The sequence below is a fragment of the Callithrix jacchus genome, chromosome 10 (genome assembly GCF_049354715.1).
Source record: "Callithrix jacchus isolate 240 chromosome 10, calJac240_pri, whole genome shotgun sequence".
NCBI classification, from domain to species: Eukaryota; Metazoa; Chordata; class Mammalia; order Primates; family Cebidae; genus Callithrix; species Callithrix jacchus.
In genome coordinates this window covers 27,615,971-27,760,149 of record NC_133511.1, presented here as the reverse complement: position 1 = coordinate 27,760,149, position 144,179 = coordinate 27,615,971, and positions in this window count along the sequence as shown.

Below are 144,179 nucleotides of genomic sequence, written 5' to 3'. Positions count from 1 at the left end.
TGTGTGTAAGTCAAAACAGTGAATAAAGGATCTCTTATTCCTTTCTACCAGTTCTGTGTTTCTTTGATCCACTCTCTCTACTTGGCATATGTATCTCCTTAAAGCCTACTTGATCTCCAGATAAAGACAGCAATAACATCATAATTACACATAACATGATACAACTATCACCATACAACCAAATGTGTAGTAATCCCTTCCTCCTAAAAGTTTGTAATTTTTATAAAATACTCTCCTCAATTCCCTTTCACAACAAAAATTCTTCAGAGGACAATTTCTGTTGACTAAGAGAGAAAAAAAATAATGAACTCAAGAATGGAGAGGTTTGGGATGCTGAGGTGGGTGAATCACTAGGTCAGAACTTTGTGACCAGCCTGGCCAACATGGTGAAACCCCGTCGCTACTAAAAATAGAAAAATTAGGCAGGTGGCAAGAGTCATGGTGGCTCTTGCCTGTAATTCCAGCTACTCAGGAGACTGAGGAAGGAGAATCACTTGAACACAGCAGGGGAGGTTGCAGTGAGCCGAGATTGCACCATTGCACTCCAGCCTGGGCTACAGAGCAAGACTCCATCTCAAAATAAAATGAAATTAAGTTAAAATAAAAAAGAAAGGAGTGGTTATGCTATGGTTATGCTATTACAGTACTCATAGTAAATAATGAGTAGACAAATAACAAATAATTTTTGTTAATATGATCACAAATGGAATTTAAAGAGTTTAAAATATTTTTGAAATAAAAGTTATACTATGAAAAAATAATAAGCAAGATGTAAAATAAGAGATTAAAGTAACTAAAATTGAAAAAGATATGCAGGAATAATTGAATGTATACTGATTTCTTCACATAGTCAATGCAATAAAATATTTCTTTTAATTTTTTACAAATTGAAACCAATGAGAGCTTTAAAATATTTTCTAAAATCTTAAAACTAATCATTAATAGAATTCTAAAAAACAACAGCCTATCTTTCAAAATATCATAAGAAAGTAGAAAACAAAATTAATTTTAAATAATCCATTTTTTTTCCAAAAAAAAGAAGACATAAAAAAAACATAAAATGCAAGGTACCCACAGGATAAAAAACAAAAAAAAGGAGAAGTGTAATTTAATTAAAACAACTCTCAATTGAAAGGGATAGGCCCATTTAGAGAGGAGAATATTTATTATGAGGGATTGACTCATGCAATTATGAAGGTAATAAGTCCCATAATTTTTCCTCTGCAATCTTGAGACCCAAGAAAGCTGGTGGTATAATTCAATTCCCAGTTCAAAGGACTGAAAACCAGGAAGCCACTGGTATAACCCTGGTGTCAGTTCAAAGACCCAAGAACAATTAATACCAAAGTCCAAGGGTAGGAGAAAATGGATGTCTCAGCTCAAGCGGAGAAAGAAATTCCCCCCTTTTGTTCCATTCAGTCCCTCCAAATACGGGTGCTCACCCATATTGATGAAAGCTAATGATCTTGACACAGTCTACTCATTCAAGTGCTAATCTCTTCCAGAAACACCCTCACATACATATTCAGAATAAAATTTTACTGGTTATCTGGGGAGCCTTTAGCCCAGTGAAGTTGGCATATAAAATAAATAATAATAGATATACCTCTTATCGATTTGGCTTATATATCTCCTTAAATTATACCTAATCTCCAGATAAAGATAACAACAACATCGTAATTTCATCTAACATGATACAACAATTTTCATACAACCAAATACACACTAATCTCTTCCTCAGAAAAGGAGATGAAGTCTGAGTGGCATTCTCCTCTTGATGTTCCATAACTTAAATACTTGTAAAATGAACAATACTTAAATCCTTATACAAGAGTCAATATAGCTTATGTTACCTGATATGGAAAAAAAGAAGATAAAGAACAAAGATATGTGCTTAACATATGTATATACACATATATACATGCATATTCATAACAAAATTAGGAGATAATACTCATGACAATTATAGTTCTTATTTCTGAAACTGGCCACATGGTTGTAGCTGCTCTTTATAACCACCTTCTACCACTATCGTGTACAGTCTTTGCCTTCAGCAATTCCCTTGGCTGGTCCTGGTTCCTTACTTGATAGGAGAGCTCAAAACTTCATTCCTTTCAAGTTCTGCCCCAAGAGTTGTTCCACCTGAACTGTGTTATTGTTTTCCATGGGCCTTAATCGCAATGTGTGGGAACACTAATTGTGCCCTAAAGGAACTTCTGTATTCCAAACATAGTCTTCCTCACCCCCTTGGTAGTCAGATCAATCACTGTAGCCCACACCGTAATTTCCTTATTTGCCTGTTGAGTCAGCAGCATGGAGAGCACAAGGTGGCTGGGTGGCAGTCATAACTTCTAGGTCATTGGAATTATTGTCATGTCTCCTGGTGAGACATCCCATCCTCTGGAACTAAGACTCTAGGCCAGCAGAGCATAATGTCATGGAAACAGGAAGCAAACATTTTGCTTGTGAGTCACTATAGGTAGTAGTGAATGATACCTACCATTCTCACTTCCAATCCTTCATTCTGGACCCATGAATTCTGGCTACCACATAAATAGCATCATATATTTGACTCTGATTCAGAGCATATACAGCCTTTTGGAGAACCTCATCCCATTCCTGAAGGGTATTGCAACCTAGCTGGTACTGTAACTGAGTCTTCAAAAGACAGTTCCATCATTTTACCAGGCCAGAAGCTTCAAGGTGGTGGAAAACATAGTAAAACCAATGATTTTCATGTTCTTTGTCCTATTGCTGCACTTCCTTTGCTGTGAAATGAGTTCCTTCATCAAAAGCAATATGATCCGGAATACTATGAAAATGGACAAGCCAGTGATTTAAGTTCACAGATGGTAGTTTTAGTGAAGTGCTCTGTGCAGGAAAGGCAAATCCATGTTCAGAGTATCTATTCCAGGAAGGACAAAATACTGCCCCTTTCATGATGGAAGCTTTCTAATGTAATCAACCTGCTACCACTCAGTGGTGACTATAGTCAGGTTAGCCTTGCTGAGTGGAAGTCCGTGTTTCTGAACCCATGTGTAACTTCCATCCCTGCTACCATGGCCTCTTCGTTCATGACCCCATTGGGAAATGAAAAAGTTGGCTGGAGAATGAAACTGACTTGTATTCGTTCACACAGTGGGTCATTCCATCCACTTTACTGTTAAAATCCTTCTCTTCTGGTTTTAAAAAGCCAATTCCTCTGGGGGTGGGGAAGCCTCTTCTATTGGTAAGGAAGATTCATCAGAATTTAGGGTCTCAATGTTACCAGCCTCATCAAGGTGTTCTTACATATTTCCACCCAAACTTATAGGGCACCATCATTTCTAGTCAGTGACCTCATTTTACCAGTAGATACACTGCAAACTTGGGAGTTCAATTTGCATTGTATTTAGCTAATCACAAGATAAGATTCTGCATTTGACTTCTTATAATTTTTGCCTTGCAGCTATCGGACATAAGAGATTCCTTCAGGGAAAATACAGAGGCCTTTAGACCATTTATGTAGAGCTGAAAATGTGAATCTCTGAACTCATTTTTCAAAATCAATTTTTCTAGCAATATTAGAAGTAACTGATTAACCATCATTGTATTTATTTATTTTTATATTTAATTTTTATGGGGACATAATAGTTGTACATATTTATGGGTTATATGTGATATTGTGACACAAGCATACAATGTGTAATTGTATACTGGGAAATCCAGGATAACTGGGATACTGGGAAATCCATCACCTCAAACATTTATCATTTCTTTGCATTGGGAAGATTCCAAATCCACTTTTCTAGGTATTTTCAAATATACAGTAAATCATTGTTAACTATAGTCATGCTATTGTGCTACCAAGCATTAGATTTATACTTAATATTTAGCTATATTTTTAAAACTTTAATCAGTCTCTCTTTATCTCCCATCCACATTACCCTTCTGAGCCCTAGTAACAGTTAATCGTCTCTCTAACTTCATGAAATAAACTTTCAGATCAGTTTTTTACATGTCTTCCTTTGAAACACATCAATTCAGATTTTTTGCATATTTTTAATAAGATCATTTATTATAATCATTGCTGTGTTGTCTGAGTTTCTTATATATTCTGATTATTAATCCCTTATTAATTGAATAGTTTGCAAATAATTTCTCACATTATGTGGGTTGTCTCATTCCTTTGTTGATTTTTTTTTTTTTTTTTTTGCTGTGCAAAAGCTTTTTAGCTTGATGAGATCCCATTTGTGCATTTTTGCTTTAGTTGCCTGAGCTTTTGAGGTCTTACTCAAGAAATCTTTCAAAGTATCATCTATAGAACCACTTAGCTGTTTGTTTCTTATAAATGGTTGAATAAGAGTATTCAGCACAACCATATTGTTTCTCTATAAATAGGTTAAGCAGTGAACTATTAGTCCTCCTTTTACTACTGGAAATAGAGTAATTAGCATATTTAAGTATAATCAGATTAGAGAACAAATTCAGAGAAACCCCAGAACCAACTCAGAAAACATATCCTTAAAATGTTATTTCTCTAGAATCATTTTCTATAATTCATTTTGTATTAAATACTGTAATATATGTTTAAGATATAGTAGAATGCAGGGTCATAAACCTATATGTTCTCCATGACAGCTAACATATATAATGAAAAAATATAGATAAAAAATGGTTAAATTTTTATTGTAACAGAGCACACACATTAATTCTTTGTCACATCAGGTATAAGAAGTACTGATAGAAATGATTTGAGATACACTCTTAGATTTAGTCATTTGAATTATGAGATTTTTGTGTATGAGAAGATTTATTTTTTTTAATATCGTCTATAGAGGCACTCACAATTCAGAAAGAAAAAACATAATTATGCAATTTTTCTGGTAGTTTTATACTGCAACATGTTACATTAACTTTTTTCTCTCAGAGTGCTCATGATTTGTTAGTTGATAGCACTGATAATCAAATATGTCTTTAAAATACAATATTTTACTTGGTTTTACTTCTTTCTTTTAAATTTTTTTCTCTCTTTTTGTATTAAAGGGTTAAGAATTACAAATTATGGATACCATGAATTATATTTTGTTTGTAAGCATAATCTCAGTCTTTTGGTAATAGCTATCAATAAACAAAGAAAAAATAACAATATTATAGAATAATTAATTAGGTGAAAACGTTTTAAAATAGTGTTTTACTTCTTAATTGATGTTATTATGTCTGTTTACTTAGTAATATTAGATAATAATTTAACAAAAATTGGAGTCAACATAGAAATTGAGGAGCATAGTTTTTTTTTTAAATTTAAATTCGTACTATTGACCTAAGATACTTAACCCACTATAGGGTTCTCATAAATTCAATACACGTAAAAGGCAGTGATAAGCATAATTGTACCTAAAGTAAATATTCCCATTTCCTACCAAAACAGAGACATAGATCAATGGAACAGAACAGAGGCCTCGGAAGCAATGCCACACATCTACAACCATCTGATCTTTGACAAACCTGACAAAAACAAGCAATGGGGAGAAGATTCCCTGTTTAATAAATGTTGGGAAAACTGGCTAGCCATGTGCAGAAAGCAGAAACTGGACCCCTTCCTGACACCTTACACTAAAATTAACTCCAGATGGATTAAAGACTTAAACATAAGACCTAACACCATAAAAACCCTAGAAGAAAATCTAGGCAAAACCATTCAGGACATAGGCATAGGCAAGGACTTCATGACCAAAACACTAAAAGCATTGGCAACAAAAGCCAAAATAGACAAATGGGACCTAATGAAACTTAAGAGTTTCTGCACAGCAAAAGAAACAATAATTAGAGTGAATTGGCAACCAACAGAATGGGAAAAAAATGTTTGCAATCTACTCATCTGACAAAGAATATCCAGAATATGCAAAGAACGAAAGCAGATTTACAAGAAACAAGCAAACCTATTCAAAAGTGGGTCCTGGACTTGGCTGGCAGCCACAGCCTCCTGTTGTCTTGGCAAACATCCTGACAGTAGTGCAGACAACCTCATAACTTCCACTACAGGTAGCTAGGTAGGCAATTCCTTCTGGAGCTACCAGTCCAGCAGTCCTACTACTTTGTGAACTCAGACAGAGGGCACAGCCTCCTGTTGTCCCAGGAAACATCATCCAGACAGCAGGGTGAACAACCCCACCCACCCCTGCAACTAGTAGCCAGGCAGGCAACTTCTACTAGAGCTTCCAGCTCAGTGATCCCTCTTTTGCCTTAATGCAGCCAATGGGAAGCCTCCCATTGTCCCAGGAAACACCCAGAAAGCAGGGTGAGTTATCTCACCCATTTTCACTGCTAGCAGCCAGATAGGGAATACTGGCTTGAGTTTCTAGCCCTGCAGTTCCATTTCCATACATTAACAACTTCCAAGCTGAAAGCAAAAGCAAGAATGCAACCACATAAACAGTAGCCACAGAAAGAATCAAATATCTAGGAATAGAAATCAATATCTTAAAATGGCCATACTCCCCAAAGCAATTTATAGATTTAATAGATATCTATAAATAGAAATTTATAGATTCCTAACAAACTACCAATGATATTCTTCACCAAATTAGAAAGAACTGCTTGAAAATTCATATAGAACCAAACAATTTTTAAAAGATCTCAGATAGCCTGGATCATCCTCAGCAAAAAGTATAAAGCTGGAGGCATCACGCTATCCAACTCTGTATCTATTCTACAGAGCTACAGTAATGAAAACAGTTTGATGCTTGTGTGAAAACAGACACAGAGACCAATGGAACAGAATAGAAAGCCAAGAAATAATGCTATACACCTACAAGGATCTGAACTTTGACAAAGTTGACAAAAACAAGCAATGGGGAAATGCTCCCTATTCTATAAATGGTGCTGAGATAACTGGATAGCAATATTCAGAAGATTGAAGCAGGACGCCTTTCTTATCCCATATACAAAAGTCTACTCAAGGGTGATTAAAGACTTAAATGCAAAATCTAAAATTATAAAAACCCTGGAAGATAACCTAGGAAATCCTATGCTGAACATAGGCCCTGGCAAAGATTTCATGACAAAGATGCTGAAAGGAATGGCAACAGAAACAAAAACTGACAAATTGGACTTGTTTAAAGCAAAGAGCTCTACAATGCAAAAGAAGCCATCAATAGAGTAAACAGACAACCTACAGAGTAGGAGAAAATATTTGCAAACTGCATTCAACAAACGTCTAATATCCAGAATCTAAAAGAAATTTAAACAAACTAAACAGAATAAAACAAACAACCCCATTAAAACGTGGGCCAAGGACATGAACAGGTATTTTTCACAATAAGCATATAAAAATCATATGATCAGTGAAGAGAGATAGTTTGACTTCTTATATTCATATGTGGTTGCCTTTTATTTCTTTTGCTTGCCCGATTGCTTTGACTGTCACTTTTAGTACTATTTTGAGTAGGAGTGATGAGAAGCAGCGTGTTTGTCTTGTTCCAGTTCTTGAAGGTAATGCTTTCAGTTTTTACCCATCAAGTACGAATTTGGCTGTGAGTTTCCCATAGTTGGTGCTTATTATTATTTTGAGGTATCCTTCTTTGACTACTAGTTTGTTGAGAGTTTTATCATGAAAAGGGATGTTGGGTTTTACTGCAAGCTTTTTCTGTGTTTTTTGAGATGATCATATGGTTTTAGTTTTTTATTCTGTTTTTGAGGTGAATTGCATTTATTGGTTTGCACATGTTGAACCAACTTTGTATCCCAGGGATAAAGCCTACTTGATTGTGGTGGATTAGTTTTTGATATGTTGCTAGATTCGGTTTGCTAATATTTTGAGGTGGTATTTATTTTTGAGAAAGCGTCTCGCTCTGTTGCCCAGGCAGGAGTGCAGTGGTATGATTTTGGCTCACTGCAACCTCTGTCTCCCAGGTTCAAATGATCCTCCTACCTCAGCCTCCTAAGTAGCTGGGACTACCAGTGTGTGCCACCAAACCTGGCTGGTTTGCTAACATTTTGTTCAGAATTTTTGCATCTATGTTCAATGAGGATACTGACCTGAAGTTTTCTTTTTTATGTTGTGTCTCTGCCAGGTTTTGGCATGAGAATGATGCTGGCTTCAAAGAATGAGTTCAGGAGAAGTCCCTCTTCCTCAGTTTTTGGAAAAACGTTTAATAGAAATGATATCATCTCTTTTTTATACATCTGGTTGAATTTGGCTGTGAATCTTTCTCGTTCTGGTTTTTGTTTTTGGTAGGCTTTTCATTGCTGAAATCAATTTTGGAACTTGTTATTGGATTGTTCAGGGATTCAGTTTCTTCCTGGTTCAATTTTGAGAGGTTTTACTTTTCCTGCAATGTATCCATTTTACCTAGACTTTCTAGTTTGTGGGCATGAAGGTATTCATTATAGTCTCTGAGGATCTTTTTTATTTCTATGGGGTCAGTTGTTACATAACATTTATAATTTCTGGTTGTGTTTACTTGGATCTTCTTTTTTCTTTGTCAATATAGATTGTGATCTGTCAATTTTGCTTCTCCTTTCAAAGAGCTGAGTTTTGGTTTTATTAATTTTTTGTATGGATTACTGAGTTTCAGTTTTATTCAGTTCTGCTCTGATTTAGATATTTCATGTCTTTTGCCAGCTTTGAAGTTTGTCTGTGCTCACCTTTCTGACTCTTCTAGGCATAATGTTAAATAGTTTAGGATCTTTCTAACTTTCTGAGCCTAGCACTATCAACTTCCCTCTTAATACTGCATTTTCTGCATCCTAGAGACTTTAGTATGTTGTTGTTTTATTTTCACTAATTTAAAAAATTTTTGATTTAGGCCTTGATTTCACTTTTTATCCCATAATCATTCAGGAGCAGGTTGTTTTAATAGCCATGTAACTTTATTGTTTGAGAGTTCTTCTTGGCATTAACTTCTATTTTTATTCCACTGTGGTCAGATATTACGGTTGGTATAATTTTAATTTTTTGAATATAATGAGACTTGCTTCATGGCTAAGCATGTAGCTAATCCCAAGGTATGTTCTGTATGTCAATGAGAAAAGTGTATATTTGGTGGTTGATGTGTGGAGTATTCTGTAGATGTCTCTTAGGTCTTACTGATCAAGTGTTGAGTTCAAGCCCAGATTTTTTCAGTTTTCTGCCTTAGTGATCCTTGCAATTCTGTCAGTGGGGTGTTGAAATACCACATCATTATTGTTTGGCTTTCTAAGTCTTTTTATACGTTTCGAGGTATTTATTTTAGGAATCTTACTTGATTTAATATTGGGTGTGTGTATATTTAGAATATATGAATTGAACGGTTTATCATTATGTAATCCTTCTTTTTTCTGTGTTGCTGGTTTAAAGTCTATTTTATTGGCGGATTCAAGATGGTGCGGTAAGAACAACTCAGGATCGCAGCTCTCAGTGAACGCACAGAGGGTGAGTCAAAGCCGCATTTCAAGATGGATCTTTGTTGCCCACAGAATGGGGAAATTCCCAGGTGTAGGAGAGACACAGGATGCAAGCGCAGCCGTTTTGGCTGTTGCGGCCACTTTGGCCAGAGCTGAAGCACAGCGGCACTCCTAAACACTCCGCACAAAACACACTGGTTCGGGTGCCCTGCTAAACTGGCAATCTGAGATTTGGAAGGGCAGATTAGCATATCCGTCTGATTAAATGGGACTTGGACTGTGAGGCAGACCAGGAGATTCCTGGGAAGTGGCGTTTGAGCCAGCACAGTGGCTCACTGCATGGGAAATCACACAGATCCTGGTGCCCTAACAGCAGGTGACCGAAACACCTGGGAGAGAGCCATCTGTTCAACTTTAAAAAAAAAAAAAGTAAGGTGCTCTGAGGCAGGGAGCCAGGTGAGCAGGCTCGGTGGGTTTCACCCTCACAGGGACAAACAAAACGGCAATTCAAAATGCTCCAGGTGCAGAGTTTCACTGTGGGCACAGCTGAACCCAGAATGGTGCAGCTCGGTGGGGGAGGGGCGTCCGCCATTACTCCCATTGCTGATGCAGCCTACGGTTGCCGAGGCAACCCACCATAACAGAGAGACTCCGCCACAGGGCAGAGCCCACTGCAGCAGGGCAGAGCCCGTGCGTGTAGGGCAGAGCCCACAGCAACAGGGCAGACCCCACATCAGTAGGGCGGAGCCTCGGCAGGCAAATAGTGACTAGACTGCCTCCTAGCATAGCAGGATAGTGCAATGGACACTCATAAAGAAAGCCCCAACTCCCCGAGACAGAGCATCTGAGGAAAAAAAAGGCTTTTAAGAGTTCTGCTGTGGAAGACATAAACATAGAACCCTAACAGCCCTGAATGAACAATAGAGCTCACAGCTCAGCACTTGAGCTCCTATAAAGTACAGACCCTCTCCTCAAGCAGCTCCCTGACACCTGTATATCCAGAGTCACCTCAAAAAGGACTGATCAAACTGACATTAGGCGGGCATTATCCTAGGACAAAGATAGCAGAAGAAGAAACTGGTAGCATCCCTCACTGTTCTGCAGCTGCTACAGGTGTACCCCAGACAAGCAGGGCCTGGAGTGGACCTAAGCAGTTGTACAGTGGAGGGGCTAGACTGGTAGAAGGAAAACCAAGTAACAGAAATACCTCATCATCAACAATCTGGACATCCACTCAAAGACCCAATCAAAAAGTCAGCAACTACTCAGACGACAGGTGGATAAATCCACAAAGATGGGAAGAGATCAGCGCAAAACGGAGGAAAACACCCAAAACCAGAACACCTCGCCTTCTACAAAGGACCAAAACTCCTCACCAGCAAGGGAGCAAAGCTGGATGGAGAATGACGGTGACTAAATGACGGAATTAGACTTCAGAAGGTGGATAATGAGAAACTTTTGTGAGCTAAAAGAACATGTTTTAAATCAATGCAAAGAAACTAAAAACCTTGAAAAAAAATTTGAAAAAAGATTTGAGGAAATGATAACAAGAATGGATAACTTAGAGAGGAATATGAATGAATTGAAGGAGCTGAAAAACACAGTACAAGAACTTCACGAAGCATGCACAAGTTTCAACCGCCGAATTGACCAAGCAGAAGAAAGAATATCAGAAGTTGAAGATTAACTCAATGAAATAAAACGAGAAACCAAGATTAGAGAAAAAAGTGCAAAAAGGAATGAACAAAGTCTCCAAGAAATATGGGACTATATAAAGAGACCTAACCTATGCTTGATAGGTGTACCAGAAGGGGATGAAGAGAATGAATTCAAGCTGGAAAATACTCTTCAGGATATTATCCAGGAAAATTTCCCCAACTTGGCAAGGCAGGCCAACACTCAACTCCAGGAAATACAGAGAACACCACAAAGATACTCTGCAAGAAGAGCAACCCCAAGGCACATAATCGTCAGTTTCACCAGGGTTGAAATGAAGGAGAAAATACTAAGGGCAGCCAGAGAGAAAGGTCGGGTCACCCACAAAGGGAAGCCCATCAGACTCACAGCAGATCTCTCGGCAGACGCTCCACAAGCAAGAAGAGAGTGAGGGCCAATATTCAACATCCTTAAAGAAAAGAACTTTCAACCCAGAATTACATATACAGCCAAACTGAGCTTCATAAGTGAAGGAAAAATAAAATCCTTTGTGAACAAGCAAGTACTCAGAGATTTTTGTCACCACCAGGCCTGCTTTACAAGAGCTCCTGAAAGAGGCACTACACATAGAAAGGGACAATCAGTACCAGCCATTTCAAAACCACACTAAATGCTAAAGAGCTTCAACAAAATGAAGAATCTTCATCAACTAACGGGCAAAACAGCCAGGTAGCATCAAAATGGCAGTATCAAATTCACACATAACAATATTAACCCTAAATGTAAATGGGCTAAATGCACCAATCAAAAGACACAGACTGGCAAATTGGATAAAAATCCAAAACCCATCAGTGTGCTGTATACAGGAAACCCATCTCACATGCAAGGATACACAAAGGCTCAAAATAAAGGGACAGAGGAAGATTTACCAAGCAAATGGAGAGCAAAAAAAAGCAGGAGTTGCAATTCTCATCTCTGATAAAATAGACTTTAAAGCAACAAAGATCAAAAGAGACAAAGAAGGCCATTACATAATGGTAAAAGGATCAATACAAGAAGAAGAGCTAATGATCCCAAATATATATGGATCCAATACAGGGGCACCCAGATATATAAGGCAAGTTCTCAATGACTTACAAAGAGACTTAGACTCCCACACAATAATAGTGGGAGACTTTAACACTCCACTGTCAATATTAGACAGATCAACCAGACAAAAAATTAACAAGGATATCCAGGGCTTGAACTCAGACCTGGAACAAGCAAACCTGATAGACATTTACAGAACTCTCCACCCCAAATCCACCGAATATACATTCTTCTCAGCGCCACATCACACCTACTCTAAAATTGACCACATAATTGGAAGTAAAGCACTCCTCAGCAAATGCAAAAGAACAGAAATCATAACAAACAGTCTCTCAGACCATAGTGCAATCAAATTAGAACTCAGAATTCAGAAACTAACCCAGAACCGCACAGCTTCATGGAAACTGAATAAATGGCTCTCGAATGTTGACTGGATAAACAATGAAATGAAAGAAGAAATAAAGAAGTCCTTCGAAACCAAGGAGAACGAAGACACAACATGCCAGAATCTCTGGGACACATTTAAAGCAGTCTCTAGAGGAAAATATATAGCAATAAGTGCCCATATGAGAAGAGTGGAGAGATCCAAAATTGACACCCTATCGTTAAAATTGAAAGAGCTAGAGGAGCAAGATCCAAAAAAAACTCAAAACCTAGCAGAAGACAAGAAATAACTAAGATCAGAGCAGAAATGAATGAGGCAGAGACACGAAAACCCCTTCAAAAAAATCAATAAATCCAAGAGCTGTTTTTTTGAAAAGATCAGCAAAATAGACAGACCACTAGCCAGATTGATAAAAAAGAAAGGAGAGAACAACCAAATAGATGCAATAAAAAACGATAAAGGTGAAATCATCACAGATTCCACAGAAATTCAAACCATCATCAGAGAATATTACAAACAACTCTATGCACATAAACTAGTAAACCTGGAAGAAATGGATAAATTCCTGGACACCTGTGTCCTCCCAAGCTTAAACCAGGAGGAAGCCGAAACTATGAATAGACCAATAACAAGTTCTGAAGTCGAGGCAGCGATTAAGAGCCTACCACACAAAAAAAGCCCAGGTCCAGATGGGTTCACAGCCGAATTCTACCAGACATACAAAGAGGAGCTGGTACCATTCCTTCTGAAACTATTCCAAATAATCCAAAAAGAAGGGAATCCTTCCCAAATCATTTTACGAGAGCAACATCATCCTGATACCACAACCCGGCAGAGACCCAACAAGAAAAGAACACTTCAGGCCAATGTCCATGATGAACATAGATGCAAAAATCTTCAATAAAATACTCTCAAGCCAATTGCAACAGCACATCAAAAAACTTACCCATCATGATCAAGTAGGATTCATCCCGGGGATGCAAGGCTGGTTCAACATATGCAAGTCTATAAACGTAATTCACCACATAAACAGAACCAAAAACAAAAACCACATGATTATCTCAATTGACACAGAGAAGGCATTCGACAAAATTCAACATCCCTTTATGCTAAAAACCCTCCATAAATTCAGTATCAGTGGAACGTATCTCAAAGTAATAAAAGCTATTTATGACAAATCAACAGCCAATATCATACTGAATGGGCAAAAGCTGGAAGCATTCCCTTTGAAATCTGGCACTAGACAAGGATGCCCTCTTTCACCACTCCTATTCAATATAGTACTGGAATTTCTAGCCAGAGCAATCAGGCAAGAAAAAGAAATAAAGGGTATTCAAATAGGAAAGGTGAAAGCCAAATTGTCACTATTTGCAGACGACATAATAGTATACCTAGAAGACCCCATCGCCTCAGCCCAAAAATTCCTGAAACTGATAAGCAACTTCAGCAAAGTCTCAGGATATAAAATCAATGTGCAAACATCACAAGCATTCCTATACACCAATAACAGACTTACAGAAAGCCAAATCAAGAACGAACTGCCATTCACAATTGCTACAAAAAGAATAAAATACCTAGGAATACAACTCACAAAGAATGTAAGGGACCTCTTCAAGGAAAACTACAAACTACTGCTCAACGAAATAAGAGAGGAAACAAACAGATGGAGAAATGTTCCATGTTCATGGTTACGAAGAATTAATATTGTGAAAATGGCTATACTGCCCAAAGTAATTTACAGAGTCATCGCTATCCCCATCCAGCTACAACTGACTTTCTTCACAGAACTGGAAAAAACTAAATTACCTCCAGATGGATTAAAGACTTAAACATAAGATGTGGCACCATAAAAACCCTAGAAGAAAATCTAGGCAAAACCATCCAGGACATAGGAGTAGGCAAGGACTTCATGAACAAAACACCAAAAGCATTGGCAACAAAAGCCAAAATAGACAAATGGGACTTAATCAAACTCCACAGCTTCTGCACGGCAAAAGAAACAGTCATTAGGGTGAACTGGCAACCAACAGAATGGGAAAAAATTTTTGCAGTTTACCCATCTGACAAAGGGCTGATATCCAGAATTTACAAAGAACTCAAACAGATTTACAGGAAAAAACAAACAAGCCCATTCAAAAATGGACAAAGGATATGAACGGACACTTTACAAAAGAAGACACACAAGAGGCCAACAAACATTTGAAAAAATACTCATCATTACTGGTCACTAGAGAGATGCAAATCAAAACCACATTGAGATGCCAGCTCACGCCAGTTAGAATGGTGATCATTAAAAAATATGGAGACAACAGATGCTGGAGAGGATGTGGAGAAATAGAAACACTTTTACACTGTTGGTGGGAGTGTAAATTAGTTCAACCATTGTGGAAGACAGTGTGGCGATTCCTCAATGCCTTAGAAATAGAAATTCCAATGGACTCAGCAATCCCATTACTGGGTATATATCCAAAGGACTATAAATCGTTCTAGTATAAGGACACACGCACATGAATGTTCATTGCAGCACTGTTTACAATAGCAAAGACGGAACCAACCGAAATGCCCATCAATGATAGACTGGTTTGGGAAAATGTGGCACATATACACCATGGAATATTATGGAGCAATCAAAAATGATGAATTCATGTCGTTTGTAGGGACATGGATGAACCTGGAGAACATCATTCTCAGCAAACTGACACAAGAACAGAAAATGAAATACCGCATATTCTCACTCATAGGTGGGTGATGAAAAATGAGAACACATGGACACAGGGAAGGGAGTACCAAACACTGGGGTCTATTGGGGGGAAAGGGGGATGGACGGGGGGGGAGCTGGGGAGGGATAGCCTGGGGAGAAATGCCAAATGTAGGTGAAGGGGAGGAAGGCAGCAAAACACACTGCCATGTGTGTACCTATGCAAATGTCTTGCATGTTCTGCACATGTACCCCAAAACCTAAAATGCAATGAAAAAATAAAATTAAATTTAAAAGTCTATTTTATCTGATATAAGTGTAGCAACCTCTGTTTTTATACTTTCTGTGTGTATGGTACATCTTTTCCAACACTTCACTCTGAGTCCATGGGTGTTATTACATGTGAAATCAATTTCTTGAAGATAGAAGATGGATAGATCTTGTTGTTGTTTATCCAAGTTTCCATTCTATACCTTTTATGTGGGGTATTTAGACTATTTTATATTCAAGGTTAATATGTGTTAACCTTGATGTGTGAGGTAAACTGTAAATTTGTTATCTAGTTGATTTTTAGTTTCTATCATATGCTTGTTGTATAGAGTATGTGGTCTATGTGCTTAAGTGTGTTTTTGTGTTAACAGGTATCATTCTTTGGTTTCCATGCTTAGAATTCCCTTAAGGATCACTTGTAAGTGTGGTCTAATGGCTACAAATTCCTTTAGTGCTTGCTTTACTAGAAAATATTTTATTTCTCCTTTGCTTATAAATCTTAATTTGGTGTATATAAAATTCTTGGTTAGAATTTTGTTTCTTTAAAAATAATGAAAATAGGCCCTTAATATTCTTACTTATATTATCATATTGGTCAATAAGTTACTAAGAGAGATGTTAAAATATTTACCCCATTTGCAAGCTTGTAAATTTCTTCTAAGAATTGTGCCCAAATAACTTTTTATGTTACATATTTTGAAGCTCTTTTATTATATGCACACAAAATTTAGGTCCTAGTAAATACACTGGTAAGTCAAAACTTTTATAGAAAAATTGGATAGTCATTGTCTTTAGATAGCTAAATTATTAGCTTAAAGTGTAAGACTAACATTAAATTCTATTATTAAATAGTAGTGTATTATATTTTTAAAGTAAAATATATCTGCTATTTATTTTTCTATTCTCTTCATTGCAAACTTTATATGTTCTTATATTTTAGAATAATTTCTTTTAGGCAGCATATAGGTAGATTGGTTTAAACAAGCTTGATATTCTCTCTTTTAACTAGAAAGTTTAATCTGTTTATAATTGCTATAATTGTTATATGTGTGTATGCTTGTGTATGTGTGAAATATTTCTAAATATTTTTTCTATATTCCTCATTTCATATTTATTCTGTTTTTGTATGCATTTATTGAATTTTTATATTCTGTTTTGCCCCTCTGCTGTTTCATAAGTCACATCTTAGTTCCATTCTTTAAGTAGTTTCTACATAGATGCATATACAATGTAACAATTTATTATTTTTTCTTTTATCTCAAAACTTTCTTAAGATCATTTCCTTCTACCTGAAGTGTATCTTCCAAAATTTACTTAGATGTGAGCCATTTGTGTCAACTATGTCAGTTTTTGTTTGTATATAAATGTCTTTATTCTACTCTTTCTTCAGTGACAGTTTAGCTGGGATTCTCTCAGAACACTGAAAGCATAATTTTCCTGCCTTTTCCAAAAATGCTATTAAGAAGTCAGGGCTGAGTCTGTTCTTTCTTTAGAGTCATTCTATCTTTTTATCATCATTTCATTTTTCTGTGTGTCTTGCAATTTTACCATATTTATTGTCTTTTTATCCTTCTTAGGATTCATTGAGCATCCCAAAGCTGAGGGCTTGTGTTTGTTTTTATCTTCCATATTTTCTAGATATTTTCAATCCTTTTCTCATCAAATATTATTTTCTTTTTGTAATAGAAAAACTTTACCTTTGATCAACTATTTAATAATGCTTCTCATTATTTTCTCCATCATTTTATTTAATCTTTCCCATCTCATATCTCCTGATCTCTATACAAAACTGTGATAATTTCTCTAGATCTATTTTTTATTTCACCAACTATTTCAGAATTACCATTGAATCTATTATATAAATAATCTATTGATTTATAAAATTTTAATAATAAAATGACTCTTTACTATAATCTTTTATATGGTTATTTTCAAAGCTGTCATTCCTTATTCATGTTTTCAGTGACCAGTTTAATTATTTAAATGACTTATCATTTTGTATTTTCTATATGCATATTCTAATAAAAAGGGTCTTGGGGGTAAAATTATGCTTTTTATTATTTTTGCTGTCATGTGTGGTGGCTTGTTTCCTTGGATTGGTTGGCCTTTTTTGACTTAATGTTCTCTGTGAGTTATTCTAGTTTAGCCTCACTACCAATGAGAACTCAGCCTGGCTGGTTTTCTTTATTAATCACTTGTGAATTAAGGGCACAAAGAAGATTAAGGTTTATTTATTTCATTTCAGAGACAATGGTACAGTTTGTTTCTCTATTATTTCATAAGCCATCCACTAGTTCCATTCTTCGAGTAGTTTCTAAATACATGCATATTTTACTATAAGTGTAAGGTCAATTAATGTGTCTGAACTGTAAGTTAACATATTAACTACTCTTATTTTTCTAACTTAGCAATTCTTTCTTTCCTAATCTTCTAGAGCTATTATGTTTTATATCCCAAATTAGATATCAATGCTACTATTTTGTAATGTAGTTGATTATTTATAACTCAAACTTTAAGATGGTTTTCTTTTACCTGAAGCATATCTTTCAGTAATTAGTTTAAAATTCTAGTCCTATAATACTGAAAGTATTTTTACCCCTTAAGAATGTTTTTAAGATTATAAATTTATATTGCTACTGGGACTGGAAGACTGCCTCATTATTCATATATGGTGCATTTGTCTTTTTTCTAACCTTCCAGAGGCAGCTGCATTGAAAAGTGTCAGTATCATTGCTTTTTGCTACCAAGTAGAAATGACACTAACTGTAATTAAATCACTCTCATTTTAGAAACTGACAATCCTAAATTGCCATTATGTTTTCCTAAGCAAGAGTCTCCTCCCATGAGTACCTTGCCTCACTGTCATGTCTAAATGTCTCTGTGTTTCCCAGTGCCCATTTGCTCAAGCCGTCATCTGCTCTTACCTGGATTATGACGGGAGCCTCCTAGCTGATCTCTTCATTCCCCTCAGACCCTTTCAGAGCTGTTATTATCACAACTTCAAAAACTAAGGTACCAAACCAGTTTTTAAAGAATTCTGCTTTCATTTAAAAGAAAACTAAAACCAAGGAAAGTTTGTGGATTGACAAGCTATTTTTTGGCCATACAGTATTCTCAGTCTAAAAGGAAGGTACTAGGACAGGAGGAAAAGAAAAAACAAGACTGACATGAATGAGATGGAAGGAGAAGAAGAGCGTGGGTTGCAAGAGGGAGGAGTGAGAAGATAAAAGGGCAACTGAGGGTACTGTGGAGAAAGCACTACCCGTTTTACCAATTTTTCTTTTCAGCAGGCCTCATGAACTGACCGCAGTAATGGAGTCGAAATAGCAGGGTGAAAGAGAGGAAAAGAGAAATGCCTTTCTTGCTCTTAAAAAGCTCAGGAATAATATATCATATGCAACGTGACAGTGGATCCCATTAGACCTTCTTGGGCACAGGCTAACGGGGTTTGGACAGGGTCCAGTGGCAATCCACAAACCCGCAAACCTCCCAGGCTGTGCCGTTTGCTTCAGTGTGAGCTGTTAGCAGGAGGGCAGGGGGATGTCTGGAATAGTTGAACTGCTGTTTGGGGGCAGAACTGGCTTCTACTCAGGAAATGTTGGGAGAAAAACAGGTGAGAAAAAGTAAGAAGAGGAAATATACATGTACTGCCTAAAAGAAGAAATGGGACTCAGGGCCTGGCTCAGTCTTACTCCCTCTATGTCAAATTCCATTTCCAAGAAATACATTACTATCAGAACCTATATGGCTAAACACGTGTAAAATAAAATATTCTGTCACACCTAGCTCTCATTCCCGACAGTCTAGTCTAGGAATGTCTAGATGAGGGATAAGAACATAGATGTGGGAGAAAAAAAGAATAAAGCAGAAATATAAATTCATTCTTCTGTATCTCCAAGTCACTCTCTTCTAACTGGGAGTGATGCAATAAAGACTTTCAACGCACCTCAGCCCAATACATATTTATCAAACTCAGCATCATTCCTAATATTACCTGAAGGTAAATCATCAGAAGCATAACGAGTCACCTGAACAAAAGAGGTGTTTGTGTGTTTATTTAGCAGGATATCTCATCTAACATCATCCTTCCTTTTTCTTAAGCTTGCAGTTAATGTAAATCATGCCTTCTTTAAATGAGACACATTTTGCAGTTGCACTGCTCGGGTTCCAAATCCTGACTCAGCGACACCGAGAGGTTAAGTAGCACAACTAGCAAGTACATTTTCCTCTACGTGAAATGTGAGAATTTACCTTGTAGGTAGTGGTGCTTAGAACAATTACTAGCACATCATGAAATGTTTGCTCTAATGACCATACCCCAACAAATCAAGTAAAATCTGCTTCCAAGTTCTCATTCACCAAAGTGCTTAAGATGTCCAATACAGATTTTCATGGTAGCTCCTTCTTCCACCCACAGTAGAACAAAGACTCTGAGATTATGCAGTCCAGGTGAGAATGAACATGGAGGCCCATGATTTTAATTATTTGGCACACAGAGATGTTGGCTCTAATACAAATTCACTACATGGATCTTTTCTACAGCTCTCAAGAATGTGATACTTAGTGCCCATTCTCCACACGCTCCAGAGAACATGATCTGAGGTCTGGGTACCACCTGGCACAGTGTGCAAGAGAACTACATGTTTTTTCCACATTACTTCCCAAAGACTGTCCCTTTCCAACAAGCAAGATACCACCTTTGACAAGTTCTCCCTTCATCTCACAGTACAAGTTTCTATCCCTTTGCCCTCTAGGAGCATCCATTTTAATCCTCTCCACAGGCCTAGGATTAAATCCATAAGGTACTGTTAACGCTTCCATGAGTTTGTGAAAAGCACAGTCCTCAACAGCCCAAAGTTTTTCTGTTGAGATATTTATGTGTATAATCTAAAGTCTCTAGCAACAAAATAGCATGACTTATTAATCTTAATGTCACTAAAAGTGGGAAAACCAAATCATATTTTACTCCAGAGGACATCATAAAGAGTAAATGGAAATATTGTTGCCAAAATATCATTTGGTGTTTGAGGACAGATGGGACACAAAAGTAACAGGAACCCAAATGCTGTCCTTAACGAGAGAGGAGTCCAACTGGGAACTGACAAACTTTAAACACAGGAGCTCTGCCTTAGTACAATGGCATGCAAATATAGAGCAGGTAAGAAAGACCATGGTGACCCATGTTACTTGTATCAATAGTAAATCTATTCAATCCCTGTTTGGCTTTACTTTCTAAATTGCCTTTTGATTCGATTTGTGGGCAAAGCTCAATACTTGAGTGGTATTTTCCTACTTAGCATTTGTCTCCAAAGTCTCTAGTAATAGAAAATGAAGCAACAGACAACAATGCCTGGGCATGCAGGTGTCTCTATTTTAATAAGAGAATCATTTAGCTGCAGCCAAGAAAGTTGTTCAAAAACCAAGTGAGAATTCAGCTGTCAGAGCTGGGAACACAAATCTATCCCTAGAAGACTTTTATTTGCATCAGAGCAAAATCTTTATCTGACTTGCGTCCAGGTCATTGTGAATATTTTGGTGGGAAAGCCTGCTTTGAATTAGGGATGGAAACATTCATATTCTCATATACCTTCTCTTGACACCTGCCTAGGATTCACAGAGAGACAATTACTGAAAAAAGGGTGATGGTCAAAGACCATAGAGGTTTTGTTGCTATGGTAAAGTGGTCTTTTCTCTCTGCTTCAGATGTGGGCAAGAAAATACAATTAAATTTAAGAAGGTTTAGTTTAAATAGAACTGGATTGATTCCAAATGGCTTAATGTTTGCACAAGAGAATCCCAAATCAGATCTAAAACATAATCACTGCTTGAGTTCTTAGCCTTCCTATTAGCTATTAGATTCTGCTAATTATACTCTAAAGTGTGAGGAGTGTATACTTCATTTATTGAATCAAAGCACGAGTCTTGCCTAAAATTCATTGCAAACTTATAGCCATTTTCAAACTGTTCAAGTGAGTCAATGGACTCTGTCTCCAGAGACAGTATTGCAAAGTGGTTATGAACATAACCTTTGTGTCAGAAAGAGCTGAATTTGACTAAAACATCTCTACTGACTTTGTGTAAATTATTTAATTCCCCATTGCCTCAAAAGTGAGAATGAGAAGTGTATTCTAAAAAATAAATGTTATGATGTATAAAAAATGCCTAGTAGCCAAGCACAGTGGCTCACACCTGTGATCACAGCACTTTGGGAGTCTGAGGCAGGTGGATCACGAGATCAGGAGTTCAAGACTAACCTGGCCAATATAGTGAAACCCAGTCTCTACTAAAAAATATAAAAATTAGCTGGGTGTGGTGGTACACACCTGTAGTCCCAGCTACTTGGGAGATTGAGGTAAGAGAATCACTTGTACCGGGAGGTGGAGGTTGCAGTGAGCCGAGATTGCACCACTGCGCTCCAGCCTGGGTGACAGAGCAAGACTCCATCTCAAAAAAATAAATAAATAAATAAATAAATAAATAAATAAATAAATAAATAAATAAAACAGTGCCTAGTATAGAGGCTGGTACATGTTGAAGAACTGTGGGATGATCATTATCTATATGTTGATAAGTATTTGATATAGCATATATATGATCCATTCACAATTGCTAGACTGATGCCCCAGCCAGGAAATGAAGGCATGAAGCCTTTATTTATTTATGTCTACTATAGTCAGTCTCATGGCCTAGGATTTGTGTCACAAACCCCTTTAAATATAATTAAAGCCATTGATTCCCTTCCTCCTGAAGAAAAAATACAAATCTTAAAAATAGTACCAAGGTACAATGCTCTTAGCAGTATTATTCACAATAACCAAAGAATATAAACAACCCAAATGTTCATTGCCAGATGCATAGATAAACAAAATACAAATATATACAGTGGAATAAAAAATCATTCCATAAAAGGAAGGAAATTCTGACACAAACCACAACATTGATGAACCCAGAAGGCATTATTCTGTGTGAAACAACCAGACACCAGAAGACGAATGGTGTATGGTTCCATTTACATGTAGTACCTAGAGTAGTCTAATTCTTGGAGCTAGAAGTAGAATGGCTGCCAAGAGCTGGGGCACAGGGAAATTTGGGATTATTGTCTAATATGTACATAATTTCAGTTTGGGATGCTAAAAATATTCTGTAGATGGATAATCATGATGATTCCATAACAATATGAATGTACTAAATGCCACTAAACTGCATACTTAACATAATTAAAATGGAAAATTTTAAGTTAGGTATGTTTTTCCACATTGAAAAAAATAGTGCCAAATATTTTTTACTTAATAAGTTTAGAAGAAGGCTTACATTTTTTAAAAAATCATCTTTATTGAGGCAGTTTTACACACCATAAAATTTACCCATTTTGAGAGAATAATTAGTTCAGTTCTAGTGAATTTGTATAGTTATAAAATTATCTCATGATATGGCTTGACTGTGTCCCCACCTAAATCTCACCTTGAATTCCCAAGTGTTGTGGGAGGGACCTGGTGGGAACTGATTGAAATATGGGGGCAGTTCTTTCCTGTGCTCTTCTCATGATAGTGAATAAGTCTCATAAGATCTGATGATTATATAAGGGTGAGTTTTCTTGCACAAGTTCTCTTCTTTTGTCTGTTGCCATGTGAGAAGTGCCTGTCTCCTTCCACCATGATTGAGAGGCTTCCCCAGCTGCCTGGAACTGTAAGTCCAATTAAACCACTTTCTTTTGTAAATTGCCCAGTCTCAGGTATGTCTTTATCAGCAGCATGAAAATGAACGAATACAGCAAGTTGGTACAGCAGAGTGAGGTACTGCTAAGATACCCAAAAATGTGGAAGCAACTTCGGAACTAGGTAACAGGCAGAGGTTGGAACAGGAAAATGTGGGAAAGTTTGGAATTACCTAGAGACTTGTTGAATGGCTTTGACTGAAATGCAGATAATGATGTGGACAATGAAATCTAGGCTGAGGTGGTCTCAGATGGAGATGAGGAACTGGTTGGGAACTGGAGCAAAGGTGACTTATGTTTTAGCAAAGAGACTGTTGGCATTTTGCTCCTGCCCTAGATATCTGTTGGAAGTTTGAACTTGAGAGAGATGATTTAGGGTATCTGGTGGAAGAAATTTCTAAATAGCAAAGCATGCAAGAGGTGACTTGGGTGCTGTTAAAGGCATTCAGTTTTATGAAGGAAGCAGAGCATAAAAGTTCAAACAATTTGCAACCTGACAATATGATAGAAGAGAAAACCCCATTTTATGAGGAGAAATTCAAGCCAGCTATAGAAATTTCCATAAGTAACAAGAAGCCAAATGTTAATCACCAAAACAATGGGAAAAATATCTCCAGGGCATGTCAGAGGCCTTCACAGCAGCCCCTACCATCACAGGCTGGGAGGCCTAAGATAAAATGGTTTTGTGTGCCAGACCCAGGGTCCCCATGCTGTGTACAGCCTAAGGTCTTGGTGCCCTGCATCCCAGTTGCTCCAGCTGTGGCTGAAAGGGCCCAATGTGGAGCTCAGGTTGTGGCTTCAGAGGGTTCAAGTCCCAAGCATTGGCAGCTTCCAGATGGTGCTGAGCCTGTGAGTGTGCAGAAGTCAATAATAGGGGTTTGGTAACCACAGCCTACATTTCAGAACATGTATGGAAATGCCTGGAAGCCAGGCAAGTTTGCTGCAAGGGTGGCATTCCTAAGGAGAACCTCTGCTAGGGCAGTGTGGAAGGGAAATGTGGGGTTGGAGCCCCTCACAGATTTCCTACTGGGGCACTGCCTAGTGGAGCTGTGAAAAGAGGGCCACTGTACTCCAGATTCCAGAATGGTAGATCCACTGACAGCTTGCACCATGTGCCTGTAAAAGCCACAGACATGCCAGCTTGTAAAAGCAGCCAGGAGGGGGGCTATACACTTCAAAGCCCCAGGGGTGGAGCTGCCCAAGGCCATGGGAACCCACTTCTTGTATCAGCATCACCTGGATGTGAGACATGGAGTCAAAGGAGATCATTTTGGAGCTTTAAGATATGACTGCCCTCTGTGTTTCAACCTTGCATGGGGCCTGTAACTCCTTTGTTTTGGCCAATTTCTCCCATTTGGAATGGGTGTATTTACCCAATCCCTGTACCCCCCTTGTTTCTAGAAAGTAACTAACTTGCTTTTGATTTTACAGGCTCATAGGCAGAAGGGACTTGCTTGTTGTGGGACTTTGGACTGTGAATATGTGAGTTCATGCTGAAATGAGTTAAGATCTTGCGGTACTGTTGGGAAGTCATGATTGGTTTTGAAACGTGAAGACATGAGATTTTAGAGGGCCAGGGGCAGAATGATATGATTTGGCTGTGTCCCCACCCAAATCTCATCTTGAACTTCCACATGTTGTGGGAGGTACCTGGTGGGAGGTAATTGAATCATGGGGTCAGATCTTTCTTTTGCTGTTCTCATGATAGTCAATAAGTCTCATGAGATCTGCTGATTATATAAGGGTGAGTTTTCTTGCACAAGCTTTTTTTGTCTGTTGCCATGTGAGAAGTGCCTGTCTCCTCCCACCATGATTGTGAGGCTTCCCCAGCTGTGTGGAACTTAAGTCCAATTAAACCACTTCCTTTTGTAAATTGCCCAGTCTCAGGTATGTCTTTATCAGCAGCATGAAAATGAATGAATACATCCCATAATCTAATTTTATAGTATTTTCATCACCTCAAAAGAGTTACCTGTGTTCACTTGCAGTTAATTAATGTCCTTACTCCTGGCTCAAATACTTGTATACTTCCCGCCCTTCTAGTTTTGTCTTTTCTACAAGTTTTGTAAAAATGACATCATACAACATACAGTACATTGTGTCTAGTTTCTTTAATTTAGGATGATTTTTTTTGAGATTTATCCATGTTGTTGCATGTATCAGAATTGTATTTATGTTCTCAATAGCATTCCATTGTATGCATATACTACAAATTGTTTACACATTCACCAGTTTGACACTGGGGCTATTTCCAGGGTTTGGCTATTATGAATAAAGTTTCTGTGAACATTCATAGATAAGAATCTGTGTAGACATAAGATTTAATTTCTCTTGCATGATGCAGGAGTGTAATGACTGGGTTATAGGAGAAGTGTGTAACTGTGTAAGAAACTGCCAAACAGTTTTACAAATTTTCTGTACCATTTTACATCTCCATCCACAGTGTAAGCAAGATCTTGCTTTTGAGGTTATTCCATTTTGTTTGTTTTCATTGGAAGCTCCACAGGCATCTGATGAACAGCTGTGTATGTCAGTTTGAAGCCAGTTGATTAGGGTATTTAGCTGTTAACTAAAATTTTGTGAGATAAGTGTAACCACTGATATAGAAATTCTTGTTCCTCTTTCTGTCTTTTTTACAAAACACAACTGAAAAATGTTATAATCAATTCTGCCAGTCTTTCTTTTTAAAAAACTTTTAAGTTCAAGGGTACACGTGCAGGTTTGTTGTATAAGTAAACCCACATCATGGAGGTTTGCTGTATGGATTTTTTTATCACCTGGGTATTAAGCCTAGTAGTACCCATTAGTTATTTTTGTTAATCTTCCCCCTCCTCCCACCCTCCACTCTCAGGTAGGCTCCAGTGTCTGTTTTTCCTCTCTATGTGTCCATGTGTTCTTATCAGATAGAGCTCCCACTTATAAGTGAGGACATATGGTATTTGGTTTTCTGTTCTTGCATTAGTTTGTTAAGATAATGGCCTCCATCTCCATCCATGTTCCCACAAAGAATATGATTTTGTTCTTTATTATGGCTGCATAGTATTCCACAGTGTAAATATACTACTTTTTCTTTATCCTATCTATCATTGATAGGCATTTAGGCTAATTCCATGTCTTTGCTATTTTGAACAGTGTTGCAATAAACATATACAGGCATGTGTCTTTATGGTAGAATAATTTATATTCCTTTGGGCATATACCCAGTTATGCCATTGCTGGGTTGAATGGTGCTTCTGTGTTTTAGCTCTTTGAGGAATCACTACACTGTTTTCCTCAATGGCTGAACTAATTTACACTCCTACCTACAGTATATAAGCATTTTTTTTAACCTCCCTAGCATCTGTTAGTTTTAGACTTTTTAACAACAGCCATTCTGACTGGTGTGAGATATTATCTCATTTTGGTTTTGGTTTGCATTTCTCTGATGATCAGTGATGTTAAGCTCCTTTCATATGTTTCTTGGCCACATGTATTTCTTCTTTTGAAAAGTTTCTGTTCATGTCCTTTGCCAACTTTTTAATGGGGTTATTTGTTTTCTTGTAAATTTGTTTAAGTTCATTATAGATGCTGGATGTTAGATATTTGTTGGATGCATAGTTTGCAAAATATTTCTCCCATTCTGTAGGTTGTCTGTTTACTCTTCTCTTGCTGTGTGGAAGCTCTTTAGCTTAATTAGATCTCATTTGCCAATTTTTGCCTTTGTTGTAATTGCTTTTGGCACCTTTGTCATGAAATCTTGGCCAGTTCCTGTGTCTAGAATGGTATTGTCTAGGTTGTCTTCCAAGGTTTTTGTAGCTTTGGGTTTTATATTTAAGTCTTTAATCCGTCCTGTTGATATTAGCATATGGTGTAAGGAAGAGGTCAAGTTTCATTCTTCGGAATATGGCTAGCCAGTTATCCCAGCACCATTTATTAAATTGGAAGCCTTTCCCCATTGCTTGCTTTTGTCAGTTTTGTCAAAGATCGGATGGTTGTAGGTATGCAGCCTTATTTCTGGGCTCTCTATTCTGTTCCATTAGTCTATGTGTCTGTTTTTGTTAGTCTGTTTTTGTACCAATACCATGCTGTTTTGGTTACTATAGCCCTGTAGAATAGTTTGAAGTCAGGTAGTGTGATGCCTCCAGCTTTGTTCTTTTTCCTTAGAATTGCCTTGGCTATGTAGGCTTTCTTTTGGTTCCATATGAAATTTAAAATACTGTTTCTCTAATTCAGTGAAGAATGCTGTTGGTAGTTTGATAAGGATAGCATTACATTTATATCATTTTGGGCAGTATAGCCATTTTAAAGATGTTAATTCTTCCTATCCATGAGCATGAAATATTTTTCCACTTGTTTATGTAATCTCTTTTAGGACTTTTGTAGTTCCCGTTATTGAGATCTTTCACTTCCTTGTCTAGTTGTGTTCCCAGATATTTTATTCTTTTTGTGGCTACTGTTTATGTGATTGTATTTTTGATTTGGCTTTCAGCTTGGACATTGTTGGTATATAGAAATGATACTGATTTTTGTATGTTGACTCTGTATCCTGAGACTTTGCTTATTAAGTTTTTTTTTTTTTTTAGATGGAGTTTCGCTCTTGTTACCCAGGTTGGAGTGCAATGGTGCGATCTCGGCTCACCGCAATCTCCACCTCCTGGGTTTAGGCAATTCTCCTGCCTTAGCCTCCTGAGAAACTGGAATTACAGGCATGCGCCACCATGCCCAGCTAATTTTTTGTATTTTTAGTAGAGACGGAGTTTCACCATGTTGACCAGGTCTCGATCACTTGACCTAGTGTTCCACCCGCCTCAGCCTCCCAAAGTGCTGGGATTACAGGCTTGAGCCACTGCACCCAGCCTGCTTATTAAGTTGTTTATCAGGTTAAGGAGCTTTTGGATCAAGACTATGGGGTTTTGTAGATATAGAATCATGTCATCTTCAAACAGGTAATTTGACTTTTTCTCTTCCTATTTGGATGCCCTTTATTTCTTTCCCTTGCCTAATTGCTCTGGCCAGGACTTCCAATACTATGTTGAATATGCGTGGTGAGAGTGGGCAGCCTTTTCTTGTTCTGGTTTTCTAGGGGAATATTTCTTTTTTTTTTTTAAATGGGAAAAATAATTGCCTTTTATTTTATTTTATTTTATTTTATTTTATTTTATTTTAATTTTTATTGGATTTTAGGTTTTGGGGTACATGAGCAGAGCATGCAAGACAGTTGCATAGGTACACACATGGCAGTGTGCTTTGCTTTTCTTCTCCCTTTCACCCACATTTGGCATTTCTCCCCAGGCTATCCCTCCCCACCTCCCCCTCCCACTGACCCTCCCCTTTTCCCCCCAATAGACCCCAGTGTTTAGTACTCCCCTTTCTGTGTCCATGTGTTCTCATTTTTCATCACCCACCTATGAGTGAGAATATGCGGTGTTTCATTTTCTGTTCTTGTGTCAGTTTGCTGAGGATGATGTTCTCCAGATTCATCCATGTCCCTACAAACGACACAAACTCATCATTTCTGATTGCTGCATAATATTCCATGGTGTATATGTGCCACATTTTTCCAGTCCAATCTATTATCAATGGGCATTTGGGTTGATTCCAGGTCTTTGCTATTGTAAACAGTGCTGCAATGAACATTCGTGTACATGTGTCCTTATAGTAGAACGATTTACAGACTTTTGGATATACACCCAGTAATGGGATTGCTGGGTCAAATGGAATTTCTATTTCTAAGGCCTTGAGGAATTGCCACACTGTCTTCCACAATGGTTGAACTAATTTACACTCCCACCAACAGTGTAAAATCTAGGGGAATATTTCAAGCTTTTTCCTATTCAGATTGGTGTTGGCTATGGGTTTGTCATAGATGGCTCTTACTATGTTGATGTATGTTCCTTCAATACCCAGTTTATTGAGAGTTAACATGTAGAAATACTGAATTTTATCAAAAGCCTTTTCTGCATCTATTGAGGTAATCATGTAGTGTTTGCCTTTAGTTCTGTTAATATAATGAATCACATTTATATCTCATTTATTGATTTGCGTCTATTGAATGAACCTTCCATTCCAGGGGTAAAACCAACTCAATCATGGTGGATTAGCTTTTTGGTGTGATGCTGGATTCAATTCGCTAGTATATTGTAGAGGATTTTTGCATCAACGTTCATGAAGGATATTGGCCTGACATTTTCTTTTTTATGTTGTGTCTCTGCCCCATTTGGGTATCTGGCCTTACAGAACAAGTTAGGGAGGAGTCCCTCCTTCTCAATTTGAAATAGTTTCATTAGCACACTACCAGATCTTCTTTGTATTTGTAGTTGAATTTGACTGTGAATTCATCTGGTCCTTGGCTTTTGTTGATTGGTAGAATGTTTGTTACTGATAAACATTACTATCTGTTCAGAGCTCATTATTTCACTGTTCAGGGATTCAATTCTTTCCTGGTTCAGTCTGGGGAGGATATATAAGTTCAGGAATATATCTGTTTCTTCTAGATTTTCTAGTTTGTGTGTGTAGAGGTATTTATAATATTCTCTGATGGTTATTTATATTTATGTGGGCTCAGTGGCAATATCCCCTTTTTCATTTCTAATTGTGTTTTATTGGATCTTCTCTCTTTTCTATTAGTCTAACTAGTGGCTTATCTATTTCAGTCTTTCCTTATTCTACATTTTAACCCCTCTGTTATCCCAGATCTTAGGGATACAAGTGTGTAGCACACCAATTCATAATGAGATGTTTAATAGTGAATGTACTATGTTTTCAGGGCCATCTCTATATACACAGGTAGAATTGTACATCAGGTAGGAACATTAGGTCTCGAGTCTGTCTAGTTTTTGAATCCTTGCTCTACTACTAACCATGTGTACATCTTAGGAGATATTATTTAACCTCTCTGTGTAATATATTTTTTGAATCTTAAAATAGAGATAATAATAGTATTTATCACATAAAATTGTCATGAAATTAATAGGGAAAACACATATAAAGTACTTAGAAAAGTCCCTCACATATCATGTATACTATATTAAAAATAAGAGTGGATGACTACTAATAATACTCCTTTTTTAAAATAGACAATCTCTCTCTGTTGCCTAGACATGGGTGCAGTGGCACGATCATGGCTCACTGCAGCCTCAAACTCCTGGACTCAAGCAATCATCCTGCCTCAGCCTTCCAAAGTGCTGAGATTACAGGCATGAGCCACCACATCTAGCCTAATGATAACGCTTAAGCCAAAGGAATGAGTGCTAAAATTCTAGGATGTAGTTGGAGATCCAACTCAGTTCATCTCCTACATGTGAGTCCCCTTAGGGAATACAAAAATTATTAAAATATAGTTCTAAAGCCAAAGAAACAAACTAGTATGTGTGTGGATAATGTGAAGGGTAGAGGGAAAGTTAAATACACAAACATTAGGATAAAGATGAGAATTCAAGCTTCTTTGGTTCTCTAATTCATTTCTTCTCTCTTCTTATAGGTACCCATAACACCAGTCCTTCATCCTTCTGTGCTCCTGCTTCTCTGTCCCCGAACACACACACACACACACACACACACACCACACAATATGGAATCTTACAACCTAGCACCTATACATTGAGAAGATTGCAATGGAATGAATTCAGCATAAGTAAAGATTTGAGTGATGCACATTTGAGCTTCATTTCACAGAATAAGACTTGCAGCATGTGAATGTTAATGTAGGATGATGTAGAAAGCTGGGGATGGCCATTGCTCTTCCCTTACCCCATCTGCTGCTCGCTACTATGCATGTAAGGAAGGACTCCAGAGAGCAGAGCAGATCACTGTGTTATGAAAACCTTTTTTCGTTGTCTTACTCCAAGCAGAAGTCACAAAATTTAGGGCTTTTAGAAATTGGAAAGTGGAACCCCCTTTCTTTACGAATAAAAAAAATTAAGTCTAGAGAAGTAAAATGACAATATTAAGGGGTTATATTCAGGGAACTAGAACTGGAAACCTGAAAAGTTCTTTTCCCACAAACCTGTGCTGGGTCCACTGATCTTAGCCTCTTTAAACCAGGAGGAATGACCATGTGAAAGGAAACAAGCAGCTGCTATTTTCTTAAATGCCACAGGGACCTTCATACATCAACCTGACACTTGTATTACATCAGCTCTCAAGCTCGCTCTCTAAGAGCAAAAGCCACACTTTCATTTAGGGACAAGCTTTCTTCCCCACTGAAACCTGATGCTGAGATTGCATCCTGATAGGACTGTGGAGCCCTCTTCAGCACACACTGCAACAGTTAAGCCGCTGTTGACTTCTGACCTGCCTTCAATCCACCCTCCTTTGAGGGGGACCTGGCAAAACACCCCTTCCCCCTCACTGTTCCATCCTCTTTTCTCCCCGCCACCAGTGCCTGAGGCTCCTGGCATGGAGAAGTTTATGACTAGGTCAACAGCAGTAAATATGTCAGTTTCTCTCAGGCCCAGCTTCATTCAAGTTCTTCTGGGATTTGTACCTGAGTGTTTCTTGGTTAATGGCTTCTGTGAGAAGCCAAGTGTGACCCAGTGACAGGGAGAGAAAAAAGATTCAAGGCTTAACTTGAAACTTTTCTCCAAATTAGGCATCACATGGACGTAATAAAAATGCAAGGACACACAGACTGAAAAGATAAACATATTTGCCCAAACACTGAAGCAGGATACTTGACAGTAGGAATGTTAAGGAATGTCTCAACTTCCAGTGGCTCTACAGTTATATCTCAGATCTTTCTCCTGTGTGATGATTAATTTGGGGGTACATTCTTTCTAGAGCAGAGCTGGGCCGATAACACTATACGGTTCTTTGTCAACAACATTTAATACAGATGAAGGGGCTCTATTTAGTTACCACTTATGAAGTGCATAAAATGTGCCAGACAATCTTCCAAATCCTGTACATAGAGTACCTGTGCTGTTGACCACAGCAACATCTCACTGCTGTCTGGGATAAGCCTTGGATGCCACTGTGGTCCTTTATTTTCTGTAACCAATGCATCTCATTTTGTTGGCTTTCTCTCATTTTCCTTCTTTTTGCTAAACTATCTCTAACATATTTTTTCCATTCAATTTTATGTTTTTCTTGCTTCTACTTTATCACTACCAGTGATACCAATGAGCATAGTTTAATCTTGAACTTACAGGCAACTGATCTCTGACTAGGTGCAATTTTTTGCTCTTTCAAAAATAATCATATTGTTATAAATTTTTCTACCCTACTTTTCATATATTTCTTCATTTGTTTATTTCCTTCCTTTCCTCCTTCCCTCTCCGCTTTCCTTCCCCCTTTCATTCATCAAATGATCAAGTTAGATAATATGCCAAACTGTAAATTTGATTAGTGGTTCTTACCTGGAGTCAATTTTATCATTCCCCACCCCTGCAGGGAACATGTGAAAATACCTGAAGACATTTGTGGTTGTCACTACTGGGGAAGTCAATAGGAATATCCTGTTAACATCTAGTGGGTGGAGGCCAGAGGGGATGCTAAACATCATGCAATGAGCAGACTACCCCTCCAGAAACAACGAATTACTGGCCCAAAATGCCACGATAATCATTGCTGAGAAACCCTTAACTAGATGTAGAATAATCAAAGAGTTCCTTGTCTAGTGGAGGGGGGAACTAAACAAAAACGGAAAATAATATGTAAAGTTGGATGCCCAGATTACAACATGTGTAAATTACAGGAATGTACAAGGGACACATGTAGTAAATTTATATGAAAGTATAAAGGAGATTTGCAAAGAAGCCTTCACAGGGGACATAAGTGTAAAATAGGGTCCTAAAAGCTTAATAGAATTTTTCTGTGGTGACAGAAGGAAGAGCTCTGGCAATGAAAAGAATGAGGAGAAAAGTAGAGTTTGTTTTGTGAAGCCCTCAATCATTTGCATTGCTGGAGAAGAGAGTATGAGACATTAGGTATCACACCAGGAATTTGCCCTTTATTTTACAGACAGTGGTGTCTTTAAAAGGATAAAGATAGCAAAACTGCAGCATCATATGGGCTTTGTGGAACCATTACAGTCCATAATATGACTTCAGCTTATGAGAAGAGACAGTGCAATAATGGAGAGAAAGCTATGGCTAGGCTCCAGAAAATCAATACTGGTGACATGAACCATGGCAGGAGGATCTGGGATGGGGAAAGGGGAGTGAAAATCAGATACATTTGATGGGTAGACTCAACAAGACTGAATCACTAACTTGTAGGTGGTCAGAGAGAATAGCTGTGAAAATTTCCTAGGTTCTGGCTTGGGCAATTGTGCAGAAACTATGAATTGCAGGACAAGAGAGAATCAGGGGCTAATTGGGCTGGTGAGCGAAGACACTATTGAGGTTTTTTTAAACAAGCATATTGAGTTTGTGGAAACTATAAGTCTAAGAAATGGAGACATCCATGAAGCTGTTGGATGAATCTGGAGCTCAAGGGAAAGTCTAGGTTGTATAGGCAGCTGGAGAATAGGTAGAAAAGGGCTTTGTAGGGAAAGTTGGCAATTCATTATACAACATTGAAGGAAGGAAGACAAAATGAGATCAGGCCTAGGTGGTGTTCATAGCAAAGGCTCTCCATTCTGATGGACAAGCCCTAATTGCTGGGGTTTTCAGAAAGAAAAGGATACTTCATGCAGGCTAGGAGATAGAATGAATGGTCTGATTATGGATGACAATCAATTGACAAGTACTAGACTCATGACTCAAGCCTAGGCAAGCTGGTTAGTTTGAGTTAGAACTCTCAAACTGAGAGTTCTCAAACTGGGCTGAACAGGAAACAGACTAGATCGACAATAACCCAAAAATAGAAGTGCAAGCTAGACCAAAGCACTAGGGGTTAATTGTACACATAGAGAGTGGGCCTCCTACAATGCTGCCACACCTAAAGCCACCTGCTAGTAGGAGAGTATTTCCTGCTTTGCTGATGAGTGGCTCAGATCTGCTTAGAGCTACATTTCTAGGTACAGGGTTCAGGGAGAGCAAGTAAGTGGGTCCAGAAAGACAGAGCTGGCAAGTGCTACTCAGCCAAGCCATGTGGAACCCGAGGTGAAACCTGTACTGGGATTGTCCGTTTTAGAAAGTGCCTCATCCGATTACTGCTCATGACTCTTAGATTTTGTAATTCAGTTACATTGGTACCTCAGTGTCTTTTGATCTATCTTGCAGACTCAGCTCAAGTTTCATCTTGAATGAACCTATTTCTGACAACTCTGGGAGGATTCAAGCACTCTTTTCTTGTTTCCAGTACAAATAACATGCTTCTATTATTTTATTATAAGCTATGTCATCCTGCATTACAACTATTAATTTACCCAGCATGGTATTTTCCTTGATATCTCTGATGCCTTAGGTTTAGTAAGAAGTCAATAAATTTTAGTTGGCTAAAAAATAAAAACAATAATGACCCCTTAATCTATGTTTTGATTTGTACATCATTGCCACTGTTCTCCTCTTAATTACTATCTGTTGATTTTTCATTTCACCTCTTAAATTTCAAGGTCTATTAGTCATGGGCATAGCATGCACTCATTTTTGTTTGTTTGACAATGGAACACATTCCCTGTCTGTGTGAAGTTGGCATGTTCTTGTTTTAATACACTGTCTTATAACTGTTATCCTAATCTTGGCTGATTGGGTGCATTTTGGTGATGGAGAAAAACACGTATGTTGCAATTCTCAAATTACATTTGGCAGAAATTGACATGTTTTCTCCCTCTCAGTACCAAATGTGATGAAAATATCTGATCAAATTTCCAAAATAATTAAGGGTTTAGAAAGTAATACAGACATGGTCCCAGCTTGAGCCTAAGCTGCACTCACCCCTGGGACTCAGACATGTCTGGGTTTGACTGGTTAGCAAGCAGAGCAAGCTGCTCTCTGGCATCTAGTGAATGAATTCAATTGCATGTGACAAAGAAGCCTCGGTAAAGGAGGATGGGTGAGAAGCACCCAAAGGACATCTGAGATCTTTTAAGTTCTCTGGGCCAGTATTAGCTGCTTCTATTTGAGTTCTGTAGAAAGCAAAGTGCAGGTATAAGATAAACTCTTTGAACAATATCATTATTTCCTGGGAGACTCTGAAGCACCATGAGTTCTGCATTGGTTCTCAGGTGACAAAGTTGGGGAGGGATATAACCTTTCGTCTAGATCTGCTCTAAAGCCGGCATAGCCTTGGTGTATTGAGAAATGCACTCTGTATGGAGCAGGCATGCAGACTTTGTGACGTAAACATGGATACTCTATGGTGGGCACTGCCAGAGGGCATGAGGGTGGTACTGTAAACTGGCTTCTCAAGAAGCAGGTACTGATGAGGACACTGCAGCAGGAGAGGAAGAACCTCGCTGATGCCATGTGGCTACTGGGGCCCTAGGAATTGTTTGCAAGCTCAGGTGATGCATCTCCAACTCACTCCAAGGAACAAGTGGATTAGACTTTGAAATGTTAAAGAGGTTTTGTGGAAGCAGGGGAAATGGCACTTGTGGAGTTATTACTATTAATTTTGTACTCATTGTAGCCACTTGTCAAAATGATCTAATGTAGAAATGTACATTAAATTATTTGATGTAAATGTGTATAGATTTTAAACCATCAATGAAATGATAAGTTGCAGGTTAGTTTTCTCTGTCATCTATAAGTCCTTTTGTTCAGTTACATTCTTCCAAAAACATTATTTTCCCTTTCTTAGATGTTTCAAAATTGGTATTTGCAAATATTCATCCATTTATTCAGTATATACTTTTTTGCAGAGTCTGTGAGAGGTAGTGGATTTACTATAGGATTCCAGATAAGGCAGGTAGGGGAATCCTGTCTTTGCTATTTACTAACTTCGGGCTATTGTCAAGTTTTGTAATCTCTCTGTGCCTCAGTTTTCTCGTGAGGAAAAAATAGGAATCACATATACACATTCACATACGCATATGCCCTTATTGAGTTTCTGCAAAAGTATAGGTAACATACTTATTCCAATGTCTGCACATAGTCAGTGCTTGTTCATGTTAGCCCAAATAACCACCAACAACATTATTAACTATTATGAACATGCAGGGCCTTGTGAGAAGGCAGGAAAAAATTTCTCAAAGTCATTGTCAAGGAGCCCTTTTTATGCTTGGGTAAGAAAGGTAAGTCTTATATTTTTGGAACAGTCATGTTGTCATGGAAAGATGAATTTTCTGTCTATTATTCTTGTCCTCATGTCAGTTGCCATTTTTGCTTTTGGATGTGAAGAGTAGTTTGTCTTCTTTGCTACTATCTTTTGTTCAGTGAAATGGTGTATACATACTGTTGTTCTGTTTACTTCACATGGTTTTATTATCACATTCTCTACAGCTGAGCTATTCCCACTAGAGACATATTTGGGACTGGACATTATTTTGGTTTTAGAGAAGGGATAATCACGAATTAATTGTTAATTTCAATCATGAAGAAATGATAACCAAAGAAGAAATAATGACCAAAGAAGAAATAATCAAAAAAGAACAGTAAATAGAGGGCTTCACACCCAGATTGTAGGGTAGCTACAATCACAAGAACAGAAAATAACGTGCTCATGAAGATGCGAAGAAATGAGAACCTTCCGTTTCTCCATATACTGAAGATGCTGCATGGGGGAAGCCCCTTTGAAAGGCAGCCAGAAAGTTCTTCCAAAGGTTAAACGCAGAGTGACCACATGACTCAGAAGTCACATTTCTAGCTATATACCCAGGTGAAATGAAAATATGTCTCCATCCCAATAATTATGACATTATATATTATAGACAAAAAGTAGAAACAGCTCAAATCTCCCTTAGCTGATGAATGGATAAATAAAATGTGGGATAGTCATATAATAGAATCTGATTCAGCAATAAACATAAATTATGCACTGAGGCATGTTACAGTGTAGACGTTCAGCGTGGATGAACACGGAAAACACCTCGCTCAGTGCAAGAAGGACTACATATGGTATGATTCCATTTAAAGAAAATGTACAGAATAGGCAAATCAACTGGGACAGAAAGTAAATTAGTGGCTGCCAGGGCTGGAGTGGGAGGGGTTGGAGGAAACGGGGAGGGACTGACATTGGGTGTGGGGGTTTCTTTTTGGTGTCATGAAATGATCCAAAATTCACTGTGGTGACAGTTGCACAACTCTGTGAATATACTTAAATCATTGACTTGTACACTTTAAATGGGTGAATTGTATGGCATGTGAATTATATTTTAGTAACACTGAACTTAAAAAAGCAAATGGATACAATGTAGATAACTACTCCACCCCCAACCATGGTGAACTTTTATAAATAACCATAAGGTATCAAAACTTTGCCCATGAAAGAAAGGGTACATCTGTGTTACAAATGCAAACATGAATGATTTTTTCAAGAAATAAAAGGAAACTATAATTTTTTTTAAAACTGCAATTCCAAGGCACATTTTAAAGAATTGCCATGCCCTTTGACAAGTCCAGGACAGTTCCTCATCAAGTATGCTGTGATTGTACAGTTTGCTGAAATATTTTCATTTCTAGCACTTTTTGAAATTGTTAAGACCAAGAAAAGCAGCCCTAGAGTGGCCTGGAGGGAAAACATTGGGTCTCTTTATCATATTACTCAAAGGCCGTTTAGATCCTGGAGAGGTGACAGACTCACCCAGGGGAGTGAAGGATAACATAGTAAAAAGTCTCATGTAAAACTGAGACAGGGCTTTCCTCTGGAAGAATCTCCAATTCTGGCGCTAGTGAATTCATTTTCGTATAGCTTCCCTGAGGCAGGAAATGATATTGTAAGCTCTTTCTAGATTGTAGAATGAGTATACTAGCCTCACTCAGTGAAGTTCTTGCAGAGTCAAGAGCAGAGGCCAAACATTCAAACAGCAATCCCGGCTCCATCCACCTGCACCTTTGGTGGCAGCAGCTCTGGTCAGGAAGCACTCAAGAAGCTGCTGAAAGATGCAAGAGAAATACGATATGTCCAGTGAATCATCCTGGCACACCTATGAATGCTTTTTAACTGTGAATTTGCTTATTTCCACACAAATAGCAAAGGAACTAAGGGGATGAAATGAGAGCTACTGTAACTCTGATGAAAGGAAAAAGGAAGAGAAACAGATGAAGTAAGCATTGATACTGCATTTGTTTTTTATTTACTTCTTGAAATATTCCCTAGTGCAAACCACATCCAGACACTGTCGTGTATGTTATCCTGCTCTATGCTCAGGAAATCCATGCATCATCTCTTATGTTAAGTTTATAGATGTGAAAACTCAAATAAAGAGAGGTGAAAGAGTCCCCGGGATAAGAGAAAAAGGTGACAGAGCCACTGGATTTAAATCTATACCCTCTAATTCAAGGTTAGTTCTCTTCTCTGTAACTGCTGTTTCCAGTAGTTTCATGGAAACCACAAAATGTTTTCTAATTTATCCTAAATACTTTAAATATTTTCAAGACATTCTTTACTCCAGTGTATAGTTACCCTCTTTCCTGAATTCGCAAACTCTCATCACATTTACTTAAGTAGCTCGGTATTTAAATCATTATTATTATTATTATTAGTGAGATTGTGAGTCTCAGAGTGAAAGCTTTGCCCAGGGTGCCCTTTTTTTCTTCCAAAATATCATGTGCATTTATTGATTCATAATAGGCATTCAATAAAAATTTGCCAAAGCAAGAAATACAGGTAATCCATTTTATTTCCTCTTTTGACAATAGGAAATAAAATGGATTACCTGTATTTCTTGATTTTTGAGCTGTCTTCATGTGTCAGGCACTATGCTTAGCATAATTTATACCTTATCTCATTTAGACACAGTTATTATCTGCTTTTCTTTTTCACTTAAGGAAACTAAAGCACAAAAACACTGGGTTTATTTTCACAAGGCCACAGAGCTTGAGCATTCAGCCTGATCTCAGAGCCCAACCTCTTAACCATTACAGAATTTTGTCTCAAGACCACCCATCAATTTGGTAATGGGATTTAAAGTTGAACCCAAGGGCTCTGGCTTTTTGGCTGCCAACTTCATCATTAGCCCCTCCACCAGGGGAAATCAACCAGCCAAAAAGCTGTGCATTCTCTCCCCACTATTTCCTTCCACCTAAGCTAGCATGGTATTCTCCAGAGTCACTTTCCACACTGGCACACAAACCACAAGTAAAAAACTGGAGCATCAAACACCACCATTACAAGGATAAATACTCCATCTAATCATCCTACTAAATCATCAGATGGAGTCCCCAGAATTCTAACTCTCTTTCACTCCATTCCCTCTGCCTTTCTTGAGGCTTTAATTTAAGCCTTTCCCTCCCAACTAAAACCAGATATGTAAAGATGGTATTATATTTCTTCACAGCTAATAGCCAGACTATGAAATCATCCAGCAAGCAACTCCCAAGCCATGTGAATCAGTCGTAACATATTTCCTTCATTTTATAACCCTGGAGGTGGAAGAAGGGCCAGGAGGTAGATGAAGGGGAGGGTTATTGCCAGGTATTGTTAACTTTTTTCCCTGGGTAATTGAAGTAAGAGCAGTCCAGGTCAGATTAGAAGCAATGTCTCCTTGGAAAAGCTAGGACCTAACAGGGAACTGGTAGACCCATATTGGATTGATTATGAAGCAGGAAGTGAAATCTGACATGCCTGACACTTAACACCCTAACCACATCCTGTCTCCTAGACGATGAGAATAAAGATATTGTATATTCAGTGGCACTGACATTTTTATGCCTCTTAACGAAAAGGGAAACAACTTTTTGGGACTGGTTGAAAGGCTAAGGAAGTAGAGAACACCTTCACGGCCTTTAAGGAAGAGAGGGGATTTGAGTAGGAAGTTGTATAAGGAAGGAAACAGCAAGTCTTATATTTTGGGTGAATAAAGCAAACTAAGTTGCATGAGCCTGGGCAAACAATGGTTTGAGCGAGAAAAAAAAAAATGAAATAGCAATTGAAAACAGAAAAATCCAATAATGATTTCTTGATAACCTGAAATACTTGAGGTTTTTCAATGTTTTCACTCTCAACGTTTTCAACAATTTTCAGAACTAAAAGGTATTTTAAAAATTGTATTAACTGTTGAGGGTTACTTGAGGATGCATCTAATTGAAGCACTGCTGTGGGCGTCTACCTTAATTGCACATCTTAATCAATAGACGACATTTTATACAATATAGCTTGAGGATTTCAACAGATCTCTTGAAATGACCCCCTTGAACAGCCCAGTCCACCTCCAAGTGTCGTCTTCTAAACAACTGAAAATAAGCAGAAAACAGTTAATTGTTATCTCTGGGAAAGAGATAGTCCTATTTCCCAAGTAATCGGTTTCCATACATAAACAGCAAGAAAATATTCTTTTTGCCATTCTGAACCTAAATCACACTTGCTGTAATTTATCATCATTTTCTCATATTATATGTTAAAAAGCAGTGGGAAATAGCTCACTATTTCTTTCATTATAAGATTGTAGTTGACATCAGTAGATAATATCCATTATACTGTCTTCAGAGGAGTGGAAGGACAGTTCATTTTATACAACATGGAACCACAGCCCCCAAACATGATGGAGCTGAGTAAATCACTGGGTGGCCTGCCAGGAATTACACCAAAGGAAATGCCATCAATGGTAATAGCAACAATAATATCTAGCACCTCAACAGCATCCATAATTTTGGAGAATATTTTCATATAGTCATATTTGATAACCTTTAAAATTTTTATTTATTTTATTTTTTTTTAATTTATTTTTTTATTGCATTTTAGGTTTTGGGTTACATGTGAAGAACATGCAAGATTGTTGCATAGGTACACACGTGGCTGTGTGGTTTGCTGCTTTCCTCCCCATCACCTATATCTGGCTTTTCTCCCCATGCTATCTCTCCCCAACTCCCCACCCACCACTGTCCCTCCCCTATTTCCTCCTGACAGACCCCAGTGTGTGATGCTTCTCTCCCTGTGTCCATGTGTTCTCATTGTTCAACACCCACCTATGAGTGAGAACACGTGGTGTTTGATTTTCTATTCTTGTGTCAGTTTGCTGAGAATGTTGGTTTCCAGGTTCATCCATGTCCCTACAAAGGACATTTAACTTATTAACAACTCTTACCTCACCATCATGCAAGCCTTTTAAAATGACCAGAAACAAAATATAAATTTCCTATGAACTCAGCACTCTTCCATGTTTGTTGCTTTTGTTTTTGCTTTTCATGGATTTCATTCTTCTCTTCTCCAGAGTATTTCATCCTTATTTTGGTTCTTCCCTGTTCTCTTGCGCACTCATCCATGTGATTTCAAGAACGCCATTCTTTTCTTTCTTTTACATTTTCTTCCAGGGAAAGGAAAGAAGTGTTTTGAAGATATAGCTGCCCTCCTTGCTCATGGCAGCATCATTTAAAATAGCTAAGACGTAGAAACAACCTAAAAGTCTGTTGAGAGATGAGCAAAGAAATACAATAATTTGGTTTTTTCTTCTTCCCACTTTCAAGTTGTGAGATCCTGTCACTGCCTTTTGGACTGTCACTTCTTTGCTGCCTCATGTTCCTGCTCACCGTCACCTGCCCCACACCACCCACACACAGAAAGAGAAAAAAAAAAGGCAAAACAAAACCAATCTCTTGGTTAACTGGATCAAAAGTCTTTTATTATACTGCATGCAGACATTCATAATACACACATATATATGAGGCCTGCTATTCCTCACATGTTTGAAGGGAAGCAAGTAGTGTTTTTTACTTTTTCTTTCTTTTGCCCTTGTTACTTCCAGAACTTCACACACACACACACACACACACACACACACACACACCCTGTGTGCATGAACATGCACAAACTACTTACAAATTCCTTTTATTATTCTATGGAGATATACCATTAGTCCTACTTGTTAGTGGAAAATATTTGTATTTATCAGGGAACCTAGCATCAGAAACCAGCTGGTCAATTTTACTTGTTTTCTAATTGAGTCAACTCTATATTGTTGAAAGGTCACAGGATTTGGGGGGAAAAAAACAAATATTTAGGTCAAAAAGACCTGTCACTCACTGGGACATGGGGAAGACACTGAGTCCTCCCTAGGCAACAGCCAGCTCTTCTGTGGAAGGGAAGTACTATCTGCACTGCCTCTTTCATGGTGATAAAAGGTATAATGGAATTGTGAATATAAATGCTTCTTAAACTCTGAAGTTCTATATGTTAAATTAAATAATCTGGAGGCCAGTAGTCTGAGCCTGTCTCCATACTTTGAGTTCCTACATAATAAAAAACAACCTCACTTAGCACTTAAATCTAATTTAGGAGTATAATAAACAGAAGAGTTTCAGCCAATTACAGGCAGTCAACTCATCATACCATACTACCATACTCAAATAAGGCAGACATCTTAGCTGTGGCCAATAAAAAGATTTTTCTACTTTACTTCTGCGTCTGTCAATAAAAGCTTGCTGCTTACTCGCCTAAAGAAAAGCTCGCTGAACCTCTTCCGATTCTTAGAGTTGCCTGATGGCTGAATCATTTTTTTGCTCAGATAAATTCTGTTCAATTTAATTTACCTGAAGTTTTTCTTTTACCACATGCCTGAATAAGATTATTGATCATTTTTAAAGCCCCCAATTTTAATTTACAATGGCAGTATATCACGCTGGTCAGGAATACAGACTTTGAAGGCAAAACTTCTGAGTTTATATCCAGGTTTTGTCATTATAGTAATGTGACTTTGCACAATCTATTACTTAACTTCTCAATGCCTCAGTTTCCTCATAATAATGGGTCCTACCATATAATCCCATTACTAGCGAATTTATGTGAAGTACTTAGAGAAACAGTAGGTACTTTATAAAGTCATCTGCTATTTTATTGTTATTGTTTTTGTTATTTATTTTCATAATTTCATTTTTAACTCCTTTCTCTCCAAAGCCTGAGCCAAAGATCTTTGTTGGTCTATTTTCAATGCCCACATCTTCAAGACAGTTGGAGCTTTATCTTTATGGCTTATATATATTACTGATTCACACTTCAACTTTTGGGTGAGCTTTCCTTATTGGCGTTCTAGTGCCTTTGTTCTATTACTGTAAATGTGGTGTCATCTCCAAAAGACCAGATTGTGTTCAGCCTGCACACCATTTATCTCTTTGGCTTCCTCACTTCCCTCTTCTTTAGAATCTGACAGATATATTCTAATAGAAAAGCTTCAAACCCATGGAGATGGCTCTCCATGCAGTGTGATTCATCAGTCCTTCTGGTATTTTGTCACTTAAGCTTGGTTCATGGAAGTCTCATGGTTTAAAATACAGTCCTGTATTTCAGAAGCCTCTGTGGCACACCAGAGTTATGCAGTTAGACAGAAAATAATTGTTTGATCAATCAGATCTTTGTTTATGAGCAAACTATTTGAGTTCTTGCTTTGGGGCTATTTTCCATTTTCCCTGAAGTTTAGGGAAAACCAATCACCTTCTCTTTGCTCTTATATACCCTGGCTGTATTGTTTACCATTCCTGTTCTTCCCTGCCAGACTTAGGGCAAGCTTAATCTTCAATTTACAATCTTATCCTTCTGTTTCTCTCAAAAAAGGGTTCCTAATGCCTCCTTTCCTCTTTTCTTCTATTTTTTTTTTCTTTTTTTGTTAATCAATGACAGCTTGTTATGCTGCTCAGGTTGGCCTTGAACTCACAGCCTCGCCTCCTCAAGCACCAGGACAACTGGCCGGAGCCAACACGGCTCTCTCTTCTAATTTTTTTTCAACTTTCTCCCATTTGCCATTAACAGCCAGAAGTAAACCCAGTCACTCTGTAACAGAGCAGACTCTGCAGTAAGGCTGGCTTGCCCTGTATGCTTCTGTTCTCTGGGAACTTCAGCTTGTGGCTTACTTTATAAATTGTCATGGTAGCTGTCCCTTTGTTTTATTTTTTATTCTTTAATAGTCACACTTGGTTCAGCCGTTCCTTACCTCTATTCCTGCCACCCTGTCTCTTAGAGGAGTTCTGCACAAGCTTCCTGTGCCATTGTCCTCAGTGTCACCTGTCCGCGGCTGCAGTGTCTTGAAAGCCCATGGCTACTTCCCCTTCCCTTCCTGCTCACAGTTGAAAGACTGGTATTGGAGCTATGATTCCTGCTTAAATTCTTCCTTGTTTGACACTTTGATCCTGCCTTTGTGAATTTCTTTTTTTTGGTCTTTGATTTTGCTATTTCTGCTCAAATTTCTGCATTTTTCCCCCTATTTAAGAACTCTATTAAATTATTCCACAGGTGGAAATATCTATTTACTTTCCCAAAGATGGCTTTATACGTTCCTTTGAAAGGCCCCAACTCTTTTTCAAGTGTTCATTATTCTCTGAAACTTTCAGAAGTAAGACTGAGCAGCCTTCATTTTTCTTACCATAGTTTAAATTTGTTCTTGTTTTAACGGGAATCTGTTCTCCTTCCATGTACCTGCCAATTTTGTGCCTGAGAAATTTAATTTAGACTTTACTGAAGCATGACTAAAATAGGTACTATTATTCATTAACTCCAACACTCTGACCATAAATCCAGTCTAGTCTATTTCTCTACTTTTCTTGGTCAGTGAATGTTGCTGTAAGATCACTCAACTAGTAACTCATTCTCACAAGGCGCATTAGAAATCCACTGGCGACACCAGTCTTCTTACTTTGTGTAGAATTTGTTCTATGCATAATAACAACTATGACTAAAACTGCTTTTCAGGCAAAAATAATATTTAGTAGAATTTTCTGTGTTAGGCACTGTGCTAAGTATTTTCTGACATCAATTTTTTTTGTAGTTATAAAATACCCTATGAGGCAGGTAAAAAAAGAGCAGAACAATTTTATGGCCTTCTGTTTTTATAGATAGAGATTTTATAGGTAGAAACTAAGGGTTGACAAGAGTAATGATCCATTCAGTGGTAGAACCAGAATTCCAATGCATGTCTTCCAGTTTCCATGATGCCCCATGAAAAATAATTTACCTTAAACTTTTTTATCATTAAAAAGTCATTATTTTAAGTACACCAAAAAATAAAATAATATAATCAGTATAATTGATTAAATTTCAACATTTTACCATATTTATTTCAGAATTGTTATTTGTATTATTAATAATAGTAGCAGTATATTACATAAGTTAAATATTATCATAGATGTAGTTGAAGAGATATATGGACTCCAATTCAGTTCCATTGTACTGAATTTCAGGAGTTATCATTCTTAGCCAACATTTAGTGTTGTGCTGGAGAAAGTGTTGATGTTTATTGGTTGATTTTGTTTGTGATTTTTTTCTGTTTGTTTTGCTTTATGTTATTAAGAACAGTGTTTCTTTAATTAGTGTGCTATTTCTTTCTGTAGTATTAGTAAATGCTTGAGGTCAGGGAGTACATATAGAGGTAAAGCAGCTGTCTGTTCAATATAGAACTAGTTATGAGAACCAGTTCTGAAGTTCCCAGAAGCCAGAGAAGAGTTTGCATTTTATAACTGTTGCTCAAGTCATTCATCACTTAACTTGGGTGATTTGATTATTTTTGAACAATGGAGTAAACTGAACAACTCATTTGTGTTCAGTATGAGTACCTCTTGCTTATCTATGTAACCTTCTTTCATAAACAAAATGTCATTGTTAACTTGGGTTTTGTTTTTCTGACTTATGAGTAAACTATGGAGTAGCATTAACAGAGAAGTTGATACTGTATTTCCAGCTGTAAAACTGAGTTTTAGGCAAACACCACATGTTTTCACTCATAAGTGGGAGTTGAACAATGAGAACATATGGACACAGGGAGGGGAACATCACACACCAGGGCCTGTTAAGAGGGTGGGAGGGCTAGGGGAGGGATAGCATTAGGAGAAATACCTAATGTAGATGATGGGTTGGTGGGTGCAGCAAACCACCATGGCACATGCATACCTATGTAACAAATCTGCGCATTCTGCATATGTATCCCAGAACTTAAAGAATAAAAACAAAACAAAATGAAAACAAAAATGAAAAGCTAGTTGTTATGAAAAATGGATTAAACAGTGTGTATTATTAGAATACCAAAGGCAATGGTTAACCAGGACTATCCCTAGATGCCTTAGTGATTAAATACTAGATAATTACATTTCTAAAAGCAAAATTTTGATGAAAAGCTCTACCAAGTTAGGGATTGCAGAACTTACAAGGAATATTGGGAATTTCAATAAAAGAAAGAAAAGTTCACAAAACTAGCATTAAAACGAAGAGTTGACAAATAATATATTTTTAAATAATAAAGCTATAATTATGTTTTCTTGGATTAGGCACAATGGAAACTACTTTACATATATTTCCTAGTATAATACTCATAATTACCCTATTACATATTCTTAGTCTCATTTTTTTAAATAAGGAAACTAGGGAGTAGAGAGTTTAAGCAATTTATGTACAGTTACCCAGTTATTAAGTGAACAGACAAAATCTGTTTAAATTCTCTTAAATACCATCATGGAGATTGACCTTTGCTCCAGAAAAGGCTGTCAGATCCTAGTATTTAGTGTACTAAAGTTATCAGGCAAAGTAGGAAAAAATTAAATCAGAAAAAAAATTTGTCCTTTCCTTGTGTTTCTGCAGCAAACTCTGTATAGTAGTCCACACGCCCATCTTATATTGGATTTTCAATCATTTGGCCTTTTGTCTGTTTCATTACTGCATCACTGGTTATTTTTGTCTTCTATAGCACCCAGCATATATAGCATCAAGTACTAATAAAAGGAACTTCCAAATACAACATTTTTCTCTCTGGCTTAATAGTGCCCAAGATTTATGAAACTACAATGACTTTGTTTATTGCACAACATAACTCTTCCCAAAGGAGTTCTGTTAATTTTCATTTTGTTTTTCCAATAAAAGATATCAGAAAATTAGCACTGTTTCAAGATTGTCAGTATGGTCTTAGGATATAGAAGACAATAAATGTAGTTGGACTCCCTGTTAACATAGTTTCTGCTACATAATAAGTCATTAGTATATGTTATAGTATATTATTATTGTCTTTAGTAAAATAAATCATAACAAACATATAGATACAAAAATGTAAGAATGAGATATATGGACTGAAAAATGCATAATGATAACTTTCAATAGACAGCTGCTCTATCATGACACAAAAAGTACACAGGAAAGACACGAACTAGCTTTTGAGTTTATGATAAAAAACATTTGGGCTAAAAAGCTGTTTAATGTTTACAAAATGAAATTTTTAATAGAAATTTTATTAGCCAGGCTGTTATTTATTTCTGTTCTAAAAGATAACCATGCCATAAATGAAATAAGAGCCTCTGCTTTCTTAAGAACTTACATTACATGAAAACATTGCCTCAGTCTCAGTAAAGTGATTTTCATAGTACTTCCTGAGAATTTTTACACAGGTTATTTTAGCCTTTAGAAAAATGCTCTAATAAAATGACTGCAGCAATTTGCAGACAGGGAAGCTGAGAAAAAGAGGTTAAGCAAGTTACACAATGATGTGAAACAAACAGCCCACATTTTCCATCTCCAAATCAGAATATTTCCAAAACTCATCTTCACATCTGTGGGTGTATAGCACGTTTCTAGCATTAAGTATCATAATAAACAGAGGGAAATTCACTTTAAAATAATAAATTATTATGCTTGAATAACAGCAAACAATGGGTCATTAATTAACACATTTGTAAACTTGTGTCTTAAAATTGTTTGACTAAATGTTTGCTTGTGTGGTTGCCTAAAAGGTTGTGAAGTTCAGATCTCCTGCTGTGGAGAGCTTAATTTACTCACCGCCCAATATGGACCTCCTACTGTGTTTCTTCCTGCTACTCTCAACCAATGACTGAATGCATTGGGTATTAGGGCAGACTCAGTCCTGTGAGAGGTAGGACTTTTCATAGGTGTTTGTTAGCTCTGAAGGCTCTCTCTACCTTCTACTGCTCTCTCTCTGTCAATAAATGTCTCACACATATAATCACAATGAAATCTGCTTCTTTGGGAATCTGAACTAATGAAACTTGTATCACCACCCTTCCTTATGTTCCCCTTTTCAGTTAATTAATGTGTCCTTTCTGTATGCCTAGATGGATTTTTCCTTTCTGTGTGGAATCTCCAAAATGAAAATGCAGATCCATATAGATAGATCTGCTAGCAAACTGGTTGAAAATGAATTTTAATGCAGGTTTATCAAGTTTGTTCAAATATTCCAGAGCAAGTCAGAAGATTTGTTCAAATCTTCCACAACAGAAGTCAGAGATATGTGGTCAAGTCCAGATAAAGAAGGGCATAGTGAATCTCCTCTGCAGGTTTGCAGTCCACTTTTACATTTTAAAGACTGAGAAAACCTATCGTTGAAATGAAACAGAAACAGAAACTTTAATTTTGTTTCTCTATTTAACTTTATCTGTTTACAACATATTTATTTATTATTTTCTCAAGAAAGGAGTATGTTCCCCCAGCCATGATTGATACAACTCTCTGTTCCCCACCACCACTTCTGTTTCTGAGAGTTCTAATCATCTTTGGCTGTAATATGTGTCCCTCATAATCTCCTAACTTTGTGTGACTGCAGAGCTTTGAGTTGGAAAGTGTCTCCTCAGAGGGAAGACCCTTGGTGGATTTTTTTTTTCTATTGACAATAATTAATTTATAGACTACATTTTGAATAGTATCACAATCCAAGTTATTTTTCCAAAAATTGACATACAGTAACTTAGTGGGTTTGTATTTGTGTTTGTAGGATGTGCTTAGTATTATATGTTGTGTTTTACTGCAAATCTGTATTACAGATTATCAACTGAAACTTATGTTCATTCATAAAACGATTAAGTCCCACAAAGGTAAATTTTACCCAAAACAGTTTCTCCTCCTTTTAAATTAAAATCCTCAAAAGATAATAATAACCAAGACATGAACTAATTCTGGAAATAATTTTATCATGTCCTAGTTTACAGAGAAGGGAAGAGATACACGGCAAGTTTACTTAACTTGTCGAATGTTGCTTTGTCAAATTGGTAGGTTAAATAGGGATATGAACCCACCTGGTTTCATTTTTAACCACTCCAGACTATTTCCTCTCAAAGTCCTGGGAATTAGTTCAGCAAGAAGATTCTAAGCAATTAGATTGGAAGTTAGAAGGCAAGGGAGATTCAGTTTTAAAATTCTGACAGAAAAGACTTTCAGCATTAAATTTTATACCCAGATAAACTATCAGCTGTGGTGATAAAATATTTCTGATATATCGGACCTGAAAAACTTATTACCACCTTATTTCAGAATGATATTAGAATATGTTTTTGAACAAAACTTAAAAAAAAGAGATTAAGAAGAAAAGTTTACATTTAGCAAAAAGAATAGCTGATATAAGTGAGAATCAAAAGAAGGCCTTCACAGAAAACAGCACAAATTGGAACAGAGGACATACTTGAGTATATAAAAAATAATGCTTATGGGTCTACGGAAGAGATTAGAATTCTTAAAAAAAAGTCAACTACTTTATAGAAAACTAGGCAAATAAAAACTTGAGAAAACAATTAACTCCAAAAAGAAGAACAACAACAGCATCAGAGGGTTTATAAGAACGATGGAAGTAGAATAGTGAAGAATATTTGGATAGTCATAAGAATATAAATTATTGATGTGTGTGTGTGTGTGTGTGTGTGTGTGTGTGTGTGTGAGATTTGGGCTGTGGGGTACATGTGCATCCTGCAGGATTGTTGCATAGGTACATATATGCCATGGTGGTTTGCTGTCTCCATCCCCTCCCTGCATTGCCTACGTGATGTAATAGTGGGTATGGAAAAGTGAATCCTCATCTCCAATGGTAGGTTATAAGTATATAATGTGTAAAACTTATATATATATATATATATATATATATATATATATATACATTCAATATTTACACACATTAAATATTAATACACATATATTTATATGTACATATCCATTCTCTTAGATGGGTGAGATCCAATTTGTCTTCCTATTTGTGGTTTCATTGATATTCCTTCCTTTTGCTAGGCTTGCGTGTGTGTGTGTGTGTGTGTGTGTATAGATGTGTGTGTGTGTTTGCGTGTGTGTATAGAGAGAAAACATGTATATAATGTATATAAGTCTAGCAACAGCAACATACTGTTTAGATATATGGAAGCTAAATCATGGGAAATAACCAGAAAAGATAAGTAGAGTTGGCTTTGGGATAAAATGCCTGAGGAATGGGATGGGGTGGAACACGGTACTCTTTTACTTTAAAGCTTTTAGAATTGTTTGATATTAGAAACTATTTATAATTTTTACGATATAACTTTACAATTATTTAGAAATTAAAAATTAAAACAATTTTTTTAACAACAATTTTTTTTTTTACTATGTCTCCCTATTTACCAAGGCAGACTTTGGAGCAGCAACAGAATTTGGGGAAATAGAGAGAGCTGTTGTTTACTCTGAGCACAAAAGTAGCCCTTGAATATCTTTGCATGAGGTTTTAGGGCAGGGGTGGACAGGGGCAGGCAGGAATTTGACACATGGATTAGAAACATTAGTTCTCAGACCTCAGATCATGAGCAATGAAGAGAAGGTCACCAAAAGTTGTAACTATGTTTTTCTTTGTTGCCTGCTTCCATCAGCGCAAACCCAGGTCCTGGCTCATTCTGCTCTACTCCTGCTGTGGAAATAGGGAGGAATGCCTGCCTTTCTGGCCATCCCACCCTGGCTCCCCTCATCAAAAATGGCGGGGGTGGGAGCTTGATCAGGCTGGACTGTGAGCACTGACAGCGCCCCTCAATCATGCATGTGACAGGCATGTCATCTCTTTCATCTCTCCTGGGCCTGATTGTTTGAGGCAGCCTTGGTGTCCTCTCACTCTCTCTCTCACCGTATGCACATATTTACTCTACTAATTTGTGTGCCATATCCTTTGGTTTCCTTCCTGATCATGAAGCTGATCATGGGAGTGAGATTCAAGGTTTAGGTGTGGGCTTTGGGGTGGATGAATGCCAGACTTAGCCCAATTTGGTCATTAGTTCAAGCCAAAATATGCCAAGCTAGCCTTTTCAGTGAGGCCTATGTTGAAGCTTGGGTCTTCACGCAGCTTACAATAAAATGCTACTTTATTTGTTAATTGTCTACTGATCCTTTCACATTGATTCACTTGGGAATCCTACTGGGGGCTGGGAAGGTAGATGATATGCAGGGCAAGATCCTGGTGTTCCTGGATCCCAGCTTCTTGTCACAATAAAAAAACGAGATCCACTTTCGCATTTACCTTCTCTTCTAATAGACACCATGAAGAATAAATAATCATACTTGCTTCATGGGAAGACTTTTTTTTTTTTTTTTTGAGACAGAGTCTCTCTCTGTTGCCAGGCACCAGGCTGGAGTGCAGTGGCACAATCTTGGCTCACTGCAACCTCTGCCTCCCGGGTTCAAGCAATTCTCCTATCTCAGCCTCCCAAGTAGCTGGGAATACAGGCGCACCCCACCATAATCAGGTAATTTTTGTATTTTTAGTAGAGACAGGGTTTCACCATGTTGGCCAGGATGGTCTCAATCTCTTGACCTGGTGATCTGCCTGCCTCAGCCTCCCAAAGTGCTGGGATTACTGGCTTGAGACACCACGCCTGGCCCAGGAAGATTTTTTTATGTACAAATATAAAGACCCAAGAACACTTGGTTTATAGTCTTTTTTCTCACAAATCCTTATACAACAGATCTTGATTATTTATGAGAGACCTAAGGATATTCATAAAGTGCTCTCCAATCTGCTCTAGAAGTCCAGATTGCCTGTTGAAATATCAATTTTTTCATGTGCTTTTACAGTTATTATTATTTTATTTCTATTGAAGAATCAGAAACAAAAAGATTCCACATTGTATACATATATCCAAATATCACATTGTGCTCTGTATATGTATACAGTTAAGATTTGTCAATGAAAAATAATATTAACAATTTATTAAAAATAATTTTAAAAGAAACAAAAGGATGTGCAAACAAAAGCCAAAATAATAACACTATAAGACTTACAGTAAGCAAAGAATTAATAAATATTGAGAAAAAAGCAATATTCCTGTTATGGGTATTAATCTAATAATGTAGTTCCCCCCCAACAAGCAATTTCATTATATAAATGAGAATCATAGTCTCTCTCCTCAAATTAGAGGATTTCTCATTTTATGCAACTAATTCATCACTTAAATTCAGTAGATGAAACTCTAGCACAAGTTTTATTTCATGTAGGCACTCACTAAATCACTGTAATTTATGGATTTGTGTAGCAGTTGAAGTATTTATGTTTATTCCTCTAAATATCAGAAAATCAAAATTTGTCACTTAAACATTAACTTCCTCAGTAAGTCCTTCATGAGAAACTAGAAATCTGAAATTTGTTTCTCACTAACCTTACAGTTTTATTTGAAAAGTAGGTCCAACCCAAAGTCATCCTCTTTGAGAACAGACAACATGAGGTGGGCTTGCTGGGAATACTTCTAACTTACAGAGCTTGCATTTCTTGGCCATGATATGTATCTAAGTTGAGAGGCTTTTCTCTTGGAAGCTCCTATTACCTATCTAGCTTCATTTTTTTAAGCCTAAGCATTTTGCTGCAAGGAAGTCATTCAAATGTGTTGAAATATTAGTCTCCCAGTGAAGCATTTTAAAACAACATGTTATTTCAGCCCTCCCTGCTTCAATGAGCAGTTGTTTCCAGACTCCCTGAGCTTCGACCCATATCACAGCTAAACCTTTCTTCTGAACATTATCTGAGTATTTACATTCCTGTCCATGTGCAAAGTAAAGACTGATTTCGGTCTGTCCATGGGAGAAGTCAGGTTGATACTGGCATGGGAATATCTATTAGATGGGCAAGCTCCAGCCTGGTCTTCCTATTTGTGGTTTTATTACTTTTGTCTCTTTCTTTCCTTGTTTTGTTAATATTTTAGAGAAAAAAGATTGACATTTTTAAAAATGAAAATCTACATATAAGTTCTAATTAAACTGAATGATATAAAAATTTCAACTATAATCCAAAACATGTTCATCAAATGACACACAAAAAATCACCACGACTCAGAATGTGTATTTTAAAACCTCTGGATTTTATTACTTTTGCTTATTGACTTCTTATAATAAATGTCACTTTGTTTTGTGTGTTACCTTTATTTTAACAATGAAGTTAAGTAAGTTAAACATATATGAATTAAGCATGGAAGATGTCACTCATATTAAAAAGACACTCCCAAATCAGTCACTATTCCAGACACTGTGGAAGTGATACAAACAGATGAATGGTAATGCCTGCTCTACTAGGTCTACCAGGGAAAACTGGCATGTACTTTACTAATTCATGAAAGCCTGTAATAAACAATATGAAACACATAGTGCTATGCAAATATGGAGAGAGAAGGGATGGCTTCAGCAATTTCTAATATACATGTAAAAAGGATAATAAAGTATTACGTAAAAATTACCCCATACAATTATCACATTTCCCCCACTTGTTCTTAACAAGACCATCTATTTCTGACCCACTTAAGCCCGTCACTACCCTGTGTCACAAGTCACATTCCACAAAACTCTACAAATTATCTCCCATACATTGAAATTGTTTCATACGCCTTCTGTCCCCAGCTGCCTGCACCCTGGTGATGATTGCCTTGCAACACAGTCATGAAGGGCGTTGCCTGTGTGGTTAGCAGAGTGTAGGTCAGGCCAGGAAGCCTTATGTGAAAGAGTAGCTGTTGGTGGTTTGGCTTAGAGAGCAGAAGTCTTGCCAAGGATGGCTTTGCTGCTAGCTTTAGAAATGATGAATGGTGGCCACAAGGCTGTTTCTTCCTCAGGACTTAGAAACAGTTTATGAAAAATGACATGATTGTACATAGAGATGATCTTGGCAAGGCTCTCCAAGCTCACAAACAGAGCTGACACTCTCCCTTGACCAGAGGATATTTAACACCAGTGGTGCTGTCTGGGACTTTTGAAGATCTACATACACTTGTAATTGCTTATAAAGGGTGTCCTTGAACAGAACACTCAGAGATATTAAAAGTTCGCACACAGGTCACATACACCACACCTTCATATACACCACATATGTACACCATACACAAGTCTTATATACCAGAACTTCTACTGTACACTACGGATATGGCCTCAGTATTTGTTTACTCATTGTTTTGATTTTTAAAGTCCTTGCTTACCCTGGGGCCAATATGAGAAAAGACAATAATTCGAGTTAAATTCCCAGAATACCTTTGAAATTTCTTTTGCTTATTTATTTATTGCTAACCCTCTGTAAGAGAAGCGCAACATGTTATCACATAATCATGCAAGTTTTGTGTAATAAAAGGAAGTAAACCAAGATGGACTTCTGCCAAGATGGCTGAATAGGAGCAGCTCCAGAGCACAGTTCCCAGTGAGAGAGATGCAGAAGGCAAGTGATCTCTGCATTTCCAACTGAGGTACCAGGTTCATTTCAATGGGACTGGTTGGACAGTGGGTGTAGCCCGAACAGGGCAAAACAAAGCAGGACAGGGCACTGCCCCACCTGGGAAGTGCAACTGACTGAAGGACTGGGGACTTTACCGCCTCAAAACTCCAGTTCAGATACTGTGCTTCTCCCATGGCCATTGCAACCCACAGTCCAGGAAAATGCTGCTGGCCTAAAAAGTGCCACGAGTTACCAACACAGATCTAAGTGACAGTTCTGGCAGGCCCAGTGCCATGAGTTGTCAGCACAAAACTGGGCAGAAGTTCTGACTAGCGCCAAAAGTGCCTGCGGAAGAGATCTACCCCCCACCCCGAAAGAGGGAGAGTTGAAAGCAGGGAGACAGGTGATACAGCTTGGCAGGTCCCACCCCTACAAAGGCTAGCAAACTGAAGCCCTCTTGCTTGAGAGTTTCACAGCCAGCACATCAGTTTGAGCCCAAACTGGGACAATCAAGCTCCATGGAAGAAAGGGCATCCACCATTGCAAAGGCAGGTCTCATCACACTTGTGTAAACAAAAGCCAGAGGAAGCACACACAGCAGCTGGGCTGAGATTGAGCCAGCCCAGCAAGCAGCACCTCTGCAGGCAGGCAAAGGACACACTGCCTCCTCAAGCAGCTCTCTGACCCTGTATAATGAAAAAAAAAAAAAAAAAAGCCTCATACAGCAGAGGGAACTGTTAGAAGGAAAACTAAAAAACAAAAAGAAATAGCTTCAACATCAACAGAAATGACATTCACTCAGAGACCCCATCTGAAATCACCAACTTTAAAGATTGAAAGTAGATAAATCCACGAAGATGGGAAGAAACCAGTGCAAAAGGATGAAATCATCAAAGACCAGAACACCTCTCCTCCTCCAAGGGATCACAACTCCTCACTAGCAAGGGAACAAAACAGGATGGAGAATGAGTTTGACGAATTGACAGAAGCAGACTTTAGAAGGTGGGTAATAACAACTTCTTGGAGCTAACAAAACATGTTCTACTCCAATGCAAAGAAACTAAAAACCCTGAAAAAAGTTAGAAGAAATGCTAACTAGAATAACCAGCTTAGAGAAGAACATAAATGACTTGATGGAGCTGAAAAACACAGTATGAGAACTTTGAGAAGTTTCAATAGCTGAATTGATCAAGCAGAAGAAAGGATATCAGAGACTGAAGAACAACTCAATGAAATAAAATCAGAAGGAAAGAACAGAGGAAAAAAGAGTGAAAAAAAAAATGAACAACGCCTCCCAGAAATATGGGATAATGTGAAAAGATCTAATCTATGCTTGATCAGTGTACCTGACAGTGATGGGGAGAATGAATCCAAGCTGGAAAACACTCTTCAGGATATTATACAGGAGAACTTCCCCAAACTAGCAAGGCAGGGCAACATTCACGTCCAGGAAACACAGAGAATACCACAAAGATACTCCTCAAGAAAAGCAACCCCAAGGGACATCATCATCAGATTCACTAGGGTGGAAATGAAGCAAAATATGCTAAAGGCAGCCAGAAAGGTCTGGTCACCCACAAAGGGAAGCCCATCAGACTCACAGTGGATCTCTCATCAGAAACCCTGAAACCAGAAGAGAGTGGGGGCCAATATTCAGTATACTTAAAGAAAAGAACTTTCAACCCAGAATTTCATATCCAGCCAAATTAAGCTTTATAAGTGAAAGAGAAATAAAATTCTTTACAGGCAAGCAATTGCTGAGAAATTTTGTCATTACCAAACTCACCTTAGAAGAGCTCCTGAAAGAAGCACTAAACAAGGAAAGGAACAAACAGTACCCACCACAGCAAAAATGTACCAAATGGTAAAGAACAATGATGCAATGAAGAAAATGCATCAATGAATGTGCAAAACAACCAGCCAGTAACAAAATGACGGGATCAAATTCATACATAACAATATTAATGTTAAATGTAAATGACCTACATGCCCCAATCAAAAGACACAGACTTGCAAACTGGATAAAATGTCAAGATCCATCAGTGTGCTGTATTCAGGAGACCCATCTCATGTGCAGAGACAAACATAGACTCAAAATAAAGGGATGGAAGAAGACTTACCAAGCAAATGCAGAGCAAAAGAAAAAAAAAAGCAGGGGTTGCAATCTTAGTCTCTGATAAAACAGACTTTAAACCAACAAATATCAAGAAGGGCATTACATAATTGTAAAAGGATCAATGCAACAAGAAGAGCTAATTATCATAAATATATATGCACCCAATACAGGAGCACCCAGATACATAAGGCAAGTTCTCAATGATCTATAAAGAGACTTACACTCCCACACAGTAATAGTGGAAGACTTTAACACTCCACTGTCAATATCAGACAGAACAATGAGAAACAAAATCAACTAGGATATCTAGAACTTGAATGCAGATCTGGACCAAGTGGACCTAATAGACTTCTACAGAAATTGCCACCCCAAATCCACAGAATATACATTATTCTCAGCACCATATTGCACTTACTTTAAAACTGACCACATAATTGGAAGTATATCACTCCTCAGCAAATGCAAAAGAATGGAAATCATTACAAACAGTGTCTCAGACCACAGTGCAATTAAATTAGAACTCAGGATAAAGAAACTCACTCAGAACTGCACAACTACATGGAAACTGAACAAGTGGCTCCTGAATGATGACTGGATAAACAATGAAATGAAGGCAGAAATAAAGATGTTCTTTGAAACCAATGAGAACAAAGACACAATGTACCAGAATCTCTGGGACACATTTAAAGCAGTGTCTAGTGGGAAATTTATAGCAATAAATGCCCATATGAGAAGTGAGGAAAGATCTAAAATCAACACTGTATCAACAAAATTGAAAGAGCTAGAAGACCGAGATAAAAAAAAAACTCTCAAAAGCTAGCAGAAGGCAAGAAATAACTAAGACCAGAGCAGAAGGGAAGGAGATAGAGATACAAAAAAAAAAAAAAAAAAAACCCTTCAAAAATCAATAAATCCAGGAGTTGTTTTTTTTTTAAAAAGATCAACAAAATAGACAAACTGCTAGCCAGATTAATAAAAAAGAAAAGATAGAAGAATCAAATAGTTGCAACAAAAATTGATAAAGGTGATATCACCACCGATTCCATAGAAATACAAACTACCATCAGAGATTACTACAACAACCCTATGTACATAAACCAGTACATCTAGAAGAAATGGACATATTCCTGGACACTTGCACCCTCCTAAGACTAAACCAGGAAGAAGTTGGGACCCTGAATAGACCAATAACAAGGTCTGAATTTGAGGCAGCAATAAATATCTACCAACCAAAAAAAGTCCAGGACCGGATGGGTTCACAAACAAATTCTACCAGAAGTACAAAGAGGAGCTGGTACTATTCCTTCTGAAACTATTCCAAACAATACAAAAAGAGGGAATCCTCCCTAAATCATTTTACAAGGCAAACATCATCCTGATACCAAAACCTGGCAGAGACAACTAAAAAAGAAAACTTCAGAACAATGTCCATGATGAATATCGATACAAAAATTTTAGATAAAATACTGGTAAACAGAATGAAACAGCAGATCAAAGAGTTTACCCATCATGATCAAGTAGGCCTCATCCCAGGGATGCAAGTCTGGTTCAACATATGAAAATCTATAAATGTAATCTATTACAAAACAGAACCAAAGACAAAAACCACATAATTATCTCAATAGCTGCAGAGAAGGCCTTTGACAAAATTCAACAGCCCTTTATGCTAAAAAACCCTTTATAAACTAGGTATTGATGAAACATATCTCTAAGCAATAAAAGCTATTTACAACAAACCCACAGCCAATATCATACTGAACAGGCAAAACCTGGAAGCATTTCCTTTGAAATCTGGCACTACACAAGGATGCCCTCTCTCACCACTCCTATTACATATAGTATTGGAAGTTCTAGCCAGAGAAATCAGGCAAGAAAAAGAAATAAAGGGTATTCAATTAGGAAAAGAGGAAGTCAAATTGTCTCTATTTGCAGATGACATAACTGTATATTTAGAAGAAGCCATCGTCTCAGCCCAAAATCTCCTTAAGCTGATAAGCAACTTCAGCAAAGTCTCAGGATACAAAATCAATGTGCAGTAATCACAAGCATTTCTATACACCAATAACAGACAAAGAGAGCCAAATCATGAGTGAACTCCTATTCACAATTGCTACAAAGAGAATAAAATACCTAGGAATACAGCTAACAAAGAATGTAAAGGACCTCTTCAAGGAGAACTACAAACCACTGGTCAAGGAAATAAGAGAGAACACAAACAGATGGAAAAACATTCCATGCTCATGGTTAGGAAGAATCAATATTGTGAAAATGACCATACTGCCCAAAGTAATTTATAGATTCAACACTATCCCTATCAAGCTACCATTGACCTTTTTCACAGAACTAAGAAAAACCACTTTAAACTTCATATGGAACAAAAAGAGAGTCCACATAGCCAAGACAATCCTGAGCAAAGAAGAAAAGAAAAACAAAGCTGGAGGCATCACATTACCGGACTTCACTTCAAACTATACTACAAAGATATAGTAATCAAAACAACATGGTACTGGTACCAAAACAGAGACAGATTACTGGAACAGAACAGAGGCCTCAGCACCACATATCTACAACCATCTGATCTTTGACAAACCTGACAAAAACAAGAAATGGGAAAAGATTCCCTGTTTAATAAATGATGTTGGGAAAAGTGGCTAGCCATGTGCAGAAAGCTGAAACTGGACTCCTTCCTTACACCTTACTTTAAAATTAACTCCAGATGGATTAAAGATTTAAACATAAGACCTAACACCATAAAAAACCCTAGAAGAAAACCTAGGCAAAACCATTCAGACATAGGCATAGGCAAGGACTTCATGACTAAAACACTAAAAGCACTGGCAACAGAAGCCAAAATGGACAAACAGGATCTAATTAAATTAAGAGTTTCTGCACAGCAAAAGAAATGATAATTAGAGTGAATTGGCAACCAACAGAATGGGAAAATATTTTGCAATCTACCCATCTGACATAGGGCTAATATCTAGAATCTACAAAGAATTAAAACAAATTTACAAGAAAAAAACAACCCCATCAAAAAGTGGACAAAGAATATGAACAGGCACTTTTCAAAAGAAGACATTTATGCAGCAAACATATGAAAAAATGCTCATCATTACTGGTCATTAGAGAAATGCAAATCAAAACCACATTGAGATACCATCTCACACCCGTCAGAATGGTGATCATTAAAAAATCTGGAGACAACTGATGCTGGAGAGGATGTGGTGAAATAGGAATGCTTTTACACTCTTGATGGGAGTGTAAATTAGTTCAACCATTGTGGAAGACAGTGTGGCGATTCCTCAAGGATCTAGAAATAGAAATACCATTTGACCCAGCAATCCCATTACTAAGTATATGCCCAAATGATTATAAATGGTTCTGTCATAAAGACACATGGACACATATGTACATTGGAGCACTGTTTACAATAGCAAAAGCCTGGAACCAACCCAAATGACCATCAATGATAGACTGGACAAAGAAAATGTGGCACATACACACCACATAATACTATGCAGCCATAAAAAATGATGAGTTCATGTCCTTTGTAGGGACATGGATAAATCTAGAAACCATCATTTTCAGCAAACTGACACAAGAACAGAAAATCAAACACCACGTGTTCATACTCATAGGTGGGTGTTGAGCAATGAGAACATATGGGCAGAGGGAGGGGAACATCACAACAAGGTAAGTTGAGGGGTGGGGGGCTAGGGGAGGGACAGTGAAGGGCAGGAAGGTTGGGGAGGGATAACACTGGAAGAAATGCCTGATGCAGGTGATGGGGATGGAGATAGCAAACCACCATGGCATGTGTGTACCTATGCATCAGTCCTGCAAGATCTGCACAGTTACCCCAGAACTTAAAGTACAATAATAACAAAAGGAAGTAAACCACGATGAACAAGATAAAAAAAGAAGTAAGCCAAGATGAACAAGATAATATGCAGAACAAAATTTCCATGACATTTTACTCTGTTCATACAACCAAAAAAGAAAAGAAAGAAAGAAAAAAAGACACATAGCTGACTTTGCATGAAGAACTGAAAAAAGCAGGACACTTCGGATAAGAAGGTACATTTGTGACATTGTGACCAATGTCAGTCTAGTACACTGACACTTCTGGAACAGCATCTGGACATCAGGCATTTAATCAGGTCATTGGGATTTAAAGACATGTTAGATGTGGTTCCTGAATCCAAGGAGCTCAAGGATAGAGAGAGGACACAGGCCAGCAATCTCTCACAGTGCCCTGCGGTAAGGGCTTAGGCAGCCACCATGCCCAGTTGCACTGGGAACACAGAAGCAGCTCCAGGGGCAGACCCAAAAGGAAGAAGAAATAGGCTGAGGGAACAGAAAGTATTCGAGGTAGGTATTTAAAGATGAGCACAACAATCTCCTCAATTTATACAGGGAAAAAATAATGAGGCCCAGAACGACTTAGAAACTTAGCTTGAGACCCATAACAAGACAGATAACAAGCCAGGGTCCCTCTCTGACTTGGAAGAAGGAGGAGGGTAAAGAGCTCAGCAGCTGGACCAGCCTGGGAATATCTGAGGAAGTCAGACATGCTGCATCGCGGGAGGGAAGAGTTCACTGCTTTCTGACAACAGCATCAGCGGACACCCCAGAAATCCAAGAGGAAAGGGGATGCCACCAGGTGGCAGAGGGATGTGTGAGGATGCTTCCAGATCAGCTCTGCAGGAGAATATACATTTATTTTACTCCTTTGTTTTGTAAGAAAATGTATTGAATTCTTACTCATATTTTGTCCTGATTTTAGCTGTTAAAAATCCCAGTCGGTAAAATAACATCTGAGGATGCACAGAATGAGAGGGGCATATGGGAACTTTCCATCCATGGAGCCCCTCTGCTGGCTCACCACTTCAGAACCTTGCTCAGCTCAGGCTGCCCTCTGCAGAGAGCCCACAGCTCCTGCCCCTAAATGACAGCCTAGGGTGAGAGTTAAAACCACTGCACAAATACGTGAAATAAAAGGGCTATAGCAAATGGATCATTTTAAGTATAAAGAATTGGGCGGGGCACAGTGGCTCATGCCTGTAATCCCAGCACTTTGGAAGGCTGAGGTGGATGGATTATTAGAAGTCAGGAGCTCCCAGCCTGGCCAACATGGTGAAACCTCCTCTCTACTAAAAATACAAAAAAAAAAAAAAAAAAAAAAAAAAAAATACCCAGGCCTGATGGCCTGCACCTGTAATTCCAGCTACTTGGGAGGGTTGAGGCAGGAGATTCGCTTGAACCTAGGAAGCAGAAGTTGCGTGAGCTGAGATTGCAACATTGTATTCCAGCATGAGTGACAGAGAAAGACTCTTTCTCAAGTAGAAAGGAAGGAGGAAGGAAGGAGGAAGGAAGGAAAGAAAAGAAGGAAGGAAGGAAGAAAGGAAGGAAGGAAGGAAGGAAGGAAGGAAGGAAGGAAGGAGGGAGGGAGGGAGGGAGGGAGGGAGGGAGGGAGGGAGGGAGGGAAGGAGGAAGGAAGGAGGAAGGAAGGAAGTGAAGGAGGGAGGGAGGAAGGGAGGGAGGGAAGGAAGGAGGAAGAAAGGGAGGGAGGGAAGGAAGGAAGGAGGAAGGAAGGAAGGGAGGGAGGGATGAAGGGAGGGAAGGAAATAAGGGGAATTGGATTTTTTCCCCCAGAAATGCTTTCCTCTCATGGTGTCTATTGGCTTCCTTCTCTTGTTTGTCTTAGTTCCTTCTAGCTGTTCTTAGTTTCTGACTTATCTCTTTCCTGCAGCCAAGACATTCTATGGAGTTCCATACTTGACTTTTCCTCTCCCTGCAGGTCCCCCAGCTCCACTGGCAATGCTTACTGGAGGCTTCCAGAACTCATTCCCATGTCCAGGGCTCCTTAGCTTGAGATGTGCCATCTGCACCCTGGAGGTTGCTCAAGCTTGTTACACCTGCGAGCACACTGGGTAACTTCTTCCTAAGTATTTCTTCTGACAAATGATGTTGCTGTCACACCTGGGCCAGATATCTGGACCCCAGCCCTGCCTTTACCCCATCTTAACCCTGCACATACCATGGACAGCATCGGGCTGTTGATTCTGCATTAGTATCTTCTCTGTGTCGCAGACCAGAGTTATTGGCTGCAAGGAACAGAAACTCTCAAGGTACAGTATGTAAGAAGACCTTGTTGTAAACCATGGTAGATAATTCCATGGCCACCCAAGGGAATGACAAGTCAGCAAGCCATGGTGAGGGCTTTGACTGGAACTGGAAATTCAAGAGCCAATGATATTCTTCTGTCTTTCATTCTAGAGCCCCAGAATGTCTTCCTCCTCCTCCTCTTCCTTCTTCTTCTTCATTTTCTTTTTTTAGACAGAGTCTCGCTTTGTTGCCAGGCACCAGGCTGGAATGCAGTGGTGCAATCTTGGCTCACTGCAACCTCCGTCTCCCAGGTTCAAGCAATTCTTCTGCCTCCCGAGTAGCTGGGACTACAGGCACGTGCCACCACACTCAGGTATTTTTTAGTAGAGATGAGATTTCACCATGTTGGCCAGGATGGTCTCGATCTCTTGACCTTGTGATCCTTCTGCCTCGGCCTCCCAAAGTACTGGGATTACAAGTGTGAGCCACCGCGCCTGGCCAAATCTCTTCCTTCTTTGCTCTTGACTCCTTTCTATTTCAAGATAAATTGCGTCCTCTCTGAAGCTGTCCTTGAATCCACGGATCCACAGACATGGAGTGTTGGACACATGAGCACGTGGCTCAGCCTGCTCCTGACTTGCCTTAGGTCCTATCGGGTTATACTCACTCTCATCCTCCTCGGGCACATCTGGCTTGCCCACCATATTCTCCAAAGACTGTGAGCTCTGTGAAGCCTCTGATTGTGTCTCATTCATCTTTGTATTCCCCAGAAGTCATCACATTCCCTGGCACATAGTGACATGCAATAGTGCTTGCTGACTGGACATCTGTCTCTCCACAGACAGTGTACACATTTGCTGTAAGCTCAGTACACACCACATCATCTCTGAATGGCTGTGAACATTTCAAGTTCATTTCCAGCTTCTCCTACTTGACCCCTGTCTGGACTGCTTCCCTTTGTCCATGTATAGCATCTTCTCTGCAGAGCAGCTAGAGTGACTGTTGTGAAGCTGAAGTCAGACAGTGCCATGTCACTGCTCAAAATCTAGCAGTGGCTTCCCATCTTGCACTGAAGCCAAATTCTTACAGGTGTGAAGGCCGATAGGATCCCACTCTGCACTGCCTCCTGCAACTCTTCCTACCACTGCCAATCACTGGGCTCCAGCTGCAGCAGCTCCTCACTGTCCCCCATCACAGCCTTCTAGGATGCACTTGACCTACCCTTTGTCTGGAACTCTGGTCTCAGACATCTTCATAGCTGCTTCCAGTCTTTGGTCACACATCAGCTTATCAGAAAGGTCTGTGCCCCAGACCCACTATATAAGGAAATGTCTACCTACCCCCATTTAGGTACCTCTATACCTGTTTTTTTTTCCTTTGTTCTTTATGTACATTTTCAAAATGAGCATCTATTATATATTTTATTCTAATCTTATGCTGTGTGTTTCATATCTCCTGTATATCTATTCCTTAAAGTGAGAGACTTTTAATTTGTTCACTGATCTCAATATCTAAAATAGTGCTTGACGCAGTAGATTCTGAAAAAAAAAGTTTCTTGAAATGAGTACAAAAATCATTAGAAAGATGCTTATAATAATGTTCTCATTTGCTTCTTTCCAGTTTTAACCCAAGCTATGACTTTATCTTCCTGCCACTGTTTATCTATTTGTTGCCAAATTGGACACACATCCTCTGGTTTTATTGGGGGGGTGCAATCTTTATTTTAAGGTTTACATCAAAGCATAGTTCACTTCGTTCCCAAGGAGGAGAAAACGATCATATAGGGATGAATGAAAATTAGAGGAATGAGTGGTCTATTAGTCAGGGTTCTCTAGAGAGACAGAATTAACAGGATATATGTATATGAAAAGAGGAGTTTATTAAGGAGTATTAACTCACCCAATCACAAGGTAAGGTCCCACAATAGGCTGTCTGAAAGCAGTGGAGCAAGGAAGCCAGTCAGAATCCCAAAGTTGAACTGAGAGTTCAATGTTTGAGGCCAAGAAGCATCCAGCACGGGAGAAAGATGTAGACTGGGAAGCTAAGCCAGTCTAATATTTTCATATTCTTCTGCCTGTTCTTATTCGGACTGTGCTGGCAGCTATTAGATAGTTTCCACCCTGATGTAGGGTTTGTCTGACTCTCCCAGTCCACTGACTCAAATGTTCATCTCCTGTGGCAACACTCTCACAGACACACCCAGAAACAATACTTTGCATCCTTCAGTCCAATCAAGTTGACATTCATAATTCACCATTACAAGTGGTCATTCGTGTTGCCTGAACTATATACATGTATATGTGCATGCTCCTGTGTGAGTACAGAAGTGTGCATGTGGGAATGCACATGCATGTATGTGCACTGGGCACTTCCATACCAGTGTCTGTGCATGTGCAGGTGCATATGCAATTATTCCCCACACTGTCCACTGAGAGGGCCAAGAAGTAGAGCCAACCTAGGAGCCATGGGGGTGCTTAGTGTTCAAACCTCAGTTTCTGCATGAAGAGAAAACAAGGATCTCCAGGGGGATGGCAGCAAAAGTAGCTACAAGATGTGCCAGGAACATCTGTTGTGCCAGGAACATCCTATTGTGCCAGAAAGTAAGAAAGTGCTTAGAAACATAATGGAAGTATGTCACAGAGACACAGGAGCCAGCCCAGAAGGGTTCCCATTGGCCAAATCTGAGACATTTTGAGTATCGTAATTATTAAATTCAGTAATTAACTATAAACCTTTGAAAACATAGGAATGTGTAAGCCCATACAGCTAATAAATAAACAAATGAAGGGTAGCAGGAGGACTCTTGATTGCAATAGAATGCTGGGTACTGCCTAGTAAATATGGAGGGAAAGCTGAGGACAGAAAATGATCATATGCAACCTTCACAGTAAAGACTGGGTCAGAAAAGAACAGATAATGGGTGCTAGATATGAGAGACGTTTTAAAGAAGAGCAGGACATCCTCATGATTTTAAATATCTCCTTGTCGATTGCTTATTGTTGCAAGGGGAAAAAAAGCAGTGATTCCACAGTGTCAAAATCGAACACCTTGAGCAGGTGATCAAAAATAATACCACCAGTGAGGGACAGTTAATACAATATGCTCCAGGTGCAATACTTTGAAAAGGACTCAATATAGTCTATGAGGTCTGTGGGGTGAAAATGCATAATCTGAACATGTTTACAAGAAAGTGTCAGATAAACTCAAAATGAGGAACATTATACTTTTTTAAACAAGGTGAACAGTATTATTCAAGTTGTTATTCAACGTAATTAAAAAACAAAGAAGGAGGTAGATGTGTTCTAGAAAAAATAAGGATAAAAGGATATAAATAGCAAGTAAATAACCGTGCCTGGGTTAGATTCTCTTCTAGAAAATAAAAAGTGTTACTCAGGACATCACTGAGACACATATCAGACGTGGAATGTGGATGGCAGACTAAGGTTATTGCATCAATGCTAAATTTACCAACATGGATAACTGCACTGTTACTACTAAGTGAGTATTCCTATTCATAGGAAGTGCACACATAAATATTTAAGGGTAAAGAGTCAGGATGTATATCACTTACTCTTAAATGTTTAATGAAAAATACTATGGAGAGTATTTAGATAGTTATATAGAGCAGATGATAGCAAAAAAATCAAAAGGGGGGGGCCAACGGTAATAAGACTGGAGGCTGAGCAAAGGGTGTATGAATCTTTCTGCACTTATTTATTTATTTTGAGATGGTGTCTTACTCTGTTGCCCAGGCTGGAGTGCAGTGGTATGATCTCAGCTCACTGCAACCTCCGCCTCCTGGGTCCATGTGTTTCTCCAGCCTTGGCCTCCTGAATAGCTGGGATTACAGGCGTGTGCCACCACGCCCAGCTAATTTTTGCATTTTTTGTAGAGATGGGGTTTTGCCATGTTGGCCAGGCTAATCTCGTCCTGACCTCAGGTGATCCGCCTGCCTTGGCCTTTCAAAGTGATAAGATTATGACTGCACTAACTTTATTCTTCTATTTTCCGTAGGCTTGAAATCATTTCCAAATATGTTTAATTTCTAAATTTATTGGTTTTTTTTTTTTTTTTTGAGACAGAATCTCGATATGTTACCCAGGCTGGAGTGCAATGGCTCACTGCAATCTCCCCCTCCCAGGTTCAAGCGATTCACTTGTCTCAGCCTCCTGAGTAGCTGGGATTACAGGTATGAGCCACCACACCGGTCTGATTTCTGTCTTTTTAGTAGAGACAGGGATTCACCAAGTTAGCCAGCCAGGTCTCGAACTCCTGGCCTCGAGATCCACCCACCTTGGCCTCCCAAAGTGCTGGGATTACAGGCGTTAGCCACCACGCCTGGCTTTCTATTTTATAAAGTACTTAGTTTGCTATACCTTGATTGGCCTCCCTGGGAAATCAGAACAAAGAACTTTGCTGCCATCTAGTGTCCATTTTGCACCATTACCCTCATTAAGATGTCTGCAATTCAGTTCTGCCTGTGTAAAATCAATACCCGAGAATGTCATAGGGGGATATAGGATTTATTTCACCTGTATTTCACATCTTGGGGCAGAGGTTTTTCAAGCCCAAGCCACAATGAAATTGCTCCCTGGAAATTAACCTGCCAAGTGACTGTCACCAGTCATGTTTTCACATTGGATCAATGTGTTTAAGATAATAAGCCCCACAGGACAGTTTACAACATCTGTTTACCCTACATATTTAATCTGTATGATATTCCCGTGGATTAAATATGAGTATTTACACTTTTTAAATGAAAAAGAATGTGGTTCAAAGAATTTAACTTTCTCAAGTCCTCACCATTATTTAACAATATGTCTAAAACTTCAATTCATTTATTTTTTTCTTTTTTTGAGACAGAGTCTTGCTCTGTTGCCAGGCACCAGGCTGGAGTGCAGTGGCGTGATCTCGGCTCACTGCAACCTCAGCTTCCTGGGTTTGAGCAATTCTCCTGCCTCAGCCTCCCCAGTAGCTGGAACTACAGGGGCATACCACCATGCCCAGCTAATTTTTTGTATTTTTAGTAGAGACGGGGTTTCACCATGTTGACCAGGATGGTCTCGATCTCTTGACTTCGTGATCCACCCACCTCGGCCTCCCAAAGTGCTGGGATTACAGGTGTGAGCCACCACACCCGGCCTCATTTCTTATTAATTAAAGCCCAGACACTTTCCCTTCCCTTCTTTCCTGGCCCCACACCACCTTTCTTTCCCCTCCCTCCTTCCCTCCCTCCCTCCCTTCCTTCCTTCCTTCCATCCAACCTTCCTTCCTTCCTTCCCTCTTTCATCTCTCTTCCTCTCTTCTTCTTTTCCTCCCTCTCTTGCTCCTCCTTTTTGCTGTTTCTCTTGCTGTCTCTCCACAGGCATTTACCATGCTCTGGGGCTGACTTCATTGAGTGGCTAAAGTCACATGCAGCTCCTCTGCCCTCTTCAGGCAAGTGGCATAGTTTGGCCAGTGAGATGTAAGCAGATGCCTGCGGTGGGATTCTGAGAAAGCCTTTATTATCCTAATATAACAGTTGTCCCTTTCTCTTGCCCTCTTTCTCCTGGAGTAAGGGCATGTGGCTCAAAGTATAAAATGGAGAAAAACACAGAGAGACTTGAAAGACTTGGGTGCTGATGCAGTTGAGCCTGTGAACATCCCCCCATTCACCTGGGAGTGCACATTATAGAAGAAAAGAAATTTTTTTCCCCATTTGCTCAGGCTACTGTAGTCAGGGTCTCTGAAACATTCACTGGGAGCATTTCTAACCGAGACTGAGTCAACGAGGCATAGCACTGGGCCAGGACCAAGTCAGCACCTGGTGAAGCTCACACCACTCTGCCCTGCGAGGGCCCATGGGTGTAAGACACTCCCAGTTCTCAAGGACATCCTTGCCCCAACCTTTCCCTCCTATAACTCTGACTTATTTTACATATAGTTTTCTATCAGGAATGTTTCTATCAAGAATATCAACTAGATTTGGAAGAGAATAAAAATTCACGAACTAGAGACCATTAGAGGAAAAGAAACCACATTTTGCCTTAAAGAAGAGTTGAAAATAGCCTGCAGAGTCAAAGTGTGAATCGTTTTCCGGGACTCCCAGGCCACAGACATTCTACTCAGGCCAGAAAATTATAGCTTGACCCTGGCCCCATTTCTTTCTTACTTCCTCTTTGTATTGATTCTTTCTTCTTTATTAACTCCCTGATACTGAGAACAGATACAAATAGCTGTGTGTAGCAAACCCATCGCATATTTTAATCCCAGCTTCCCTTGATGCTTTCATGCTGAAATAAAAACTAGGAAGAATGCGTTGTAAAAAAGGCTCTGAGCAAATCTCCCCTCCCCTCGGGCCCATGTCCCTTTCTGCTGGGCCCTTCATGTCTCTACCAGGTCAGTGACCTTGAACTGAGGCTGCCTCTCTCCCCAGACAAAGTGCGGCCTCTCTGTAGAAGGTACCTGAGGTTCCCTTGAGCAGCTCAGGGTCTCCTTCCAGGACTTGCCTCCTCTTTGTTCCAAGACCTGTTTGTAGATTTCCATCCTGCTCCTTGCACTTCTAATTTTTTACTTATCTTTCCAGGCCCTGTGGACAGAGTTGTTGATGGGACAGCTCAGTTGCGTCCATCCTTCTCCTCACAGCCCTTTTACTCTCGCTTGACTTCATGCCACTTGGCTTTGGGCTCCTTCCTTGTGGCTGCGTGGTCTTGTGTAACTTCAGACCCAGATCCAGCCAGGAGTTCAGACACTTAACATGTGGGTGGGTGACTTTTTACAGATTAGTTTCCATGCATTAAAATGGCATGTCAGTCCCCCTAAATTAACTTTCTACAATTCTTCTAAAAATTAGGATGCTGCCACTGGGACAAATCAAGAGTGTCCCCTGCAGCCACTCCTAGAGAACTCCCCCATTCCCTTATTAACATGGCGGAATCATGTGTCCATTGGTCAGTGACAAAAGCCACACAATAATGAGTCAATAGTCTCAGCTGCCAAAAATTGGTTCTGACAGATGGGCAAATAGATGGTAATTCCTGCAGCGGCTTTTGGATACAGGGTTAGGTTCCTTTTGGAGAGCCAAGGTTAAGGAACTTTTGACTGACAGAAAAAAAATGCAAAAGACTTATGTAAGGAAACAGATGGCAAGGACTTCTTCCTATCTACGAGGAGGTTCTATACTTTTCCAAGGGCCAAGTCTAACTAGCATTGATAAACTGAATCATTTTCTTCTTCACCCCTGATAGCTATGCAGCTGAACCTCTGTAACCACACCCTTCTTTCTCAGAAATTTCCAGGAAAGACCCAGTAGAGATGAGGGTGATGAAACACTTGCCATATTTCTCTGGCTTCTGTGGCTAAAGAGTGAGTCCTGGTCTAGATGGGATGACAGCTTGGAATGCCAGCTGTTATCTTTAACCATTCCAAGAATAAAGATTAAATCTGTGTAGCTAACAGAAAGGAATTTTTCTTTAAGGTGGCTACCTGAATACCTAGATCAGAGAAGCCATCTTGCCATCTTGCCAATAGCCAGCTGGGTAGGGGATGGGACTGGATTTGCCCAGATCTTATTGGTGATCATAGGATTTTGGAACTAGAAGGACCATCAAACTCTATGGATTTTTCAGACTGTGCTCCACAGAATACTATAGAACCACAGAGTTCACTTAGGAGTTGCAGAAGCAGGGGGCATTTTGGGACCAGCGATCAGGCAACTTCAACCGGGCAGCTCTACTTTTATTTATTGCATACTTTGAAATGGAGCAAAGTGGATACCATCCCAGAGTTTTAAGGCAGATAACTAGGATGAATTATAAGTATTATTCAGCATCTAATACTTCAATTTGTAAAATGGGGATAATGATAATCATTACTAAATTTCTTGTAGCAATTACCATGTGCTTAACATCATTTTAAGTGCTTTATATTTAATATTAATAAATCAATTGTTTATATTTATCGTGACAAGCACTGTTTTGCAGCAGAAATACTGCTTACAAGAGCATTAGATTCTAGAGTCACCTCATGAATAAAGAAAGTATATTTACATATTTTAAATGATCCTGATATAGTTTGGATGTTTGCCCCCTTCAAATCTCATGTTGAAATGAGATTGGAAGTGGAGCCTGATCACACATTTCTTTAGTGTCTACGTCCTGGGGGCAGATCCCTCATGATGGCTTCCTGCTGTCCTTGCAGAAACATGAGTTCTCTGTCTGTTAGTTTATGTGAGTTCTGGTTGTTTAAGAGTCTGGGACCTTCTCCCTTCCTCCTTCTCCCTCTTTCTGGCCTCAGCTCTCACTATGTCACGTACCTTATCCCCCTTTGCCTTTTCCCGTGACTGAAAGCTTCCTGAGGTCTCCCCAAAAGCTGAGCAGATACTGGTGACGTGCAGAACTATGAGTCAAATAAACCTCTTTTCTTTATAAATTATCCACTGTGAGGTATTCCTTTATAGCAACACCAAACATGCAAACACATCCCTGAAAATTTCAAGTTCTCAGAAAATATACTGCTTTTGACAGGGTTTGGGAATTTAGACCTGTATAAGCTCTTCTATCTCTTTTCAAGTCAGCGATTCTCAGTGAACCTCAACTGATGTTTTATTTTTGCCCTCCAGTGTGTTGGTGAAAGAACTTTAACTGTCTTTCCTGGCCATCTGAATACTGATGGTACCTCGACATCAATGGTCAAAACCCCTTACAATTCATTCTTTACCTTTAAACAAAAGCTGTATGTTTATCCAACGTGCAATGACTTTTTAGTAACTTTACTATGTGTCAGGTTCTATTCTGAGAGTCACTTGTATGAAATTATTCAATCTTCAAAACATGCCATGGTAGTTACTATCATTATCTTCCTTTCAGAGATAGAAAATCTGGCACAATGTGACAGTGGACATAGGCCCAAGCAGGCAGGTCCTAGAGTTCTTTTTCTTGCTATTATACTTTGCTGATTATTTAGGAAGGATTATTTCCACTGCCTACATAATATAAGTGGTGAAAAAAAATCTTCACCAGAGATGTAGAGTTGAATTTATGTAAAACATATTGCAATTGGGAAGATCCTCCTTGAAAATATGCATCTCAATTAGTATTTCCAAGAAGCATCAAGGCTTAGTTCTAGTAATAAGGCCTATTTTACTGATGAGAAAACAGGATTAGAAAAATAATCTATTGCCCAAGATTCTATAAGTTACAACGTATTAGGATGACCTGGGCTAGCTGTTGCCAAGACAATGGTACTCTTTGGTTGTGGTTTTGCTTTCTGCTGTTTCAGTTACCCAAGGTCAATCAAAAACCAAAAATATTAAATGGAAAATTTCAGAAATAAATCATTTATAAGCTTTAAACTGCACACTGTTCTAAGAAGCATGACAAAATCTTGTGCTGTCCCTCTCCCCCCTGGGATGTGGATCACGCCTTTGTCCAGAGTGTCCACGCTGTCTGCAGTGCCCTCCCGTGAGTCACCTAGTAGCTGTCTTCATTATCAGATGCACTGCTGCAATGTCACAGTATTTGTATTCAAGTCACCCTTATTTTACTTCATAATGGTCCCCAAATGAAAGAGTAGTGATGTTGGCAGTTCAGATATGCCAAAGAGAAATCGTAAGAGGCTTCCTTCAAGTGGAAAGGTAAACTTAGTAAGGAAAGAAAAAAAAAGTGTATGCAGAGGTTGCTAAGATTTATGGTAGGAACGAATCTTCTATCCATTACATTGTGAAGAAGAAGAAAAATTATGCTAGTTTCGCTGTCACCTCTCACACTGCAAAAGTTTTGTCTACGGTGCATGATAAGTTCTTAGTTAAGATAGAAAAGGCACAACATTTCTGCATGGAAGACATGAACAAAAGCGTGTTTCAATTGACAGCAATCAGATTCCATACTATCTGTGGTTTCAGGCATCCACTGGGGGGTCTTGAAACATATTCCTTACAGATATGGGGGACTACAGTAGCTACAATATTATCCCCATAACCCCTTCTGCCTTCCTGTGCAAGACTGTTGAAGTCGTTAAATGAGATGATGCATGCGGAAAGCCTATCACTGATCCTGAAGCAAAAGGTTGCTATGAATGTTGGTTAAAATCACAAGTAGGTTCCCAGGATGCAGACCCTGAGACAGAGATTAGAGAGCAGAATGTGTATCCAAGAGTGTTGTTGAATCAACACATGGGGGAAAGAGGGAGAAGAAGCAAGACTGTATAAAAAGGTGAGCTGAGTTGCAAGGAAGCCTCTCAGCCAATGCCATAGAAGCTGGAGAGCTAGGCTGGTTCATGGCAGTTGTCATGAATTGGAACAAGGGAGCCAGATCTTTATACCTCTGCACTGATCAGGCTTTCGATGAAGGCTGCCCTGGGAAGGAGATGTGACCCTGGGTAAAACAGTTTCTTCAGCCAAGGCAGTCCTCAAAGAGGTCTGAGAGCTGGGGCAGTCAGCTGTTAGCAGTTAGGGGGAAATGCCTTTCACTCCTGAAACTGTCACACTGAGGTATCCATCTGTTTTATTAATTCTTACAACAATTATTACTTTTATTATTATTATTATTATTGGCTTCATCACAAGATTTTGTTAAAAATTTTTTTTATGTTTAGACATGTTTGAAAATTTATGATTTAAACAATTCAGACCTACTAGAGAAATGGAAATTGCGTCCTAGAAAGCGCTGGGTGGTAACCCCAGTGTGCATCACGTCTGGGCTAGGACCCTAGCCCAGCCCTCTAGTATCCTGATCTGCCTTCAGTCATCTCCAGTTCTTTCCTCCCTTAACTTCTGGGTGAACCAAGCATTTGTCATAGTCTGAGCCATCTATAAGTCAGAGAAACAACCCCCAGACCTGTATGTATCTGTTGCTTTGGAGAACCAGTATGCATTTTAGGTTTTATTTTAAACCACCACAAATTAAACAAGTACGTTTCAAAATTAAACCTTCACCTAGCTAGGCATTTAGGGACTAGGGATGCCATTTGAAGATACAGGATCCACTCTATGGCTCTGGGATTTACATAAACAGAATTAACAGAATTCTTGAGGTTTATAGCCACGAAGGCCTTTGGGGAGAACTTTTACGGTTGTAAATTAGGTATGGGAGAATAACAGGCATTTCCCTGGATAAAGCTAAGAGCAGAAAAATCAGAAGGAGATTGGTAACCTTACCTAAATCCTAATCCTAGGATAGCTGCTGCAGTTGAGCACAAAACCTGGTTGTGGATTTCCTGGTAGTCAAGTGACTTCACAACCCTCTTTAAACTTCTTCTCTGGGGGAAACCAGGGTCTGAGAGAAAGCTACTTTCTGAGCGCAGGAGAGTCCCACCTGAGATAGGGTCATCTGTGGATTCCTCTTACAGATGGTAGACAGAGAAGCCTTAAATGTCATACAACACTTGGGGATGTGGTGTGGCATGTTAGTGTGGGCGTACATTTCTGTAAATGTGTATGTACTTATTTGAATAATCATATTTACACCTGTGCAAATTTGTGGTGATTTAAAATAAAACCTAAAATGCAATAAAAAAAAATCTTTGCTGATCATCAGTTCATACAGTGCCTATCTGTCGATGCCCCAGGAGTATTCAACCAGCATTAATCCTGTTGGAGAAAATATTTGGCTGATGCCAACTTCTAGGCAGATGACAAGTATAATTTCCAGTTGTCATTCTTGCCCCAGGTGCTTGAACAGAATATATTAATGAGAACCAGGCTGCCTCCGGCTCTTCATGAAGATGCTACTCAATCACTTAGCCAACTGATCAGACCACCTCCTAACCTTGACCCATAGCAGAGATTTAGAGCTCTTAAGGAAAGGGCAGGCAGGATGGTGAAGATTGTATGCCATGAGTCTTCCTTTGAAACACGACATTAAAATGAGATATCCTGACTGCCCTGTAACAAGTTTCACAATGGCCCATTGGGATCCCTAAGGACCTGCCTATAAGGTACATGCCAGCAAGTGATGCATACATAAGTAATGTGTTCTCTAAACTTATCTGTACCCAAAATTATTTGTTGACACCATTAGAATTATTAGTGTCTTTCTTTCTTCCCTTTGATAAAACAAGAACACAGTTGTAACCCTGATGGGCCATCTTTGAAGAGCAGAAGCCTATGTTTCTGATCAATATACCAGCAAGCCCACTTGAAAAAAGGGTTAGGATGATATTAGAAACTAATCTTTTAAAAAGTTTCCATCCTTATGTCAAACAGTGCTAGCATCTTGCTTTAGTATCCTTCTCGCATTAATAAATAATCCTTACTGAGCTTTTACAAGGTGTCCGGTGCTGGGCCAAGCACTCCCCATGCCTGATCTCATTTAATCCTCTCAACAGCCCTATGAGGCAGGTGCTATTATTATCTCTGATTTATAAGTGAAGAAATTGGGATTTAGAGAATAATTTGTTCAAGGTGACTTTACCAGCAGTGGGAGATACTGACTTAGTACAGTTTGATGGCAGAACCAAGCTTCTCAACCATTCTGCTGTACTCACTCCTATTAAGATATCAGAAAATAGCAGAGGAAGACTGACTCAATTTCCTTGTCTCTAGGGTGCTCTGTGGCCCACTGCTAGTCTTCACATCTGCAGATAATTCCTATTAGAATTTGAGCTAAAAAATTGTAACAGCCTTTTAAGGTTTACCTGTCTAGCCTAAGCAGCCTTCAAAGGAACTCAAACTTGCCACTTCTGGCCTTCACTTCACACTATGCATTCAAGCCTAGGACATCAGAAATCTTAGTGTCTCTGAGGAAGGACAAACCCTGAACAATCAAGGTCCTTTACAACAGGTCCTCAGTAATGTCTCATTCTGTCTCGGCTTTCATTCAGCATGTGCCATCCTGGGCACCATGGACTAGAGTCACTGAGGATCACTCCACTTGCATAGTGTCTCTGATCAGATCATTTCTGCTTATTCCCTTTGCCTGAAAAAAAATTATTTTCCTTTCCTCATCTGTAGAACTTCAATTTGTCTGTCCTTGAAAAAGTATACTAAGTGCTACCTCTGATATAAATTCATCCTGATCCTTCAGGCAGAATAAATCTCTTCTCTGTGATGCCAGAATGCTTTGAAATGCTCTCCATTATGAATCTATATTAGGGTCCTCCAGAGAATCATAACCAATAGAATGTTTATATCTATAGAGATCAATGGATCTACATACAATCGCTATCAATCAATCATCTGTCTATATCTGTCATCTGTTTATCAATCATCTATCTATAATATCTATCATCTGTCTATATTTGTCATCTATCATCTATCACTATGTATCATTTACCTTTCTCTACATCGATCATCTATCATCCGTCTAATATCTGTCATCTATCAATCATCTATCTATCTATCTATCTCTCATCTATCCATCTATCTATCTATCACCTACGAATTGAGAGCTATGTATTGAGAGATTTACTTTAAGGAATTATCTCATGCAATTATGGGGACTGGGAAGGCTGAATTCCAAAGGCCAGGCCTGCAGGCTGGAGACCCTGGAAAGAGTCAATGTCATACCTTGAATCTAAATGCAGTCTAAAGGCACAATTCCTTCTACTCAAAATACCTTTTGAGGTCTTTTCTCTTAAGGCCTACAACTGATTGGACAAGACCCATTCACCTTATGAAACGTCATCTGCTTCACTCAGAAGCTACTAATTTAAATGCTACTCATATCTAAATAATACCTTTACAGCAGTATCTAGACTGGTGTTTGTCCAGAAATGATACCAAAGCCTAGCCAAGTTGACACGTGAAACTAATCATCACACACTTAGACTTCTTTTCTGCAACGACCTGTTTGTGTCTGCCAGCTCCTCTAGAATATGAACTGCTTGTGGGCAGTGAGCCTCACGTTTTAGTCTCATTGTGATCATAACAAGCATCACCTCTTTTCACATAGAAAACTGTGAGCACTGCATCTACTGTCAAAAAAAATCTGTTTCATGAGTAACATGCTCAGTGTATAAGGCAGGCAGCAGGGAGAAAGCTAGAAATGATGCAACTACAGCCTTTCACAACAGGGAACTGATTTTGCAGTGGATGAATAAGCCTCTGGTTTCAAATATGAAAATATGTTTCCTCTAATCAGGTCTGATGCCTCTCTTTGGTCAGTCGACTATCCCAAAGCAGGCTAGGTGCATCCTGTCATTCCAGGGCCTGGGAACCAAACTCCAAGGGAGGGTAGCAGCTCTCCAACCTGCCATCAACCCCCGATGGGGTGCTCAGAATGCACCCCCTCAGGCGGCTTCTGGAAGCACCACAGGATGGTCTAATTCTACCTAGGACTTACATTAACTTCGTTTTGGGCTGTTTCCTTCCCAGTTCCCTTGATGTTCTTTGGAGCCATGAGGGGCAAGGCGGCGGCCCCTTCCTGCCCACTAGGTGGTAGTGGAATCCCACCTCTGTCGCACTTAGCACGTTGCTCTCTCAGCCACCAAAGTCTGGTGAGAAAACTTCTAATCTGCTGCAGGGAATTTCAGGTTAACTGACTAAGTCACTTTAATTTTCTAGGGAAAATAGTTGCAGTCACACAAAACATAAGAGGCTCCTGAGCCCCCGACACCTGCAGTGTGAGGGCAGCCCAGCCTTTTCCAGTCCCGGGGCAGAGAGAAACAACTTCTGCCGCCCAACAGACACACATGCCCCCACCAGCAGCCTCACAGCCAGGTCACAGCTTGCTCCTGGCACAATCCCACGCAAGTCCTGTTTACTTCCACGTCTCCAAACCCAGAAGGATGCCATGCTTTGTACCTGCTGATGTCAGCCAATGACCTCTCAGCCTCTCTGTGTTCCCTTACTGTAGGATGCTGCAAACTTTCTCAAAAAAAAAAAAAAAAAAAAAGAGTTTCTCCAGGGGAGACAGGTTGCAAGGGCAGAGCTGACAATAAACTCTAACGGTCTCCTACAACATCATTTGCAGCATCAGACCCTTTAATGGGCTTTGCTAATCCTGGGGTGCAGGCACAAAAAAATGTAAGTGGTAAAAATAAACTGAAATCTCAAGTCAGCCAAACATGGAGATATGGACATTTAAAAAACTCTCCCCACCCCTCCTTTATAACATTTTTTCTTCTAAGAGTGTATTTATATAACCCCCACAGCTAAGATTTTTGAAGGGCAAAATTTTCCCTAGACAGGGACAATTTGAAGTATTAGTTAATTCCGTGTACAGGCTATGAAATGGTGCCCTGTGCAGAGCTAGGGCATAAATGTTAGTTGACACTGACACTACCCTCTGGAAGTTTTATGGAAGAGCTCTTTTCTCTTTGTGACTTCAAAGTCCTTCACCTACAGGATCTCATTTTCCACTTACTGTGATAACAAAGGGCCATGGATTATTATCTTCAATTTACAGGTAGGAACAATACATAAGGCAAAGATGATCTGCACAAGGATAGAGAGCAACTTAGTGATCAGCTGACCATTTCTGTTCTTGCAGCAGCCCTCAATGTCTCTTTCAGTGAAGTGCTAACCTGTCACTCCCAAACACTGAAGCCACAGAAAGTAGAATCAGGATCTCCTGAAGTGGACTGGAGGCCTGGACCATGCACTACCTGCGCTCTGTGCGGCCACTGCTCTCTCCTCTTGTCTCCTTTCACTTCTCCCTAGTCACCTACAGGGCAGATCATCAATGCAACCCTCTGGTAGATCAATAGCCAACAATATTTCATTACTGCAGGAATCAGATTGCTCCAGCAGTCTAGTTCCAATTTCCTTCAAATCAGAACATTTAGAGGATGGAGCATGGTTTGTATCCAAGCTCTCCACATAATTGATCTGAAATTCCAAGCCTATGTTAGCCTTTGGGGCTGGGAGTTACAAAGCTGGCCTGTAGAGTAATAGTGGCAGAGGTCTCCAAACTGTGCAATTGCAATGACTTCTACCAGCTGCTATTCTATCCTCCTTCAAGGCTCCACTCCTGTCACTTATGAGAGACCTTCTGTTAATCTTCCACTTCAGTTGACATTAATTGATTTCTCCTTGAAGTTTACATAAAATTTAGTGAATATTTCTGTTTTGAAACCTTTCTTATAATGCCTTATAGTGGAGTTATTTACCCAAAGTTCTTCCCCATTGTTCCCAATATTAGAATTCTAATGACCTAAGGAATATGTACAGATCATACTTACTTTGTGCTATTTCTGGAGTCCGCAAAGTGCTGAAGGCAACGTTGTAGGACAGTGGACAGCACATATCCATAGAAGAGCTTCATAAATGCTTGTTGAGTGGAATTTAATTCTCTGACCTAGATGCATAGTTTTTTAGCCATGTCTAATTCATTCTGAATTTGGCCAGATTAATCCTCCTAAAACAACACTGTTTTCATGTCACTTTCCTACTAAAAAAAGTTCTTAATATTCTCCACTGCCTAATAAGACTAAGTTTAAACAAGGAGACCTAGTGTGTAAGTCAACTTAGCTCATCCCTGTCTTATTTTCCAATTGTCCTGTTTTACCATTTTGCAGTTGCTTCTCCTGCTGCCCCTGATATTCATCTTTTACTGTGTGCAGGCTCTGCATGGCCCATTGAAGTTTCCTTTCATAGCTCTGCTTACATTTCTTTATGTTAAAGCCGTGTTTCCACCTGAAATTCCGTCTCTACTTCTTTCCTTCTCAAAGTCCTTACTTTTCTTCAGGGAAGAGGATGAATAGAAAAATATCATTGGATTTTGTAGAAAAGAGATCATTAGTAACACTGAAGATAGAACATGGCATTTCCGTGAGGTTGGAGCAGAAATAAGATTTCTGAAGTGAAGAAAGGAAGGAAAAATTGGAGCAGAGTGTGTGATTCATGTAGGTCGTGGTTTGACAGTAAGAAAAAAGTAATATGTCTGGATGAGCTCAGTGGTTTACAAAGGCATTCTGTTTGTTTTGGTCATTGGTATAGGGATGTCCCCAGTGTGGGTAGGAACAATGGAGCAGGAACCTTGAGAGGTAAGAAGATTAAAGCTGTTGGAGAAAGAGCCTGGGCATGGTTGCCTGCTCTCCAAAATCTTTAACCTGAGCATCCATCCCGCTCTTCCAATGTGGCCTCTCTTCTTCCAGCTCTCGCTTCAGCCTCGCGATGCCATCGCTGGACTCATCAGACCCCGTCCCTTGCTCTTACTCATTTCATTCTCCAGTTCCCTCCATCACCCATCATTTCAATCATACTAACAATCCCTTTTCCTTCTCTTAAATATTATTATCCCCACTTGTTCAAGCATCAACCCTGGTGAATCCAAACAACTATTTTTATAATTGTACCATGAACAAGATGAGATGAAAAAAAAAAGTACAAAATAAAACACATTGCTTTTAATTTCAATTTATTGTCGCCAACCTCACACAGTCCCTCACCTCGGGACTGCCAAAGATCATCCTACATTTTGTCAAGTTAGCTCATCTCTCTGCCCACTGTAGGGTGCTGCAAGCTTGCTCCAAATGTTTTAATTGTGTGGCCACTCACTCCCTATCTCCCTCTCTTTCTATGTACCCTATGCTCTCATAAGTAATTCTCTTTCTTTAAGATGGAGTCTCACATTTTTTAAAAGAAAAGAAAAGAAAAGCCGTCAGTGGGTGATCCCTCATCTCCCCATGATCAAATCATTGTCTGTGACCTTCCTCTTCTCTTCCCCTCCTCCTGACAGGAACTGTAACACCTTCCACCTAAGGCCATTGACATGACTGCTGTTCTCTTAAAAGACTTCATTCTTTCTCCATCTTGTCTCTTTGGTTCTATTTCTCAATTTCATCTTTTTCATCTACATGTTAACCATGCTTATGCTTGAATCTCAAAAAAGTTTCTAAGGCTACTAACAGCCTTCATGTCTGTAAATACAAAAGGCATTTTCCAGTGTTCATCTTGCTTGACCTCTCATTAGAATTCAGCATGGTTGGCCATGGCCTCTCTCTGAGCTCCTTCCTCTTTGGCCTCTAAGACATTGCTCTCTCCTGATTCTCTCTCTCTGGATTTTCCTTTTCTGTCTACTTTGCATAATCACCTTCTAATGCTTAATATTGATAATGATGATGAATACAATAGTAATTAACAAGAGGCCGCCAAAGAAACAACTTCTATTTGCTAAGTATTATGTGCCAGACACTCTTTAGAGCTTTTCATGTGTTTGTTCATTTGATACTCCCAAAGCCCGAGGGTATGTGTTATTAGCTCCATTTTTACTGATGAGGGGATGGCAGTGCAGAGGTTAAGTAAATTGCTTGAGGCCACACAGCTACTGTAATGAAGGAACTGGAATTCAGACAAAGGCAATCTGGCATCAGAGTCTTAGCTCTTTATCATGGAATTGCACTGTTTTATATTTTTGGAGTTACTCAGTGTTGGATTTCATAGCACATTCTCCTTTATGCCCACAACTTCCCTTACACCTGTATACTGATAACTCACATATTTATATCTCCAGCCCTGCCAGGTAGAGACTGACCATCTCACATGGTGGTTGCTTTTTGAACTTTAGAGAGAAGAGATGGTCCAAGGCCTCAGCTTGTTTCTCCTTCCTAAGCCCCAGCCACCAATGATCTCTGTGTCCTTCTCTTTCGGCTCTGCCTGTACCTACTTATGGTTCCCCTTTGCTTGTTCTTACTCCACTTATTTTGCTTAGGGATTGTTACTGTCAGTTTCAGAATGCTCAGCATCCACACGCATGGGGCCACTAGAAGGACAGAATGCCAGCAAAAGCAAAAACGTCCAGGGACCTACCTCTGTGTTGTTCATGGGACCCTGACTTGCTGAAGAACTTTATTTCTAGGTGAGGGCAGTTCATTCTGTCATTATTATATATAAGCCCCAACAGGAGTCCTATCAAAGATTCTAGACAGATCTTTTGCCCTCTCTACCCGAAGCAGCTTAGCAGGTCAAATGCCTTACTACCATTAACTACATTGACCCTCCACCCCATAGAGCATTGCTTAGCTTGAGATAACTCCTGAACTAAAAATAGAATCATTCTTTTGAACCAAATCTAAAAACATGGACCTGGAAACTAAAACAGATTCCGTCACTGTCAGACGCCTCTGTGCTGTTGAGTCTTCCTCGTGCCTTCTACAACCTTCCAACGCCTTATTTTGCTTGTCTCCCTAGTCCTTTTACTACTGGAAACCAGACCTGTCTCCTTTCCAGTGCCTACCCCAATCCTAAAGCATACAGCGAATTATGACCTCATCCTCTCCCTATTTGCCTCATCTTACTAGGTTTTACATGGATATCTTCAACTTTGTGGCTGAAATCTCATAGATAGTGAATTTCAAGGCAAAAACATTTCTCAGAGAAGTTCCCTTTTATGGTAGTGCTAGTACTAGATGGGTGGAATGAAGCTGGGCGTGCTGTTGGGAACAAGCTTATAATAAGGACAAGGAGAATTATAGGTGAAAGATGTATGGTAGGTATTCACAAAATTTGTTGATGCATAACTCAGTGGGGATAAAACTTACAAGTTTCCATGGAGAGCTGTTTTTGATCTTTAATTTTATTTTCACACCATTCAAAAATATTTTATGTTTTTTTGGTTTCAGGGACCTGATTACTGGGACATGGAGCAAAACATGTCAAAGCCCTTTGGAGCTTAATATTTAGGATGGTGAGTGATACCTCTCCTGGTTGAATAATCTTTATTCAATCAGAGCAAATTCTCATGATGCCCAGATTCTGGAAATTTCTTGAGGGCTGGGAGCACATTGCTTCCTGATACTTCCAACCCATCATAGTCAGAAAAGCACAAGTCATAAAAACATCCTTCTTAGAACTTTTGGGGTGGTTGTTTCAGTGACTTTGTAAAGTAGCATTTTCTCTCTCTTTCTCTTCTTTTCTCTCTCTCATTACTATTTCTTAAATTACATTGGTGTTACTTGCTTCAAGGAAAATTTAGTCAAATAATTTACAGCTGGCTGGAGCCATACTATGGCCTTGTCTGTAGAATGAAGATTTTTGTAGCAGCTGATGCTAGAGACCAAGTCCCACGCTTGAGGTGCTAGCTGCCTTTTGGGCTGCTCCTGACTATACCAGCATGTTAATTCAGCCTCTTCATTAAATCCTCAGCTCGAATGGTATGCTTTTACTCTGTGTGCTTTATCCAGTTAAAATACCTCTAAAAGCAAATATATGATTTCTAAATGAAACATACAAAATAATTGCCCTCAGTCAAAGCAAAACTGCTTTTCAAAATCTTTGTATCACACTTTCATAAAGGAGAGTTTGTTCCAAGAAACATATTACCCTTTCTAAGGACCAAACCCATGCCTGGAGGCTCATTTTAATGTAAACATGATTTCTGGAAGCATTCCAAATGTCCAAGCAGGGCATCTCATTCCTGATTGAGACAGGGCCATTTGGGGTTGGGGGAACAGGTTCTAGAATAATGACTAAAGGGCCACATATTCCAGTTCAACTGCTTATTACTTACGGGACTTTGAAGTGCTATTAAACTTCTTGGTGCTTCACTTTTCTCATCTGTACAGAAGGAATCATGATACTACATTACGAGGGGCTGGAGAAAATTGGCATAATCCATATAAAATGTGTGTTCTAGTGAACACCCCAAAGTGGTTAGTTTTGTTGTTGTTTTTATTGTATAACCCCTACTCTGATTAGCTACCTTACTTACATGTATTTAATCCAAACTGGCAATTGTGGATCTGCAAGTGAATGTGAATTATCATGTCAAATAACAGAGGTTCTTTCTAGTGTGTGTGTATTTGTTTTTAATAAGGACAATGATGTTTTAGAAAAGACTCTATCACTTTCTAATCTCTATAGCAGCCGTAATTATTTAGATGGTTTCGGCTTTTCTGGTTCCAAAATGTAGAGAAAATTCTCCATTTCTATTGATCTCACAGAGATGATGCGAGTGCCGCTGAGATGGATGAGTTTTGAGTTATTGTATACCTTTTTAATAGTCCCAACTATAATTTTGTTTAGACTCAGTCATTTCTAAGGGTATTATTTTAGAACAGTAATCTTTGAGGTATTATTTTGTCTCTAAAGGATGCTACACTTTCTTTCTTTCTTTTTGCTCTGTTTATAAAATTCACCAAATATTAATTTATGCTGTTATTATAGTCATTTCACTAATTATCACATGGATTGGTATTTATTTTGCCAAAAAAAGATCTACTATGTCATTAGTTCTTCCTCTAAATAAAGATTTGTTTTATTACAATATAAAGAGAATTTAACTCAGCAGCAAGGGGTCTGCATTCCCAACAGTGGCAAAAACAAGGTTGACCTTCAGTCTTGTTTTTCTAGAAGCTTCAATAGATAATGTGAAGGATGAATCACAGCCACATGAAGGATATTTCTGACCTTTTTTTCATGCTTTATAAAAATAAAATTTGTCTCTCTCATTTATACTTTCTTCTTTGTTCTTCCTTCAATTTCATTATTTTACACAACTCATCATACACAAGTTTTTGTCCAGTGACCTTATTTTAGAATTATCTTATTTTTTATTCACTGGGATAAAAATTAAGTGGCAAAATCCTTTTTTGTGTTTTCAAGAAGGGTTCATTTTCTTTGTAATTTTTTTCAGTTTTCTGCCTTTTTCCTCTGGTTCTCATTCTGTTAATTTTTTTTCAATTTTTATTTTCAGTTCAGCAGCAAATGTGCAGAATGTGCAGGGCTGTAACACAAGTAAATGTGTGTCATGGTGGTTTGCTACACAGATCATCCTAACACCTCGGTATTAAGTTTAGCATCCATTATATAGTTTTTCTGATGCTCTCTGTCCCCCAACCCCCCAACAGGCCTCAGTGTATGTTGCTCCTCACAATGTGTCAAGGTGTTCTCATCATTCAACTTACAAGTGAAAACATGTGGTGCTTTGTTTTCTGTTCTTGCATTAGTTTGTTGAGGATAATTGCTTCCAGCTACATCCATGTCCTGCAAAGGACATGATCCCATTCCTTTTTTATGGCTGTATAGTGTTCCATTGTGTATATGTACATTCAAATGTGTATATGTACCACATTTTCTGTATCTAGTCTATCATTGATGGGCATTTAGGTTGATCCCATGTCTTTGCTATTGTAAATAGTGTTGCAGTGAACATATGCATGCATATATCTTTATAATAGAATGATTTATTTACCTTTGGGTATGTACTCAGTAATGGGGCATTGCTGGGTTGAATGGTATTTCTGCCTGTAGGTCTTTGAGGAATTGCCACACTGTCTTCCACAATGTTTGAACTAATTTACACTCCCACCAACAGTATAAAAGCATTTCTTTTTTTCCATACCTTCACCAGCATCTGTTGTTTTTTGACTTTTTAATAATATCCTCTCTGACTGGTGTGAGATGTATCTCATTGTGGTTTTCATTTGCATTTTTTTAATTATCAATAATGTTGAGCTTTCTTTCATATTTGTTGACCACATGTTTGTCTTCTTTGAAGAAGTGTCCATTTAGAACTTTTGCCCACTTTTTAATGGGGTTGTTTTTTTCTTGTGGATTTGTTTAAATTTCTTATAGACTCTGGATATGAGACCTTTGTCAGATCAACAGATGGCAAAAGTTTTCTCTTATTCTATAGGTTGTCTGTTCACTCTGATGGTATTTTTTTTTTTTTTTTTTTTTTTTGCTATGCAGAAGCTCTTTAGTTTAATTACATCTGATTTGTCAAGTTTGCTTTTGTTTCAGTTGCTTTTGTTATTTTTGTCATGAAATCTTTGCGCTTTCCTATGTCTAGACTGATATTGCCTAGGTTGTTTTCCAGGGTTCTTATAGCTTTGATAGCTTTGAGTTTTACATTTAAGTCTTTAATATATCTTGAGTTATTTTTTGTATATGTGTAAGAAATGGGTTTAGTTTCAATTTTCTGCATGTGACTAGCCAGCACTCCCAGCACCATTTATTAAAAATTGAGTCTTGGCAAGGCATGGTGGCTCACGCCTGTAATCCCAGCACTTTGGGAGGCCGAGGAGGGCAGATCATGAGGTCAAGAGATTGAGACCATCCTGGCCAACGTGGTGAAACCCCATTTCTACTAAAAAAAATTAGCTGGGCATGGTGGCATGTGCCTGTGGTCCCAGCTATTCGGGAGGCTGAGGCAGAAGAATTGCTTGAAGCCAGGAAGTGGAGGTTGAAGTGAGCTGAGATTGTGCCACTGCACTCCAGCCTGGCAACAGAGCAAGACTCCATCTGGAAAAAAAAAAATTGAGTCTTTTCCTCATTGCTTCTTGTTGTTAGGTTTGTCAAAGACGAGATGGTTGTAGGTGTGTAGCCTTATTTCTGAGTTCTCTATTCCGTTCCTTTGGTTTATGTGTCTGTTATTGTACCAGTACCATGCTGGTTTTTTTTTATTTACTGTAACTTTGTAGTATAGTCTGAAGTCAGGTAGTGTGATGCCTCCAGTTTTGGTCTTTTTTCTTAGAATTGACTTGACTGTTAAAGCTCTTTTTTTGGTTCCATATAAACATTTTAAAACAGTTTTTTTTCTAATTCTGTGAAGAATGTCAGTGGCAGTTTAATGGGAATAGCACTGAATCTACAAATTACTTTGGGAAGCATAGCCATTTTAATGATATTGATTTTTCCTATCCATGAGCATGGTATGTTTCTCTAATTGTTTGCGTACACTCAGATTTCTTTTTTTGTTATTATTATACTTTAAGTTCTGTGGTACATGTGCAAATCATGCAGGATTGTTACATAGGTGTACACATGCTATGGTGGTTTGCTGCATCCATTCCCGCAGTCACCTACATTAGGTATTTCTCCTAATGTTATCCATCCCCAATCCCCACACCCTCTGCTATTCTTCCCCAGTCCCCTCACCTCCAAACAGGTCCCAGTGTGTGATGTTCCTCTCCCTGTGTACATGTGTTCTCATTGTTCAACACTCACTTATGAGTGAGGACACGTGGTGTTTGCTTTTCTGTTCTTGTGTCAGTTTGCTGAGAATGAAGGTTTCCAGCTTCATCCACATTCCTGCAAAGGAAATGAACTCACCCTTTTCACGGCTGCATAGTATTCCATGGTGTATATGTGCCACATCTTCTTTATCCAGTCTATCATTGATGGGCATTTGGGTTGGCTCCAAGTCTTTGCTATTGTAAACAGTGCTGCAGTGAGCATACATGTCCATGTGTCTTTATAGTAGAGTGATTTATAATCCTTTGGGTATATACCCAGTAATGGGATTGCTAGGTCAAATGGAATTTCTATTTCTATATCCTTGAGGAATCGCCACACTGTCTTCCACAATGGTTGAACTAATTTACACTCCCACCAACAGTGTAAAAGTGTTCCTATTTCTCCACATCCTCTCCAGTATTTGTTGTCTCCAGATTTTTTAATGATCACCATTCTAACTGGTGTGAGATGGTATCTCAATGTTGACTCAGATTTTTTTGGTTCGTAGTTCTCCTTGAAGAGGTCCTCCACTTTCCTTGTTAGCTGTATTCATAGGTATCTTATTCTTTTTGTAGCAATTGTGAATGGGAGTTCATTCATGATTTGGCTCTCTGCTTGTGTGTTGTTGGTGTATAGGAATGCCAGCATTTTTTTTTCACATTTATTTTATATCCTGAGAATTTGCTGAAGTTGCTTATCAGCTTAAGAAGATTTTGGGCTGAGATAATGGGATTTTCTACATATAGGATCATGTCACCTGCAAATTTAGATAATTTGACTTCCTCTCTTTTTATTTGAACACTGTTTATTTCTTCCTCTTGCCCTGGCCAGAACTTCCAATAATATGCTGAATACAAGAGTTGAGAGAGGACATTCTTGTCTTGTGCCAGTTTTCAAGGGGAATGTTTCCAGCATTTGCCCATTGAACATTATATTGTCTGTGGGCTTGTCATTTATGGTTTTTATTATTTTGAGGTATATTCCTTTAATACCTAGATTATTGAGAGTTTTTAACATGAAGCAATGTTGAATTTTATCAATGCCCTTTTCTGCATATTTTAAAATATCATGTGGTTTTTGTCTTTAGTTCTGTTTATGTAATGAATCACCTTTATTGATTTGCATATGTTGAACCAAGTTTGCATCCTAAAGATGAGGCCAACTTGATCATGGATAAGATTTTTGATGTGCTGCTGGATTTGGTTTGCCAGTATTTTAATGAGGATTTTTGCACTGATGTTCATCAGGGATATTGCCCTGAAGTTTACTCTTTTTGTTGTATATCTGTTAGGTTTTGGTATCAAGATGATGCTGGCCTCATAAAGCAAGTTAGGAAAAAGTCCTCCATTTTGATTTTTTGGAATAGTTTCAATAGAAATTGAACCAGTTTTTCTTTGTACATCTGGTATAATACAGCTGTAAATCCATTTGGTTCTGGGCTCTTTCTGGTTGGTAGGCTATTTATTACTGACTCAATTTCAGAACTTGTTATTGGTTTATTCAAGAATTCAGTTTATTCCTGGTTCAGTCTTGGGAGGGTTTGCATAGAGGTGTTTAGAGTATTCTCTGCGAGTTGTTTGCATTTCTGTGGGGTCATTGGTAATGTCCTCTCTATCATTTTCTGATTGTGTCTATTTGATTTTCCCCTCTTTTCTTCTTTATTTGTCAAACTATGGATCTATTTTATTTTTTTTTTCCTGAAAACCAGGTCATAGATTTGTTGATTTTTTGAAGGGTTTTTTGTGTCTCTATCTTCTTCAGTACTGCTCTGATTTTGGTTGTTTTATCTCTTCTGCTAGCTTTTGGGCTTGTTTGCTATGGGTTCTCAAGTTCTTTTAGTTGGGTTGTTAGGGTGTTAATTTGACATCTTTCTAGCTTATTTATGCAAGCATTTAGTGCTATGAATTTCACTCTTAAGACTGCTTTAGCTGCATTCCAGAAATTCTGGTATGTTCTCAGTAGTTTCAAAGAACTTCTTAATTACTGCTTTAATTTCATTATTTACCCAGGAGTCATTCAAGAGCAGGTTGCTCTATGTATGTGTAGTTGTGTGGTTTTGGGTGAATTTCTTAATCTTGAATTCTAATTTGGTTGCACTGTTGTCTATAAAACTTTTTGTTATGATTTCAGTTCTTTTGCATTTGTTGAGGAGTGTTTTACTTCTGATTATATGATCAATTTTTAAATAAGTGTTGTGAGAAGAATGTATATGCTGTTGTTTTGGGGTGAAGAGTTCTGTAGGTATCTATCAGGTCTCCTTGATCCAGAGCTGAGTTCAGGTCCTGAATATATCTGTTAATTTTCTGTCTTGATGATCTAGTCTAATATTGTCATAAGGTGTTAAAGTCTCCCACTATTATTGTGTGGGAATGTAAGTCTTTTTATAGGGCTCTAAGAACTTTCTTTATGAAGCTCAGTGCTCCTGTAGTGGGTGCATATATATTTAGAATAGTTAATTCTTCTTGTTTAATTGAACTCTTTATCATTGTTCAATACCCTTCTTTGTCTTTTTTGATCTTTGTTGGCTTAAAGTCTGTTTTGTCAGAAACTAGAATCATAACTCCTGCTTTTTTCTGTTTTCCATTTGATTGGTAAAACTTCCCCCATCTTTTTATTTTGAGCCTATCTGTGTCTTTGCACATGAGATGGGTATCTTGAAGACAGCATACCAATGGGCCTTGACACTATCCAGCTTGCCACTTTGGGTCTTTTAATTGTAGTATTGAGTCCATTTACACTTAAAGTTAGCATTTTTATGTGTGAATTTGATTCTGTCATCATGATGTTAACTGATTATTTTGCAGGCTTGTTTACGTGGTTGCTTCATAGTGTTACTGGTCTCTGTATTTCAGCGTGTTTTTATAGAGGCTGGTAACAGTGTTTTCTTTCCATATTTAGTGCCTTCTTCAGGCACTCTTCAAGCCAAGCATGGTGGTGAATTTCCTCAGCATTTCCTTATCTAAAAAGGATTATATTTCTCCTTCACTTATGAAGTTTAGTTTGGTTGGATCTAAAATTCTGGATTGAAAATACTTTTCTTAAAAATGTTGAATATTGGGTGCCCAATCTCTTCTGGCTTGTAGCATTTCCACTGAGAAGTCTGCTGTTAGTCTTGTGGGTTTCCTTTTGTAGGTAACTTGATCTTTCTCTCTGGCTGCCCTTAACACTTTTTCTTTCATTTCTACCTTGGAGAATCTAATGATTCTATGTCTTGAGGTTGATCTTCTCATAGAGTATATTGCTGGGATTCTCTGCATTTCCTGAATTTTAATATTGACCTATCTTGCTAGGTTGGAGATGTTCTCCTGGATGATATCCTCAAGTATGTTTTCCAACTTGGTTGCATGCTTCCTGCCTGTTTAAGGTAACCCAATTACTCATAGGTTCAGTCTCTTCACATAATATTATATTTCTCACAAGTTTTGTTCATTCCTTTTTATTCTTTTTTTTTCTATTTTTGTCTGCCTGTCTTATTTCAGAAAGATAGTCTTCCAGTTCTGAGATTCTTTGCTCTGTTGGTCTATTCTGATATTAATCCATTTGATTGCATTGTGAAGTTCTCATGTTGTGTTTTTCGCTTCCATGAGGCCAGTTATGATCCTCTCTAAACTGGCTATTCTGGTTATTAGCTCCTGTTTTGTTTAACCTTGATTCTTAAATTTTTGCATTGGGTTAGAACATGCCCCTTTAGCTCAGAGAAATTCATTATTACCCACCTTCTGAAGCCTACTTCTGCCAATTCAGCCATCTCAGCCTCAGTCCAGTTCTGTGCACCTGCTGTAGAGATATAGTAATTTGGAGGATAGGAGCCACCCTGGTGTTTTGAGTTTTCAGCATTTTTGCATCGATTATTTCTCATCTTTTGGGGCTTATCTACTTTTTATCCTTGAGATTGCTGACCTTCAAGTGCAGCTTCTGTGGGGTGTTTTTTTTGTTTTTCTTTTTTGTTTGAGACAGAGTCTCGTTCTGTTGCCAGGCTGCAGTGCAGTGGCCTAATCTCGGTTCACTGGAACCTCTGCCTCCCAGGTTCAAGTGATTCTCCTGACTCAGCCTCCTGAGAAACTGGAACTACAGGCACATGCTACCACACCCAGATAAGTTTTGTATTTTTTTAAGTAGAGACAGGGTTTCACCATGTTGGTGAGGATTGTATCTATCTCTTACCCTCCTGATCCACCCACCTCAGCCTCCCAAAGTGCTGGGATTACAGGTGTGAGCCACCAGGCCAGGCCTGTGAGGTGTTTTTTTATGTTGCTGTTTTCTGTTGTTTGTTTTTCTTTTAACAGGTCACTCTACTGTAGGATTCCTGTGGTTTGATGGGGGTCCACTACAGACCCCAGTTACCTGGGTTTCTCCCATACATGGAGTTATCACTGGTGAAGTCCAGAATACAGCAAAGATTACAGCCACCTCCTTCCTCTAGAAGCTCTGTCCCTGGGGGCACTGACATGTTGCTGACCTGTGCACACCTATAAGAGGTGGCTGGGGACCGCCACTGGGAGATCTCACCCAGTCAGGAGGAATGAGATCGGAGACCTGCTCAAAAAATCAGTCTGGCTGTTTCTTGGTAGAGCAGGAATTCTGTGCTGGAGGGAGCACCCTTTCTCATTTGGACCACCTGTATTTTCCACAACTGGCAGGCTCAAATTGCTAAGTCTACAAAATTGCAGAGATGGCAGCCACCCCTCCCGCAAATAGCCTCATCCCAGGGAGAGATCAGAGCTCCATCTGTACAACCGAGGTCCCACCCAGTGAGGAGAAATGAGTCGAAGGCTTGCTTAAAGAAGCAGTCTGACCAGGATCTGGCAAAGCAGCTGTGCTGCATTGTTGGGGGTCTTTCCTCATCCAGACCACCTGTATTCTCCACAGATGGCAGTTGGAGTGGCTGAGTCTACCTAACCATAGAGATGGGGGCCACTCCACTCCCAGGAACTCAGTTGCCTCTCAGGTGGACTCCAACCTGCTGCCGTTGGCTGGCTAGCATTCCAAGTCAGTGGGTCTTAACTCTGAGGTGCCACAGAAGTGGGACCTGCAAGAGGATGCTGTTCAGCTCCCTGGATTCAACCCCCTTCTTCGAAATATGTATAGATGAATTTTGCCAGATCCTGGGACTGGAGTGAGTGAGCAGCTGCTCTGCTGAAACTCCACACAGCTCTGCATATTGTACCCATAAGCTCATGGGTCCCATAAGCTCATTGGACCCATAAGCTCAAGTGGCATGGGCTCATAAGCCCAGTCATAAAATCTCCTGATTTTCAGATTGCAAAGATCCATGAGAGAAGCATGGCTTCCCAGGTAAGACTGTACAATCATTCACCACTTCCCTTAGCTAGAGGGTGAAGGTTCCTTTGGCTCCATGTTTTCCCTGGATGGGCTAATGCCCCACTCCCACTTTTGCTTTTCTTTGTTCTCTGTGGGTCAAGTGGTTTGCCTAGTCAGTCCCAATGCAAGAATCTGGATATTTCAGTCGAAAGTGCTGAAATCATTGGCCCCTTTTCATTCCTCCCTGTTAGTTCCATGGACTGCAGCTGCTTCTAATCAACCATCTTGCCTGCCTTCGTTAATTTTTTAATGACATTTAGAAACATGCTATTCTGGGGTTCTAGTGCAATGAGGGAAACTGTAATGAAAAGACAGCAGAACATGTTAATAGGCTCCTAGATGTTGGACAAATGTTTTCTCGTAAAGTTAAGTTCTCTGTGCATAGTCCACTCAGCTTCTGCTGAGGAAAATCACTGTGAATAATGCTGGGATTCTAGAGGAAAGAGAAAGTTGACATACATATTATAAACCAACACACCTTGCAGCTATTCATTTGCTGTGCTTAGAACTAAATTTATTTCTCAATTATTTGGTGAGTATAAAATGCAGAGTATCCAGTTTTTATCTGCTCTGAACAGCACAGCATTCTGCTCCAGTAAGCATAATGGGTGGAAATTAGGCTCAGAATTCTGGCTGGAGAGTTGCTTCCATGTGAGGAAAGTCGACACAAATAAATCACCCTTTCTACATAATGGCTTCACAGTAAACCAAAGGATGCCGTGAGAGGGGATAATGGCCACAGCTCAGTAGCCTCTATGAATAGCTCTGGTGAGTAGAAAAAGTATGATCTAAGACCTGATGTTGCTGCTATTCATTGTAGACCTAAAGAGTTTGGACTTTTTATAGGAAGGTGGCTGCAGGGACTGAAGTGTATTGTCAGTTCTTCTGAGCCCTGCCCTTGACTGATTCAACCGCTTTCTTTGGCTCAACTTTTCCGTTTGAACCACAGATTGGGAGTAAATTTTGCCTTCCTAAAATGTTAGGCCCTAGTAAGAAATCTACTTTAGTAAAAATCAAGGCAAGAGTTCTAGAGAATGAATCTCGAAACAGAGTCAGTAAAACCAAGCATTTTCCTATAAAGCTAATGTGAGAAAACTTGGAAGGTCGTACTATGAGAAAAAAAGTGAAATAAGTAAAACTAATGAAAAATTATAATCCTTGTGAAGCTTCTGAAATTTAGTTCAAGTAGCCTTTTTATATATAAATACAATATATGTAAGCATTATATAAGTAAATCTCAATATTGTTATGTACCTTTCAAAGTATATCCATAGTCACTGTCTCACTTGAACCTCACAGCAAGCATTGTAGGCAGTTATAATTCTCTTGGTTTTGCTTTTATAAAAACTGGAGCTCAGGAAGACAAAATAATTTGCACAATGTCACAGATGTGTCTGCACCATGCCTGACAGATAGAAAGCACTGGGTACATGTTTGTTGAGTAAATGAACATATGAATCCTAGTTTACTTTTATTTCTAATACGATGTATCATAGCTCCTGATACTTCTGCTATATTATTGGTATTAATGGGGACCAACCTTCCTAAAGAGAGTTATAAACTTTCAGAGAATTATCTCTTTCTGGTTTTCATTGCCAGGTGCACTTTTAAGTAATTCTGCCCTTGTATATATCCATATACTCCTTTCTTCACTCTTGATCAGCATAAGTTTTTATAAGGTCCAAGGACTGAAGATATAAGTAAAAGTAATCAGAGTTAAATCTGCTTCTTTCTATAGTTTGATATTGAGAAAAGAAAACAAAGATTTAAATTTTCAGTACCAGTTTGTATATTCAGTTAAGTCTCTTCTAATTCATGTACTTTGACCACTAGATCGTCTTTCTTCATCTAGGCTTTTAAAGAGTTGAATCCTGCAATGAATCCCTTATACAGATTTTCTCTTAGAAGAAGTTCATGGGGAAACCAAAAGTCATGAAGAAAAATAAAAACCAGGGCACTAGAAGAATTTGAAGCCTGTGGTACACATAACTACAGCAAATATTAAGCACTTACTTTTAGCCCTATTACCGCAAATAATCACTTCAAGAGCCTTACTTTTAGTCCTATTACCATACATAATCACTTCAAGAGCCGACTTTTCTCAATTTTCAGTAATTCTCAGTATCTTGGACATACCCTGTTTTTTTGTTTGTTTGTGTTTGTTTGTTTTTGAGATGGAGTCTCACTTTGTCGTCCAGGCTGGAGTGCAGTGGTATGATATCAGCTCACTGCAACCTCTGCCTCCTGGGTTCAAGTGATTCTCCTGCCTTAGCCTCCCGAGTAGCTGGGATCACAGTTGCCCACCACCACACCTGGCTTATTTTTTTTTTTTTTTGTATTTTTAGTAGAGACAGAGTTTCACCATGTTAGCCAGGATGGTCTCAAACTCCTAACCTTGTGATCCACCCAGCTCAGCCTCCCAGAGTGCTGGGATTACAGGCGTGATCCACTGTGCCTGGCCAGACATGCCTAGTTTTTAACAACAAAAAAGAAAAAGAAATACAAGAGATGCAAGGACGCAAGAAGATACAAAATCTGAGAGACAAAGCAAGCATCAGAACCAGGCACAGGTACAACCAAGAGTCAGAATTATCACATTGGGTACTTAAGATAATGACAATTAATATATTAAGAGTTATAATGGAAAAAGTAGGCAATATACAAGAACAAATGAGTTTTGTAAGCAGAGAGATGAATATGCTAAAAAAGAATTAAAAATTAATGCTAAAAGTCAGATACAGTATAACTTAAAAGAACAATGTCTTTGATGGTCTCATTAGTTGACTGGACAAAGCTAAAGAAAGAAAATCAGTGAACTTGAAGATAGGTCAATACAACTTTCCAAACTGATTTGCAAAGGGAAAAAATAATTAAAACAGTAAAATAATGGTGTTAAAGAACTGTGAGAAGATGTCAAAAGATGTAACTAACATTGAGGTAATTAGAAAACCGGAAGGAAAAGAAAGAAAGAACAATGAAGCAAGATAAATAATTTAAACAATGTCTGAAAAATTTCCGAACTTAATTGCTAACAATAAACCACAGGTTTAGGAAGCTCAGAGAACATCAAACAGGAAAAAAAAAAAAAAGGCAAAGCCCACCAAAAATCTCTAGGAATATCATTTTAAGCTGCAGGAAAATCAAAGGCAGAAAAGCATCTTGAAGGAAACCAGAAGTAAGGGTGGAGAGATGGAGGTGGAAAACACTCCTTACCTACAGAGGAACAAGGAAATACAGAGAAATTCTCAGCAAAAACTATACTAGCAATAAGAGTGACATGAAATCTTCAATTGTTGAAAGGAAAAAAAATGTCAACATAGAATTTCATACCTAATAAAATGATTCTTCAAAAGTGACAAAGAAATTTTTAAAAATGTAGAAATTTATTGTTAGCAGACTTTACCTATAATAAATGTGAAAAATAAAAAATACAAAACTCTCATGAAATAAATCAATGAAGTTCTAAATAAATGGAGAGAGCCTATGCTCATGAATTCAAAGACTCAGTGTTAACATGTCAACATTTTCCAACTTTACTTTAATATTTAACAAAATCACAGTCAAAATTCTAGCATTCTATTTTGTTGATATCAACAGATTATGTATAAAATGTATGTACAATGTCACAAGATCGAGAATAGCCAACATGGTACTAATGAAGAACAAAGTTACAAGCTTCACATTACCATTTACAAGACTTACTATAAAGCTACACTAATCAAGACAGTGTAGTATTTACTAGAGAAACAAGGACATGTAGATTAATGGGACAGAATAAAAAGCCCATAAAAAGACTCGCATAAATACAGTCAACTAACTGATCTTCAAGAAAGGCACAAAAGCAATTCAATGCAGAGAGGATGATCTTTCATCAAATAGTTCTGGGAAAATTAGGCATTCATATATAAAAAAAATTAACCTAGGCACAGACTTTACCCCTTTTGTGAAAAATAAACTCAAAATAAATCTTAGAAGGAAATGTAAAATATAAATATAAAACTTCTGTATAAAAAATAAACAGAAGGAAATGTAGGTGACCTTAGGTTTGGCAATGAGTTTTTAAATATAACACCAAAACTGCAGTCTGTGAAAGAATAAAATTGATAGTTGGCCTTTATCAAAGTTAAAAACTTCTACTTGAGAAAAGATACTGTTAAGAAAATGAAAAGAAAACAATAGGTGGGAGGAAAATATTAACGAAACGCAAATCTGATAAAAGCCTTGTATTCAAAATATACTAATAACTCTCTTTAAACCTCAATAAAAAAAGTAAATTAATTAAAAATTCAGGAAAGGTCTAACAAACACTTCCCAAAGAAAATATACAGGTGACAAATATGCATATAAAAAGATCGACATTATTTGCCCATAGGGAATTGCAAATTAAAACAATGAAATGCCAGCATATGCTGTTAAAATGGCTAAAATTCAGGGGGGAAATACCCGATAATACCAATTACTGGCAAGAATATAGAGAAATAGGAATTCTCATTTATTAATGGTGGGAATGCCAATGGCACAACTTTAGAATCTGGTATGGCAGTTCATTTCAAAAGCAAATATATTCTTGCCATAATATCTAACAGTTACACCCCCAGAAAGTTACATAACTGATTTGAAAACTTACATGTACACAAAAACCTTCATGGGAATGTTTGTAGCAGTTTTATTCACAATCTGCAAGAAAACGGGGCAACCAAATTGCTCTTCAATAGGTGAGTGAATAAACAACTATGGTCTGTCTACACAATGGGATATCATCATTCAGTGTAAAAAGAGATGACCTACCAGGCCAGGAAAATAAATGCGAGAATCTTAAATGGATATTTATAAGTGAAAGAAGCCAGTCTGAAAAAGCTACCTGCTGTATAACTCTAATTCTATGACATTTTGGAAAAGGCAAAACTAAAGAAACACTTAAGAAAGAAAGAAAGAAAGAAAGAAAGAAAGAAAGAAAGAAAGAAAGAAAGAAAGAAAGAAAGAAAGAAAGAAAGAAAGAAAATACAGATCCCAGGAGAGTGGAGGTGTTAGATGAAGCATCGGGAATTATTTTCAGGAAGATGAAATTACTCTGTAGTTATTGGAATGGTGGCTATGTGACACTATGCATTTGTCAACATCATAGAACTTTGCAGCACAGGGCTCACTCAGTGTATACACTTTTAAAAAAATTGATTTTAAAGGTCTGAGGTCTCAGGATGGAATGCTGAATTTGACAAAACAATTTAATTGTATTATAAATATACAGAACAACTCACTGAAGGAGATGACGGGTAAAAATACTGACATATGTGACTACAAGTGAATGGTACTTGTATGACGAAAGACAACAGAGATTGTATGTAAAACAGTACTCTATTTGATAGTTAACCTATGCCCACAGGAGTAGGTTAACAATTACAATAGTGCTATGCATGCATATTTGTAGTGAACAATTAAATGGATGGAGATGGTGGGAGCCTACTTTCTCATTGTTGTAGTGGGAGGTTGCATACAAGCAAGTGTGGGTGGCTTGAATGATACAAGGGCAGCGAATTAGACCTGGAGACATCTCTATGAACTCATGTCTCACTCCATACACTTGGTTGCAGATCTGTATCTATACACATACGAGGGTCAGTATCCCCACAGATATTTTTTCTTGTTCTGTCTGCTGAGAGGGACTAAAAGCAAGGACAACATTCTATGGCCTGTGTGTAGCTATGAATTATCACTTCGTAAACATATGAAACCTCCATTGTGCTATAAAATGGAGCTCTGCTGGTATCACAGAACTTCACGGTTTTTTCAAATTTTGTGATAGTCTAAGATTAAAGTGGAGATTGTGCTAGAGTTTGCTTAGAAATGACAATGGGGTTATTATCCACTTTTGATGCAAAATGCCAGATTCCAGTCGTCTTTTATGCCATGAATAGGCCAAAATAGACATATATACATGTATAAAAATATTATAACTAATAATAAAATTAGTAGTAAAGCTATAACACCAGCCATGGCTGAAACCTTGATAGGTATCATCTCATTATCTCATTGAAAACTCACAACAACATGTTAGGGTAAGAACTGTTACTATTTCCATTTCACTACTGGGGAAGCTGAAAATAGAGATTTAATAACTTACTCAATGTTACACAACAAGTAAATGAAGGAGCTGGAATTCTAGCCTATGGAATTTGACTTCTGAGCACACATTCTTAACTGACATGGAAATTGCTTTGCAAAGGTAAGGCACTATTAAGCCATCCCCGCTCATTGTAAGAAGGACACTATATCACTGACAGCACCATCTGGTATGAAGCACCCACATTTAGAAAGAATGGAGACTCTTTAATGATCAACCTAGTCTCTGAAGCATGAGATTTGATTGCCCATCATTTAGAGCATAAGTGCTTTAATGGCACAAAACAATTTGGATCACATGGAATCTGCCCTCCCCTCCCCACAATTTAGTATATAAAGAGCACGTCCGTGATGGTAGTGTTGCCAGAAAAGCAGAAGAAATGTTAATGCTGGAAAATGGAAATGAATTGATTGACTTCTCTATGTCTCCGTAAGTGAACACAATGTGAATAATAATAAAAGCTTCAGTTTAATGAGTGCCTAGGATGTGCTAAACACTGTTCTAGGCACTTATATATCATCTCATCTAATCCTCACAAAAGTGCCCTGAGGCAGGAATAATTGTACACATTATATGGAGGAGGAAACTGGCATACAGAGGGAGTAATTTCACAGTCCTAAAATCTCAAGGTGAGAAAATGGCAGTCAGGATGTCTGATTACAAAACAGGTGGAATTAATGGCAAAGCTAAACAATCTACATGCAGCTCACATCAAATGAGGATTAAAGAGTGACAGATTTCAGGATGATAGATTCAGGTTTTACAGACACAGAGTTCTGCGTTTGCTTGTAGATAACCGTGTTTTTTTCTTCACTCTAAAAAAAATCATTGCAATGTACATTCTAATCTAGTTACAAAAATTAGACATTCAGAGCGAGTGAGATCCTTGCACGTCTCATAGAAATGAGGCATGCATTCCAGTTTAGTTTTTAAATTGTGAAAGTGAGTTTACACTTTAGGATTTGCTCTCCTTGTGGGCCAGTTAGTTGAGTGTTTTTTTTTTCCACTGCCACAGAAAACATCCTCACCCCAGCCTCTAGTCATCAAATTGCCAGTTGTCATAAAGATAGACAGATCAACATTGTCCTGAAAAACAGGGCAGAGTGTTGGTAGTACAGATGATCGGTTGGTGACAATCTTTTAGTTTAAAAGTCATTTATAATTCTAGCAAGATACTGCATCTCCCTGTGTAGTAAACCAACAGATCTCTCAAAGCAAAAAGTGTGCCCCCTCTTGGGTTCCGGGCAATGTGGAGAGAGCCATGGTAATTTATTTTTGTACAGTACTTCACCATGACAAAGGACTCTCAGACCTCTGTTAGTCCTCGTGCTTGTAGAGAAGGCCATACACACATCTACAAGGATAAAATTGAGACTCTTAGGTCCTGGATGACTTGACAAGTTTATCTATCTAGTATGTGGCTGTATTAGTTTTTGAATTAGTCTTAAATTTGTGTCAACTCCAAATCCAATATTTACTCAAGAGTAAGTTTTGCTCTTGTTTGTGAAAAGTACAAAATAGATTATTCCTTCATGTTTTTGTTGGGTCAGAATAGGTATAACTTATCCTGCAGCATTGCCATGTTTCTGATGGATTGTCCTAGTGTAGAGGAAAGAGAATTTGGGGGAAATTCTTCACTGATCAAAAATCACTAACCTTTTTCTAACCACAGCACTTTTTATTAATTCCACCTTTGACTGAGAAATGTTTTGAACAACTTATGCAGGGATGTGGATTGTTGTGTGTGAAAATTATAAAGTGAAACTTAGTTATATCAGTCAAAAGACATAGCTAACATTACTCCCTCTATGTCTTATGAACAACATGGTGCATTTCACCTTTGAAAACTGCCTGAGACCTGCACTGAGAATGGCATTATCTACAAATGCTACACATTTTTAAGTCTGCAGCTGAAATAATACCCAAAGAGAAAATTATCCATAGTATTAGGGAAATATCATATATTAAGACAGAGGAGCTTAGAGAACAGAGAAGACGAATGAGAAAGTCCTAAAGAAAGATTTCAGGAAAAACAAGATGCCACCATCCGCAGTTAAGGATTTGACAGCTAAGAATTACCTGTATGTTTATGGTTACCATTCCAAATGCTTGTCTAATCCCAGTTGAGAGGTGGAAAATAGCAAGTTACCTCCAAAGTGCAGAGCTCTATAGGCTGATTTCACCTCAAAATTCCATGAGAAACACACCTAGTCATCCCATTGGGTCAGGAGCCCCAGAGAGGAGGAGCTCTCACGTGTTACATTGTCCACTGGTGAGTCTGCCCACACAGCTGAGCTCCAGAGAGAATGAATGGTCTTTACCTAGCTTCCTTAGCTGCCATTTCTGTTGTCTCCAGGTAAATAAAGGTGTGGAGGCCCAAGGGATCTTGTTTAAGAGGCTGATTTCAGCACAGTGTGAGTGGGGAGAGGAAGAAAATAAACAGGATAATGAAGGGGGTTCAGGTATGGGCAATGGTTTGTTTCTTCAACTGGGTGCTGAATGCACACGGGATCAGTTTTCAGCATTCTGTTGGCTATATATTTGTGGCAGGAATATTTTCTGAATGTGTATTATATTACAATAAAATGGAGGGAAAAAAAGCCTGGCTGCATTTTGTCATTCCTGGTGTACAAGTAGTAGGTTTAGGGTAAAAATTTCTAGTACAAAACCTTTGAGTTGGGACTCGGCATTTCAAACCCAACACACTCAGATCTTCCAGATGCCTGAGGCCGTATGTGTTGGTTCATAGCCTCAACACTCTGAGGCTTACACTGTTCTTTTTCCCCTAAGGTTACTTCATTTCAGAGACATGTGGGAAAATCTACATAAACCAAATTTAAGCCATGTTAGTCAGAATATAACCATATCTGACTACCTCTCTTCTACTTCTCCAATTTTTTTTTCCTAGGGAAAATCTAATAGGTAAAAATTTCTTCAAGTGATTTATGATTAAAGAATATAGTTACCTTATTTAACATTATCTGTCACTTCAAAAGTTATAAATAAGTTACAGAAAAGCTTACTTTTTTTCGTAATAATACCCCATTTTCCTATAAAATTCAAAGGACCGTGTGTCCAGGTCTGAGAGAGAAGTGTGCTGACTTTTTAACTTTTGCCTGCAGGAATGTCAGTGCTGGCTTTAAGGTTAAACTGTCACAAGAGACATGCTGGGGGTGCCTAATCTAGAAAATGATGGAAGAACTTTTATCTGTCTCAATTAAACTATGTACACACACACACGCACACACACACGCACACACACGCGCACACATGCGCACACGCACACGCGCACACACACACACACACACACGTGCGCTGTGATTTATGCACATCTCCCTGGAGCTTTTTGAAAAGTGCGGAAAGTTTCTTCACCCAACCAGTCAGGAAAAGCAGAAGGTAACTAACAAACATAACTAATGATCCTTTTATGCGCCAATGAAGTCCAGCTGCTTGTATTTTCTAGGAGAAAAAAAAAAAAGAGGCTGGGATGGTGGGGAGAAATAAGAAATTGAGAAGTTGAAGGAAAAGAAATGATTAATCAAACAGCTGTCTTCGCCAAGGCTGCCCAAGGCGGGCACACTGGAGCAGGAATTGGATCTAAGTTTCAAAGTACATTGGGGTTGAGGTGATAAGAGAAGAGATGGAGATTCTTTCCTCCAAGGTAAGAGAACCTACGTCCTCCACTACTGTGTGCCATGCTGCCCAGCTGAATCCCACAGGAGTATGCTCAGAAGCAGAGCTCAGCTATCCAGTGCCTGACATGCACCATGTTTGCCAGCTGTCCGGTGCAGATGGACCAGCCTGGTGATTCATTCCTTCACAGGGATAGACCAGTATGAGACCTGAGAGAGGAAAACCAAGAAGCCTTGGCTCCGAGGGCAGTAACATGGCCAAAGACTAAAACTGGGGTTCCAACTCTGATTCTGTCACCAACGGGTGCTGGAAAGATAGGTAGTCACTCTGAGCCTTATTCTCTCATCTGCTTTCTCATAAGTCTGTTAAGCCTAGGATGTAATAATGCAAGGCAATGCCTTAGCATAGTACCTGATATACAGTAAGAGCCCAATATGTGGCAGCTATTTTTGTAAAAAAAAAGTCCAGGCTCAGAAACTCCGGGCTATAGCCAACAGCCCTTCAAACAATGACCCAGTTACACGGGCACTGCACACTCACGTTGTGGGTTGGGAGTGCCAGGTTCATTTAGCCTTGAAGAAACACGCCTTGAAAGCTCTGCCCACCCTCTTACCCTTTTCAGCATCTCTCAGTGAAGAGGCCGTGCTCACCAGCTGTCCTCTCTGCATGTGCATGGAACTTCCTTTCATCAGCCAACCTTTCTTTATCCTGTTGACTTCTCATTCAAACAGGAGTATCCCATTTACCTGGGCCAATAATATATCTGGAAAGTTGTTCATATGGTGCAGAGAAATGAACCCATATATACATATTATTAACATTAAAGTTACTGGGGGAAACTTTTTTTTCAAGAGAAAATCTAATTGGTTAGAAATTCTTCTCTAAGTATAAATGATAGTATGCATGCTCAACACTTGGCTGAGGGTGTCATGAGTTGGATTCTTTCCCCACTCCCCCCGCCCAAAAAAAATATAGGTTTAAGTCCTCACTCCCAGTACCTCCAAATGTTCCTTTCTTTATAGATAAGGCTTTTATAGAATGTAATCAGGTAAAAAGGAGATTGTTAAAGGCTGGGCGTGGTGGCTCATGCCTGTAATTCCAGCACTATGGGAGGCCGAGGCAGGTGGATCACTTGAGGTCAGCAGTTCGAGACCAGCCTGGCCAACATGGTGAAAAACTGTCTCTACTAAAAATACAAAAAATGTTTCCAAGCATGGTGGTGCATGCGTGTAATCTAACTACTTGGGAGGCTGAAGCAGGAGAATTGCTTGAACCTGGGAAGCAGAGGTTGCAATGAGCTGAGATCGCGCCACTGCACTGCAGCCAAGGCAACAGAATGAGACCCTATCTCCAAAAAAAGGAGGTTATCAGGATGGACCCTAACCTAATATAACTGGTATCCTTACAAAAGAAGGAATATTTGGGCCCACAGCCAGACAGGCACAGAGGGAGAATGCCAGGTGAAGATGAAGGCAGAGATCAGGATAATGTACCTTTGTAATGTAAGCAAAGGAACACCAGAGATTACCAGCAACCAACAGAAGCTAGGAGAGAGGCATGGAACGTTCTCCCTCTTAACCCTACAATGGACCCAACACTGCTAACACCTTGATCTAGGACTTCTAGTTTAGAGAACTGTGAGACAATACATTTCTGTTATTTAAGCCACCTAGTTTTTGGTACCTTGTTGCAGCAACCTCAGGAAACCAATTCAGAGACCCGTCCACTATCTTAGCAGTTTTCTTTCCATGGCTTTATACCTAGGAGAAAATTAATGTGTTTCTGATTGAGCTTTTTAATCTGCCTCTTACTAAATCACAAAGCAAACTAGATAGTTTCATATTCCAGGCATTAATTAAAAACAATATATAGAGGTTTAAAAATATTTTCTAGCTCCCACATTTGCAGATAGGGTAGATAATTGCTTCTTAATCTCAAAGTAGATCTTCACATCTTGCGCTTAGCTGTAAGCACTGTTTCCCAGATTGGCTTGGTAGGCACCTGAAGGCATTGTGGCTGATGGTTAGAAAGACATGACTCAGCCAGAACTGGGGCTCTGTCTATATATACATGTTATCCAAGCTCTCCAATCAGGTTAATATGGTGTCACTGTCATCATTCATGTCAACTTCAGATAATTGTCTGAGCAAGCATCTACTCTGCTCAGGGTACTTTGCTGAGTATGGGTGTTCAGGACCTCTGCTATGTAAAATATTGTTTCAGTCCAGTCAAGATAATTCACTGGTGTACTTGACAAAACACAACACATAGCAGGTGTGACTAGGAAGGGGATTATAAGATTTCAGCTCTATTACATATTGTTTTTAAACTTGCGGTTCATAGAGCTTTTGCAGAAAAGTGTTTAAAAAAATTAAATAAGGAAATTTTGATGACACACAAAGAAAAATGGTTTATTTGTTTTCCTCTCAAGAGTGTGTGTGCAAGATGACAGTACAAAAAAAAAAAGGTTCCTGCTTTAACTAAATTATGATTGGTTCCATTTAGGATTTTTTGAGTTTACAATTGTGTGAAAGCAATACGCATTCATTGGAAACCATACTTTTTGTACCCATACAATTATTCTGTTCTTCACTTTCAGTACAGTATTCAATAAATGACATGAGACATTTAACACTTTATTATAAAATAGGCTTTGTTTTATTTGATTTTGCCCAACTGTGGGCTAATGTAAGTGCTTTGAGCTTGTTTAAGGTAGACTAGGCTAAGCTATGTTGCTTGGTAGGTTATGGGTACTGAATGTATTTTTGACTTAAGATATTTTCAACATACAATGGATTCATTTGGACATAACCTAATCATAAGTTGGTAGCATTGATAGTAGAGTGCATGTGGTTCTTCACCATGTTATTATGTAAATATTTTGGCCCTTACATTCCTATGATCATTGAAGCCCTGTCCTAAGGAAGAACCAAAAGCAATATTTTGAAAGATGGGAATTTAAGACAGAAATATATTCAGTATTTAGTAAAAATGACAATGATGGTAATGCCATTTTGGTCCTTAAACAATGATGAATTAGAAAATTATTCTTTCTGGAAGCAAACTTGAGTTGATGGAAATGCATATGGGGTTGTGATATAGCAGCACACCTCCTCTCTGAAGGCCCAGTAAAAACCTTCAGCTTCATTTCATGACAAGGTCATAATCTAGGTGTCTAACACATTAATCTCTATGCTACGTGTATTGAAGTTATGCTCATTGTACCAGAAGACAGAATCTTAAAAACTGTGCCATATAGTTTAACCTCCATCACTGGAGGCATTCTCTGCTGATGAAAGGTTTGTGTGTCTTTATGCTTCATATAAGGGGTAGAGAGTAGAGACGAGGGAAGGGGGACAGTACTCCTTCTTGCTTAACCCCTCATAAAACAGTAGTAACAGACAATTAGGCCCCAAAGGGAGAAAAACCCCCACAAGGCACTCTAGCTCTAATGCTCCACATTCAAAATTTCTTCTCAAAATTTAACCTAATTATACAATAATTGGATGAAAAAAACTTCTCTTCCAAATTGAAAAAGTATTCTTGGAAGAAATTCAATCTTTTATCTTTTGCATTTTTAAGCATGGATTAATTATCTCAGTTGGCTAAACACTTCCTGGAAAGCAAATTTTGTTTGAGAAGACTCTGATAGATGGAGGTGTAATCTTAGAATTTGGGTCACGTCACTGTCTTAGGTATCCCAATAAAAGCTGGGGGTTAACCAGAGACCAAAAGCAAGGCCGAGGAGGAGAAAACATTGACCCCATATGGTAGAAGGCAGAGCCAAACTGCTATCCATTATATGCAACTTTTCTGAGGTTGCCGAGGGTATTAACTTCCAGAAGATCTGTATTGAGTATGGAGCATAGAATCTCCAGGCTGCTTTTCTAGCCATCTTTTCCTGATCCCTCTTTGCCACAAAGTGGTCTCCCATAACGAAGGCCAACAATGCCAGGTATCTGATTTTGCAGCCTTCATTTTTGCAAAAATGTTATCCAACTCTGGCCAGTAAGTCAATCCAAATCTGGGAAAGTCTACTACAGTTTAAGGAAGACTTTATTCCTCAGAAATAAATAGTGGGAGACAGCAGCCTTGACTTGTTTATGTACATGGTTATCTTAGTATATGCTGCTTTGAGCTGTAAAATTTATCTTCTACCATAAAGCAACAAGTCAGAGAATGGAAAGTCACTAAGCTTAGGATGATACAGGAGCAGAGAAATGAAAAGGAGGCTGAAATCTACAGATCTGCTAAACACCAACTCTGGCATAATTTATCTCCAGACCTGTTATCATACGAGATACATATTCTTACTTTTAAAATCATGGTTGGCTCAATATTCTATTACTTGATGCTGAAAATATTCTACATGGTACTCAATGTGCTAACATTGATCACAAGTTCAAATTATGTAAATGTGAATTAATATAATGTGAATGTGTACATTATCAGGTATGTAAACAATAGTGAACATTCTCAAGTATCTTCCCAAGTATAGGACATGAAAATAAGCATGTACTGAAAGGCTTTATTAGGGTTGTGTAGCAAAATTCAGGGTTAGGATGAGTATAATTGGGTGTCCTCAAAGACCATGCCTTCACTTTTTTTTTTCCTTTTATTCATCAAATCTGCAAAGCTTTATGCTAGGTGATAGGTATACAAATGCAAAATATAACATATAATACCTCTGCCTTCATTAAACTGCCACTACATTCTAGATTGCAGGGAGAGGGTATGGGGATTGATACTTCATTACTGTCTTGGTTTGTTTCTATTGCTTATAACAGAACACCTGAAACTGGGTAATTTATTTTAAAAATGAGTTTAGTTTTACAGTTATAAGGGCTAAGAAGTCCAAGATCATGGGGCAACATCTAGTGAGAGCCCTCTTGCTGGTGAGGCCCCTCTGCAGAGTCCCAAGGTGGCACAAGATGTTACACGTTGAGGGGACTGAATATGCCACCTCAGGTCTCTCTTCTCTTCATAAAGCCATTAGTCTCATTCCCATGATAACTCCCATTCCCATGATAATTCATCCATTAACCATTAATCCATCAATTCATGAATGGATTTATCCATACATGTGAGCAGATACCTCATGATATAATCTCTTCTTAAAAGCCCCCCACCTGTCAATATTGGGGATTAAGCTTCCATATGAGTTGTAAAGGGGACAAACCATATCGCCTATATAGTTAGAATTTGAAATTGACCCTGAGGATATCTAACTCTTTTTTCTTCTCTCTTAGGTTGCTCAACATTTCCGGAGAGAAATATTCAGGCATAGAATGTTTATGATTATTTGGTCTCTCTACTCAATGGACCTTCAACACAGCCTTCAAATGCAGTTCTCTCCCATGCTCCACAATGAATATATCCCACCTTCATTATAATACTAAAGCCGCCAATGTCAACACGTCTTTCCACACTCTTTACAAATGTCCTGATTTTCTACTTGACAGTCAACATAGAAACCCCAAAGACATAATGCTCATACCCTCTCCACCAAAGCAGACATATCTACAAGAAATGTTTCCTTGTTCTCTTTCCTCATATCTAATTATAGATCTCTTTCTGAGGCTAAGTTAGCTCTATTCTCTTGGTTCCATCTCTTCTTAGTTCTTTGAGAAAATTGATCATGTAATTGTCTACATCTTTAAAATGCATTTTAAAACTCGTGATAGTGTCCTCTACCTTCAAATAAACAACAAAAAAACCCTTTATGTGTTCTAAATTTCCTTCTTATGATACAACTTTTACCCTTCTTTTTATGTTTTCTTTCCTTCACTATTCTAGTTTCTCTTCCCACAACTTCTTTGAAGCAACTTTTTAAAAGCTACCAATTAAATTTTTATTGTTTAAGAAGTGAGGTTTATTTAGTCTTTAAGATATTTGAGGCCTGTGGAGTAGCTGACAGTTGATCACCATTTCCTTAAAATTCCCTAATTTCTTGGCTTTTCTGACATCAGTTCTCCCGTTTTTTTCTCCTCTGTGCTCCCCAGGTTTCCATCCTCAGAATAGCCCTCAATCCCGCCAGTTAACTATATGCATTCTTCCTGGTTGATTATATTCAGTGCATGACTTTGGCTGTTACCTTCAGGCCCACACACCTCCAAACTCCAAATTCATCAGGACCTTACCGTCCCAAGATACATTTCCATGTAGTTGTAATACATGCAACTCAAACTCAGCATTTCCAAACTTCAACTTACTGCCTTTTATGTGTCACCAGAGCTGCAGCTTCTCCCATGTTCTGTGTGTTAGAAAATAACATCATTTTTCACTAAGTTGACTAATACACTACACAGAGAGTCTTCTTCCTTCATGCACTTTATCTAACAACTTATCAGTTCTTCTCAATTACATCACTCGTAGGCTCTCAAATTCAGTTTTGGAAGTTCTATCACTGCCAACCTAGTAAGGTCTTTATCGCTTATTTCCTTCATCGACTGCAACCACATGATTTGCTGCAACAATATCTAACTCATATTTCTGTCTCATGTATGCCTCTAGTCTTACATTAAACAGTGAGATTCCTTTTAAGAAAGAAAAAAACCCTGATTTTTAATCATTTAAATCACTTTTAATCACTTTAATGAGTTTTTTGCCTTTAGGATTAAGTTCAAACATTTTATTATTGCATTAAGACTCGTTTTGTGTGACTCCTCCTTTACTCTCTTGATTCGTCTTATGCTGCTTTTATCTTCGATCTTCGGTTCTAACTACATTAAGCATTTTCCCGAGTCTACTTAGGTTTTTACACATCTCAGGACCTTCTCATCTGCTATTCAAATGTCTGGAAAGCTTTTTGCCTATGAGATAGCACAAAGGATTGAACTGCCAAATCAGATTCACAAAATGAGGTATCTTATCCAGTTTTTAGCTTTGCTGATAATTTCAAGGACACAAGTAATCATAAGGCCACTGATTCTCTGTAAGCTTTATTTTTATTGTTTTGTAAGCCTGACCTCTGAAGACTCATACCTAGGTCAACCAAACAATGATTGTTCATAAGATTTCCTTGAGGTCTTGTCTGCATGTCTTCTTCCTTTTTGCAAATGGATCTGTATGCAAAGACATAATTTGAAACTTCCAGGAGAAGTTTGCTTTCACTTAGCTTTTGCTTTTTTCTTGCACATGGCTTCAAGGTAAGTGAGAGGTGAATGACTGTTGTTTTCTTCCTTGCCGAGTCTCCTCTTTCCTGGGCATGCAAAAAGTCTTGGGAAGACATTTATATTTCTAGGAATATGCTGGAGCTTTAACATTTTTAGATCTCTAGAAATATGCTACAATTTTTAAAAGTCCCCTATGCATGTTTATGCCTCCAGGATTTTCATTCAAAGTTCCCAGCCAAGCTCTCAATTGCCCCAACTGAAATCACAACTGTAGGGAGTTGAGATGTTGCCAGCACTCTGCCATGCCCGGAGGGTAAACTCTCTACCACCACCTGAGCTGTGTTTTGAGTCAAATGAGATAACCACCACACTCATTTCCCAGGGAGCTTCAAGTCTGACAACATACTGGCTGTGTTCTGAGGACTGTGCTTTAAAAGAAACTCCAAAAGCAATCAGCTTTCTCTGTTGTCCACAATGCTGCTGGCCTTTGGTTGGTTACCAAACTACATAGTTGAGAAGGGATGGGTGATGTGTAATTTCACATACTCCAGTGTCTCATCAAGTTTTGATACTTTCTTTTAGATAGATGATTTTCAGTTCTTTCAGTGGTCTTTGTTTTATGCTAAAGTTCTGAAATTATACAATTTTAGTAGTTTGGTCTGCATTTTCATTGCTTTAGAGGGACAGCAATTTTTCAGAGGTCCTTATCTTTCCAGAAGTTGATCTTTGTAGCTCCATGTGGTAGGTGGTATAATGTTCCTAAAAGGCATCACACTGTAAATGCAACATGTAACATTTTGCCATATAATATGATTCATGTACAGGTTCTGGGGATGAGGGCAAGAATATCTGCGGTGTAGGAGGACAGACTCCTAGGGAGAAGATATATACAAAGAAGTGATCCTAGCACTATGGGCAGGTTTTTCCCTTGGTGTATTGCTATTCTTGAACTGAAAGTTTAAGCAAGTAACTGAAGAGTTGAGAGAATCTTTATAGTTTTTCAGAACAAGAAAAATAAAAATCAGAGGAAAACAGGCAGTGGTAAATATTCTGGGTTTTAAGGTAGAATGCTTATGGTCTACACCTTAGGCTTGGGAGTAAAACAAAAGTAGATAAAAAGTTACAAAGACTATAGTCCAGTTTAGTCAACTCAGTTCATGGTGGCATTGAGATGATTTGCTCCCAATCGATGTGTTTGCCAGCAGATAGAGGACACACTCTGGAGAATACCATCATCCAAAGCCTCTTAAATCCATCCAAACATAATATCTAGTCTTCAAGAAAAAATTACCAGCTGTAACAAAAAAGTGTATCAAGATAAAACAGGCCATGGTAACAAGCCGCATATAATTCAGGTGTTGGAATTATGAAGATGTAAACTTAAGAAGAAAAAAACTACCATGAATTTGTTCAAGGAAATTAAATGGAGAATTTAAAATCATATAACGAGAGTTGATTAAAACAGATTAAACAGACAGTCTAGATGTGAAAATATAACTGACTAGATTAAGAACTCATAAATAATTCAATTACAAATTGGACCCAGCCGAAGAGAAACTTAATGAACCAGAAGCCATAGAAAATATTCAGACTAAATCATGAATACAAAAACCATGAATAATAGAGAAAAGAGAAGATCGTAAAAATAAGAGAAAAACAAATCAAGACTATATGATATGGTGTAATTTCTCATTGTATACAATTAGGGCTCCAGAATATAAGGCATTATAATGTTCCTACAGGGCATTACCCTGTAAATGCAACATGTACATTTTTTCCATGTACTGTACCTACTTAAGGTTCTTAGGATTAGGGCAAGAACATCTGGGATGGAAAAGGACAGACTCCTGGGGAAAGGATATATGCAAAGAAGTGATTTTAGGACCATGTGCAGGTTTTCCCTACAAAATTCTAAAGAGGATAGCACTATTTGAAGAGACAATGATTAAAAATTTTAAAAAGTTGGTGAAAGAAATCAAGCCATATGATTAAGTTTTATGACTGCTGCATTAGTTAAGGCTCTTACAAGAAAATACCTTCCAATAAAAGAAATAAAATGTATTTGAATAGAAAGAGAGGCCATCAAATCGTCCCTGTTTGCAGATGACATGATTGTATATTTAGAAAACTCCATCATCTCAGCCCAGAATCTCCATAAGCTGATAAGCAACTTCAGTAAAGTCTCAGGATACAAAATCAATGTGCAGAAATTGCAAGCATTCCTATACACCAATAATAGACAAACAGAGAGCCAAATCATGAGTGAACTCCCATTCACAATTGCTACAAAGAGAATAAAATACCTAGGAATACAACTAACAAGGGATGTGAAGGACCTCTTCAAGGAGAACTACAAACCACTGCTCAAGGAAATAAGAGAGGATGCAAACAGATGGAAAGACATTCCATTTTCATGGTTAGGAAGATCACAAAAATGGCCATACTGCTCAAAGTAATTTATAGATTCAACACCATCCCCAACAAGCTACCATTGACCTTCTTCACAGAACTGGAAAAAACCACTTTAAATTTCATATGGAAACAAAAGAGAGCCTACATAACCAAGACAATCCTAAGCAAAAAAAAAAAAAAAAAAGCACAAAAATACACACACAAAAAAAACAAAAAACAAAAGCTGGAGGCATCAGGCTACCTGACTTCAAACTATGTTACAAGGCTACTGTAATCAAACAGCAGGGTACTGGTACCAAAACAGAGATGTATACTAATGTAACAGAACTGAGGCCTCAGAAAAAACACCATACAACTACAACCATCTAATCTTTGACAAACCTGACAAAAACAAGCAATGGGAAAACGATTTCCTATTTAATAAATGGTTTTGGGAAAACTGGCTAGTCATATGCAGAAAGCTAAAACTGGATCCCTTCCTTACACCTTATACAAAAATTAACTCTAGATGGATTAAAGATTTAAACATTAGGCCTAACACAATAAAAAGTCTAGAAGAAGACCTAGGCAATACCACTCAGGACATAGGCATAGGCAAGGACTTCATGACTAAAACACCAAAAGCAATGACAACAAAAGCCAAAATAGAGAAATAGGATCTAATTAAACTTAAGAGCTTATGTACAGCAAGAGAAACTATAAATGGAGTGAACTGGCAGCCAACAGAATGGGAAAAAAAATTTGCAATCTACCTATCTAACAAAGGGCGAATATCCAGAATCTGTGGAGAACCTAAACAAATTTATAAGAAAAAAGCAAACAACCTCATTAAAAAGTGGGCAAATGATATGAACAGACACTTTTTAAAAGAAGACATTTATGCAGCCAACAAACATATGAAAAAAATGCTCATCATCACTAATTATTAGAGAAATGCAAATCAAAACAACATTGAGATACCACCTCATGCCAGTTAGAATGGTGATCACTAAAAAATCTGGAGACAACAGATGCGGTAGAGGATGTGGAGAAACAGGAACACTTTTACACTGTTGGTGAAAGTATAAATTAATTCAACCATTGTGGAAGACAGTGTGGCAATTCCTCAAGGATCTAGAAATAGAAATACCATTTGACCCAGCAATCCCATTACTGGGTATATACCCAAAGAATTATAAATCATACTATTATGAAGACACATGCACACATATGTTCACTGCAGCACTGTTCACAAGAGCAAAGACTTGCAACCTACCTAAATGCCCATCAATGAGAGATCGAATTAAAAAATTGTGGCACATATGTGCCATGGAATACTATGCAGCCATAAAAAGGATGTGTTCATGTCCTTTACAGAGACATGGATAAAGCTGGAGACCATCATTCTTGGCAACCTGAACAAGAACAGAAAACCAAATGCCACATGTTCTCACTCATAAGTGAGTGTTGAACAATGAGAATACACAGACACATGAAGGGGAACATCACACACTAGGGCCTGAGAGGTACAGGGCTAGGGGAGAAGAAGGAGGGGGTGGGGGGATCATGGAGGGATAGCATAAGAAGAAATACCTACTGTAGACGACGGGGCGATGGATGCAGCAAACCACCACCAGGGCATGTGTATACCTATGTAACAAAACTGCACGATCTGCACATGTACCCCAGAACTTAAAATATAATAAATAAATTAAAAAAAAGGAAAGATCTTAGACTGGGCTATTTATAATCAACAATAAAAAAAATGTACTTCTCACATTTCTAAAGGCAAGAAAATTCAACATCAGAGCACCCCCAAATTTAGAATCCGGTGAGGGTGCTATGCTTCATGGATATTGCTTTATTGTCATGGTCTCATGTGGAAGAAAGGCAAAGGTTTGACAAATTCCCTAAAACCTCCTTTATAGAGACACTGATACCACTCATAAGGACAGAGCCCTCACTTCCTAATCACCTTCCAAAGGCCTTACCTCTTAATACCAGCATCCTGGGGTTTAGGTTTCAACACACAAATTTTGGGGGGATATCTACATTCAGATCATAGCAATCTTGAAACAGAGTCAATATTATTAACACCTCACCTGGGCATGTATAATTAAAACTGCCAAAAAAGGCAAAGCAGAAATAAAAAGTATCTGAAGAGGCTGAGGGTAGTTATGGCGGTAAGCACATTACATGTAGAGAGCAAATGTATGACTGACAGTTGTCTACTTCTTAGTTGAAACAAAGGGTGCAGGAAGATAAAGGAATAATATTATTAATAAAGCCGGGCGCGGTGGCTCAAGCCTGTAATCCCAGCACTTTGGGAGGCCGTGGCGGGCGGATCACGAGGTCAAGAGATCGAGAACATCCTGGTCAACATGGTGAAACCCCGTCTCTACTAAAAATGCAAAAAAAAAAAAAAAAAAATAGCTGGGCATGGTGATGCGTGCCTATAATCCCAGCTACTCAAGAGGCTGAGGCAGGAGAATTGCCTGAACCCAGGAGGCGGAGGTTGCGGTGAGCCGAGATCACGCCATTGCACTCCAGCCTGGGTAACAAGAGTGAAACTCCGTCTCAAAAAATAAAAAATAATAATAAAATAATTAATATACTGAAGAAAAATAACTGTCAGCACAGAGTTCCATACCCGGTAAAGTTATCCTTTAAAATTGAAGTAAAAAAAAAAAAAAAGATGCTTCTAGGTAAATAAAAATTAATGAATAGCTGGTATGTCTTTCCTAAGACAAATATTGTGTCAAGGTTATCAGGAAGGAGGAAAGTGACACAGCAGAAAGCATGTAAATAAAATAAGAAAAACAAGTATGAAAGAGTGGAAATAAGTGAATGAATCTAATGAAGCTTTCACTGAGTGAAACGATAACAATGTTACTCTGTGTAGCCTAAAATATATGGATAATTAAATAAAAAAATGAAGGCAAAAGAAGGATAAGTAGAGTTAAAGCCTTTTAAGATATGTGAATTGTCCAATAATTGGTTATGGCACTAATATATATTAAATACAAATGAATAAGTGACTCATATGATGAGCCCCAGAATAAACACTCATAAAATAATATTAAATATATCTAACTAGCTCACTGGGGAGAAAAAAGTAATATAAGTACTTTTAATCCAAAAAAAAAAGCATCACAGAAGAGAAAAGAAAATATAAAATATGTAGGTCAAATAACAAATGATAAATGGTAGGTATAAATCAAACTAAAGTGTTAATTAAGATGTAAAATGGTCTGACTTTAAGAACAACAATTACAACTACTATATGCTGTTTCCAAGAGATACAACTTGTTTTTATAGATATACTGAAAATAACGGTGTATCCACTGCTTATCCATAGTATGTCTACTATGTCCATAGTAGAAAAATATATACCAAACAAATATTAAACAAAATGAATTTGATATAGCTATATTAGTAAGGTAAAACACACTTTATTGTGGAATTTTGTATAGAGATTAGAGGGTCACTACAAAATAAAATAAATTTAATTTAATAGAAAGATTCTACAATTCTATGTATGTACAAATCTAATAACAGCTTAAAATGTGAGCAGAATTTAGCAAGACAATTTTTTAAAAGCTAACTAGAAAATGTTTAAATATTTAAAAATTAATATACTGCTACATAACTCACAATTCAAATATCACAAAGGATAAAAGAAATTATGTTAAACTAAGTTGTAATCAAGACATGACATATAAGACATGTAAATGCAGTTAACAGTTATTTTAGGAGAATTTATATTCACATATTAGAAAAATAAGAAACAATAAAAATAAATGTTTTAACATCTCAAATAAGTAGGAAAGGAACCGTAAAATAAACTAAAAGAGAGTAAAAGAAAGGATACTATATTAGGCAGGGTTCTTCAGATAAGCAGAACTGGGAGAGAGGCAAAGAAAGAGGTTACAGATTGTGGAGCACAAGTGTACCATCTGCAGGGTCGCCGGCAGGCTGGAACCCCAGGAAAGAGTCCAAAGTCAATCTGCTGGCAAAATTTCTCCTTGCTCATGGAAAGTCAGTCTGCGTTCAACCAAGGCCTTCAGTTGATTGAATAAGGTCTGTTCACATTATGGAAAGTAATTGGCTTTACTCAAAGTCCACCAATTTAAATGTTAATCGGATTCAAAGTGTAGCTTCACAGAAGCATACAGAATTTTTACAAAAATATCTGGGCACCATGGCACAGCCATGTTGACACAAAGAAAAAATCATCACAGAAACAATAAAAGTAAAAGCAAGTATCAATAAAATAAAAAACAAGCAATAAAGTCTAAAGCTGGTCAATCTGTAAAGAAATTCATACAATGTGTAAAACCTAAGTAATATTGATCAAGTAATGGGAAACATTACTGTATCCCAGCTCAAGATAAGTTTCCCAGCTCAAGAATAGGAAAAAAAAATGTTACTTTATATCCTAAAATGAAAAGTATTAAAATATATTATTTAATATTTATTTAATATTATTTAATATTACAAACAAAAATATGTTAGTAAACTTAAAATTTTTAATAATTTTTAAAAATTTTTAAATTTTTTAAAGTTGCATTTTAGGTTTGGGGTACATGTGAAGAACATGCAAGATTGTTGCATAGGTACACATATGGCAGTGTGATTTGCTGCCTTCCTCCCCTTCACCTATATCTGGCATTTATCCCCAGGCTATCACTCCCCAACTCCCCACTCACCACTGTCCCTCCCATATTCCCCCCAACAGACCCCAGTGTGTAGTGCTCTCCTCCCTGTGTTCATGTGTTCTCATTGTTCAACACCCGCCTATGAGTGAGAACATGCAGTATTTCATTTTCTGTTCTTGTGTCAGTTTGCTGAGAATGATGGTCTCCAGGTTCATCCATATCCCTACAAAGGACACGAACTCATCGTTTTTGATGGGTGCATAATATTCCATGGTGTATATGTGACACATTTTCCCTGTTCAGTCTATCATCGATGTGCATTTGGGTTGGTTCCAGGTCTTTGCTATTGTAAACAGTGCTGCAATGAACATCCGTGTGCATATGTCCTTATAGTAAAACCTTCTTTAAAAGCATAATTTATAAAAATAGGTACAATAAATAAAAATCTGTCAGGACTGGTGCAGTGGTTTATGCTTGTAATCCCAGCACTTTTACAGGCTGTGGTGGGTGAATTAGTCTGAGTCCAGGAGTTTGATCCCAGCCTAAGTAACATGGTAAAACCCTCTCTCTACTAAAATTACAAAAATTAGCCAGGCATGGTGGCACATGTCTGTAGTTCCAGCTACCCAGGAGACTGAAACGGGAGAATCACCTGAGCCTGGGAAGTCAAGGCTGCAGTGACATGTGATTATGTCACTGCACTCCAGCCTTGTGCACTGGAGTGAGACCCTGTGTCAATAGTAATAATAATAATAATAGTAATAAACCTGAGTATTCCTTTATCTTTTAAAGAAATTGCACCTTTTGTTAGAGCCATTTTCCTGAAGAAACTTCCATGCTCAGATGAATCATTCTAAACAATTAAGTTAGAAATAAAAGCAATTTTACCCATTTTGTTTCAGGGAATAGAAAAAGAAATAAATCACAAAATACTTTATGAAACCATGATATATCATTATATGGTAAGTACATTAAAAGAAAGGAAATCAGAGGCTTATCTCTCTCAGAAATATAAATGAAAAAAATCTAAATAAAGTATTAGAAAATCTGGCTTAGCATGTAGAAAACAAACAAACATAACATTATTACCAGGAGAGGTTCATTCTACTGACTCAAGGTTTAATTTAATATTTTAAAAATAAATCAATAGTTCCCTTCATTAAAAGAATAATGATCATCTTCATAGATGCAGAAAAGGGTTTTAGAAAACAAATTAATTTTTGGAAAAATACTGCTCTGATAAAAGCAATTTAAGGACTTAGAGTTTCAGCTCCAACTTGTTAAAAACTTGGAAATCATTACTCTCGTCCTTAGAAGGAAAATGCTGAACAAACTGAAAATCAATGACTTTTCTTAAACTTGTAATAGAATTGAGGTCACAGGGCAAACTGCTTTTCTAAAATAGAGAAGAGGCAAACAGAGAATTGCAGCTGAGATCAGCTTACCTGAAGCAGAGTCCTCTGGAGCAGGTAAGTGGTAAGAACAATAAAATGGTTAATTTTGATGAATTTTTGTCAGCTGAGTATGGACCAGCTGGAGATTTTAAAACTCCTGGGGGCACATTATTAGGCAGGGCTCCACTCCAGACGCTCTACCAGGTACTCAAGGTGAGTATCACTGAAATATATTCTAATAGCTCAGGTAGGGTAGAAGAAAGTAACCATCTGAAAATATATCCAAAGCATATTAAAAGACTGTCCTCTAAGACCCACTGCTTTACTAGAGTCTTGTTTGATCTAACAGAAGTACAATTAGATGACGCTATACTTTCCTCTATACTTCTAGTCTCACATGAGAGGATTAAAAGACTAGTCTAGTAAGTGCCTTTGAGAGTCACAGGCTAGGGTCTCAGATCCACTAAAAACTGAGATATAATAATAAGTTTATAGAGCATTTTATCTTTCCAAAACCTATCCAACATGTAAAACAAGTCTCTGATATAAAAACAGCTTATAACTGAGAAGCTATAAGAAATATTTTATTAAGAAAGAGATCTTAGAGAAAGAAAAAACAAACAGTAAACACAATCTAATTCTAACTCCTACACTGATAAACATAAAACATTACACTAAAAGCCTAACAATCTTAGTTTCCTTTTATTTAAACATCATGTCCAGCTTTCAATATTATAATCTACATTAAAAGATAGAAAAACAGGATTAAAAGACAAAGCAAAAATCAGGACCAAACCCAGGTATGACAGAGTTTGGAACTATCAAATAGGGAATTTAAACAAACAAAATACTATGATTAATTTGTTCAGGGCACAGATGTAAAAAATGGACAACATACAAGAGTAAATGGGTATATAAAAAGAAATAAAAAAAATTGTAAGGGAATATCAAAAGGCAATATTGGAAATTTCAAAATCCTATAACAAATGAACAATGCCTTTGATAAACACATCAGTAGACTGAACATGGCAGAGGAAAAAATTATTGAACCTGAAAGCATATTAATAGAAATTTTTCTTTTTTTATTGTACTTTACGTTGTGGGGTACATGTGCAGATCATGCAGGATTGTTGCATAGGTACACATATGTCAATGTGGTTTGTTGCCTCCATCCCCCTGTCACCTACATTTGGCATTTCTCCCCATGTTATCCCTCCCCAACCTCCCCACCCCCACCCCGCTATCCTTCCCTTGCCCCACCCCAACAGATCCCTGTGTATGATGCTCCGCTCCCTGTGTCCCTGTGTTCTCATTGATCAATACCCGCCTATAAGTGAGAACATGCGGTACTTGATTTTCTGTTCTTGTGTCAGTTTGCTGCGAATGATGATTTCCAGATTCATCCATGTTCCTACAAAGGACACGAACTCATCATTTTTATGGCTGCATAGTATTCCATGGTGTATATGGACATTTTCTTTGTCCAGTCTATCGTCGATGAGCATTTGGGTTTGTTCCAGGTCTTTGCTATTGTAAACAGTGCCGCTCTGAACATATGTGTGCATGTGTCTTTACAATTGAACAATTTATAATCCTTTGGGTATATACCCAGTAATGGGATTGCTGGGTGAAATGGAATTTCTATTTTTAGATTCTTGAGGAATCGCCACACTGTCTTCCACAATGGTTGAATTAATTTATATTCCCACCAACAGTGTAAAAGTGTTCCTATTTCTCCACATCCTCTCTAGTATCTGCTGTCTCCAGATTTTTTGATGATCACCATTCTAACTGGTGTGAGACAGTATGTCAATATGTTTCTGATTTGCATTTCTCTAATGACCAGTGATAATGAGCATTATTTCATATGTTTGTTGGCTGCATATATGTCTTCTTTTGCAAAGTGTCTGTTCATATCCTTTGCCCACTTTTGAATGTGTTTGCTTTTTTCTTGTAAATCTGCTTTCATTCTTTAAAAGTTTTAAACAAAACATAATAGGCATACAAACAATATTCATAACTCTCAGTTTGATAATTTAGATGAAATAAATTATTTCCTTGTGAGACATGAACTATCAAAACTCACAGAGAAATAGACAATCTAACAGTCCTATATCTATTAAAGAAAATAAATCAATAATAATTTTGAAATAAAAAACAAATAGGCTCAGATAGTTTCACTAAGGAATTCTAACAAATAATTAAGGTAGAAATGATACCAAGTCTCTACTTCTATACTATCTCTTCCAGAAAAATAAAAACAGAGGGGATGCTTTTTAACTCATTCCATGATAAGCATTACCTTAATACCAAAACCGGATAAGGGCATTATAAAATAAATATTACAGACAAATATCTCCCATGAATATAGAGGCAAAAATCTTCAGTGAAATACAAACAAGTCAAATGCACAATGTATAAAGATAATTATTTACATTGATCAAAGATGATTTATTCCAGGTGTGCAAGGCAAGCTCAAATTTAAGAATTAATTAATGTAATTCATCCAGTCAACCAATTAAAAAAGAAAAATAAGATGAGAAAAAGCATTTGACAAAATCAAACACCAATTCATGAAAAAAACTAACAAATTAGTCATAGAAGAGAATTCCTCAATTTAAAAAGAACAGACACAAAAAACCTATAGCTAACATCATACTTGATGATGAGAAACTAGAAGTTTTCCTCCTAAGATTAAGAACAAGACAGGGATGCCCTCCTCACTACTAATGTTCAACAATGTCTTAGAAGTGCTAGCTAATGCAATAAGACAAGAAAAAATGAAATGCATATAGATCAGGAAGGAGGAAATGTAACTTTGTTCACAGACAACATGATTATTTATGTGGAAAAGATCAAATAATTGACCAAAACCAAAACAAACAAACAAAAACACTCCTGGAACTAATAAGAAATTATAATATTAGTTCCAGGATACAAAACTAACATAAAAATTACTTGTTTTTCTATATACCAGAAATGAAAAATTGAAATTTGAAATATAGTACAACATCATTTACATTAGTATCTCTCCAAATTAAATAGTTAGATAAAAGTCTAGCAAAATATGCACAAAATCTAAATGAAACAGCCTACAAAACTGATGAAATAAATTAAATAATATCTAAATAAATGAAGAAATATGTTATGAATAGAAATCCTCAATATTGTTGTATTTTCATTATTGTCTACTTGATCTACAGATTCAATGCTATCAAAAGCAAAATTCCAGAGTTATATTGAGGATATTAATAACCTGATGCTAATATTGTATGGAAAGGTGAAGACCTGGAATAGCCAACACAATAATACAATGAAAAAGGCAGGGTAAAGTTGAAGAACTGACACATCCATGTTCAAGCCCTACTATAAAGTGACAGCAAGCAAGACAGCATGGTTTTGGTAAAAGAAAAATAGATAAATGGAACAGAATAGAAAGTCCAGAAATAGACCCAAACAAACAAAGTTACATGATATGTTAAGTGAACAAATGCAATTCAGTTGATAAAATATATCTTTTCAACATATGTTTCTGGAACAATTGGATGTTCATATGCAAACAAAAAATAAATTTAAGCACAGATCTTATTATACTTTTTGCAGTGATTAAGTCATAATGTATTATAAATAGAAATGTAAAATGCAAAACTCTACAACTTTTGGAAGATAACACAGGAGAAAGTCTAGGTGTCCATAAGTTACTGATGAGTTCCTAGAAGTAATACCAAAAGCATAATCCATGAAAGAATAAAAACCCTGATGTTCTGAACATTTTTTTTGTTTTGTTTTTGAGATGGAGTTTCGCTCTTGTTACCCTGGCTGGAGTGCAATGGCACGATCTCGGCTCACCGCAACCTCCACCTCCTGGGTTCAGGCAATTCTCCTGCCTCAGCCTCCTGAGTAGCTGGGATTACAGGCACGTGCCACCATGCCTGGCTAATTTTTTGTATTTTTAGTAGAGATGTGGTTTCACCGTGTTGACCAGGCTCTCGATCTCTTGACCTCGTGATTCACCCGCCTCGGCCTCCCAAAGTGCTGGGATTACAGGCATGAGCCACCACACCCAGCCTGTTTTGAACATTTTTGAAATAGAAACTTTGCTCTGTGAAAGCCACTCTCATAGATGAGGAGAATATATTTACAAACAAATATCTAAAAGGACTTGTATCATATGAAAACATCCCTTAACATTTTACCCATAAGAAAACAAGCAACCCAATGAAAAATGTGCACTTCACCCAAATTTATAATGTTTTACCTGTAGTTCAACAACCATTCTGAATTAATTTACATGTAATGTATGAAACTCAGAGCAACATTATTATTATTTTGATAACCAAAAAGTATTTTTTTTAGTGTTTTCTTGTTGAAACAGAAAAACGATAGAGAAATCAATAAAAAAGATTTAGTTATTTAAAAATATTGACAAAGCTACAGCAAGAGTGGCAAAAAAAGAATAAGTAGGACACAAATTCCTAGTAATATGACTACAAAAGAAGAGATACCAGTACAGAAGCTCCAGGATAGTGAGCAAATACAATGAATAACACTACATTTCACCATTTATCTTTATTATTTCCTTTATTCTGCTTATTTTGGGTTTAATTTACCCCTTTCTTTTTTATTTTCTTCAGATGGGATCTTATATATTGATTTGATACTTTTTATCTTTTCCACTGCAGAATTCAGTCTTATAAATTTCTCACTCAACATTGTTGTAGCTGTGTTCCACAAGTGTTATATTTTCATTTTCATTCAGTTAAATGCATATATTTATATTTTATTTATTTATTTACAGAGAGTCTTGTGCTGTCACCCAGGCTGGAGTGTAGTGGTGCATTCTTGGCTCACTGCAACCTCTGCCTCCCAGGTTTAAGTGATTTTCCTGCCTCAGCCTGCTGAGTAGCTGGGATTACAAGCTGTACTACCATGCCTGGCTAATTTTTGTATTTTTAGTAGATATAGGGTTTCACCATGTTGGCCAGGTTGGTCTTGAAATCCCGACCTCAAGTGGTTTGCCTGACTTGACCACCCGAAGTGCTGAGATTATAGGAATGAGCCACCAAGCCAAGCCTTATTTTTTGTTTCTCTTGATACCTCTTTTTGTTTTGTTTTGTTTTGGGTTTACTCATGGAATATTCAGAAATGTTAAGTTTCCAAATGCTGAGCATTTCTTGTTACCTTTCTGTTGTTGATTGCTGAGTTTATTCCACTGTGATTGGATAATATGCTCTGTATGATTTCAATTATTTTGAATATATTGGGTTTGCTTTATAGCCTGAAATATACTCCACTGCAGTATATGTTTTTTGATTACTTGAAGTGAATATGTATTCTATGCTTGATGGGTATAGTAGTCTATAAGTGTCCATTAGATCCTGTTGGTTGATGGTGTTGAATTGATTTATATGCTTTTTGATTTTCTGTCTAGGAGGTCTATTAATTGGTGACAGAGTTATATTGAACTATACAAATATAATTGTGAGATTAACGTCTTCTCCTTTAAGATCATTTGTTTTTGTTTAATATGTTTTGCATCTGTTCTTTTGAGCATGCACCTTTAGAAATGTCATGTCTTCTTGATGAATTGACACTTTCATTATTATAGACTCTCTCTCTCTTTCCCACTCTCCCTCTCTGGTAAGTTTCTATGCTCTGGAGCCTAATTTATCTAGTGTTACTGTAGCTAATACAGCTTTCTTTTGATAATATTCTTCTTTTTTTTTTTTACTTTTACCTGCTTATATCATTTTATGTGAAGCAAGTTTCTTATGGATCGTATATAGTTAGGTAATATTCTTAAATACATTTTGCCAATCTCAATGTTTTAATTTGGGCATTTAAAACGCTTATGTATAATATAGTTGTCCATTTTTGAGCTAAATCTGTCATTTTATTTCATTCTGTTTTGTTTGTTCTTTGTGTTCTTTGTTTCTGTATTTCATTTTGCTTGCCTTTCCGAGGTTTGGGTTACTTGAATTTTTTTAGAGTTCTATTTCTATTTATGTGTAATGCTTTTGAGCATATATAAAACACAAAAACACTAATTTTTAATGTTTGCTTTATGTATTACAGTACACACACACACACACACACACACACACACACATATATAACATCACATTCCACTGTCATCATTGGTTTATCAGTTCAAGTGATGTAGAATGCATACTTTCTTTCATGTCTTCTTACACTGTGTCATTTATAATATTATTGAGGAGCAAAAAAGTTTATATTATATTGTCATATAAATTTTTAATACTTATGATTTATATTATTATTTTAATGTGCACATACTTTTAGAACCACATCAGACTGTGCTCTAATATTTGCATCAACAATAAAACATAATTTAGAAAACTTAAGAAAAAAGAAAATCTATATGTTTGCTTACTGCATTATGTCTTTCCTGATATTTCAAGGTTTCTTCTCTTTACTCATTTTGTTTCTATTTAGATAATTTCTTTTAGCCATTATTTCAGGGTTGATCTTCTGAGAACATTTTCTTTCTTCTAAAATGTCTTGATTTTATCCTCATTTTGAAGGATTTTTTTTTTCTTGGTTTAGACTTCTACATTGATCTTTTTTTCTTTCAGCTCTTGAAATATTTTCTAACACTTTCTTCTGACCTCCATAGAGTTTGATGAAAAATTCACATTCATTTGAACCATTTCCTCCTTACAGGTAAAGTATCATTTTTCTCTGGCTGTTTTCAGAATTTTTCTTAGTCTTAATTATTAGAAGTATAATTTGATTTATCTTAATTGCATAATTATGATGTGCCTGAATTCCTTTGGTTTTATCATGCATGGGAATTGCTCAACTTCCTACATCTCCAGGTTTATATTTCTTGCCAAATTTGGGAAGTTTTCTGTCATTATTTCCTCAATTACTTTTTCAGCTCTGCCTTCCTTATCCTCTCTCTCCTGGACTTGATGACACAAATGTTGAGTCTTTCCTTATACTTCCACAGGTCTCTAAGATTCTGTTTTTTGTTTGTTTGTTTGTCTGTTTTCCTCAGTTTTTAAAACTGATTTTTTTCTAACTTCTAGTTCTTCTGTTTTTTCACAAATGTCCATTTATTGAACTTTTTTCAATAACTGTATTTATAAACTCTAAAATTTTTATCTGGTGTTTCTTTGCATCTTCTTTTTTCCCCCACTGGGGCTTTTTAATTGTTTTTATTTTTTTCCACATGTGTTGTAATCACCTATTCTAGCATTTTAATGATGGTTTCTTTAAAATATTTGTCAGATAATTCTAACATATCTATCATTTGATGTTGGCATTTATGATAGTTAATTTTATGTCAACTTGTAGACGTCACTGTGTATGTCTGTGAGAGTGTGTCTGGAAGAGATTCGCATTTGAATTACTAGATTTACAAAGAGGATCTGTCCTCACCAATATGAGAGGGGGGCATCAACTAATTTACTGAGGTTCTAAATAGAATAAAAAGGTGTAAGAAGGGAAATTCTTTCTCTCTCTTCTTTGTAGTCTGAGACTTACAACAGTCACCCTCTCTCCCTAGTTCTTAGGCCTTTGGCCTTATACTTTGAGGTAAACCATGGGCTGTCCTGGTTCTCAGGCCTTTGGACTCAGACCAAATTACACCATCAACTTTACTGGTTCTCCATCTTGCAGGCAGTATATCTTGGGATGTCTTGCCCTCTATAATAACTTGAATCAGTTCCAAAAATTAATTTCCTCTTATATGTCTATATCCATCTATATCTATATCTTATTGGTAACGTTTCTCAGGAGAACTCTAATACAGAATCTTTTGTATTTTAATATTTATTTTGTCATCTTCTGGTTCTTGCTACAGTGAGTAATTTTTATTAAAATCTGGGCAGTTTTGTATTATGTTATGAGGTTCTATTTAAATATTGTTTCAGATTTAGGGAAAGTTTAATCATTCTTTGTATTTAAACATTTTGTTTTAGATGACTCTTTTGGACATCACTACAAAAGGGGAAAGGAAGGTGCTATAATTTTATTGCAAGATGAAAGTAGAAGTCCCAGTTCACCATTCAGTTTCTGTTGACATTTGAAGTGGGAACAATTTTTACTGCTGGATGAGCACTCCATTATCCCATGTGGTCTCCGATGACACTACAACGGAGGTGGCCTTGTTATTGCTGATATATCACAAGTTCTGACTTTTTACTAGGATTCCCCTGACCAATGCGAGATTCCGCTAACCACTGGGAGAGTGATATCTCATCTCTGTTGGGTACAGGTAGAAATCCAGGCTTCTGTGTTGTCACTACTGACATTGTGAGGGTGACAGTACCTCATTACCAGCTAGTGGGGATGAAAGTCCTATCTCCCACTTGGCCTCTGCTAGCATGGGTGGTGGTAAAGACTACAGCTTTTAGTTTTTCTATGACACTTTCCTGGAATGCAGTGGCTATTGTCTAAAAGGTTGCTGTCTCACTAGGCTGTCCCTCTTCTGCTTCTTTGGCTAAAGCAAGCAGGCCTTTGCCATTTGTTGTTGTGGTGGTGATTGGTTGGTTTTCTCTGTGCCAATTGGCATTTCTGGGTTGTAGTTCCATGTCTGGATATACGAGGCCAAAAGAAAACACTAGTAATTCACCACTACATTATTTCTCACATCTCAAAGTCCCTCAATAGTCTGTCTTCTTCTCTCCATCTTTTAGAGTCTCTTCATGTTTGTTTTATAAACTAAGTACAGGAATTTTACTCTACTTAATAAAAGAAATAGGAAAAAATATGCTTATTCTATTTTCCTAAAACTGAAGTATACATAAAAGGTTTTTAAATAAACTTTGTGAATATAAATAATGGTTACTATGAAATGAACACTCAGCATTTGCCTTTAGTATTTACCTCACCTTTATCTATGTGCCCTTCTTGGCCTCTTTCCCCTAGATAACACTACATTTTTTTCCTACCTTCTCCCATTGCTTTTATGTTTCCTAATTTCTAAGAATCAAGGTGTATTACAGATGACTCTTGAAAGAGGTTTAATTGGCTCACTGTTCTATAGGCTATACAGGAAAAATGATGCTGGTGTACACTTAGCTTCTGGGGAAGCCTCAGAAAGATTATAATGATGGCAGAAGTCAAAGGGGGAACTAGCACTTCCCATGGCAGGAGCAAGAGGAAGAAAGGTGGGGGTGGTGGGGGAGGTGCCACACACTTTTATACAACCAGATCTCATGAGAACCCTATCACTATAAACTACCAAGGGGGGATGGTGCTAACCCATTCATAAGAGCTCCACTTCCATGATCCAGTTACCTTCCACCAGGCCCCTCCTCCAACAATGGGGATTACAATTTGACATGAGATTTGGGCAGCGACACAGACCAAAACCACATCAGGAGGTAAAGAAAGCTCAACTTGACAATTTATTCTTTTTCCCTAGAAAATAAATTACTATTATAATTTTTCAACATTTGGACTTCATGGCATTTATCTAAAAAATTCAAGTAAAATTAAATGTGAAATATTTTATTAATCATCAAATAATTCCTGAGTTATTCACTACATTAGTGCCTTGTCAAACTTTTTAGCAGCATTGTTTCAAGTTTTAAAATTTTGTTATAAAGTCACCCAAAGAGAGCAAGGAAGGTATTATATCATATACAGAATTTTAGCTCTGCCATTTTATATTAAAGTAGAAATACAATTTAGTCTACATTTTGTGTATCCAGAATTGAGATTTATGTAGTATATACTGATGAAAAGTTTCAAATGAGATTTGTTTTCTTGACAATTTTCCTTGCAATGTCAGAATATTCCTAAATAAAACTTATCTAGATGTCTGAAAGAGAAATACTAGAAACTGTGTTTCAGACCGGAATTGCTAATTGTACTTAATCAATGCTGGAATTCTTTAATTTGGAGAGCGCCAATGACTATATTATATAACTATTTAAAAGCCTCATCATTAGGTAAAATATATTTAATAGCTTGTAACCTTATGAACTACTTATTATCACAGAAAAACACTTAAATATATTAGGCATTCATGTCAAATATTAACCCAAAATATAAAAGCATTCTAGTTATTGTAATTATTTATGAAAACCAAAATTAAAATATCTGAGTATTATTCCTGAAATTCTTCCTACAGATGTAAGCACAAAAATATCAAGACCTTAAGTTTATAGAAGATTAAAAAAAGAAAACACAGTTTAGATAAATACTGAATTTTACAACATTAAAGGATCATAAACAACAAATTATATCTTAAGTCCATGATCCTGGCAGATGCTAGACTTGTCTGGCACTTGTAGGAGTGTAGTATAATTGCTTATACAATTCTGTCTTTGTAGACATTTGGAGGTCTAATTAAAAATATCAGTGTGGAACCACATTTTTCTAAGCAATGACACATTTATAAAAATTTCAATTATTTGACCAAAGATAGCAGACAGAGTTTTATGCCAAGGTCTGCCCCAAACCAAGGTAATCTGGCAGGACAATTTAATGAACTGCCACCAGCGTGGGAGAAAAATGGAATATAACACATTTAAATGTGTTAGTTTTATTATTATAGTTTTTAAAATAGTTGAAATAAATAAGTAAAATTAAAAATGAAGCAAATGCTTTAAAGTAACACTTAAATATGAAACTCAATTTGAATATTGCTGAACTACATAAACTATTAACCTCCTAGAGAGACTATAATACATTTTTGACACCTGTGATATCAGCAGTGTTTTTTTTTTTCTGAATGCGAGCATGCAATAAATTGTAATGATTTATAAGTGATCATTTAAGTGTTGAAAGAACTTGGAAATTATATGCAACTGGTGAGGGGTAATTTCTGAACATTTCTTTCCCAACATCTGTCTTTGAATTTGAGTCTTAGAAATGAGAACTCAACTTTCTAGATATATGCATACCTCAGTTTAAATAAAATTCTAGGTGACTTTTGGGATAAAAAAGATTAGCACACCACTTCTTTCCTCTTCTTTTATATGAATATGTCTGATAAATTCAAACAAATTTGAAGAGTCCAATGGAGGTGTGATCACAGGAGGAAATGAAGGTTAGTAAAAAGAAATGTACCTTAAGAGAAAAGATTATGAAGACCTTGACTCATTAATTGGCCTAGATAGATAAAGGAGAGTGTCATTCAAGGGAGAGGACAGAATGAACCTGCTACTGGAAGGTTTCCTAGAATTTTGATTCTGCCTTGAGTAAAATGACTGTCGATGTTATCAAAAGTCATAAAAAAGCGGTAAAGTTAATTATTCTACCAGAAAACTTCCATTGACTGGTTATTTTTACTCCAAGAAATGACAGGAAGGTAAACTAGGGCCAGAAAAGTTTTAACTCGGTGGCATTAATGGGAGTGAAAAGCAAAGCACTAGGAGCAGTCACTCCACATGGGACCTCCAGCACAGTTCTCCTTCCATCGGGCACTAGAGCATCCTCAACTGCAGCTGTTTGTGTGCACGTCTGACTCCTTGCTCCCCAGAAGTTGGTAATGGTTGAGTGATTATGACATGCAATATTCTGGGTGATTCTAGGATATATCTGGGGAAGACACCTATACAAAAGACTGAGGTCACTGCTCATTAGGTGGGTGGAAACTCAAAAATACTAAAATTTGATTATTAATGAACATGTAATCTTATTTTATACCTAACTCTGTTTAAGCCTAAATGTACTCATATACTGGTTACAGTTATGCAAGTGGCTAAGAATATTTAAATTCAACTCTTTTAAGAAAAGTGAATTTTTTTCCTACACATTTACAACATATGTGGTTAGAATTGTCATCTTAAGCAAGACACAGGACCTCACAGCGTCCTTCTGAGCACATACAGAGATATACCTGCAGAAACTCTTCAATGATGGCCTCTGAACATTGGCAATAATTGAAGAAAAAAATGACTATTGGCTTTGTTTTCTCAACTTGCATTTTGTTGACCATACATTTAAAAAAATGTATCATGGTAAAAACAATTAAAACTTTAAAAAATATTACAAAAAGTAACAGTCCATATTTACTCTGCTGCCTTCAGAAGTTTCCTGGAAAGCTTAATTAAATAGCTATTCAGCTGTGTATTCTATTTGGTCTCCTAAAGGCTGATAAGGCTGTATTCTTAATTAAAGAAAAAAGAACTAAAGCAGCTTTCAGTTTTTATTTTGTTAGATCAAGAGGAAAAAGCACTCAGCACCTCTGTGAACATCACTTAGAGTTGTTCAATTATAGGTTGATTTATTCAGTGAAATATCAGTCAGGGCAGAAAATTATATTAGAGTACATGATCTATATTTACTCATGTTTTTGCTTCAAGGTTAAAATATGAATGTTAAACTTGATGATGCTTGATCTAAGTGCGTAAGCAGCCAAAATCTCAACCTGTAGCAGTTGAACTAAGGAGCCATCAGACTCAACAGTAGACTTAAGCTATTTTGCCGGAACCTTCTCTATATCTGAGGCACTCTTTATCTGGTCAATTTTCCCATTATTGTCTTTTGAAAAGCTGGAGTCTAGGCCAATATTTGCCTCTCCCACTCTGAAACCGAGCTGTAATAAAAGTCAATTAGGGCACCTCAGTTGATGTCCTCATCACACTGGATTGTGGATTAATCAATAAGGAGCATACACTTTTGACTACGTCCTTGCTAAGACAACCCACATGCTTTTCTCAGAACTAGGAAATAGCATTGATTCATATATACGCATAGTTCCAGTGCTACAAGAGATCCCAGGAGCTCAGCTCAGGCAGTCTTCAAGCACTTCAAAGTCTATAAATAGCCTCTAGGCTATAATTCAAAAACAGTCTCATTTCTATGAGTACGAATAGCAAATAGTAGGCCTCATCAAGAATTTGTATTTTTTTTTTAAATTGCAGCTCTAAGATGCAATAAAAACTAAATGCACAACACATGTTTTTGATATAAGCACATGCACAAGCTATGTTCACTGCTTTTGGTTTTTTCTTCATTGATCTCTGTATGAAAAGGAAAATGAAAAGATAACCATGTCACTTGTTGCTTTAATCAGGGAGAGTTTCTTGGGTAGTGGTGTGAGTTCAAGGTGTATTTGAGGGAAAAGACTGGAAGTGATAGGTAGATTTAGGAGGAGAAAAAGAGTGAACTAACAAGTGGATATACTTTAAAGTAGCCAAGGAAAGGAGATTTAAAAAGATATTTATATGGACAAATTAGATGGAGTAAGTATATAAAGAATCAATGATGTAATCATCCAGTTGTGAGATTTTGTTTTGGTTTTGTTTTTCCCTTTCAGGGAAAAAGATTTTGAATCTTTTCTTGGGAATCAATGATGCAATCTTGGTAAGAAGTAAAACTTGAAATGTCAGCATAAAGAAAAAGGAAGTTAATTATATTTTATTGCAAGTCTAATAAGCTCTTGGCACTTTACTTATATTATCTAACTAAAATTTCACCGTAACCCTGTGAGATGGAAATTGCTACCTCATTTTATCAAAGAGGAAACAGAAGATCAAAACACAGCATGCCCAATAGTACAGCAGGATCCAGATCTGTGAGTCTTTATTATGCATTCCACAGGCAGTTTCTTCTTATTCCATTGTCTTCAAAGAAGAACAACCCACTGGCATTCCTTGCTGCATCCAACCCTGTCTCAGGGAAGCCTTAGGTAACTGTCTCCAGAAGGCAGCCACTCCCTTCTCTGTCTCTTTAGGGACATGAAAGTAGTGGGTATTTTGCTTGATTTCACATTCAAAAACACATCTCTTCTAGAAACAAGCAGTGATTTAAAGGCTTGTTTAATTCTAATTAATTTAATGACAAAATAAATTAATGTCTATGAGAGGAAAGTTGTTAATTATATCCTAATAATAGGATGTCTCTCTCAACCCCACATGCTGTCAGTAGCCTGCTTGCTCTTTTCTCCTTCTAAATCCCATTAGCTCACATTACTACTCAGCTAAGGACATTTTTATTTGAATTAGTTAGGATGGATGCTAGGAGTTAGGACTTTGGGAATCAGTTTCTATTTTTTCAAGCTTGAGCCTTTCATGGGGAAAATAATCCAGACTCTCTGGGGTTAAGATGTATTTATTCGTTTGTTAATTTAGTTTGTTTTTCTTGAGCGTATGCAGTTCCTTGACCACGTGCTGTGCACCAAGGATACACAGATAAAATAGTTCATACAATTCAAGTCTTAGAATAACAAATCACTCCCGCCAACACCATGAAGTTCATGTCTTAGAGGATCACAGAGAAGAGGCACCCTACACGATGTAGGCAGAGGCTGAGGGCTGGAGGAAGGATATTGGAATGCTTTTACCTTAATTATGAAAAAGCATTAGGTAATGTATTCATCAGAGTTCTCCAGATAAACAGAATCAATGGAATACTGGAGATATAATTTATTAGAGGAATTGACTCACATGATTAGAGGAAGAGAAATCCCATACAAGACCGTTTGCAAGCTGGAGAACCGAAGAATCCATTAATGTGGCTCAGTCCAGAAATCACAGAACTAGGGAAGCAATGGTGCAACCCCCAGTTAGGGGCAGAAGGCCCGAGAGCACCTGGAAAGCCTCTGGTTCAAGTTCCAGAGTCCAAAAATGGAAGAACCTGGAGTCTGGTGTCCAGGTGCAGGAGAAGAAAAGATGCCCCACTCTGGAGAGGAGAGAGCAAAAAGGGAGGATCCCTCTTTTTTCATCTTTTTTTCCAGCCAATACCCAGCCCATGGGAGGTGCCTGCCCACAGAGAGCGCGTCTTCCACTCTCAGTCCACTGACTCTAGGTCAGTCTCTCCGGAAATGATGCTTCACTCGCCATCTAGGCATCTGTCAACTCAGTCAAGTTGACAACTAAAAGTAACCACAATAGGTAGCCAAGGACCAGAGCGCAATGGGTGAGAGGTAGGTAGAGAGGAAGACTCACTCTCTGTGAGCAGGCACCTCCCATGGGCTGGGTACTGGCTGGGAAAACAGGTAGAAAAAGAGGATCCTCCCTTTTTGCTCTCTCTTCTCCAGAGCAGGACACCTTTTATTCTCCTGCCCAGGCAAAGGAAGGCAAAGGGAAGGAAAGAATAAAAGTGAGCAATAGCATGATGCATTTTAGAACTACAGGCTGTTCAGCATGTAAACATGACTCAAAAAACAGCAAGAGCTGAGACTGGAGAGGAGTGCATTCTCAGCTAATAATTAGCAGCTGCAACAGACACTGATGTTTGGCTTTTCAGCAGCCATTCCATTTATGGAGTATCCAGGGGAGAAAAACCCATCCCCACTCCCGTACAGGTAGCAAAACACTATTGGTCCAACCCAGTCGCAGTCCCCATTCCTTTCTGCAGTGACTCATGTGGGTAGGGGCAGGAGACACAACTCTGGTCAACAAGATGTGAGGGGAATACATCAAGACTTGCCCAGAACCATCTAACGTCTGCTTCTTGTACTCAATAGATGTTAATACTAACCCTCTTTCACTCTCAGAAGGATGTTTGTGTCTGTCTTCACAAATGAATGAATGTATTCATAAATTAGTTGCTCTTTATGGTTCCACAAGATACTTTACTTTTGTTTAAAGATGTTCAATGAGAAAGAGTTCCTCTTCTTCTCAGGACAGCAGTGCACAAGATGCGTTGCCTGGAGTTTCCCAATCATCTTGTGGTCAACTTGCTGAGGAAGACAGAGTGGAAAGACAGAAGGAATCTGAACCCTTGAAAATCTCATGGAGACACTGAACAACTCAACTCTAAAATCATCCTTGGTTCAGTTTTATTGTTATGGGAAGTAACAAAATTCCTTATTGTTTATATCATTTACGTTGACGATATCATTCCTGAAAATAAAAATATATTAACTGTTTGTAAGGATTTGAAAATCTTGATGTGATATGTTAGAGAGAAAGAGAAAGAGCTTTAGAAACCATTTCATCCCACTCTAATTTTTTTCCCAAATGAGTAAACTAAAAATTCAAAGGAATGAAGAGAATTGCATAAGGTGGCATATCTTGTTCATTGGAGAGTTGACAGTAGTACCTGAGCTCCCAAGAGCATCTAAAGGTTATTTTGGGCTGTACTCTGTGCAATGGTAGGCTATTTGGGCTCAGATGTACTGTCATGGAGGCCTCTGTTCCATGAATGCTCATCATATCACTTAAGAGTCCAGTGTCTTAAAAAATAAACATGATTTAAGAACCCACAATGTGTCAAACTGCAATCTAGGAAACTTGCATATATTTCATTGAATAATTTTATTTTCATAACTCTTTGAGATTGGCACACTTATTGTCTTCAGACTGAGGAAAAAACTGGAATTCATAGCTGTTTATGTGATGCTCTCAAGGGCACAAAGCCAGTGATAGAATGGAAAGTGGTTGTGGGACTTTGGAAAGTAAAGTGTGTGGCTAGAACAAATAACAAGAAGGCAGAGGGAACTGGAAGGCTTCCAAGAATCCTATATAACATTCAATTGCAGTCCAAGTTCTCAGTCCAAGTGACTCTTCTGATGGATACAGTTTTGCTCATTTTGAAATGTAGGCAACACTACGTAGGTTTTATTTTCTTCAATGGAAAACTTTTCTTGGGGAAAGTAGCTTTAACTCCCAGTGACATCATTAGACTTCCTACAGTTTTGTCAACCTATGTAAGGCTAATGGTAAAAATGTTTCACAAAGACTTGCTGATGAACATTTTTGTCATCTGCAGAAAAGTGCCTGAAAATCAAATCAATCTAACAAGGCCAAAAAAAATGGGAAGGGGTAGATTCTCAATGACATTGTGTTTTTCACTTTTTGAGCATCCGGATCCAACTATTCCTTAATTCAATTTACCCTTCTAACTTTTAGTTGCATAAACAAATAAATCTCCTTCCTTACCTAAGTCAATTTGCATTGGGTTTCTTTCACACAGTTGAAAGTGACCTAACATATTTCCTTATTATGATGACTTACCTATTACCTTCATTTCTCTTGCTTCTAGTTATTGATTCTTTCTATCTTATCATAGGCCTCACATTCAAATTATAAAGGAGTTATGATTTGATGGGCTGGTAATTCAGCTTCCAGGATTGAGCTACTCTTGGGCAGAGTTCTCTCATCAAGTCCTTCAAGGAGAACTTGTTATATGGGTCAAGAATTGGTCTGTGTCCAATTAGCTGTGATCATTACTGAATAGGCACATGAGACATTGACAGCTCATGCATTGAAAAGTATCAGTTCTTGCTTCACATTAAAGGTGACCTGAGGGCATTGCATGCATTCAGAGCCATAAATACAACTTTGGAAAAATTTTGTTGCCTGTACACTGCATGGCATGGCAATTAAAGGGTGGACAAAACTGATCTTAGTTTGTACAATAGGAAAGCTTCCCCAAAGTTGCAAGTAGGTTGAATTCTATTTTAAATATGCTAGAGAGTTTTCTATTGACTTATGTCCTATTGTGAATCCTTTAAAAAGTGAATAATTAGTTTCTAAATTTAGACTTTATGTAAACCCAGATTTTCAAACGTTGGGTTTACCTAAAGTAAGATCCTCTGCAGAAGAGAGCATGGTTCTCTTTCATTTCTGTTCTTAAACAACCTGAAAGTTGCTAAATGTCCTTTTACGGACTTATTGCGAACATATTCCATTTCTAAATTTAATGAGTAATCAGCCCATTCTTGTTCATATCCTAAAAGTGATTTCATTTTTAATTGCAAGAAAAAACTTAGACTACTCCTTCATGATAAGTGTCTGTTCATGGAGAAAATATATGACAGACCCCAACCCTGAGCCTTTGACAAATATACAAACTAGCAAGAATACTACAGCCCTTCCAAATTATTTTTGTACAACTATATTTGTATACATTTTGAAAAATAGAAATGCATTTCTGTGGAAGAGAGTGGTTTTGTTTTTGTTGTGGGCACTGATATTATCACATGTCTTAGAAACATTCTTTAGCTCCTAGGCATTTGCTAGCCCTAGGTTAAGGGCTTCTAAGCTTAGATCACTGAAGGCAATCTGATCACATTACTCTGACTTTTTTTTTTAAGTGTTCATATTACTTCTGTTTTAAAAATATGAGCTATTACTCTGCAAATAATGTTCATCATGAGTTCAGACCAGAAGCACCTTTGCAACCTGACCCTAGCCTTACCTTTGGTCATTAATGTGACATTTACATGTCTGTGGCCTTATAGGTATTGCTTTCTTTGCCATCATGCAGAAGTCAAGTATCTCCTTTCCTGGCAGCCCCACTGTCTCCTCTCCATCCCCAGGTAGTTAATTGCCCATTTCTCTGTGCTACTGAGAGTGTAATGCGGACTTCACAGTACTTTTCAATTAGCTGTACCTGTGTGAGCCTCATTCACTAGTGCAATGTGTCTCAAACTGGGGTTCCCTTACTTCTGGAATATACAAACACTTTTTAAAGGATGCATGGAATGTATCCTTAAACAGGAGTCAAGTTTCATGTCCTCAACATGGAAGTTGACTTTCTTCTGAATTTAATTATGTAGTTATGCTGGTTGTCTTTTATCACAGTTCTTTCATCATTGCTCTTATCACTCACACTTAACAAAAGAAAGAGATAGCTTTCACCCCATCTTAATTTGAACATCACTCTGAGTAAGCAAGATATAATTTGAAGTACAGTTATTGGCTAAATCTTCCTTTACTCAAAGACTTATATGTCCCCATCTCTTCCTTTATGAGATAAATTGTCGAAATAATCATCTTGTATTTAATAATCACTTATCAAGTTTTGTAATAAATTAATTCTTCTTGACCAATAAAGTTAAAAAAACAAATATATGTGTGTATTTCTATAGCAATGATTTTTATTCAATGATACATAAAAGATTATCAAGAATAGAACTATTAAATTAGGATACAAGTTATTAGAAAATATGATTGGCCAGATGTGGTGGCTCACACCTGTAATCCCAGCACTTTGGGAGGCCGAGATGGGTGGATCACGAGGTCAGGAGGTGAAACCATCCTGGCCAACATGGTGAAACTGTGTTTCCACCAAAAATACAAAAATTAACTGGGCGTGGTGGCACGCACAGCTACTCCGGAAGCTGAGGCAGGAGAATCGCCTGAACCCATGAGATGGAGATTGCAGTCAGCTGAAATCACATCACTGTCCTACAGTCAGCTGAAATCACACCACTGTCCTACAGCCTGGCAACAGAGCAAGACTCTGTCTCAAAAAAAAAAAAAAAAGATTTAAAATGTAATTTTAGGAATGCAAAAAAAGAATGCAAATTTTTATTAAAGGATCATTTGTTTATGTATCTCTATAAATGGATAAACATGAGTATCAAAGCAATATTGTATTACATTTCATCTGAGAGATATATAAGAGCTTTAATTTAAAATAGCAATACTTGGCCGGGCGCGGTGGCTCAAGCCTGTAACCCCAGCACTTTGGGAGGCTGAGGTGGGTGGATCACGAGGTCAAGAGATTGAGATCATCCTGGCCAACATGGTGAAACCCCGTCTCCACTAAAAATAAAGAAATTAGCTGCGTGTGGTGGTGTGCACCTGTAGCCCCAGCTACTCAGGAGGCTGAGGCAGGAGAATTGGTTGAACCTGGGAGGCGGAGGTTGCAGTGAGCCAAGATTGTGCCACTGCACTCCAGCCTAGCACCTGGTGACAGAGTGAGACTCTGTCTAAAAATAAATAGCAATACTTAAAACGCAAACACTGTTTCTTGCAGCTATTCGTAATTAATGATGAAAAATATTATATATCAATTTTAAATTGTATGAGTGTCTATATTTTTCCTCCAAATTCTTTCTGAGCATTGAAAGTACCCCACACTTAGAAAGAATAAGTCTTAGAATATTGTTTTTCAAATTTAAATGTGTGTGAATTATTTGGAGGATCTTGTTAGAAGGCAAATTCTAATTCTATTCATCTGGAGATGGCGAAAGCTGAAATTCCACAATTCTAATGCGTTCTTGTGTCCTTAGACTATATTTAGAGTAGCATGGTTCTAGATAAATATTTTCAAAGCACAGGTCACTCCTTATTATTGGGTAATAAAATCTAATCACCCTGGACCAGCATTTTTTAAATAGCAGAAAATAATAAAGACAGCAGTACAAAAAAATAGAAACTTAAAGAGAAGATAAAATGCAAAAAGCGATCGCAACATAGTAAAGGTATTATTTCATGGACTTTTGTTCTTGCTATATGAGAATTTGTACATAGGTCTCACTGTAAAACACATTTCTTACTGTGGATCATGGGCAAAAAGTTGAAAATCTCTCATTTTAAAGGAGAGCTTGCCTTACTATTTTTAACTCCAGTATCTGTCATAGTAGTTAATAGCTAGTTGATTGGGCATGGTGGCTCACGCCCACAATCTCAGCACTTTGGGAAGCCGAGGCAGGTGGATCACTGGAGGCTAGCCAGGAGTTTGAGACTAGCCTGGCCAAAATGGCAAAACGCCATTTCTACTAAAAATATACAAAGTAGGAGGACATAGTGGCCCCACCTGTAATCCTAGCTACTCAGTGGGCTGAGGCATGAGAATCACTTCAACCTGGAGGTTGCAGTGAGCTGAGATCATGCCACTGCACCCCAGCCTGGGTGAAAAGTGAAGAGCGAGACTCTGTCTAAAAAAAAAAAAAAAGTAGTAGATTATAAGCAAGTTTGTTGAGCAAACAAATGCACATACAAATAAATGGTACTACCCATATAGCTAAAACTTCATATTACTTTAGAATTGGGTAATCCTTTATTATTTGAGGGATAAAATAAATGCTCAAAAATCCTTGATTTTTATTTAAGGGAGCAGGCTGGCTGTTGTCCTGTGTTGGTAAAGGTACTTCGTAGCATACAAGGAACACCAGAGAACCAGAGGACACACATTTCTTGTTTCTCATTCTTGCTAGAATATAAAGTCATAAGATAAACACGCATGAAATGCTGATCAAAATAATTCACACACCCCTGATCCTTTAGTGAATTTTAATGGTTACCAACCTTTGGTCTCCTCTATTAATTAAGATAGTAATCTAAACTCTGAATGCGTTGAGGGTGTTAAGATCATGTGGATAAAAGCATTACAAACAATTTTGAAATATACTCTCTTTATGTTTTCTTTTCTGCTAAAGTATTCTGCTTGACATATTTACTGGATTGTTTCTTGTTAGACTCTGTACTAGAAAGATAGTAAACAACTCATATAAGAGGGGCTTGAGAATAATTCTGCCTGCAGGTTGAAGGCAAAACTATATGACCTCTTAGAGCTCCTTTCCCAAAATATGTTTCCATTTAATTCATTTTTTCAAAATTTAAAAATTACACTCTCTGTAAATGTGCCTCAAGGTGTGAACACAATAAACAGAGACACAATGAATTCAAATATTTTTCAGTTTGTAGCAGCATTAAATACAGAGAAATAAAAGCAACTAAAGAACAAAGGATTTCAGCATTATCTGTGCCCATCCAGAGCATTCTATCTCACAAAGGCATGACTGTTCAATATTGCATGTGGCAAACTCTCTGGAAAATATAAATGACTAGGTCTCTTGGGAACCCGATTTCAAGATGAGATATGTGGCAGAAAATCTAGGCAGAAATAAAAGTATTGAGTTGCATTGTTAAACACCATAAAGAGCTGAAGATGTAGTATTTCTCCCCCTTGATTCATTGACTGACTATATGCATGTCTTCTAACTTCCCCGAGCGTCAGTCTTTCCAACTGTGGTGTCAGTGATGATGTTTATCCAATACACATCTCATGGAAATAAGTGAACTAAAATCTGGAAGGTATTTTAGATATGTGTGGATTCTGTAAAAATGCACACTTGTGTGATATGGTAGGCAGAACAAAATCACTCCAAAAATGTTTGTATCCTATTTCTGAAACCTGTGAATATGTAGCCTTATATGGCAAAAAGGACTTTCCAGATATGATAAACGATCTTAAAATGGGAAGATTATCTTTAGTTGTCTCAGTGACTACAATACAATCACAAAGCTCTTTATAAATGAAAGAGAGAAGCAGGACATTCAGAGTGATTCAAAGTGAGAGCTCAACCCTTCATTACTGACTTTGAAGATTGCGAAGGGGATGAGTCAAGGTAAATGAGTAGCTTCTATTACTAGAAATTGATAAAGGCAAGGAATAGATTATTTCCCAGAGGCTCCAGATGAAATATAGCCCTATAGACACCTTGATTTTAGCTCAGTGAGACTTGAGACCTCCAGAGTTACAAGTTAAATTTGTATTAAGCCACTAAGTTTTTGTTTGTCACAGCAGCAAAAGGTAAGTAATACCTACCTTGCCTAAGTGGTAAAACAAACAAATAAACCTATTTGAGATGTAAATATACATATAATGTTGCCATTATCAGATGGATGGTTTATAATACGGTGCTCCAGAGAACAAGTCTGGTTTTATTCTCTTTATGGGCAAGTTTCACTAATGGGGATAAAAAAGAAAATGCACAGGCATGCAAACCCTAACCCTGGCCATATAGGGCAAAATGCATGCTAAGGTTTATATGTAATAATAATAAAAGACTAAATATTTTAACTTAACTAAATTTCTAAGATTATGTTTACAAATAAATGCAATTTTATACTTTTTAAAAACACAAATGTGAACATATATATATATATAAATTGGATTTACAACTTTAAAATTTATGCTCATATGATTAATATTACTTAACTCACATATTTTGATAAGTATAATTATATGCATTTTACAGAATTACATGCATTTAAATTAAGGCTCAGAAAAGTGAAGGATCCTGATAAATGTTACAAACCTTGTTAATGAGAAAACCGAGATTCTGTAACCCAGATATTTCAACCCTAAATTCTTTCAGCTCTATGCTTCCTTCAGAGCTATGGACTCTGTTGAAAACAAATCAAGATGCAGGGTGATATGTCAATTTACAAATGGGTCTCCTAGCTCTGTCACAAATGAGAAGACAAAGGTATATATGTGCTTTTGAAACCATTAGCATTATGTGATCTGACTTTAAATAAAATTGTTACTAGTTTTGCTGCCTATCTTTTTCTTTGCAGACTATGAAGGCTAAATTCTAAAACTATAAGGACAGTTGTCTGTGATGAGTGCTATTGTTGCGTTAACTATGTTTTTCACTAAAGCCGATTGACTGATTATTGGTTTATATTGTCAAATACTGCAGATATATTGACATTTCAGGTTATTTTGGGGGAAAAAAGCAAGTATGGGCATGTGTGTGCTTGTGTATGTGAATCACATGTATGAGTATATATGTGTCTGTTTACAGAATTTGAACCAGATGGGTCAACTACATTACATATCTCAGGATTAGCTTATTTTGTTTATGATCTTGTAAGTAACTAAAGTATTTATTCAGATCATGGATCAGATTTCTTTAATAATTTAGTATGTTATAGCACTATTCCTTACATAAAAAGGTTGCCTTCACTTTATTTTTATTTTGAAATTATTTCTTACTTATAAATATTTGCAAATATAGTTTGAAGAATTCCTGGATACCTTTCACTTAGATTATTTTAGATGTTTTTCAATCCTCTTGCTTTATGAGTTATTCTCTCTATTACCTCACACATATAAACACACATACACATATATATATATATGCACATATACATACATTTTATGTATAAGTACATATGCAAATATACACATATATTAACACATACATATTTAAATATATGTATTTTGAAATATTTAAGATTAAGTTGTAGATATGGTAAACTTCTAAATACTTCACTTTGTATTTCCTAAAAACAAGAACGTTTTCTTATACAACTCTGTTAGTTATCAAAATCAGGAAATTAATATTGATAAAATGCTATTATGTATTCTATAGATCTTATTCAAATTCTACCAGTTGTCTCACTAACAAAATGTACTTCTTCTAGTCCTAGATCCAACCCAGGACCACACACTGAACTTAGTTGTTTTATTAGTCTATTTTTACACTGCTGATAAAGACAAACTGGAGATTGAGCAATGTACAAAACAAAGAGGTTTAATTGGGACTTATAGTTCAACATGGCTGGGGACGTCTCACAGTTATGGCAGAAGGCAAGGAGGAGTAAGTCACATCTTACATGGATGGCAGCAGGCAAAGAGAGAGATTGTGCAGGGAGATTCCTGTTTTTCAAAACCATCAGCTCTCATGAGACTTATTCACTATCATGAGAACAGCATGAGAAAGACCTGCCCCCATGATTTGATTGCTTCCCACCGTATCCCCACAGACAGTACATGGGAATTCAGGATTAAGATTTGGGTAGGGATAGAGTGAAGCCATATCAGTTGTCATTTTTTTTTTGTCTTCTCCAAAGACAGATTTTTCAGACTTGCATTTTCTTTCGTGATCTTGAGATTTTTTTCAAGGGTACTGCCTGGGTATTCTATAGACTGTATCTCAGATTTAGATTTAGTTTTCAAATGTTTCTTCATGATTAGCTTCATGTTATGCATTTTGGGCAGGAATACAACAGAAGCGATGTTGTGTTCCTGTCATTACCTAATAGCTAAAGGCACATAGTGTTGATTTGTCACATTCCTGATAATTAGCTATAATCACTTAATTAAAGCTGAGATCTGCAAGGTTTTTTCACTAAAATTTTTATTTTTAATCTTGTAATTAATAAGCATCCTGAAAATGATTCTTTGAGACTATATAAATATCTGATTTCTCATTGTACATTGAGCAATGTACAAAACAAAGAGGTTTAATTGGGACTTATAGTTCAACATGGCTGGGGAAGTCTCACAGTTATGGCAGAAGGCAAGGAGGAGTAAGTCACATCTTACATGGATGGCAGTAAGTCACATCTTACCCATTTAGTATTGATGTTTCTTACCTGAAACAATATATTTCTGCTTTGGTTGCTCTTATTTTTCTTTAATTTTAAATGCCAGTGTAATGAACTATTTTGCCTTACAAGTTACTGTTTGATATTTTTGCCTGAAAGCATTTAGACTATTTTTGTTAATCTATGAACAAAAAGCTATGTTTTACTAGAAAAATGTCCCAGAGTAGATTCTTTCAGATAATTTTCTCCAGGTAGTTCATTGATCCTTTTGATATATAGATTCAGACCTTCTTTCATTTCTGCAATGTTTTTTCAGATTTTAATTTCAAATATTAATTTGGTTCCCTTTTTTCTTTTTTGTTTAGCTTCTTCAGGGGATCCAACTATACTGTTATTCCTTCTTTGTCTATCTTCCTTTTTCACCATATTATCTCTAACCCTTTTCACTTGTGTGTGTGTGTGTTATTTTTCTCTCATTTTAATTTTCTTCATTGGTTCCCTACCTTTCTTCAAAGCCTCTTGTTAAATTTTCATGTGGAATTTATTCTTCTTATGTGAGATGACATTTTCTTTTTTAAACAATTTTCTTGAATTTAATAAACTCACTTTCATTTCTTTCTGCATTTTCTTTTTGTCTTTTTCTACCTTTAATTTTTGTATTTCTGACTCAGAATGTTTTTCCATATCTCCAAGTTCTTGTTTATGTACATTTAACTTTGTTTATAATGTTGTTACACTTCTTTTCTGCTTCTTTTTTTTTTTTTTTTTTTGACCGGAGGGAAGAGAAGTAGAGATAAATTGTATTTCAGGAACTTGATTCTTGTTCTTAATTTTTTTCTTTTGGTAAAGGTCCTAGTTTATTGGTATTCACTGATACCAGTGTAGCAAGTCTATTCTTTTTGCTAAGTCTTTGTGTGAGATGTCGACCACCACCTGCGGAAGTCTGGCCTGCAGACCCTGACTCAATGATGGATGAATGAATGCACTTTCACTTCATTACAATAATACAAGTGGGCTAGGGACGGCTGTTGGCTGCTTCCAGAAGGCAAAATGCAACCAATCAACCAAGACCCTTTGTCCATCCACACATTTATTCCATTGACTTTACAACAGATGTTCTAAGTTAACACACTTGTGGATAATTAACATAGTTAAGAGAATGATTTTACATCTGATAAAAGCTTTAGGTTCCAGGTCCAGAGTAAACACTATTAATAGATAATCCCCTTTGATCTTCCCCTGAGAGAGCCATCCAGCACAAAATTTACATGTTAGAATGGAGACAAAGGGATGTGGGATAAACAGACTTAAACTGGGAAGGCCTTTGATCATCTCTATCTTATCCCTAATTTAATGTACCTGCCAGCTGCCTTCAGCCTCCCCAATAAAACCTTTTGGACTTCCAAAGGTTTGATTAATATCTTTTTAGTTAACTTTTCCTAATATGTCTTTAATATTTTGCTATCCACCCTGAATGAATATCAACCTTTGTGTGCGTGTGTGTATGCGTGCATGCATGTGTGTGAGAGAGAGTAAAGAGTTTGTGGGGCCTACAATATATTCTTTGTTTAGTAAGACCATGAAATTTGCTCTTCCCCCATATTTCCATAAGATATTTTTTTTCTTTTTGCTTTTGTGTCCCTCAGAAACTACATCATTTGAAACCTGCTACCTAAAATCACATATATGTAAAATTCCCAGCTGTGTTCTCAGCTACTAGTATTTTCATACTCTGTGTGAAGTTTCCCCTTTTCACACAAGTTTCAAAAAACGTAGGCCTGGCACTATCTCCCATCTTCTCTTTTCCATGCATAGTGGAGTTTTTATATATTTGTTATTTTTTATTTGTTTTGTTCTCCCAGACGATGCATGTTTGCAGCAAGGTTTTGTGGTAGGAGTACAAGTAATTATTCACTGCAGTTTAGTATGATTTTTTCCTTATGTTTTGTTTATAGTTTATGAAGGCATGGACATTGTATCTTATAATTTACCTAGTTTTGTCTTTTCTTATTGTTCTGTTTTGTTTTGGGGGCATAGAAAAGGAAGCTTGCATTTAAGCAGTGGCCATTGTTAGGCTGCTCAGAAATTCTCTCCCATTCACTTTTCACCATCACCTATAACTAATTACTAAACATTCACTTATTCTATTTTTTTCATTTTTTTTTACTTATTAGTACTGTGTGCATATATCAACATAGGTGTCTTTAGATATTTGAAATATTCTTTTGTTTAATTTTACTCACATCTTAGATTTGTTTAGACTCTTCCTT